Source organism: Amia ocellicauda, chromosome 5, assembly GCF_036373705.1.
Source record: "Amia ocellicauda isolate fAmiCal2 chromosome 5, fAmiCal2.hap1, whole genome shotgun sequence".
NCBI classification, from domain to species: Eukaryota; Metazoa; Chordata; class Actinopteri; order Amiiformes; family Amiidae; genus Amia; species Amia ocellicauda.
Genome location: NC_089854.1, coordinates 52063449 through 52207627, shown reverse-complemented (window position 1 = coordinate 52207627; position 144179 = coordinate 52063449). Strand labels below are relative to the sequence as shown.

General features: G+C 41.3%; 1 protein-coding gene, 1 long non-coding RNA gene, 5 other non-coding genes and 1 pseudogene across 7 annotated transcripts; all 8 read right to left on the bottom strand.

Moving 5' to 3' along the window:
• Positions 1–45407: 45407 nt before the first annotated feature.
• On the bottom strand, positions 45408–66446 carry LOC136750615 (uncharacterized). The gene is made up of 4 exons (XR_010816917.1): positions 66365–66446; positions 65505–65569; positions 47024–47067; positions 45408–45708 (listed from the first exon to the last, which is right to left on the bottom strand). It is a non-coding gene; the product is annotated as an uncharacterized LOC136750615 (long non-coding RNA).
• A 28060-nt stretch (positions 66447–94506) lies between these two features.
• On the bottom strand, positions 94507–108643 carry LOC136749055 (ADP-ribosylation factor-like protein 13B pseudogene; annotated as a pseudogene).
• A 4045-nt stretch (positions 108644–112688) lies between these two features.
• On the bottom strand, positions 112689–116937 carry LOC136749054 (histone-lysine N-trimethyltransferase SMYD5-like). The gene is made up of 6 exons (XM_066702989.1): positions 116908–116937; positions 115536–115606; positions 114901–115031; positions 114362–114418; positions 113267–113361; positions 112689–112827 (listed from the first exon to the last, which is right to left on the bottom strand). Exons 1-6 carry the CDS (start codon positions 116935–116937, stop codon positions 112771–112773), a joined length of 441 nt encoding a protein of 146 aa, XP_066559086.1. The 3' UTR covers positions 112689–112770.
• A 2722-nt stretch (positions 116938–119659) lies between these two features.
• On the bottom strand, positions 119660–119748 carry trnay-gua (transfer RNA tyrosine (anticodon GUA)). The gene is given in 2 exon segments: positions 119660–119695; positions 119712–119748. It is a non-coding gene; the product is annotated as a tRNA-Tyr (tRNA).
• A 1923-nt stretch (positions 119749–121671) lies between these two features.
• trnak-uuu (transfer RNA lysine (anticodon UUU)) lies at positions 121672–121744 on the bottom strand. The gene has a single exon. It is a non-coding gene; the product is annotated as a tRNA-Lys (tRNA).
• Positions 121745–124044: 2300 nt separating this feature from the next.
• trnak-uuu (transfer RNA lysine (anticodon UUU)) lies at positions 124045–124122 on the bottom strand. The gene has a single exon. It is a non-coding gene; the product is annotated as a tRNA-Lys (tRNA).
• A 1969-nt stretch (positions 124123–126091) lies between these two features.
• Positions 126092–126164, bottom strand: trnak-uuu (transfer RNA lysine (anticodon UUU)). The gene has a single exon. It is a non-coding gene; the product is annotated as a tRNA-Lys (tRNA).
• A 2300-nt stretch (positions 126165–128464) lies between these two features.
• trnak-uuu (transfer RNA lysine (anticodon UUU)) lies at positions 128465–128537 on the bottom strand. The gene has a single exon. It is a non-coding gene; the product is annotated as a tRNA-Lys (tRNA).
• Positions 128538–144179: the final 15642 nt, after the last annotated feature.

The window sequence follows — 144179 nt, the reverse complement described above, 5'->3', positions numbered from 1 at the left end:
TACATTAGTATTATATAATTGCATATTAGAGGTGCATATTAGAGGGGAATGGCAGTAATAATAGACAAGAATAAACTGAACAAAGTCCATATACCACATAATAAAGCAAAGCATAATTCTGAGTTTTCTCTTTTTTTTTCAGCTACGTGACAGCCTCCAAAATGCTACTCCTGTGCGCGGGTCTGCAGAGAATAACAGCCCACCACCAGACAGGAGGAACAGTAACCAAAGGGAAAGAGAGAGAGTTGGTGACTGCTCTCTGTGCATCTATGGAAAGAAAGTTCCACAGAATGGAATACAATACTGTTCTCTCAGAAACCACCGTACTGGACCCGAGGTTCAAACAGCTGTCCTTCAATGACAACAGAGCTGTTGATGAGGCACTTCAAAGAGTAACAGCAGCAGCAAGATGCAGCCCCAGCAGCCAGCCGGCTACACCACCAGGAGGCCAAGAGGGAGAAGAGGGAGCAGGGGCACTAGAAGTGGAGCCACAAACGTCTGCTGTTTGGAGGTTCTTTGATGAAAGAGCAACAGGAGACACAGCAAGAAGGAATCCCACAGCAGATGCTATACTGGAAATAAGATCCTATCTTGAGGAGCCCCTTATCCAAAGAGCCGCAGACCCGCTGAGCTGGTGGGAGACCGTGGCTTCAGTCTACCCACGACTGGTCAAGGTGATGGCAGGGAGACTGTGCATCGTAGCGACATCAGTCCCTTCAGGAAGAATCTTCTCCAAAACAGGGCAGATAATAACAGAAACCGGATCAGCCCCTCTAAGCTGAGGCACAGTGCCACAGTGCACTAATGCCAGTCTGCCCTAAAGACAAGGTTATAATGTTTCACTGGTAATAAATACAACTAGAACTATTGGATGCTGCTGTTTTGCACATTGTAATTCATTTTTTATTTGTTATATGGTTCCATTTTGAGTGTGGTTTGCTTGGAATGGTTTGTGTTTTGGATAGTTCAATATAAATAAAACGTTCCATACACATGTGTAATAGTGTTTGATGTTTTCACATTATTTACGTTTTTTTTTTAATACAAAACATGCAAAATTATGGTATTCTGGAAATGATAAGATTAAGTATAATTACATTGAATTAGTGATGTATGTGCACACATACCAATCATAGGTCCTAACATTGCTAAATTTGGCTGAATTATAAAAGCCAGAAGTGGTACTAAATGAAGAGCCGTTTGGGAGCCAAAAGAACCGGCTCTTATTGCTGAGCTGAGCCAAATGGTCTGGCTCACTAAAACCAGCCAGAATTCCCATCACTAGGACAGAAGCAGAGAGAGATGGATTCCTCTGGAGGCTACAGTGAGTGCACCTTTGGTTTCGCAGATTTCCATGGAGTGTGGAAATGTAGAGAAGTTTAAGACGCCAAGCTGCGAGTGATTTCCTGCTGTGCCCACACCTCTCCCCTCCTTGGATTATAAGCGATCGAGGAAAGACATTGAACATTATAGTGTCTGTTTACATACTGGACCTACTAACCTGGGGGCTGTGTTGCTTGGGTATTCCTCCGTGCAGTGGGCAGGGCAGCTGGAAACCGGCAAACAGAGAAACCGAGAAGAGGGTTAACATTAACGTTAACGAGGCTGACACGGCAGTCCATGGTCCAGATTCCGCCCTGCAGTGAGATGGTGCTGTGGGCACAGGTGCGGAATACTGTGTCCTGATCGAGGCTTGGGATGAGGAGCGAGAGTGGCAGGTGGCTCGGACCATCACGTGGGTATGCCAGGGTAGGGTTCTGTTGCCAGTGTTAAATCTTTTCCCCTACCCTGTAGATGTGCCCCACCGCTGCCCACTGGCTACTCTCCCATATAGACCAGCAGGACATTATCACTGAGGATGAGGCGACATTCCAGTTCCGATATCCAGACATGGTAGAAGTGGGGGTCCGTCTGGTCCAGACGCAGGGGGTGATGGGGCCCGTGGACTGGACAGGGGGAGCCACCGACTTGTCCAGGGAGCAGCGAGGATGGTTAGGCCCTGTTGCAAAAGTGGTGTTGCGTCTAGTAATGTAACCATTCCTTATATCCCAGGACATTAGTTTATAGACACTGTTGCACCGTTTGTAGTAGAACACTTGCATTTACTCATAAGGCAGCTCCCTAATCTCAGTCCCTTACACTGGTTTATTTATGAACTTCCTTCCTAATTGATAGATTATTACTGTTTGTGAAAGGACTATTTCCATACAGTCAAAGTTTCATGACATTAGACTTTAAACTAACTCATATCTCATTCAATTATTTAAGGGTGTAGCTTGATGGGGTTTAAATAGACAGAGTTGATGGGCAGGGAAACAGGAGACAGGTGAAAGTCATTATTCAATAATGGAGACAAAGGCAAGGAGAATAGAAGGGAAAACTGGGACTGGGGCGGCATCTAGTGGTGGACGTGGGGATGACGCTTTTGGGCATAACACCCATCTTATCTAATTAGATTACATACTGTAGATAAAATGCATTAAACACTGTATATCCAGGAATGCTTAACCCACACATTTATTTTTGGAAATGTGTTTGGTTAGATTTTAAAGCTACCTGCTTTTTCCTGTCTGTAACTGATATTTGTCTTGAAATTATTATTCCTGATATACCAGTGTGAGTCCTATCAGAGCCCTTCGAAGCAAGGGGTCTAGGACCCAAGTGCGGGGCGAAATTCAAAGCAGATCGACAGGTCAGAAAACAAACGAGGAGTCAGGAGCCGGCAAACAGAGCAATAAGGGTATCCAGAATCGAGGTAGAAGAAACAGCAAGAGATCAAGGGAACAGACAAACAAGGCAAGGTAGACAAACCAAAAGTCAGCAAACAAGAGACAGTCAAAGTTCAGAGAACCAGGAACATGCTCAGCAATGTCACACAAGAGAAACAAGATTTGCAATGACTTTTGGGAAGACTGGTGTAACTATGTAGTGCGGAGATGATCAAGTAACAGTGGACAGGTGCTGTGATTGAATAATAGGCAGGGAGTGAGTAGTGACTAATGAGCGGAATGTAGACAGAGTGCAGGGAGAAGTTAGACTCGCTGAAGCAGCAGTGCCCTCTGGTGGAGGTTCCATTCTTCGACTTTGTGTTACATAATCTTAATTTGTGGAATCCATGAATGCATCACTGATAAATAGTATATATTATTGCATACAAAAAAACAACCCCCCCTTGGGTCTGGCATCATGAGTTCATTGTGATGGGTTGCTGTGTATGGCCAGCTTAATGTGATGGCCCGACTGATTCCCAGAAAGCACAGCAGCGTTGGGCCAACGTCGTCTTTGTGCTCATCGGGCTCATCGTTGCCACGTTGGCCCGATGTTCAAAACGACGTCAGTCCAACATCGACCAGTCCATCCGTGTTCTGACCTGCCAATGTTCATCCCCAAAAGTATCCGTTGCTCTTATCCTGTATCCAGTGTTGCTCGTTGCTTCGCTGTCCTCGTCCTGTACCCTCAGTGTTTTCAGAGCCTGTTCTTGATCTTGTAGAAATATATTGCAGAAGAGCAGAACTACAATCACACTTTTTCAATGCTATTGCTTCGTTTTCTACCTCCCTGGTGAGGTACCAATGCAGGAAGTTTGAGAGAGTTTTTCTAAAATGTGTATGATCCAATACACACAGTTATTTAAAAAGCTGACGTCTTGTACATGCTCACAAGAACCAAGCCTAATTAAATAACACATTTAATATTAAATAAGTACATGTGCAGTAGCCACTTGGACAATTACAGATCCACAGATCAAAACACAACAGAAAGACATGGAAGATCGTATTTTCAAATCACACCTGTGGCCCCCCTAACTGTAATTTGGTATTAGTGGGTCAAAGGATTTATTTAGTTCAAGTCATAATAAGATCATATTTTGAAAAGAAACACTACAGGATGTAATATTTAAAATGACTGTGAGTACCTTTCTTTAACATTGTTTTGAAGGCTGGGACCAATATGGTGGAATATCTCCAACACACGGACATTGAGAGACTCGACCCCTTTGTGCTGCTGCTCAGAGACCAACTCTCAGTTGTCTCTGAGTAGGCTATGGATCAACTTCATTTCCTAATATGAAGGAGACAATGGATACAAAACCTATAGGCAACTATGAAAAACAGGTGATTATTGTTATTCTTCTTATTATAAACTACTTAATACATCTCTCCCATGAAGTACAACAGGATAGTGGTGACGTCATTCAGGATTGGATTGCCATTGGTCAAAAGCCCTCTGAGAGAAATTGTGTGGCAACACTCCACACTCTTAGAAGAAATTGTTCTGCACAGAACCATAAAGGGTTCCTCGAGTAATCGCTCTGGTGGAACCCTTTATGGTTCTATGTAGAACCCCTTCAAAGGGGTTACAAGAAGAACCCCCAAACATAGCGTTCTATACAGAACCATTCGTTTTAAAATGTTATATATAGAACCCATTCAAAAGGGGGACACGTGCTATACCTGAATTTGTTATCCAAATAAAATCTTTTAAAAATGTATGAGTTTATACATACAAACACACATACACAACGTAGAAATCACACTACTAGTGAAGTAACTTCATTTACATTATATGCCACAACTCCTCAATTTGGAACGCAAAAACAAGACATCTGAAGTAAAACTGTAAACTAATTACGAACAGCACATTTGATTTTTATCTTAAATTCAGGGGATACTTATTCGCACAGTAAACTGTATTCTGTCTTCAGAGTGACTGGAATGTTTTTGCCTTCATTCAACTTAAATATGAAAGTTTCCAAAAACAGCATAGTTTTCTTTAAGGCTATTCAATGCCAAACACAAAATTCTCTCTGCCATCAGTATTGGTCCTTCAGCACAATTACGCAGGTTCATGATTCAGGTTCTTATTTCAATACATAGTTTTTTTATTTAAACTATTTGACTTTGAGCTTACATTGAGATTAAAATCACTTTTCCAAGTAAAACCTGGCCAAGAAAGGCAGCAGCACTACAATAAAACAATACACAGAATACAAAGCAGTTCCTTCAAAAATGAAAACGATAAAGAGTGATGTCTGTCAGTAAATTACATTGAGATACATATTGGTTATTTTGAATTAAGAGTCCAACTTCAATATCTTCTATTAACAAGCCAAAATACAGATCAGAATTACGGGTAATTGAAAAGAAAAGGTAGTGCCTAGGTAAGCTTGGATGTGTTTAGAGAAACAAATGTCAAAATCTTACACTACCAGTCAAAGGTTTTAGAACACCCACATTTTTCCAGTTTTTCTTGAAATGTAAGCAGTTCAAGTCCAGTGGTTAAAAAAAAAAGTTTAGATTACCAAAAACTGAAAACAATGTACATTTCAGAGTTATATACTGTGTTACTATACCCTCTTAAGCATTATTTGGCAGTGTTACAGGCAGCTCCTGTGCACAGCAGTTACACTGTATTCCTATAATGCGCACGTTGTTTGAAAGCTTATTCTCTTGGCTACCAGCGCGTTTCATTCTCAGACACATCCGATTTACAGTTTCCATGTCAGAGTCTGCTCCGTTGGGGGGTCTCACTCAGACAGTCACAGATCACTCAGGTGCGATTGGATTTCTTTGCAAATAGGCGTGTTTTGTTCAGAACAACCTAACGATTAATCCAGTATATATGATTTGATGTTCTATCAAACACAGGGAAGTTCAGATTCAATTATGTATTGTATTATGTATACTGAGATTCTGTATTCCTACTCAGACCAAGTATCCCCCCACTGCCCCATTTCAGAATGCGCGGGGGGTGGGGGGGTAAATGCGGGGGGGTCAGCTGACAGTCTCAGCTTTCATGGGATACCACATACTTGGCAAACAACACAACAGTGAAGAGTACACATGGGATTAAAGAGAAGCACATGGATTTGGTGCCCTTTTAAGGGTACCGGAGGGGATGTCAGCTTAAGGGGTTACAATTTGTTAAACAAAACGATTCCATGATTTATTTTTTATCTCCAATTGTGTATTTGTTCTATGTACATTGAGACATTAAACTGTGTACATTTCAATAAAATCTGGAAAAATGTAGGTGTTCTAGAACGTTTGAGTAGTGTATATCTATTTACTTTTAAAATATACGACAGTTTTCATTTTATATACACTCACCTAAAGGATTATTAGGAACACCATACTAATACTGTGTTTGACCCCCTTTCGCCTTCAGAACTGCCTTAATTCTACGTGGCATTGATTCAACAAGGTGCTGAAAGCATTCTTTAGAAATGTTGGCCCATATTGATAGGATAGCATCTTGCAGTTGATGGAGATTTGTGGGATGCACATCCAGGGCACGAAGCTCCCGTTCCACCACATCCCAAAGATGCTCTATTGGGTTGAGATCTGGTGACTGTGGGGGCCAGTTTAGTACAGTGAACTCATTGTCATGTTCAAGAAACCAATTTGAAATGATTCGACCTTTGTGACATGGTGCATTATCCTGCTGGAAGTAGCCATCAGAGGATGGGTACATGGTGGTCATAAAGGGATGGACATGGTCAGAAACAATGCTAAGGTAGGCCGTGGCATTTAAACGATGCCCAATTGGCACTAAGGGGCCTAAAGTGTGCCAAGAAAACATCCCCCACACCATTACACCACCACCACCAGCCTGCACAGTGGTAACAAGGCATGATGGATCCATGTTCTCATTCTGTTTACGCCAAATTCTGACTCATGTCTCAACAGAAATCGAGAGTCATCAGACCAGGCAACATTTTTCCAGTCTTCAACTGTCCAATTTTGGTGAGCTTGTGCAAATTGTAGCCTCTTTTTCCTATTTGTAGTGGAGATGAGTGGTACCCGGTGGGGTCTTCTGCTGTTGTAGCCCATCCGCCTCAAGGTTGTACGTGTTGTGGCTTCACAAATGCTTTGCTGCATACCTCGGTTGTAACGAGTGGTTATTTCAGTCAAAGTTGCTCTTCTATCAGCTTGAATCAGTCGGCCCATTCTCCTCTGACCTCTAGCATCAACAAGGCATTTTCGCCCACAGGACTGCCGCATACTGGATGTTTTTCCCTTTTCACACCATTCTTTGTAAACCCTAGAAATGGTTGTGCGTGAAAATCCCAGTAACTGAGCAGATTGTGAAATACTCAGACCGGCCCGTCTGGCATCAACAACCATGCCACGCTCAAAATTGCTTAAATCACCTTTCTTTCCCATTCAGACATTCAGTTTGGAGTTCAGGAGATTGTCTTGACCAGGACCACACCCCTAAATGCATTGAAGCAACTGCCTTGTGATTGTTTGGTTAGATAATTGCATTAATGAGAAATTGAACAGGTGTTCCTAATAATCCTTTAGGTGAGTGTATATAGATGTGATATATATGTTATTGTCCAAGCTTACCTTTAAACAGTCCAAATCTACTAAATTATTTCTAATTTCTACAATTTTCTAAATGGTCAATCCTGCAGTTTTCTAACAGCAAGTACAGATTAAGTCAAATGATAATGATAATAATTCAAATGAACAAACACGTATCGTTTCAATGTTCAGCTTCCACACGCTCACAGGCGGTGCTGACGGTGTTGCGTCCACACAAGCAGGGGGGGTTAGGCTGTATCGCTCACACTAGGGGGGACCCGACGGCATTCTTGTGGGGGGCGCTGGGGGGGCCAGCCTCAATTCAGGGGGGGCCACTTTACCATTCTTCCGTTAACAAAGAATACCAAATATTCAGATTTTTCTTTTGCAGCCATTGCAGCCGTTTAAAACATCTATTCCCCCTGGACTGGGCTGCTTCATACTGGACGTCCGTGGGTGTTTCAAAGTGGGAGGAAGTGTGGACAGGACCATTGTGTTGTCCTGAGTTTGTGTGTGATTGTACAGGAATGGACAGTTGCAGTAGAGATAAAGATAGCTCGACGCTCTGTGGGCACCCCTATTGGGGAAGGGTACTCCGGTCAAAAGGAGGAGTATATCCTGGCACCCCATCCTGTGCTCTATTCTGTGAGTTTTGTCCTCTGTACATTGGGTTATTCTGACAATTTTTCCGATCCCTTTGTCTCTGCCTGCACTCACGCGACCAATGTCCATCTTTCCCACAATAATAACATTTTCCAGGCTTTCTAGTGCCGCCACTCTGCCCGGTTTGTCGCTGTATTCCAGCTTGCTGAAACATCTGACATGCTGTTTTGCCTTTCCCTATCAGAAAAGCCCCTGCGTCCTCTAATTCCGACAGTCGTAATTTCCTTTCCTTCTGAGTCTTGGTATATTTATCCTGTATGTGGAGTCTGATGACAGAGGCCACTTGTGGTCTACAATTTGTCAAAAAAGGTGTTGACGAATATCATTTTAGCCTGATCATCGTCAATTGGGAGCAGACACTCCTCTGTCCATGTTTTATAAAAACAGGCATAAAACAGGGGAGTGCGCTCCTCTGTTCCTTGTTTACAGCCAACAGCGCCTGTAATATCTTGTTTCTTACCGGCTATCTTGAGTAAGTATTTGGAAAGTTGCTTTCGCAATACATCCATAGTTTCAGGCTCTTTCCATGCAAATTTAATCTTACTTTTTCCTTTACCCCTTTTCCCTCTCTTTCCTAATGCTGCAGGTGGGTCCTCAGTATCAACCTTAAGACTAGGTTCCCCGTCCTCATCATCCTCCTCTATCTCCTTAGGGTTATCATAAAGTGGGTCCAAAACGGCCACGTCTTGAACCACCTCATCTTCGTCATAATGTTCGCCCAGAGTTTGTGCCAAAATAAAGCGATAGTCCGCACCCACAAGATTGCTGTGCCGGCTTAATCTTATCAACATGTCCACATAGTGCGTGGGATTAGGAAAAGGCGATGACAGGGTTTTAATTATAAGTGACAAATCCTGAGTGGGAGGAAACACCCTCACATCCCCTGAAAAGGATCCCCTTTTTCTCTCTCCCTTGTGTCACATACTCTGTCTTTTTTTATTCCCATGCTTGATGCTGGTGCTGTGGCTATACCCCTTGAATCAGAACAATAGGGTGGCGGCAAAGCCTTAGCAACCTGCTTTTGTGGTCCCCGTGGTAATTTTGGTCGGGCAGTGTTAATTTTTGCCATGTCGGCCGTGGATAGCTTAGATTTAAGTGCCCATTCATGAAGCCACAATGGTCTCAGTCTTTCCCATTCAAAACATTTTGTCATATAATCATAATCCCAGTCCAGGTCTCCCCAACCTTCAAAAATCACACAATGCATCTCCTTGACATTAAGATCCTCAAAACTACCTTCCCTCGGATATGGCATACCCTGAGGACTCATGCCAGTAGATAGTAGGGTCCTATGGGCGCGGCCTATTTTGTTATGATGTATGACCTAAGCTTATTAATATTCCTACGTCATATCCGTCAGAAAGTGTACACCCATAAAACCCTGAACAACAAGGCCACCCATAACCCCCCCCACCCCCCCATCCTCTGAAGGCAACGCCCCCGAAACTCTCCTCTCTATTTAAGAACCTGTGCTGCTTTTAGGCAATACCGCTTAAATTCTCAGCATCTGAAACATCCAGCTTCTTCAACATGGCCAGCGACATCAACGTGAAACCCCGCAAGAAGCAAGCCCGGGCACGGGTTCCTGTGCTCACCGATTTGAAGATTGAGTGCACCTGGGTGTTGTTCTGTGGGGCTCAACGGGGTTACCGCTTTAAAAGGGAGCCCGGTTATGTTGGAGTGGAGCTTTTGGCTTTGGGAGAGAAGGAGGGTACGTTGGAACCTTTTGAGACTGTAATTGAATACTCTTATGAGGACTGGTTGAAGGTGATGGTCTGGAGAGATCTGGGTATTGTGGATAAGGCTCTAGAAGAGCTGCAAGAGGGTCCAAGAGAACCCGAAATGGGCTCTCCGACTCAGGGTTTTGAAAGGTGTGAATGGGAAAGCTTGCAGATTTACGGTAGAGTGGTGAGGAGTCTATTGATAACTACCGACCGCAAGGTTTTGTTTAGCAGGACCCTGATTACAAACCCTATTGAAGGGGTTGTGGAGGAGCCAGAAAAACAGGTTACCGAAATCATGTTTGAAGGCTTGGACTGGCCGTTCTTGAAAGAGGTCATAACCTGTATAAATGACGGTTTTGACATCTTGATCAAATGTTCGGAACTGGATTCTGTTAGAAGGAGAATATGCTGGATTATGGATTATATATCCCCCTTGAAGGACGACAACGATGATAAAACAGACGACCTGTGGGGGTTTGGAGGGGGGTCTGGCGCCTCCCGGGCTACTCTCTTCTAAGAGGGTGGTCTGTCGTGACGTAGTGAAGAGATAGTATAAAAGGCGCAACACTTCATTCATGGTTTAAAATTAAAGAGAATGTCTTACCCGAAAGCTGTGGACGTCGACAGGCTCTACAGACCTCTTCAAACCCGGGATCTCCCCTGGTTCTATTCCCCAGATTTTGTATACACTCCGGAACCCTCTGACTGCGGCTACCCTCCAAGCCCTCAATCCCTGGTCCCTCAGGACAAAACAGCCTGCTGTGCGATGGATGTCCAAATGAGTCTCGGTGAGCCCCAGCCTCTGGAGCTCCTGGAGGGCCCCGATTTTGCTGAATTGTCTACCGTCTGTGCATCTCAGGAGGGGGTCGGTCCAATGGATGTAGAAACACCCCACAAACCACCAGGCAACCCAATGAGCATCGAACTGTCCCGAGGGCATGATGAAGACGATGGATTTATGCCCGGGGTACGTGTCGAAGTAAGCAGAGTGGTTAAAAGCACCCTGGTGTATATTCTGATTTCTCTCATCGACCAAGCTCTGAAAGAAGTCTGTCTGGGTTGTGAAGTGAATCACCCCAGTCAGTTGAGACACAGCTGTTTGTTTGAACCAGACCGCTACTATATCCATTTCTATTTCGACGTGTTTTACAGAAGACTGAACAAAATGTGGCTGAAACCTGCGCTAATCAAGGTGCTGTCTTACTCCCACCTACATGTCACCCCGGGGCAAGTCCAGAAAATCATAGATGAGATTTTGCTGGAGCTGATAAAGGAGCCGTTTATAATAGAGAAACTTGGTCAGCTGCTCAATGACCTGGATGAGCCGAGTAGAAAAACCGCTTCCGTAAAGAAGTTAAATCTGAGAACGGCGACAAAGAATTCGACATCTACGCCACTGATTCAGACTGTGACCTGAACTAAGGGACTTTGAACATGGGGAATGTTCTGGACTGCTTCTGCAACTGGTTCTGTCATCAACACTCTGCAGCTAACCTGAGAGCTCTATTACACCATGTGCTTGACAAAAAAGTAGCCTTTTCGCAAGCCTTTTCTCTACAGATTTAACCAACTTTCAAACCTAGAAAAGTGAATGGTTGCTGTAACAAAGACTGGGGGGTACAAACACTGGGATGAAGCGCTCAAGGGGGCCAAGAATGATATTAGGCCATTTCATCAACATCTGTATGACCTTTTACTGAGCATGTTTAATACACCTCTGTTTACTTTTAAAATAGCACATATTGTTGTTTTATTTACTTATGTAACTGAGGTGTGTGCCTACAAGATAAAGAAGCAGGTATTTGTTGATATAGATCAAGTAACCAATCATCTGATTTCTTTTTGTCTGGACCGTAGAAAAAATTGTTGTGTATGTTATACTTTTCTCAAATGTCTAAAAAGGGGTATCTGCTCTCCTGAAGTTGAATAAAAAACCTTGTATAAAAACGTTGCGCATAGTGTTGGTCTGTGTTGTTATTTGACAGAATGACTTGGCAAACTCCCCAAATGCAGGAACTATATTACAACCCAGCCAAGATTGGGGGTTTGGCGGGTAAGAAGGGTTTTCAAAGAGGACTCGCGGAGGCAGGAGTGAAGGCTAATGATGTGGTTGTTTCAGAATGGTTAAGGGAACAAGACGCCTATACCTTACATAAGCCTCTCAGGATTAACTTTAAAATAAACCAGGGTCGGTGTCCTAAAAAACTGCAGACTGATAAAGGAAAAGAGTTTCTCAACAGAGAATTTCAGAATCTACTGAAGAGACACAAAATACATCATTTCACCACCGGTAATGAGCTTACGGCATCGGTGGTGGAGAGGTTTAACCGCACCATAAAGACCAAAATGTGGAGATATTTTACAGCGGTCAACACGTTCAAGTATTTTGTGTGCCTGGTTTTGTAGGAGCCCCCACAATGTATGGATCCGGTCTAGGAGGGCTCTTTCGTGGTCTCTTTAGAATGGCCGTACCCCTGCTTAAGAGAGGCTTTGCTATAGCCAGACCCCACTTGAAATCAGCGGCTAAAAACATTGTTAGTGACGTGTTCACCAATGTTATGAACCGGGCAGCTAGCCATGAGCATCAGGAGGGTTCGGGTCTCATGGTAATGGCGAGGAGTGGGGGTAAAAGAAGAAACAGGTGTCCACCAGGGCGACAAACACTCGGAGAAGGAAGCAGCACAAGAAAAAACCTGCAAAAAGAAAGTCTCAAAGAAAGACAAATAGAGCCTCAGGATACATCTTTTAAACATGTCTTTTGTCCACAGTCTATTGGAAGAATGTGTCAAATCAGAACTGGATCTGTTTACAGTTCCATACACTCAAACGAGTATGGTGAAGAGCATATATGTATATTTCAGCAATTTCAGACACGGCCCCTCTGGAGTTTTTCATAGCAGGCAATGGCGAGGATTATATTGATTTGAATAACACATTTATTTTAATGAATTGTAAAGTGGCTGATGAGGATGGCAATGCAATCGAGAAGACGTCCAACGTAGGGGTCATCAATTACCCGGTGGCCATCATGTTTTCACAGGTGGATGTGACCCTGGGAGATCGGCTAATTAGTCAAAGCAGCAATACTTACCCCTATAGAGCCATGATGGAGTGTATCCTTAATTATAGTGAGGAGACCCTAAGCAAACAGTTCAGCCCCGGCCTTTTCTTCAAAGACACCCCGGGAGCTATGGACGACAAGGATCCAGAGGGACTCAATCAGGGTTTGCAAAAAAGAATGGCCTTTTCAACAGAAGGGCGGACCTTTGAGCTAATGGGGCATATTCATGCAGACATATTTTTCCAAGAAAAACTCATGCTCAACGGGGTAGACATTAAAATTAAAATGATCCGTAGTAAAAATGCTTTTTGTCTGATGACCCCTGATACAGAAAAATATAAACTGACCATATTATCGGCCTCGCTGTTTGTGAAAAAAGTGTCCGTCTCCCTGGCGGTTAAACTAGGACATGCGCAGGCGTTAATGACAGCAAATGCCAAGTACCCGATCGAAAGAGTCTATATGAAAGTCCACAGTATCCCCGCAGGGACGCGGGTGATGAACCAGGAAAATCTGTTTCTAGGACAGCTCCCAAAACAGGTTATTATTGGGCTTGTGGATAATGATGCATTTACCGGGGTTTACAACAAGAATCCCTTTAACTTTAAACATTATAACGCGGGGTGCAGGTTCCATCCAGACCTTTTCAACCTGACTTTGAAAACAGCAATGCAGTTCATGAATATTACAGTCTAGTATTGGCTACGGGTCGCCATCTCAAGGATCAACCTCTGCTGATTGATCGCCGGGAATACTGCAGTGGTTACACACTGTACGGCTTCAACCTGAACCCTTACGAAGAGTGTGGACAACATTTTTCGCTGGTGAAGACGGGAAATATGCGTTTGGAGATGCGTTTCAAGCAGCCTCTACCACGCACTGTAAATATGGTTGTGTATGCTGTGTTTGACAACATTATTGAGGTGAACCAGAGGAGAAACGTTCTGTATGATTATTATTAAAATGAACACCAGAGAGCTCAACCACATAATGAATGCTATGGCCTGCTCACGGAAACTGTTTCAAGGAGTCTACGCCTGCGACCAGCTGCCTAAATTTAAGATCAATAATTTACCCGCAATGTACATAATCAACACACACCCTAAAAATATGCCCGGAGAACATTGGCTGGCTATTTATCTAAGGGAGGACCACCGTGGCTAATTTTTTGATTCCTATGGAAGCCCCCCAGATTTCAGACTTTTCCCTTGGAAGATCAATAACTTTCTGCTCAACAACTGTCAAGAAACCATTTACAGCGGTCGTCAAGTACAAAGTCTACAGACCTTCACTTGTGGTCAACACTGTGTGTTTTTCTTATATCATAGATCTAAAGGAAGGTCATACCCCGATATTATGGCCTTGTACAGCGAGGATTTAGGACAAAATGATAAAAAAAGTGTCAGAGTTTGTCAGGACACTGTGGACCCCCCCTTATAACACATTGACTTACAGCCCTAGCCAACCATGTATACAGATGGGGTGTTCTTGCGAGGATTTTAAAAGATGTCATGCGTGTTAAGGTGAAAAAATAATGAAAACAGCCTTTGAATCATTAGTTTTGTTTTTATTTAACACAATTCTTATACAAAGCATGGGTTATGTTATAAATAAATGTACAACATTTGAAAAAAAAAATAAAAAAATTGTTTGTCGGGTCATTATTTACAGGGGGGACAAATAAAAACATGAGATTAATAAGCTTCCCAACGGTGGCTAGATCCTGAGGATAGTCGCTCAGCACGGTCAGAGTAATGAGATGTCGGAGTCACATCAGTCTCCCCCTCTTTACACAGACAGATTTTTTGTCACATTTCCTGGTTAGGAACTGTTGATTGGGGCATGTTCAGACAGGCCATCGCATGTAGGAAAGCATTCCAGCCTACAGGTCGGCGATTATCGGGTACCTTATTAGTGCTAGTGACGCTCTTCAACAAATCAAACGTGTGAACCTTTGATCAGTTTAAAAACAAATTCACCCTGTTCATTCCAAGCCATTACCCGTGGTTTCTGAACCATTTTGTGCAGGATATATTCCGCATGTCTTTTGCTTCTGGCAGGCATGTTTCTCAAAACATCAGTTACAACATCTCCCTCTGAACTCTCAACAGGGTCGGTCACCGCAACATCTTTATCAACCGTAGCCCCTGCATCAGCCCCAGAACTATTTTCTTGAGAGGCCGTGGTTAAAGTTAAAGTGTTTTGATCTTTTTCACCCTGTCTAACCAGACGGAGGTAGCACTGTAACGTGTTGCTATACAACTGTGCTTTGGAATACTGATTTAAATCGGCCCTGGCCAATATAGCTTTCATTTCAGAGTCCAGGGTGTTTTCGGCCGTTTGTCTAATGGGCCCGACAACATTTTTTCTCAGTTTCTCAAGCTGCTCCTGAGGGATCAAAAACATTTTCTGAGCATATTCCATTATTAACCCACTCTGGAAGCTAGAAGACTGGTTAGGAAAGGCACGGCTATGCTCAAGAGTGGGCCAATAAACCCCCCGGTTTGTTTAATCTTCTTTCTTTTTCTTTTAATAGAATACTTCTTATTAGCGATGATCTTGATAACAGCTTTTTGTTTTTTGAGTTTAGAATGTTGAGAAGGGGTTAGGGGTATATTACCGCATAAGATGTTTAAAGCTATTTCACACAGGGTCTCGATCAAATCCGAGGGGGCCGCTGCCAGCACAGCTTTCCTATGGCGTGGGCTCCCCTCAAATAACATTTGCAAAAGCGGCAGATTTCTTTTAATCCGAACAGACATTCTTATTTTTTTCCTTTTCTTTAGCACATACACTGCCGGCCAATCAGGCGGGCACAAACGTGTTCTGAGGCGAAAGTCTTCTGGGGTTTGTGCTTTTAAGTCCACAATCAAGTACCCGTAGGGTTTTTTGGTGGTGTCCTCACCTCCTTGGCCTGGTTAGGGTACATTTGTCGAGCCAAGACAGTGACCTGTAGTTTATCTCTGGTTTTTTTTTTAATAATTATATAATTGGTGTTTAAATTAATAGTGTGGCTTTTTTTACCTTGAAAAAATAAATTTTGAACTAAATAAATAATACTTAAATTCCTATGATGCGTGTACTTTGTGAAAGCTTTTTCTACTTCACTGTTGTCACCGGCCTGCTCCATCAGGTCATCCAGGATCACTAGATTAGTTTGACCGGGCGGGAACAAGTAATCGTCACACAACGAGGCGGGGAGACCTAGCACAAATTTCAGATTATTTTTTTTCGAAGCCAAATAATTGTAGAGCGGTTGCCAGCAAGAGTAACATCACACTATGTTGTCGAGAGCTTGGGACACGGTTGCTTCCACATCTTCTATGATGTTCTTTATAAGATAGCTCTTACCCGAATTGGAGGGACCGGCTATAATACAGGAGAAAGGGTGTTTAAGTCTGTTATCAAAACCGCCGCTAATATCCATAAGGCAGAGTGTTATAATCAGTCTTCAACACTCTTTTATTGTACACCACCCTGAACCATTTGTTTAGTGATCAATTTTCCAACGTGTACCCCTTTTTATTGCGATAGATCTGATTTCCGGCAGTACTAATCTCACGAGGAGGCGCGTCTTTCTCAGTTACAAAACTTTGTACCAGGGTCGTCAGAGACTTGATGTTAATGAGCTTGTTGTTACAATGGTTCAGAGTGAAACCCTTAACTTTCATACATGTCTTACCTGCCGCCGTTCTGTATGCGTCCTAGGACCCCCTGAAACAAACTCCACTATGTGGTCCTGAGGATCTAGTTTGCTCGTTAACTCCCCAAGGTAGTCCCCGAGGAGAGGGACCCAATCCCCTGGTCTGGTGACAAAGATTACAGAGTCAGTATCATGATAGAGCGTGCGTTCCTGCAGCTGATCCATTAAGTTGTACAGTTCAAGCCGGGCGTAAGCCGTGGTAAAAACCGCTATAAAAACATTAACGTTACCCTGTTTGGTGGAGAAATCTTTAGGGGCCCTCCACTGGACCTGTGCCATACGGTCATTTAAGAATTGAAAGTGTGATACAGCATGTTGTTTGGGAAACATAAATTCTGTTCAGGGGTTTTAATCAAGGTTGTGTTTAGATGGTTATTTCTTTCCCCAAACTTACCCCACAGACTGTTTAAAATCAGTTTGGACATTTGTCTCTTGGCGGGGTTTACAGTTATGTTCCCCGGTTCTAGACAGATCCCTTCCTTTTCAAAATATTGCTGAACGTAATGCTCTTTGTCCGCGGTGTCAACACACCAAGAGAGATAGCCCGATGCCTCCTGTTTCCCTTTCAGATGGGTCATAATTTAATCAGCAAAAAGAGTATCAGATTTTTCAGAAAAATGCCAAACCTCATACACCTTACCGACTCTGTAACCGTTCTCCACCACCTTGTCAAGCTCAATGCTACACCAGACACCCGTCAGTGCTCTCTCTTCATCACTGTGCAGACAAGAGGTAGTCTGATTTTCAGTTTCCACACACGTTCTACACAGAGGGAACATCAATTTTCCCGAACACCTGTAAGGCAACACGGGTAAGAACAGCTTGCGAGGAGGGTACATGGTGACCTTGATCAAGAAAGTCACAATAAATGATGGTTGGATGACCCACCGGGTAAATTTTGGTGTTGTTGACAAAAGGGTACAGACTGGTGAAATCATAGTAATCTACGGGGCTCTAGACGTTCAGGAAAGTCCAAGGTTTCCATAAACCGTTGTACCACCGCGTCCTGCTGCTTCAGGGCCGTCCACTTGTGTTCCAAAATCACCAGTACATTCAAACCATAGGTGTTTTTTAAAGTTTCAATTCGTTCCTGGAAATCATAGTACATATCACCGCAGAGTTTTTGTGTTACTGGGTTAAAGGTGTTTGGGTCGAAGCCAAACTCATAAGCGGTACGCATCCCTGGACACGTCGCTAAAACCGTCTAAGTAGTAAGGCCCCATTTTGACTTCCCCTTGATTTAAAGCATGTCTGATGAAAAATGTATCCCTGATACTCAGGTATTCCAGCCACTGTATGGAGACAGTCGAAAAGTTATTTTGTCTAGCACAAGAAATTGGCCCGATACATTTTCATGCAGAGAGACGCTATGGTCACACTTTGCAAAGGGATGAGACCTGAGATGTTGATAACCTCAGCGCGGAAATGCACATAGGCTTCTTTAAGGATCACCATTTTTACAATAAGCGGCCATCTCTTCTCTGAAATCAAAAACACCTCCCTTAACCGTATTGTACCATTTAAAGAATTCCGCCCTCTCATGAGACATCATAGTATCAACCCCATAATAAGAGGCGAGTGGGTAGGACCCTCGATAATTTTGAGTGTCCTTGGTATTAAAAAAATGGCAGAACCAACCTTTCTTCTGAGCCTCAAAACCCAGAGCTTTAGGCAAAGCGCTCAATTTCATGGGGAGGAATTTTAACAAGTCTATGTAACGTTGGTTGAAAGCTTCGTCGGTGAAACACATGATCTTGCTACCCTGAGCTATTATTTGTGGGGTCACCCCATTTTCCACCAGATACTTCATCAACATGTAAGAATCATAACCCTTAGCATTGTGTGCAAATAAATGTGTAATTGAGTTATTTTGGACCACGATACCGTGAAAAGAAATCCCTGACACAACTCTCACCGCTGGCTGACCACTCAAGATCCAACATATCAATACAGTGGATATAATTAGCAACGTGGACCCTGTTTTCTTGCCGACATTCAAAATCAAAAAAGACATACCGGTTGTGCGGCGGCTCCTTTTTAACCGGCTGAATAAAGCACTGGTGCTCGGACCCCGGGGTTAAATCAGCATTACAGATCCTGCATCTCGGCTCCAGACATTTGTGTGGTTTAACCTCATGAAAACGGTACTGGAGGAATCACTGCGGGCAATATTTAGTTTGATCACAATAACTCAGTTTTTTAACCCCCTCAACATCTGCCCTCTGTACCTTATGCTAGGAAAAACAGAACGACGAGAGACAAATCCTTAAGCAATCTTTACAGCGGATGGTGCCAAACCCTTACGACATTGCGGATTGAAACAGACGTTACAGTAACTGTCACAGCGGTGCTTAAGCTTATCATTGAAGGCCTTATAACACCAAGGACAAACGTACGAACAACCCAAAAAAGCCGTCAAACTCTTCATTCCAAAGTAATGACTATCACTTAGGAAGAGAAACAGAGTCTGTGTATGGGTTTCAGGATGTGTCTGAAATTTCACAAATACTTCCTTTACCTCACAACGGTACCACACTACAATTTTTAAATACAACAACTCCTCAAACTTGGTAATGTCTGAAAAGGCCACCATCTGTTGAGAGTTTAAGCCGGCACTCTGATGAAGCATTAAAGCCTCTTGCAGAGCTTGGGGTTCAGGCATGTCGGTGGTGAGTAGTTTTATTAAACTGTACGCAAAACAGAGCTTATTTTCCCCACTGGAACTCACCACTAATTGCCTGAGCTTGGTCCTAATTATGTCGTTCTTCAAGCATTTCGACAGTCTTCTAAGCGCCCCACCCTCAGGGTTACGAACCACATTCATTACCAGAGACAGACTTTCATCAGCTAAGATGGCCGCGTTACTTTGCAACAACGCTTTGATTTTAGCCAGAAATTCATCAACATCTAAATTATCTCCACTCAGCATTACAGATAGGTTGCTAAACAAATCATCCCCTCTGAGTTCTAACTGTACAACATCTCGAGGTCTGACCCTTTCAGCAACCCATTCAAGCATGTTTTGCAAGGCCTTGTGTATGTTGACAAATATTTCCGCATAATTGTCACAATTTAAAAGGTCTGCAAAATTAAAACACTGAATCATTTCAAAATTGTTATAGGCAGGTCTATCTATAATCACAGGATCACTGGAACTCCACAGCCTTATAAGTCTCAGAACCCTCCACATCCCGAACACCACCACTGCCGCCATCTACAAAACCCCCCTTTTGAGGAGTCTCATTTAAAGCCTGTAAAAGCCCTTCAAAGATATCCAACCGGTTAATGTCAAGATCCTCCTCTATAGAGATGGCGGCTTCTGCCGACATCCTGTGTTCTAATTGACTCAAATCATTTATAACGGGCAGAATTTGGTCGGGGTAGCTCCTCCAAAGCTTCCACCATTTCAAACAAATTGGGGTGAACTAGGGGGAGAACCTCTATAGTTCCAGGTTCATTGGAACATCAGAGGAGTTCACAACAGGGCCGGGGACGTTCTCTTGGGAATGTCTTTTTGGGGCCCTAGCTTGTTCATAATCCTTTAGGTCGTGAGTTCTTTTACCAAGTCCAGACATTTTTTAATTTATTTTTATTTTTTATTTTTCCAACAACCCATAATAGTAAGGTGTTTTGTGGCTATTAAAACATTAAATATGGTACAAGGCGTTAGTAAGGGTATTAATAAGTGTGTTTTGGCTCTCTATCACCAGGTTTTGCCCCACTAACACAAGTCTACACAAAGTATGTAGCAACTCATGCCGACCTTCAGGAAGTAGCTCTGGGGGCTGGTGTCCTGGCTCGGCTTCAAATGATGGTCGCTCCGGTAAATCTCGGTCGACGGAGGCAGGGAGCGAGTGTATACTCACGGCTGGAGACCAAGCAGGCCTTTGCGGTGATACCCTGACCAAGCGCGGGGTACTGTTCTGCGTTTCTGTAGCCAAGAAACGGGTCGGGGTGAGCGATGTTGTAACCAGACCGGCGTTGGGGGTGTGTCAGCCCCGACTAACGGTGACCCCTGAGGTTGTTGGGTGGCTGTATTTGTTCCGACCGACAATGAGGCGAGCTGAATCTGAGGTGTTGAATTACCCCCCGAAGGCTGTGGCCCGAGTAGATGTTGGGGGGTCTCCAAGACCACTGTGGGGGATCCTCTCGGTGGTCTCACTGGTGAAGATGTGTGATCCCATTTAGAACGAGTAATTGTCCTCAAAAGCTCATCCACCAAATGACTATCCCAAGAGTCTTGGGAAGAATTAAAAATACATTACATTTATATCTTTAAACGGTGACAGAAATCAAACTTAAAACAACCTGAGCAGGACATTCAAAACCTTTTGCTTTTTTAGACCTTTGAAAATAGCCTTAGACATTCACTACACCGCCTTATTATTTACAGACACTATATTTATTAGGACTTAATAAAATCTAAAACCTTATAATAAATGTAAAACAGAGAAGCCGATGTAAATAAGTTGTTTCTTAAATGTTTCTTTAAAAACTGTAATATTATTAATAAAACACATTTATATACACACACACAGCAACATTTCATTTTTTAACGAACCTTCCAAGTGTAAACGCTTCCTGATTCCGGGACTTCCTGTTTCACAAGCGTTTTCACAATCTATTTAAATATTAAATACAATGAACACAATAAATCCTTTTCCAACAACCACTTTAAAACAGAAGTATAATAGCAGTAGATATGCCAAACAACTTACTAAACCCTTTCGGTCGGCTTAACTTCCTAACCAGACGGTACGGCAATTGGCCATTTCTAAACACGTTTCCAAGAAACAAGCCCAGACCTGTCCGGACTTCTACAGGTCTTTCCCAGATCCCCCCGCCCTACACGAAACAGGCTCACATCCCTTAAATATTAACCCTCAACCCTCAGCGGGTTTTTTAAAAACATTAAAGTTTGAAAGATCTTACTTACCTCCACAGAATAATCGTTTCTTATGTTTTTTGGCTGCTTTAGCTTTTTGCACCGCTGTGAAGGTAAGAGACATGTTTAACCTTTAATCCTCGGAGACATTAACCCCGGGCCTTTCGATAGTTTCTGTGTAATTAAAGAGACTGGCATTAATATATATTAAAACATTTTCAAAACTCTAATGATCCGCTTCAAAACCACACACACACACACACACACACACACACACACACACACACCCATACATAAGAACCCATGAACGCAAACACAAAAAGCTTACCGGCGTTGTTCCAGATGATCTCCTCGGCGTTGGGAATTAACTCCTGTTGACTGGCTGAAAAATAATTTTACAGAGCTTAAAACAGATGCTATAGCCTTATTTACAATACATGTACACAACACGCTCTGAGTCAATTAAATTAATCTGAAGACTTACCTAAAAACTCGTTTAAATCGAAGTCGCTGATGTTGTTTCCGGCCATTGTGAGATCTTTAGTCTTAAATCGAAAGGTCGGTATGAGTCTGTCGAGCTGAAGACCTGACCTTCATACTTATACAGCTGTCCATATGCCGGAGCTGTTTGTAAGGCATTGTTCTGGTCTGGACTTTGTGCCGCCCCGTTACAAATTAACATATCAAAACCAACCAATAAAATGGCACTACATCAAATTTCAAATAGAAACCAAGATGGAGCCGATCTCTCTCCTCTCAACTCCAAACTTTTATTAGAACCTTTTTGGCTGTCAAAAAAACATTTTTAAATCATCTAGACCTATAGTCAACAACCACTAAGAATATTTCAGGCCTTTATAAGAGCTAAAAAACAACCTGAACCAAGAAAATAACTATAAAAATCTAAAATAACCATCACTCTAATCGTTTTTACAGTGATTTTTTTTTTTTTTTAAATAGCTATGCATTGTTTGGTATTAAACAAGTCACAAACTACTCAGAACAGCGTTTATCACCGCAAAAGAGATATTTGGGTTTATTTTACAAAGCTTATAAATTATATAGGTTAAAAGTATTCTGAATGTTTTGATATCACACGTCATACCTACTGTGGTCTGACCCCCCTCCCGCGGTGGGAGCGATTTAGCCTTGAGTGATGTGATCTATTTAGCATTGAGTGTTGTGAGCTATTTAGCATTGAGTGATCAGCTGTTTTTATTTTTTAAACAATGCCTTATCATTAGGTATTGAGACAGCTAAAATACATTAAAAGCACATCATTATCTTAAGTCTAACTCTTACGAGCTTTAAGACCCTAGAATGTATTTAAGTAAAACGAATGAACACATTATGTGAGAGAGCTAATATAAAATAAAATATAAACACAGCTTTTTTGTTTTGTTTTTTTTGTTTACAAAAACAATTAACCTATACAGACACACACACGCTTTTTTTTAAATTAATTTTTAATTAAATTTGTCTTATTATTAAACAAACTGAACATCCTCAGATGTTTCCAGAGATTGGTGGGGAGAGACAGAGACAGAGACAGTGTGGATAACATAAGTACCCTATGCAAAACTGGCATTGTTAGGACCTGGGACCATTACAGACAACAGACCTTGTTGATCTTATAAAATGATTGGGCGAGAGAGACAGACAAAGACAGAGACAGAGACAGAGACAGTGTGGATAAGATAAACACCCTATTCAAAACTGGAATTGTTAAGACCTGGGCCCATTACAGACAACAGAACTTGTTGATCTTATAACGGTTTAGATGTCCTAAACCATTACATGTATATATTTTATTTTAAGAAGCCCCCCAACTACTACAGGAGGATCTGACCTATTCACACTCTACAGTTGACCAACAAGAACAACAAGAACAACAGGGTTATGGGTGGCCTTGTTGTTCAGGGTTTTATGGGTGTACACTTTCTGACGGATATGACGTAGGAATATTAATAAGGTTAGGTCATACATCATACAAAATAGGCCGCGCCCATAGAACCCTACTATCTACTCATGCCCTCTGACCATCCAGCCAGATCATCAACAAACGGTGTAACATAATAACCCGCAGACACCCGTGACACCCATGCACCTGGTGTTTACCCAGGTCTCGGAGCAGGTTTGCTTTCCGAGCCTCCCATCTGTTCTTCCTACTCACCCAATAACAGATAAAAACACACAATATATAATACTGTCAGGTCCCGACTATTGCATGTGATAAATATAATAATCCTGACCCACGATTACTGATACAATCAGGGAGCAGTTCTTAGGTTTCAGCACATAGGCAAAACAGTAAAGAGACTACTCACCTGATTGTATAATCCTGGACGAGCCCCCAATTGTTAAGGTAAAACTTGACTGCCAGTCAAAACCCTTCAGGTACATGTGGATCGCTTCCCAAGTGTATCACAGCAACAGTAGGAACCCTTCAGTGCATTACGAGCACGGGAAGTAAAGTCACCGACACAATGCCAGATCGTTTGTCTTCAGTTTATTTTTGCAACAACACACACTTTTATACATGTCAGAAGTCTGATTGCCAAGAGTTCTGGGGCAGGTACATACAGATATTACAAACATATTACAGATCTAGTTGCTAGGCAGACATGAAATGTGTTCGATATCATAATTCATAACATTCATAACACACTCAAGAGTTTCAGTTGACACATCTGCATGGTTTGCCTAGTAGTAGATGATGTGGGACTCTGATCTTATTTCTGGTTTGTCTGAAGAGCAGCATGTATATTGTTTATGTTATTAGCTCTGAGCTATTTCTCAAAATATAATATAAATATAGGGAGTTTGTGGTTTGACATTTCCAAGATAGAGTCGAGAAGGCCGTGAGTTCAAGTGTCTAGACTTTCACAGAAATAGTTATGCGCGAGTATGTTATTTATGATATTTCTGCAATAATGACAAATTTCAGCCCCCCTTGCCACGGCAACATTTCCAGTGAGATATTTTAACAATGTTAACTCTGCAACTTCTGTTAAAGGCTAATCCAACAATAAGAATACAATACAATGAGTTACAGTAGGTTAAATAATCAGTATGCCCACCAAACTTAATTATCCCCAACAGTTAGTATATGAATATGTTATATAAAAATCCTTACATGAGTCGAAGGGAACAGTGGAGCTGCTGAGGCAATGGGATAAAGTTGAGGAGCAGCAGGGAGTACTTTATCGTCTTATTGCTGATGCTCAGGAGGGCTGGACTAGACAACTCCTTTTACCTGAAGTTTTAAAAAGGAAAGTTTTGACACAACTGCATGATGGGCATGGTCACCAGGGTGTTGAGCGGACCTTTAAACGTTGTTATTGGCCAGGAATATACCAGGATGTGGAGAATTGGTGTAAATCCTGTGAACGCTGTACTGTAGCAAAGAATGTTCAACCCAAGGTTAGAACCTTAATGGGCAGTATACAGGCAACTAGGCCCTTGGAGGTTGTAGCTATGGACTTCACTGTTCTTGAGCCAGCAAGAGATGGGAAGGAAAATGTGCTCATCATGACTGACGTGTTTTATAAATTTACAGTGGCTATCCCAACTAAAGATCAGAAGGCTGCGACGGTAGCTCAGGTGTTGGTAAAGGAATGGATTTGCAAGTATGGAGTTCCAGGACGTATTCATTCTGATCAAGGTCGGTGCTTTGAGGCTGAACTAATCCGGGCTCTGTGTAAACTCTATGGTATCCAAAAGAGCAGGACTACCCCATACCACCCTCAAGGGAATGGGCAGTGTGAAAGATTTAATCGCACGTTACATGGTTTTTTACACGTACTGTCACCAGAGAGAAAGAGACGATGGACTGAGTGTCTGCCAGAGGTACTGTTTGCATATAACACCACGGAAAATGCAACTACAGGTTATGCACCTTATTTTTTAATGTTTGGGCGAGCACCTACCCTCCCCATAGATCTCTTATTAGGAGGGCGGGAAATGCCGTGTTCAGAGGATCCCCTTAATGACTGGGTGGAGAAACATCAAAATACACTGCGTACAGCTTATGGGGTGGCAAGACAACGACTGGAATATGTTACAGCTCAGAGGAGAAAATGCCAGCCAGAGGCATCTAAGGACAGCGTACTATGTGTATGTGCGTAACCGAAAGTTGAGAGGGCGGAACAAAATTCAAGATGTGTGGGAAGGAATGCCTTATAGGGTCCTTGGGCGCATAGACCCTGGCAAGCCTGTGTATACTATTGCCCTAGTTGATGGCTCAAGACCACCTAGAAATGTACACCGAAATGAACTTCGCTTGGCTGGCCTGACTACTCAAAATTGGGAAGGGAGAGAAAGTGAACTACCAAGTTTAGAAGGGTCAATGCCATCCCTGAGTTCTGCAGAGAATAGTGATGATGATGATGATGATGGTGATTTTTATCAAGTTTCGGGACGGCCTACCATCCAAAGTCATCCAGATGAGACTTCACCTCAAGGTCAACTTAATGAGGACTGCCTGTATGAACAGGACTTTGTAGGAGGAGTAGATGGGGATACTGAAGATACTTGTACTGGGGAAGAGGAGTTGGAGTTGCTTGGAACTGAAGGTCCAGCTTGGGAGCAGAGACGTTCAAAGAGAAGCAATGCAGGAAAGCATTCAAATCCTTTTAACATGCCAAAGTCGATGGTACAACTTTCCATTGACCAACAAGTTGGTCGGGAATGCAGCTCAATCTGATACCTCTAGTTTGGAACTGAAGGCTGCAAATGTCGCTCAGGTTTTCCATAAATTAGGAAGCGTATTAGCAGAAGTCCTAACAGCCCTGGAACAGCGCTCATTATAGAGTTTTTTTTTTTTGGGACTCATCGGGGCGATGATTCAAAAAATGTAGGGCATGAGTGTAGCAGTGCGGTAGGGAAAGGCTTAATGATGTTGGAGCCCCTGCATAAAAGGGCAAGGAATCCCATGCAGAAAAACCTGTGGTGTGTTTGGAGACAAAGTAGCGAGCTGGGAAGAGAGCTCTTCTAGATCCAGAGAGCACAGAAATTAGGTAACGACTGCAACGAGCACAAGTTGCATGTAGAGAGTCGAGGTAATGCTGCTTATGACTGGGAATTAAGTGTCACCGTTTTAATTTACTGGCTTGTTTTGGTTGATTGTTCTGTTTCAGTTTTATTTTCACTATTTACACTTTGTATTTGTTTTATATTTTGATTCACTGGAAAGTGTTTTTGATAATGTTTTGGTAAATGGCAACAGCTGCATCTTAGCAACTGTTCACAGCTTGATCTGAAAGCAAGAAAAGAAAGAACTTAACTGTCTCCAAATTGCTGCTTTTATGTGATTTAAATAAAAGAGAACAAAGTCTACTATTCTGGTGTCTTCTTTAATTAGGACTGTTACTGTACCTGTGCAACAAGTCCATATGACATCCCTCCTTATAGCGACTGTAGCTCTCATTTATTGTACTTGTACTCACATTAATCACACACAAGCGAGTGGCCTATGCATTTTATTATTATGCACTGTAGCCTCTAACAGTGTAGCAGCTTATACTCACCCAGCAATTGATCTCAAATGCGTTTTTTGGGAGAAGGACCAAAAGAAATGTAACCTAATACTCACACTTTCTGTTACTCGCTGATACTGGCACCGGACATCTCTTGGTGATAACCAAAGCGTCAACATCAGGGCCCGGTTTCTGAGTGTTTACGATTTTCACCATGCCCCCGTGTGCGCATGCACAAAATCAAACTAGCGCGGTCTGCGCATGTGCGAAATCAAGATGATTGCTAGGGATGCACGATATCCAAGTGGTGCAGGATTTATCATTAAACACCTGTTTAATTTTTGAATCTGAGAGGAAAACACCCCCCAACTTAACGATACCATAGAAATACTGTAACATAACAAATAGGAGTCCTTACCTTACAGAAGCATACATAACACAATTGTAGGCCTACCTTATTTTTATTCAAACAAATGATTTTGTTCCAGTATGTTCCCAAATATACGTTGTTGTGTTGTGGCCTTATTTAATCCTGGAGCAGTCTTGTTATAGTAATGTCTGAGTCTTATGGGTTTGGTGTTTCTCTTTGTAGGTTCTGCTGGACTGACATTGACCTGGAGGTGCCTGCCTATGTGTCACTTGGGTTTTCAGCCCTGGTTTACCCCCTGCAAGGGCTGTCTTGTTCAAGGTGCTTCCAGGCCACAGGGCCCTTCCACTGTCGGTACCAGCGGCCTACGGGTTCGGGGGACAGAAGGGAGCTGAGCCACATCCAGAGCCCTCCTTATTTCATGTAATTGTAACAATGTAGACTGCGCCAGTATTAAAATACTGTATTTCATGATTCAATGCATTTATTAAATATAAATATCACACCTGTAAACACAGCTGTAGTCTTGTATTCATCCTTACCAGTGTCCTGTGTCTTAGTCACAGGGGCTCTACTGCAGTTGAATGTTTTCAAAGCACTGAGAATTGACCAGAGCACTGGCCTCAATCACAGCATGTGCACCTGGCTAGAAATCCACTACAAGCAGGTACCGCTCTCTCTCTATCCATCAGCTTTGCTTTGTAGTCTAGTACTTTATATTTCAATTTGTTTATTAGTTTTGCAACAGAAATGACACAAGGTATCTACAAAACACATGCATGTAGACAGTAAGATCAAATTAACATTACATCACTATATAACATATTATATTGAACAGAAGGACACAGAGACAGATACATGAATAGAAGACAGAGAATAAAAAAGATAAGAAAAGTAAGAAAGTAAAGAAGAAAAGTCATATGTGACAAATAAAGGTACAATAATTTAGACAGTGGATTTGAGCTGCACTCTGTCAAAATAAATAAAAAAGGGTTGCCCAGCAGTGTAAAACCTTTCAGTGGAACCAAGAAGTGTAAACCTGATCTTCTCCAGGTGAAGAAAATTCATCACATCTCTTACCCAGTGAGTGAAAGTGGGTGGGACAGACTGCTTCCAATGGAACAAAATCAGGCGTCTTGCCAGCAAAGTGCAGAAGGCCAATGTGCCTAACTGTGTATTGGCAGGGTTACATGACTGGGAACCACACCAAAGATGGCTGTAAGAGGTGAAGGCTCAAGGGGTGTATTTGAGATTTGTGAAAGAGATTCAAAGACAGAGTTCCAGAATGGAACTAATTTAGGACAAGACCAGTACATGTGAATTAAAGTGGCAGGGGCCTGTCTGCATTTCTCACAGGTTGGATCTAAATTTGGAAAGATTTTAGCTAGTTTAGCCTTAGAAAAATGAATGCGGTGGAGGATTTTTAATTGTATAAGACCAAGCCTTGCACACAAATAGGAGGAATGTATACAAGACAGCATGGATTTCCATATTTCCTCTGAAAATTCAAACCCTAGATCCTGCTCCCATAGCATTTTTAAAGTCTCCAAAGAGGGAGACTCTAGAGACAGTATGGAGGTGTATACTTGGGATATTATACCTTTGGAGTTAATTTAAAAAAAAAGTAAATGGTGACTCAGGTGGGAGGACTGGAAAATGTGGTACTTTGTTTCGTATGAAATTCCAAACCTGTAGGTAACGGAAAAAGTGTGATTTTGGCATTTTGAATTTCTCGGACAGCTGTTCAAAAGAAGCAAAGCAGTTATCACTGTACAAGTCTCTGAAATATACAATACCCTTCTCACACCAAATGCGAAATGCCTGGTCTGCTACTGAAGGAGGAAACAGATGATTTACATTAAGAGGGGCATATATACTTAAGGATTGAAATCCAAAATGATCTCTAAATTGTGCCCAAATCCGAAGTGACCACATAATTAGGGGGTTAATACTAAATCTGGAAATTGAGAGAGGAAGAGAAGAGCACACTAAGGCAGGTAAAGAGGATAAATGACAAAAGGATGCTTCCATCTGCAGCCAAGATGGACAGTCATGTTGAACATGGGACTGCATCCAGTATGAGATTATGCGAATGTTAGTCCCCCAGTAGTAAAACAAAAAATGTGGTAATGCAAGGCCCCCTAATGATTTTGGTCTTTGGAGAAAGGCTTTGCGTATTCTTGGAGACTTTTTATTCCAAATGAAAGATAATATAATCTGGTCAAGAGATTTAAAAAAGGATCTGGTGATAAAGACTGGAATGCACTGAAATAAATATAAAAATGTTGGAAGAGAATTAATCTTAACAGAATTAATGCGCCCAGCCAAAGACAGAGGTAAAGTACTCCAACGAGCAAAATCCTGTTTTGTGCTTTCTAGTAAGGGGAGAAAGTTTGATTTAAAAAGATTGGTATGGGAACGAGTAACATTGATCCCTAAATATCTAAAACTGTTATTAAAAACTCTAAAGGGAAAGTTGTCAAAAGGAACATTTTGGGCTGCTGAGTTAATGGGGAATATCTCACTTTTATTGAGGTTGAGTTTATAGCCAGAACAATTTTCAAATTGTTCAAGAATTGAAATGGCAAGGGGAAGTGAAGAGGCCGGATCTGTCAGATAAAGAAGAAGATCATCAGCATAAAGAGAAACCTTATGTTCCAGCCCACCTCGAACCACCCCCTGCACATCCTGACAGCCGCAAAGAGAAATTGAAAGGGGCTCAATAGCAATAGCAAAGAGAAGGGGGGAAAGGGGGCAACCCTGCCTGGTGCCACAGTGTAGTGAGAAGTAATGTGAAAAAGTGTTACCCAAGCGGACAGATGCTACTGGAGATGAATATAATAATTTAATTCAAGAGATAAAATGCAAACTGAAACCGAATCTTCGTAGCGCCGCAAGAAGGTAATCCCATTCAACGCGGTCAAAGGCTTTTTACGCATTCAGTGAGATCAAAACCTCTGGCAGGACAAAGAAGTGAAGGATTCTAAAAATGCAGAACTCAGCAAAGGGGCAAGTTGAGGGCTGAATTTCTTATGAAATTCCACTGGAAACCCGTTTACCACTCTGCATTGACTGACTTGCCCCCTTAATTTCTTCAAGTGAAAGAGGCTGCTCTAAGCTTGCTTTAGATTCAGGATTAATTACAGGAATATCTAAGTTATCAAAAAAAGAAGTGTACAGAAGGGGATCAGAAGGGAAATCAGAAGTGTATAGAGTGGAATAAAAGGTCCTAAATTCATTATACTTAACAAAATTTTTATCAGACAATAGTAGGGGATTAAAGCGCCAAGGACCCCGAGGTGGAGACTGATTATAGAAGCTAAGTGTCAATACAACAGGGGTGTGAACCGATATTACTATACTATCATAAATGCAAGCGTTAACAGAAGGGAGTGGCCCCACCCACCCCTTACGCATCCGAAAGTGATCTGAAGTGCGAAGATGTGACTCCTGCAAATATGCTATTCCCACTTTAAGTTTCTGGAGGTGTGATAACACCCTTTTGCGCTTAACAGGGTGATTAAGCCCCTTAACATTCCAGCTAATAAAGTTCACTGGACAGTCTGCAATATGGTTATCCTTGTTATTGAACATCATAGTAAAAAAAGGGTTGACAGATTTTATTTCTAAAATTATCAACAACAGTTTAATGCAACACACATTTATATTTAAGCAAAACTAAATGATATTACACATTCTAGAGTTATGAATCACAGATTAACATTTCTAATTGATTTCTCAAATGTCATGAATCATGAACTCCAAACTGTTAAACTTATCTGAACTTCGTCGCAGAGAGGCCTCTCTGTCTTCGGGCTCAGATAACAGCACACGGCATGAGGTCCGTGTGGTTTGGAACAAAGGCAGTCCGGTTCGGCTTTGTCCAAGAACTTCCACTCAGTTGATGCACCTGGAAGTTGGGGTTTCGCGAATGTAGAGTCTTTTCCAAACAGATTTTCCACTGGTTTGAAGGCTCCAAGGTTGTGCACAAAATCTTTTTTGTAAGCAGGGATCCACCGTAGTTACTTGAAGACAAAGTCTTTGAGGAAAGCAAGGCCCTGTTCGTTCCAAGGGTCAAGTTTCTTAAGACTCGAATAGCTATTTAAATGACTGACACTATCGTATACAGTCGACTTAGTCAATTGTCGAGCTGTAAAACTCCACTGATCAGGTGGGCACAGGCGGGCATGCGCAGTCTGTAAAGTTCTTTATTTAATAAAGTCCTTTAAAAGAATTCTTCGTACGGCTCAATCTCCTTCTCCCAGTTGAACTCTTCTGTTGCCGGCAAAGACTTGGTTGGTTTCTGGTTCCGGTTCGGGCAACAGAGCTACAGGTTGAGCTGTGGCAGCGAGTTACTGGTTCAGGTGAGAGAGAGAGAGAGAGAGAAAGAGACCGTGCGCTGTTCTTTATAGTCTGTCAGATCAATAGGTGGTTGGTTCTTGAGTTTTTGAGATTGGATTTCGGTTTCAGCCCCCAGTGTCCTATTGGAGGGGGGCTTGATTTATGACTGATGTCAATCCATGCCATCTTTTGGAAATGCCGGTTGGCCCGGGTTCGTAGCTCTATGTTGGGATTTCGGCTCTCGTCCACTTCAAAGAGTTTTTATCACCTACAGGCCCCTTTCTCCAGACATCTCATAGCAGGATTCCAAACTATTTGGCCTCTTCTCAGTGCCATCCTCCCCAAAACTGTCACTTTGATGCAAACCAGTTCCAAGCTGATAAGCTAAGGGAATCTGATAACTTAGGGGGGGGAGAGGTCTTCTTTAGATCAGTGCTTCAGCTCAGAGCCCAAATGCTCTTATCAAAATACACCCAACATAACGCTACACTATGCTATAACACTCCTACTCCTGCATAATCACTGAAACTAACAAAGCAAACAAGGTTTATATTAGATTAATACTGCAGTAAAAATAAAAATAAAAAACTGGGGAAAAAGGGAATAATAATTTTACAAGGATGACTGAACTTAACCCCAAAGTCAGACTATAAGAAAGGCTGTGGAAATTATATCAGTCAAGTGCAATCCCAACTCGAGAAGTCATAATTATAATCAGTATGTACAGGAGTCAACATGATACTGAACTATATTTATATAATGAACAGTGTAGATGCACAGTATAACAAACACGGTACTTATCTCAGTGTTCAACTTTTATGTGTGCACTATGAGTCAGGATAGTTGAAGGTTATCCAGATGACTGCAGCAAGGTAACCAGATGAAGGAGACAAAACTGAGATCAGTGTGCTGCAATGTTTTCGTTGTAGTAGGCGGCAGCCTTTTGTGGTGTGGAGAAAATCAACCGACTGTTATTATGAGTGAGCAGCAATCGAGCCGGGTGTAATATTTCACGACAGGGATTGGGGGGCTGGGAAGCTGAAAGCAAGGATGGTTTCTATTCTCCCAACACTCATGACTTACTCTTCTCAGGTCCAAGACATCCTGCAGCATGAAGCGGATTCGAGAGGAGGTCTTCCTCTTTTTGACGACCTGCATCATCAGGCTGACGTACCGGTCCATGCGGGGCTGGTGAAAAGGTCAGACAGAACGATTAGAAAACAGTGCAGACAGCACGTACAGAAGTAACTTTATACCACCGAGTGAAGCAGCATACCGCTGTCAATAGGCCTCATCACGTTGCTGGATGTTTAGCCAGGGCTCAGTCTGGCGCGACGGCCGGAACTGCCTTACCTTGGCGGTCTCCAAGTCCAGGTCTTTGCCGATAGTGGAGAGGAGTCGGCACAGGCACTCCAGGGACTCTTCGTGGTTCTTAAACAGCTTGACGATGCAATTGTGCATGGTGGTCTTCATCAGCATCTTCACCTTGAACAGCTCCCCAATGAACCTGATGTTGCCTAGTGAGTGCTGCTGGGCCTTGCACTTGGCCTCCTGCAGCTCGTCACGTAGACGCTGCCGTCTTGTATTTTCCAGACTTTTTCCAGACATCCAGACTAGCGTACGAACCCTGTTTATATTTAAAATAAATACTTGGGTTGTCAGTCGATTCAAATATTTGATTGGTTAATCAGTTAATTAGTTGATTGATCGGCAGATTAATCAGGCACTGATTCCAATAAGTGTAACAGTCTTTAAGTGGTTGTGCCACACAGTTATACTTTAATAAATACTAGGCATTGATAATACAGTAGAACAATGCTGAATGGGAAAGGAAAAAAATATATAAATGAATATTAAATAAAAAACACTAAATCATTATAATTAACACTATACAAGCGTAGGGCTGCTTAGTTTGACTGATTTAATGTTAATTACTCTGGGTTCCTGAGACAAAGAGTCTGTGCCATATCCCCCCATGGGCTGTATGCAAAGGTTGGCAAGAGAGGGGGTAAGGTCAGGGGACAGAGTTCATCCCTGTCAGCTGACTGGGGTCCAGGCGATGCACAGGGGTATTTATGGCCTGGAGAGAGGGGAGGGAGGAAGAAAGGGTCAGACCAAAGCTGCTATTCCTTCAAGCCAAAAAACAGTCTTCTGGTAACATGCTGTGGTGGACAGGTAACACACATACAGTCTTCTAAATAACAATCACAATTAGACAGCAGTTGACAAAAAACATGCAACATAGTACATGAGTACAAATGAGACAAATGACCAAGATCAACATTAAACAGATCCATCAACAGAACAATGCAGGTAACCAACTAAATCAGAAGGATTTATATATAAAAACATGAAAATAAAACTCTAGGGTCTCCTAGACAAGCAGGGGGCTGCATACCTTAGCCAGGACTACATCGCTAATGCGGAGTTTCTGCAGCCTGTTCACAGATGAACTCTAAGTCCAACAGGAACTGACGCTCATTTTTCTCCTTCTCGTCAGGGACATAATTATACCTACAACATAATTTTAATGCAACAACATTTCCACAGGAGTCTTGATTGTGCTGAGGATTACGAAATAATGAAAGCAATACATTTTAGACATCAGCTCAAAATCCCTACCATTCGGCGTTGAAATGACCCAGGTTTATTGTTAATTTATTATATTAAATAATTAGTCTTAGGGAGTACAACACTAACATTTCAGCATATACCATATCCAGTTCACCATTTTCACATCCTCTCATACAGTAATCAATAAACGAGAATAATGGTTCAATTTGTAGCTACGCTTAGGAGCAATTCATACGATCTTGTACTGATGAAAAACATTATTATTCACATTTTGTGCAGACTTGAACTATACTGTCATTTTAAAAAATGTAGGCTATACATACCCTGCTGCAATGAAAAGAAAAAGATAGATTAATGAAACGGCCTACCTGAATCTTGCAGAGTCTTCAAGACAAAACTTGAAGTTTGCAATCGCTGCCATGCTTTTGAATTCAATACAACCAAAAGGCTCTCGGGAACACTGAAATTGGATGAAGTGACACAATAAAGACATATATGAGCCGCGCAGGCGGACAGTCTTAGTGCCCACGCAGGCTCTTCATTGGGGAAATCATTGACTGAACAAATTTTTTTGAAAATTTGTTTTCCTGAGGTATCTGGGAATCATTATTGAAATCAATTAAAATGCTTATTTTCTAAAAATATATTTTATTAGGAAAATATCTAAATTTATTAACTCAAATAATGGAGTGAAATATGTGTATAAATAGTAATAATACATGTCAATAAATATAACTTGAATTGTCTAGTAAGAAATTAGGAAAAGGAGAAAGAACAGCTGTTAGGATACAGAGTGATGTTTTCAGAGGGTCTGAGCGATGTTGATGAAGGTTTGAGGACGTTGACAAGGGGTTTAGGAGTTGATGAGGCTTGGGAAGCTGTAAAAAGGGAGTTTGGTATGTGTGAAAGAAATGTGCTGCCACTTTCAGCACAAGAGTTTTGATGGCGATTGAATGGAATATGAGGGAAAATAAGGAAGTTACTTATGGTATAACTTAATGTAAAATAAAAAAATCATTGAATGAGATATAGTTTAAAATCTAAAGTCTTGAAACTGTATGGAAATACTGCTATTGCTAAATACTGCTAAATACCCTATTAATCAGGAAGGGATTCACCCCCACAAAACAAAAAAAAACAAAAAAAAGGGGGGGGGGGTGGGTCAGTGAAAGTGTCTGTGAGGTCAGCTCCCCACTGAGAGAGATAAGAGAGCTGCCTTGTAACTCAATACAAATGTACTACTACAAACCAAGCAACATTGTCAACAGACAGTAATGTCCTGGGAAATTGAGAATAGTTACATTACTAATGCTAATAATACTGATGTCGATACAGATGAATAGAAAAATAACTACTATTATCTGTCTTCACAGGAACCAGCAACAATGAATTTCCCTCACATTTAGTCCACAGGTTCCCTACTCACATGCCATGACACATCAGTGCATAGTCTCCCCTCTCACATTGGCCTCCGCTCTTAGTGCTGCGGCCCATAATCCGTCCTCATGGCCACTGATGCCAGTATGTGTGGACGGACAGGAGGGAGGGGGATGGTGGAAGCATACGATGCTTACCATAATATTGTGAAAGTGATAAACTAACTAACTCTGCTGATTCCAATTGACAACAGGAGGGTGGCGATGTCCAGGAATAGGTGGACAGATTATTAACAATTCATTTCTAATTGATTTCAGGTGCTGAAAATAACATAATTTTATCTTTCAGGAAAAGTTGGAGAAAGGCCTGAAAAAACAATATGGAAATAGATTGAAAAGAAACATGAATAGTTATACAACTCCAACCTCTTTTAAATCTAAGCACAATTGAAGGATACAGAGTCTGGTTGGACTATGGGCATTTCATTAACTATCCTTTCCATAGTTTAATAGAGTGACTACTGGATTGAAAGAATTGTGCTGTTTGGCTGTATGACTGAAATGTGAAATGATATGTGATGTTCCAAAGTGATGTAAGTGGATACACACTGAATAATACTACTATGGTGTATTGTATTATTGTATATGGGAATTGAGTGAAAAACTAGTTCTAAAAAATGTATGTGATAACAAAGCCAATGCTTTGTAATGAACGAATAATACAGATTTGCTCTAGTTAAAAAAGGTTTTATTGCATAATAAGTCTATTGGGCGATAGAATTGGCTTTAGAGCAGTGCCAATTTGGTTCTAACTTTTGGGAAATATAATGATAATGTTTATGCAAAGATGTGTACAGCAGTCATTACAAGGTTTAGTAGAATAAGGTTGGAATTATACAAGGAATTATATAATCTATTCTTAAAGATGAAGGTTTATTCAAAGTAAATTTATATATTGAGACAATTAATGTCCATTAAGGGGTAAAATACAAATCAAGACACTGGCAATGTTGGAAGGAAATATTAGAGAAATAAATAATAATGAAAATAGGAATAATAGGAGTTGTTCCTAATGAAACTATGGAAATAATTTCAAATGATGGTTCATTTGATAAGAATGAATTGGGAAAAAGATTAATAACTGCTATCATTTACCTAACAACTATTAACTATGTTGTTGAAAGAGCTGCTGTAATAATTATTAAAATAGTCTTAGATATTTAAGTTAGATAAAAAGGAAAGAGATAAGCACATTGCTTTGAAAGTTTGAGTATTTACACTAGGAAGTAATGTTGATTCAGTAACACAGGAGATATGATGCTGCTGATGACAGCTGAGTGCTGTACTGAAATAATCTGTGATAAATTGGGATCAAGATTATTATTTTGAATTGTCCCTTTACTGGAAACCTTATAGATTGTGTGAATGTCAACTACTGTCCATGTGATAGAGATGCCTTTTATAAGGAGGATCTCTGATGTTGTGCGAATCACACATTGTGTCTTCAGATGACTGATTTATTCCACATGGCAGATATGCACATTATGAATCGTATCCTGAAGGAACCAATGTCTGACCTGTAGTGGCAGAGGTGCATATGGAGAAGATGCTGGTGTTCTCCTTGAGACACAGCAGGCCGAGGGCGTGGCTTTAAAGACAGCCTCACGGCATCTTGAACAGACTGATGTTGAGGTCCACAACACTGAAGTGATGCTTGACTTAATGGAGAAATAAGTTAAAATACTGAAATTAAAGGTTGTCCAGATTATAGGAATCTGCAATACATTGTGAAAACAGCTCAAATGACATCCGCAGTAGCATATATTCTTGTATTGGTAGTTCATTTATAATGTACTTTTACTTTTCATTACTCAAATGAATAGAATAAGAGTCATGAAGTAAGAATAAGTCCATTGCCCTTCTCTTGAGATGTATGGAATGTACAATGTTTATAAATTAAAATGCAACAGAAATATATGTGAATAACTGAATTTGTAAAAATAACATTTTTGCTGACTTTTGTATTCCTTTAGAAGCAAAACAATGTATGTATTATGTAACTGGGGATTGACCTTTATGACCTGGGGCAGGATGAAATATAATTTGAGATACACAGTAAAGCTCCAGGAAATTGTAGGTGGCCACTGCAATTTCCATAAGAGAGCTCAATATTCATTAAGGTATAGTTATGATATAATTGTTTGCCTTTCCCCTAATTATTTGAATACCTCGCCATACATACATACACACCTCGTAGGTGGCAGGTTGGGATGGATGGAAGCTGAAAACACAGCACTATACCACCTGCCCCTCAGGAGGAAGAAATTATTGTAACTGACAAACACGATTCTTTTGGCTTCTTTTCGCTTCGCTCTATTGCCAAAAAGGAGGGAATGAAGAAAAGGAGGAAGTTGAAGAAAGTGTTTTGTGATAATTATATAATGTTTTATTGTAATACTAGCATTAGAAGTAGTTTTGTATACAGGCTGAGCAGATTAGATTTAGCAGGACAAGTAAAGGGTCAACAAGGTCGATTAGTTAGAAACTCCTGTCAGTAATGAAAGATTACACAGTTCCGAAATAGCCTACAGATGTCTGCTGTGAATTTGTTTATGACTTAATCGTTTCTCCAGATAGGCAGGAATTGTTTCTGTTAAAGAGCGATTGACACTAGGTAAATGACGACCGTGGGATCGCATCTTCCTAGTGCACATCAAAGATGGACATCTGCTTTGGATCCATCACCTCTTCACAGGAAGACAGATCGTAAAACGGACCCGGACCTGTACCTTCTGATTGGATGAACGGCCATAAGATGTTACGTCATTTTTCCTATAAAGTTGTACTCATGTTTGTAAACATTAAGTCTCACTGAAGGAATTATTTCTGACTGGAGCTTCCGAGCCGGCTTGATTAAAGTTCTATTTGCTTTATCTTCGCGACTTCTCCACTTATTTCTGACATGGTTCTACATCCTCCATACAAAAGCAAAGGCCCGGGACAGTGCGAGCATGACTTACACAGCACAGTGCAATCATGGTCGCTGCTTGAGATCGTCCTGCAAATAAAAACACATTGGCTGGAAGTCAAGTCACACATTGCCAGGCCAGACCTCGAACCCGGATCTTCCAGATCGTCATCCTGCTGCTCTCCAGCTGAGCTACTCTGGCAGCGGAGTTGTAGTAAACATGTAGTTGCTGCTACAGTGCGTCACAGCTCTCACATAAACACGGCATTGCAGGAGATGAGTGATGACAGAAACAGCGCACAGTTAATAGCGCCTTCCGCACTCATATTCAGCTCAGCTGGAGAGCAGCAGGGTGGCGATCTGGAAGATCTAGGTTCGAGGTCTGGCCTGGTAATGTGTGACTTGACATCCAGCCGATGTGTTTTTATTTGTAGGATGATCTCAAGCAGCGACCATGATTGCACTGCGCTGTATAAGTCATGCTCGCACTGTCTCGGGCCTTTGCTTTTTTATGGAGGATAATCCATGCCAGAATTTGAAATTATTACACAGAGAAAATCATAAATGAATCAATCAATACATGTTGAAATAAACAAATAAATAGACATTTAGACAATAGACATAGGTCAATATGCAGCGACTCGTTTGGAAAACGGAGCTCAAACTCCTTCCCCAACAAATAGGCCACGACTTGCCGCAGCCCTGTAGACGGGGCGTCCATTTTCCACATGAATTTACTAGCTAAGAGTTGTATTGTTGTGCAGAAGCTATTTTTTTACTTTGTTCTGAATCGCACTGTCTGTTACACATGGCTCGAAGCCCAATGTATGCGCTACAATGTTAACGTTCATATTTCACACTTTCTATTTTTGTCTCTCTTTTTTAGCCCAAGTGTCAAGGCTTTTCGCGCATGTAGAGGATGTGCAAAAATAAGCGCACTTTCCCGCTCCAGCGCCACGCTGTTACTGATGCACAACTGCTGCTGTAAGAGGGAAAAACGAGGCCATGGTCCCTATAGACAACAAAAGGACAAGCTGAGTCTAGCAGCACTCGGGACAGAAGAATAACCTTTCAAGGTACGTTAATGCAAAGATGTTGTCAAAATGAAAACAGGTTATTTAGTAGTACATATACTGGACAGCACAAGAGACATAAGTATACACATTTCATTGGGAAAACAAGACAGGTATATGAGTGAGATGTAATGTTATATGTACCTTGGATATTTTTGATGTTTTATTAAAGCACTGTTCTGTGCTACTGAAATATCATCAACTATTACAATTTGAAAGCTCCCCAAATCCTTTCAGATGCCACTCCTAATGAAATGTGTGGAATTCAGATCAGGAATATTTGGCCATTGGTGATCCATTCGCTTGTTCTACTTGCACATGCTATACAAATGAAAAGAATAGAAACCTATTGTGCTCTACAAGCAGTCAAACCTAAGGTTGTCTATTAGTGAGTAAGATGTTCATTAGATTCACATTTGAATTGTATTTCATGTCAAGGATGTGAGCGCAGTTGTGAAGGATTCAGAAATCAGTTCTTGGAATCGTATCCTAAACTGAATGAGGGGCTGGATTTGAACTCATGAAGATTTCAAGATCTTGGATGTTATTCCTTGCCCTGATGTGGGGCACTCCGTGAAATATTGAAGGGACCCAGAAATCCACATTGGCTCTGCCATTATCTATGTAAGGCCACTACAAAGAGATCTTAATATGGATAAGGTATGAGCTTATTGTTTTTTGTTTTCATTTGTTTCCTAGTGCCAGTAAATTATTATTCACCAGTCTTCTTTGGTGGGTTTTGAGGGTTGGTGGCACAGTGATGGTGGGTTTGTGACTCGGAAAGGACAAGTCCGCTGTCTGGCCATTTTCAGTGTCCACTGATCCCTGTAGTCTGGAGTGCAACTGGTCCACATGTCTCCTTACCACCCTTCCATCCCCCAGCCTGACTTTGTGGGACACAGGACCCGCTGTAGTTTCAGTGAATGCAGGGATCCATTTAGGTGGCTGAGATTCCTGGTTGTAACGAGGTCTTTAGAAGACCTAAGACCTAAGCTCTCAGCTCTGTTACATTGGCTGGTGTGGGTGCATTTTGGATTGCCTTTACCTTATCTTGTATGGGATGTAGTCCCGTTGCGTCCACCTTGTGCCCCAAAAACACCGCCTCACTGCCCATAAAGGTGCACTTTCTCCTCTTTAGCCAGAATCCTGCGTTTTCCAGCCAGAGAAGTACGTCTGTAAGGGTCTGCAGATGCTCCTGATCAGTTTGTCCCATCAGGAGGATGTCATCCAGAAAGATGTCCACATGGGAAATGCCTTGCAAGAGCCCCTCCTTGGTTCTCTGAAATATTGCAGGCTTGAGGATATTCCAAAAGGTAAGACATTGTACGTGTACAGGCCCTTGTGTGTATTTACTGTCACACTCCTCTTCCAGAGCAATGTGATGATATGCGTGGCTCATATCTCATTTGGTCAGTTTCTCTCCACCTGCTGTGATTGTCGCGTGATGAACCTTCGAATGTTTGTAAAAACCTCAGCAGGTCTGGAGACAGGACCTTCGAAGACCCAGTGTTTAATAAGTATAATTGAAAAGGAATAGGACACTGTTTAATTGTAATGGAAGTGAGAAGTAATACGGCATAGTAATCAGTATTCCTGTGTGCAGGTTGTTTCTCCTGGAAAACCCATCGCAGCTCCAGCGCATGCGCAGCACCGCTACACCGTTTGGAACAGATGACCATTCATGAACTTTCATCCAGTGACGACAACGTCAGCCATCGCACCACGGCTCCACCTCTCCACACACAGGACGCTGTGCACTGAGCTGCTTTTGAACTGCAGGAGTGGTAGGACAAACTGATTGAGACAAAGCATTTCATGTCTTTTTGTTTTTTGTTATTGGAATTTACTGATTGCTAATTATTTCTTAAGAGGGAAATAACAAAGCAAAGTAAAATACCATTCAAGGAAAGTCATACCACTGGTATGTTTTTTATTCAGGGGTTTAGTATTGCACTGTGCCACAACTTGCACAACCAGTCTCCTGTCGCACCTAAGATCCCTGGACATGTTACACACTAATGTAGGGTTACAACAGCATAACAGAAGCATACATTGTCTCTTCATACAATTAATCTGCATTCATTTCATTTAGCCTAAAATATTGAATCTACCTTTTTCTTCTCCACAAAATTGAATAATTATTCATTTTTTGATATTAGAAATATATTCTCAATTTTAGTACAAAGTTGGAAGTTAATTGTGCATATGAATTACATACAGGTAGATTTGAAGTCTTTGTGTGTTGTCTGTTCTAGTTTATATATATATATATATATATATATATATATAGGATCACCTGTGCTCCTACAAAAATAAGTTAGTGTAATGCCCTGTGGAGCAGTCTTTTATTCTGACTATCTTTAGACATATTGATTCAGTTCTGTTGACCCTCAGTGGGTTCTAGGACAGACACAAGACAAGACACAACATGAGACATTCATGTAGTACCTTGTCCTCTGTAACACACAAGCGGGGTCCAAATCTGGCTTCTCCCCATGTTCTGTGTAAAAGTGGTTTGTATTGCACTGCTGTATTGAAGTCTTGTCCTTGATCTTCTCGTTGTGGCCCGGAAACTGTCGAAGAAGAGACACACTCACGCCCAGGTTAGTGTCAGTGCACACGATACACTTGATCCCTTTAACTGACAGTCAGTGATCCATCTGTCTCAGACTTGTTTCCTTGGGGGAAAAGCTGATATCCCATTGATTGGCCGATTTGTATTATTTGTTTCCAATTTTTGTCAATAAAATCAATATATTGCATAAAATACATAGCACTCAATGTACAATTGCAACAATTTAACCTTTATTATGTAACAAAATAACAGTATTAACTAAAAAGTATAAACAAAATATAATAAATAACACAAAATAGATTAATTCAAAATAAATGACAAAATAATAACAGTCCAAATTCTGGAAAATGGTGAAGATTTGATACAGAATTAGGGAGTTTTTTATTAATTTATTGGAAAGTTTTTGACAAAATTACAGCATTAATTCAACATTAGCCTTTTTGGATCATCGATGAAAATAAACTACAAATAATGGAATTCCAGGAATATCAAACTTTGCGTTCTTTACTGATTGTCAGATATTAGTGCAGCTGTAGGATGTGCAGAGATGTGAATAAAGCTGCGGCTGCTAAACAGACACGACAGAATTTCACACTTTGCATCTTGTAGATTTTTTTAGTAGAACTGCTTTTTATTTCTCAAAGAAACGCATATAGAAGTAAATAAACACGTGACTGCACTGCACATTGTATTACTTTTATTTATAGATTTTCACAGTTTTTTAACAACAGGATTAGCAAGGAATAATAGAAAATAATTCTGGAATCATATTAGTGCGTCACCATGTACACAAACACCCAGTGTTTGTAATCCATGCACTTGATTTACACAAATAAATACGATTCAAAATAAATAATTGAAACGAACAAGTTCATAAACAGATATACAAATCTACAAATAAAAGACTTAATAACTCATGTTTGTCCCCTATAACAATGATATTAATGCGTACAACCCCAAAAAACTATTTCAAAAAGCTGTTATCGGCTGCGATTAATCATCCGACCTCTACTGGATAGGGCTTCTGTCACAGTTCCCTAGCCCTGACCCTCTTCCCCCACTAGAGGCCGCCAATGTTCCCTTGCCTTTTCCTTCTCCCTTCACTGCTTTCCTTTTTTCATTTTATCAATTAACATTACTCCTCACCCTTGTGCACTTCTGCTCCTGTCCTTTGTTCTCATTGGTCCTGCTCTTGTCTTCCTAGTTTCTGCTCTCCTTTATAAACCCCTCACTGCCCTCACTCTTGGCAAAGTGTTGTCAGCTCTCCCTGCTTCATCAAGCTGTGTTCTCCTGGTTCCTTGCCCTTTAACCCGCTCTCTCGCCCTTCCTCTTTCGCTTTATGCCCTGTCCTTGTCTCTATCTCTCTCTTTTTGTTCTGTATCTGTTTCTCTTGACCTCCTGGATTTCAACCTTTTGCCTGTGACCTCGACCTCGCCTTTTGATTCTCCTTGGTTTCTGTCTGCTCATTGCAGTAGCTCTGCACTTGGGTCCTGTCTCTAACAGCTTTACGGTCCTCCCACGAGGTAACCGTGACAGCTTCAGAGTAGAGACCTGTGGGATGATTATGACAGTTGTTTGTTTCTGTCCCATGTGAAGACAGACGGAGAGAGTTAGATTTTGAATCTTCTGTATCAACTTCAGTATCAATATGTTTAAAAGGCTTTAAAATAACCAGGCATTCAGTGTTGAGTAGCATTTGTTTGTATTTATCAAATGGCAGCTATTTTAGAATATTGCCGAGTACATGATCTTATATAATTGAGCAACCCTAACACACTACATAGTTCGTGCACTGTAGTGAAATTGGAAATGTAGCAATTGCTTCTTTTGTGGCGTGTGCTTTTTCTCTCCAATGAAGGCCCCAAGTACTCTGCAATTTGTTGACACAGTTGTAAGTGAACAGTATGCTACACCATGAACACACAAGTCCAGTCCCACAGTTGCTGCTCTCTCTCTCACTGCAGTCTGGACTTCTTGTGATACTACTCTCTGGCAGGCACATGGTGGGGGAGCCGCCCCCTTTCTAGAGGGGTAGATTATCCCGTTTCCCAGCTTGGCGCTGTCTCTGCTTAGCTAAAATGTCATCCCATCCTTCCCCCCAATCTCTGCATTCCTCATTCCCATCGCTCACCCTTCCTGGGTTGAGTCTCATAACTAGTTACAGTTTGTGTTGCCCTGTCCTCATTGTTTCACATATCGCAGCATCCAAGCCAGAGGCCTCGCTGGGAACTGAGGAAACATTTATAATACAGTACCCTTACTGAGCTGAGTTTACTTACACTGTAATTACACAGTAACAAGAGTGAATTGAACATGTATTTCATGTATAGTTAAAGATTAAATATTAGTATCAATAATGTTATTACAGCACAAGCTTACATACACTTAACAACAAGCAGTATGGCTTAGTCACATGTAGTGTGGGTTAGTTCACTTCCATATTCATGTAAAATGGTGCAAACCGTTATGATGTTAATGATGACTTTAAACTCTTGTTACAGTGTAACAACATGTGATGATCAGCACTTCCCTCTTGCATGTAATTACATACAAATATATTACCAGTAAAAACAGCAAATATCCAAGCCAGGGATAAAATATTCCAAGAAAGCTAGAGAATAAAACAATTGTTTCCCCTATGAGAAATATAGTGCACAGTGAAGCAGCTGTATAACGAAGCAGGAAAATTTCCCTTCATGTATGAACACAAAGATAGTGAATTATAAGTCCTTCCAAAGGATACGGATTTGGATTTGAATCATTCTTACCTCACAAACTGACAGACCAGTAGGTTGTAGCAGTGAAGAAGAAACTCGAGACTTGTGGTTTGTTTAGATTTCCACTCTTCTCACATTCTGAATTTACACTGCATACATGGCCTAAATTCACCGTTTTGTAATGTGAGCAAATGATTTTATATAAACCTTAAAACATTTAACACTAAAACATGTTGTGAAGAATGAAATAAATGGTATGTTTTGCAATTTCAATATTGACAATAAGAACAGACATTCCATGCAAGTAAACTCAAACACACTTGAACAAGTGGTATCTGTGAAAGTATTGTAAATCATAGTAATTACAATAAAACTGATTGTAACTCAGTGTAATACAGTAGGAAGAGTACTGTATTATAAAGTGATAGCTCTTCCATGTAATGACAGTAGATAACTCATGTACGTAAATGTAAAGCCACATTAATAGAACAGAAAGTGGTATATATAAATACACTGTGAATCAACAAATTTACAAAACAACATTTAATTCATTCGAAAGACTACTATAATTTCATATGATAGCATTCTGCCAATAGTAACAATAGACAATCCATGGAAGTAAATTAAAAAAAACATCACAAATGGATTAGGACTGTTTATTTGTTTAAAACTAAATTAGACAAAACATCTTCCCACTGACATAACTGAAGATTTTCCTTGCTGCACTCAAACACAGATAACTGTTGATCTGTATCTCTGAGGCGATCAGCACTTCTGCAGTGGGAGCAGTAATCCAGTCCAGCTCACACTGCTGGGAGGCTCTGGCCACGATTCCCTTTTCTTACACATTCAGAACCGACTGGTACCGGCTTTTTACATCGTATGGCGTTTTCACTGAAAAATATAAACATGCATGTCAGTAATGTCATTAATACGCTGATGGTTCATTGAAATCGCTGAAGTAGTTAGTGACCTTCCAAGAACTTGGAGTTTGAATATCAATATTTGAAGGCTTTTTTGGAAATAGTCAACAAGTTCATTTTGCTTTTTTAACCATGTACTTTATGATTGTGGCAAGACGGTGATCAACACATTTAAAAGCAACATATAAGATTGATTAAAAATAACAAATAGCCTATGTATATTTAAAAATAAATAATGAAACAATGTCCTCAGGTCAGCACTTGCAGTGATATCCCTGTTCCAGTTGGGTAATTAATGCATTGATCTGAGATCATTTCAAGACTTGGATCAATTCAAGTGAGACATTTTAAAAGTAAAACTGCCGAATGGTATTCACAGTTTTAAAGGTTTAAACGATGCAACTGAAGATGCCTCTAACAATGCATTACTATTATTATTATTATTATTATTATTATTATTATTATTATTATTATTAATAATAATAATAATAATAATAATAACAATAACAATAACAATAATAATAATAATAATAACAATAACAATAACAATAACAATAACAATAATAATAATAATATTATTATTATACAGTATTAGTATAAATAATAATACATAAACATGCCTTAACTTAAACGTTGTGTGTGGGGATGGGGGATTGGTCTAAATCAATAGACTAACACACTATAAAAGCACTGATTATTTTCTGTATGATGTGGTAAATAGTCACACCTGCCAGCCACAGTTCCCCTGTTCACCACCAGAGGTCACCATCACCCGAATACTCAGCCTGCAGTCTTTCAGTTAACATTCCCACCTTCCATGTGCACTTGTCCTACTAACCCTCTTCACTCATTGGTTCCACCTCTTTCTTCCAGCTCCACTGACTGCCCTGCACTTAAACCCCTGTTTGCCCTTCACTCTCTGCACAGTCTTGTCTCATTCATTGTTGCATTTCCTCTGGCTTTTGACTTTCGACTTTCCTGTGTTCCAGACATTTTACCTTCGCCTTTTCGACCATCCCTTTGGCTTACCTATTTCAGCCTGTTTACCCCATCTATTGACCCCTGGACTGTGTTTAAACCTTGTCTTTTGGATATTCCCTTTGCATTGTCAGCCGTGCCTCCTCTGTATAGAACTTGCACTTGGGTCCACCTCAGCTGTCCTCTGAAGCATTACAATAATAATAATAAAGTGGAAATTCTTTGAAAGAGAAAAGTGGAAACTGGATGTTTTACAGAAAAAACAAAATTCTGACCAAACATGGAAAGACAGGAAAAATACATCTTACATGCATTTGAAATGTCCTCCAGGGCAGCTTACATTTGAAGTTCCCTGCAGGCAGAAATGGACAGGCAAGGGGTGATGATGTCACAGTGCATTCGAATTGTATTGTTCAATGTATTGATTCGGGATCAATGTTTAAATAAAGTCAACACCAAAATCTTAAACTTAAACTCTACAAAAGAGAATTAAGAAGATAAACATTCATAAACTTGTCTGCTTTTTTAATAAAATTACTTTTATCATTTTCAAAGTCTGAGATCAGTGTTAACAATACACACGAGGCTGGAATTTAAGGATTTTTGGCACAAGCCAGCTGGGTAGTAGCCTGACATTTCTACTAGCAAGTATTACTAGCCCAAAATATTGTCACCATTGTGACAAGAGCTACGTGAAGTAAATAAATACATTTACACTAGTGCATTAGTTAAAGAAAGGTTTATTGATGTATTTTTTATGTTTTTAATCCTTCAATTTCAATTGTTCTCCACGCAGAACACCACATAACTTCCCCATCATATCACAGCCAATCCTCCCTTTATTTTTGGCAAGATTGAAATTCCTGGTCCCTTTCTTTGGATCACAATTGAGCTGACTCATGTGGTGGGCGGTACCAATATTTTGCGTGAAGATACCAATACTAATTTTAGTATCACGATACTGCCAGTACTGCCATTTTGCACCATATTCCATTAAAACAATGAAGCATAACATGTTTTACTGTTTTGTTTTTTCAATAAATAATGTGTAAGTAAGTCAAAATGCCAATCTTTTTGTATATTGCAAAATAAATAACTTTCTAATGCTGATACATCAATTTTGAATGCAAACTGCACAATCTACAACGAAGAAAACAAACAAATAATGCCAAGTGCAATATAATAGCAAATTATAAATGAGGGGTCTAGGCTCCATATTTTACACTCTAAGCTACACTTATTAACCATGAAAAATGGGACATCATTTGTATCATTTGTGTTTGTTAAAAACATGTGATCATAAAACATAAATATAGAAATAATAATTTTTCAAAAAGTTATCAAATAGGCTGTAGTTGTTTCACTAGTGGTAGTTTTTTGTTATGTTTTTTTGTTGAAAGAAACCTAAGCATGTCCACATTTTTGTTTGTTTGTTAAAGCTGGCTGTGTGTGGGATTTTTACATGACAAGGGGATTTCTACATTTTCTTTATTTTAGTTTTGTGGATTTTTATACTTTTAGATTCCAGCTGCTTAATTTTCAGGTATACTCAACCTCAACACTATTTCTTTAGTACTTCTGTCCTGTAACTGCTGCGGTGCTGTAACTGAGCACCGTGCTCTTGTGCTGTGTGCTGCAGGTACAGTAGGTGATTTAATAACGTGCTCAGAGTTACACTACAGAAAGCTAGTACAGTGTTTTAATGTGCACATCTTGCCCTCGCTCTGTTCTTTCAGTAATAATCATGGCGGTTTGCTTCATTAAATTGTTCCCAGATCCTGCTAGTGGTACAGTATGTAATCTAAATAACAAACATTAAAATTCACTAACATCAGCTATACTACTAAAATCAATGGAAACAATGTATGAATTATTATTTTATTATTTATTATTTATTTATTATTTAATTATTATTATTATTATTTTATAATAATTAATATATTTATAAGATATATTATAAGGGAAAACTATTTACAATTGTGTAGCATAATGGGGATTTATGCCAGAGATGGACAAAATGAAACAGCATACATATGAACCACTCTGCAGGTTTTCACCAAAATTCTTCGACATATTCTAAGTACTAGTAAAGTTGTGTGTGTATGTTGTATGTAGAGCTGGGCGATATGACTTAAAAATAATATCTCGATATTTTTAGAAGTTTGGGTGATGCACGATATGTATCTCGATATTTCTTGATTTTATCCAATCAAGCTACAAAATAAAACCAAAGACATTAAAGCTACAAATATTTTGTTAATCATTAAATATGCAAAACTAACAAATACTACATGCAGACTGTCATGGTAAATATATGCAGAATGCAACACATTGCTCACACAACACATGAGCAATGTGTTGCATTCTGCATATATTTACCATGACAGAGTGACGATTGTTGTTATGTGACAGTATAATTTACTGTCACATAACAACAATAACACAAGTAATAGTAATCACGCATCACATGCTCTGTAAAATGGTATAGATTCAGGTAGATTTACCACATCCGGGTTTATAGTGGCGCATTTAACATCTGCTAGACAGGGACATTTCCTCTCTGACTGTCCCGTTTCGATTCTGCTTACCGGTACAGCACGTGTTAATACAAAATAGTTATAATAATAATAATAATAATAATAATAATAATAATAATAATAATAATAATAATAATAATAATAATAAGACTGTTGTACCACTTCACCATCTTAATATAAAGAAAATGAAACTGCATTTTAATAAATTGGAAAGCAATGCAAACAGGTGCAGACAAACAAACTTTATTCTTTAATTTTATACACAATATATACATCTAAATTAGCAGGGGTGGGGGTGCTTGCAGATTGAGTTTAGCCTGGTGACGAGAGCGGGGCAGACGTGCGCTTGTGCATTAAAGTATCTTTTGGTTATGTTGGTTATTCTGTGTCAGTTCACTCTCCTCCATGTCTGTCTGTGTTTCTGATGCACATTTGCCTGCACCCACCACGTGTGGAAGAACCGGGAAGAACACAAAGTGTCGTCCAAAAATACTGCCATAAAGAGTGGGATTTGCGACACAACGATATAAACGATAGACCATAAGCTTCTGAAGTAGAATTATTTAAGTGTCATTAAGTTCGTTTTAAGTCACCTTATTGTTTTATCCTTTTACACGTTTTATCATTTCCTCTCTTTCGATCTCATACACAACTAGGTTTTATGTAATTGTGATTTACCTAATTCTTGACTAGTACATGAAATATGCTACTTGTGTGGATTACTGAGATTCAGTTATGCAGACGTTCGATAGCGGGGAGGGCAGACTGTGTCGACTTGAGGACGGTTGCAAATCTGTCAGGTTTTTGGTGGAGGAGTTCTGGTTCTGGTTCCATTCAGTCTTCCTGGATTTTGTCTGCTTGGTTTCTTCTCCCAGGTGGTTCCACTCCACTCCCAATTGTGCCACTCCCAATTGTTAGTTTTAACTTTCTGTTTTTATACGTTTTAGACAACGAGATTATAATGTCTTTCCTTACAAATTACTCATTGGTCTGGTTTGGGATAAAAAAACTGTAATTCGAATCAAAGCAGTCTTTGCCATTCCTCTCCCCTGATTCAGAATGTGTATATGGGTGGTGTGATGGCTTTGAGGAATGTGAAAAGTGGTTCAAATGTCAGGGTTCCTGCAGCTCCTTAAAAAGTCTTAAAAGGTCTTAAAATAAAATCTAACTCTCTATATTTAGAAGTTCTATAAATTACATTTTCAAGTCCCTCAAGCATGACCTCACAGTTGATAACAAACAAGCCAGGTGTTCTTTTACAGTAATGTTAACTGAGAGATTTCTTGGAATTCCAGGAGGGGCTGGTCTGATGCCCATGTCAGTCAGAGGCGATTCTAGGTGAGGGCCCCAGGCAAGTTAATTAATCCCCCCAAATTGCCCGGGATGTTTACCCCCTTGCGACGCCCCTGATGTCAATGGAGGATCAATTACGATGTTTGAATAATTCTCTTACCAAATGTTAATTTTGCAATATATGTGGAGTATAAATGCTCCAATGGTTGTTTTAGCTAATGGTCTTTCTTTTAAGAAACATGGCTTATTCATGTTCTGGTTCTGAGGTAGAATTATTGAAGTGTCATTAAGTTAGTTTTAAGTCACCTTATTGTTTTATCCTTTTACACCTTTTATCATTTCCCCTCTATCTATCCTGCTCTCACATGAAACCTGCTTTCTGGGGCAGCTGGGTAGGAAAGTATTACATCCTTGAGGCTGAGTGATAGTGTGGGGTGCAGCGTGGGATTTTTTGGCAAGTCTGAGGAGGAGAGTCACTGTTAGAACGGAAGAGCAGGGGCAGGCAGTAGGCGTTGATCTCTGTTGAGGGCACTTTCCCCTCTGCATCCTGTGAATGAATTGCCTTTGGTGATGTGGGTTCAGAGGTGAGCAGGCCTAGTCAGCTGTGATAGGGTTGATTCAGCGAGGAATGGTAGTCAGAGTTAGAAGGTGAGAGTTGTTTTTTGAGTGTAGCTGTGTTGCATTCCTCATGCCCAAACACTTTTTATGCCTGGCACTGGAGCTTCTGCATTTCCTGCTTCAAGTGGTGCATCTTTGCATCACTCAGGTCATTGTCTTCGGAATGACAGAAGGTTGCTTTGGTAGGCTTCTTGGGATTCTTGTTGATGTCCTTTATTTTGTCATGAGGCGAACTGAAAGGTTTGACATAGTCTGTGCGCTTTCCTTTTTTTCTTAGTTGATGTCTGTAGGGGAATGATGGGCACTCGGTGTGCGGTTTGTGTAGTAGTTCGCTACCATCAGAGTGCAGGAAGTAATCTATTCTTGTTGTATTCACTGCTGAGATTTGAGTGTCGAGTGTCTTTTTAAGGAAATGGCTGTGGAATTGTGTGGTTTGCCACACTATTTGAGCTGCTTCCACAATGTCCTGCATGGGGGTATTTGGCCTAACAAACACACACAGGGCTGCCCTCATCTTCGGAGATAGGTTGCCAGGAATATGGGTTATGTGAGCCTCAGTTCTAGAGTATTTTCTGTTTGCCTCAAATTTGTTGATAAGGGGCACTACCTTGTGCATGTCCAATGGAGATGGCTCACACTGCTGCCAGGGTTGTAGCTGTTGAGTTGATTGGGACATGAAGGCAGAGGTGGGCAGTTGTGTCTGCCAAGGCCAGGGTGGCAGGGTTGAGGGTTCTGTGAAGAAGGCAGGCTGCTATTGCCCTAGTACATCACTGTGTTGTGGCTTCTGGGAGATGAGCTGGATGGGTCTGTAGCTGGTTGATTTGTGCAGACTGTCATGTTGCTGGTGTGGGGATGTGTGGCACTGGTTGTCCACGGCGGCAGGAGTCTGGTCTGTGGAGACAGGACTTTGAGAGTACTGGTGTGTCCCAGTGGGTCCCTGCAGGTACTGGTCCTGGTTACTCAGTTGATGTGCTGTTCGCTGGATGTCGTCGGTCCATGTGGGAATTTCCTGTGTGTAGAATAATTTTTCTTGGTCTGTCTTTAAGATGTAATTCCTGGGTGGATTTCTGGCATCCACATTGTGCAGCATATCCTATTGCTGCAAGGTGAGCTGCCTCTCTGGTGGAGTTCATCCTGGGGTTGTGCTGTATTTCCCAGGCGTGATCCAGTGGTGGGCTATCAGGTCCATACTGGTCTGAGTCGTCGATTGCTGAAGATCGGATGCTTTGTTGGATCCTTGGGATGCAGCAGCATGAAGCATCTGGAAAATGTCTAGTTGTACTGCCATTTTGTGTGCCTACAATATCTTAGGTCTGGGACATAGCGTGTTTGTAGTGCTTGAGCTTACAAGTGTGAATTTGTCTGTGGTGCTGGAGAGAAAAAGGGTGTACACTCACGTTCTGTGGAAGGGTGCTCCTTTTTCAATGTGTTCAGCACGCTTGTGGGTTCAGCAACAGGCAGGCAGTGCAGTGTGCAGCAGGGGCAGGCAGGACAGTTCAGGGTTGTTACAGACAGGACAGGAATGATGGTAGATAGTTGGCGATGATTGAATCCTTTTGCTTCAGATTTAGAGGAGTCTCTCAACTATCTGTACTTCACTCAGTGGGGAAATACAAACTAGCTTTAGAAGAGTGCACAAAAGAGAGACTGTTAAATGCAGTTATTGTAACTACCTCCCTCGAAGGAAATAGTTACACACTAGTTGTCAGGGTTGTGTTGTTTTACAGAAATGAAAAAAGCTAATGAGTGTTAGTTTGGAACAAGTAAACTTTTTTTTATGTTTACAGGTTATTTCGATATGCAAATAGTCTTCCTTTGTGAAAGGTATTTGCAGGTAGGCATGCAAGTTCTATGCTTCACTATAGTAACATAGGAATAATCATTGTTTAGTTATATTTACTGTTATTTCTATGTGGGAGAAATAAAATACAATGCAAAATCAGGTAGAGAAGAGGAGTCTATTCTGTGTTCTGAATTCCTATTCAGTTTAGTCTGCACATTTTCTGTAAACGTGCATCACTAAGTAGCTTAGCTGTTATTGTCCATTAATGAGGCTGATTTTGTCCTCTCCTAAGCATTTAGCTAACAATTCCTTCATCTGACTTAGGTCTAGACATTCATTATGTTCAGAGTTTGGGAAACCAAAACATCTCTCTGAGGTTTTACAAACCTGCAGATTCTTGAGAAAATCTGGCACTTCTGTGGGAACAATGGAAAATCAGCTCTCGCTTTTATAGTTAGAGCACACACATGTAGCTGGCATCAAACATCATCTGAGTGGATATCTTCTCTGCACGTAAGTGTCATTATGCAAAATGTAAAAATATACAATATACTAAACAAGAGGATTGTTATAAATGCTGTAGTTATAGGTTAATGACAAATGTTTATGGTTGCTGTATTTGTAAGGGTTAAAATGTGTTTTTAATGTGACTTCCTTCTGCAGCAAACCAAGAACTAGGATATAGATGGGTCTATAGCCAGGTTTGAGACTGCAACTCCATGAGCAGCAACTCACAACAGAAGGACACAGCGGTGTCACTTAAACAGTCACTCAATCAGTATTAAACCATGTCAGGATGTATCACAGAAATTGTTAGAATGAATCTAAATGATCTGGATAAGAGACAACATTTTCAGTTGTATCTAGAAACTGTTGTAGAATTAGTAATGTAATTATGTGTTAATACATATACTAACAACAGGGTCCATGCTTTGATTAGTTGTGTTAAAAACTGACGGCGCAGCTTGTTTTCTGCTTTTCTTGAGCTGCATAAAGCTTTTAGTAATACCAATGAAACCGCTCAGGTAAGATTCAATTTGAAACAATTCATTGCTAATCTCGGTGGGACCTCCAATAAATGTAAATAGTTTAATTAAATGAAAGGTTGCTGATCTGATAAGATACAGTCAAAATGTTTCAATGGACAAATTGTTTAAATTTATCATTACAGTAGGGATGCACGATATTGGATTTTTGCCGATATTCCATATGCCGATATTTTCAAACTCATTCTGGCCGATATATACACATCTTTTTTTTTAGCTTTGTCAAATTGTACAACAGGCAGCAGAATGGAAATAACACACAGTTCTACCACGTTGTGTCAACATAAATTAGGTTTCTACAACGTTGTGGCAACATTGTGTATTGACAGGGATTTAACTCGTTGAAGTACAGGCAATTGTTCACTTTCAAAGAAAGAAAATGGAACAAAGTGCAAAATGTGTCCACCACGGGACAATGTACAGTCATAAATGACTCAACTTCAAATCTAAAAAAACAAACATCTGGAGGTAAGATTTTTTAAATGTGTGCAGCCTTAATAGAATTATACTTGACATGCGAGTAGAAAATACACATTTTAATAAAAATGATAATAAATACGATTTAATAATTACATATTTTTATAAAAGCATAATAAGCAAAACGGCAACACGTTATCCTATCCAAATTTAAGATAAATCCATGTAAATTACAAATAGTTCCTGTGCATCCTAGCTGGTTCTGTGATCTTAACAATACAATACTTAATATAATGCCAAAATAACAACATACAACGTGTTAATAGTCTAAAACAAAATAAATCGCATAAACTGAATGAACTCATCCTAACCAGTGCCTTGCCGTGCCGTGCTCTTTTTATTAACTGTGTGCGTTCAGGGGATCCTCACATGTCAAACCTTTAAACTTTTACAAACCGATAGATATCACTTACAAGAAGGGAAGACATCAATAATGTGTTAATTGCAGAACCAAGATGCATAACATGAATTGATACTTAAAAAATACCGCCTTAATTGCACTGATTTCAATGTGTGTTTTCGGTGCCGGGTGTATTTAACGTACTTACAATTTAGAGAAGATACCCGTTTAAGTTTTCAAGAAAATGCGTTTCACATATCACTGATTAGCAGAAAACAAACCATGTGCCTGCATTATAATGACAGTGAATGAGATGCACCTTTGACAATAACGCATTATTGATATGTCTGATTTATGTTGGTTTGTAAAAACGTAAATGGTATCAAAATACTTCGTGAAGTTGGCACCCCATATAATTAAATAATCACTAAAACTATTCCATTCATTTGTGCTGTATTTTTGCTGATTTGTGCCGCAAAAATGAACGTTTGTGCTGGTTTGGTCTTTGAGATATTAAGCATTATTTTTTGGGCTGTGTGACGTCATTCTCCACCCCATGTCATCCGAATCGTTCCAAACCGGTGTCATTCGTTTGTGCTCGATATGTGCTGTTAAAAAAACCCTGTAACTATGATAGTTTCTTAAATATAACAGAACAACTTTTTTAAGAACAGTGACGTCATTCTCCACCCCATGTCATCCGAATCGCTCCAAACCGGTGTCATTCGTTTGTGCTCGATTTGTGCCGGTTTGTGCTGTTAAAAGAAACAATCTACGTAATTCCCTTTACATAGAAATAACAAAATTATCTCCCGGATCTGTGACGTCAGTCATGCATTTACCCCATCTCGTCGTGTATATTGGTACTTAATATAATGTTGTTTGTGTTCTGGTCCATCGCTGAACCAAGTATTACATCTCGTTTATTACCATCATGTTTTAGGAGTTTATTCAAAGTAAAAGTAGGCTAAGTTTACCTCAGTGAATATATCGTTAAGGCCACTGCGTTATAATAACCGTTTGCTCGATTAGTTAGTGTGTGACTTGATACAAGTGCAGCTTATGTTCACAATGGTTATTGCATTATGCAAGGACGATGGTGGAATGATTGGATAGGATAAACAGTTTCATAAGAAATGGAGATAGTTGAAGCTTTTTCATCTTTGCATTTGAAAGTATACACAATTATTGGGTGTTGTCTGTTCTTTGTTCCATCTTTAAATAGCAATGCTGTAAGCTGCATTCTGCTTGATACTTTAATCTTCAATATTGATTACATGTTGAAATTTAAACATAACTAATTACCAAGTTATTTGACATTAATGATATTTCAGATGATACTGTGCTGAAAAAAAGAAAAAGGAACTTACAACAGCATAAGATGGTTTTTTGGTCTTAACTGGTCTACTAGCCTTGTCTTTCGGCTGGGTTTAAAGGGGTTTGTACACTTCAAGTGGTCAGACTGGGAAACCAGGTTAAACCAGCCAAGTAGAAAACCAGCAAAGGTTAGTTTCATATGGTTGGCGTTATTTCATCAAACTATTACTTTTGGCCGGGAACTAAAACGCGTCACCCGGGGAGGGGCGCAAGACGAGGCAAAATTATAAAAGTAGCCGTACTAGCCACCTGAATTTCGGCTGTTGAGTATCAGGAGTCTTAGGGCTGCAACACCCCGAGCAGCCTCAACCAACTACAAAAATATCTCTTCCAAGATTTTTTATCCAGGGGTCCACACACCAGTTGCAGCAGAACAGTACAAAGGGATGGGTTTCAATAATTTAATAAAATTACTTCCCACGTTTCATACAAAGGTTAAAAAGAATTTAAAACAACATATGAATTACTGGACTCGTCCACCAGAGCTCCCACTCGAGTCTTCCACTCGAGCGGTAGGCGAGCCTCTTGATAAAAATCCGGCCTTCATCCGCAATACCTCAAAAACACAACAGAAGGAGAACAGAGAAAAAAAGAAACAACCAGTCGAGTAAGAGGAGCTCCTAAATAATTGCAACAGCACAGCCGGCGGAGCACCAGCCTCCACTTCCGTGGCTGGTACTCGGGACAGGTGTCCTTATCTCGTCTCCCGACTGTGCGCCTCCGAGCTCATTGCTGCTCTGCTCCCCCTCAAGTTCTGCTGCTCTCGTGTAGAAGATCCATACAAATATAAGAAGTACAAAAGGTTTAACAGCTCCCACCGCAAGGAACACAGGGGACTACCCGAAATCTCTATTACCGTCCGTCTCACTGTGCCCTTGGCTGAGTTGCGGCGTGAGAAACAAAATACATTATAAAACAGCGCTCAAAATAAAAATAGAAAATACAATAAAAGCGAATGGTTTTAAAAACGTGAATACGTGCAATCAAATAAAAAAGAAAATAATAGTGAAGTAAATAAGTAGTCCAAATCAAAATAAAGTGCTCAAAACGAATTAATGAAAAACAATTAATAATAAATAAACAAAACGTACAAGTCACAAGGGTGACAGGTTCCCGACCAATTGCTTAAACTTCAGTCCGGGTCAAATTGATCACTATAAGCGGATGATCATTATAACCGATTTCTTATTTTTTTATTTATTTCTCATGCAGATTAACATTTAATTAACATTTATATATTTATTACATTAATATAAAGTAATGAAACTGAAAGCTTCGCTATTACCTGAATTTGATATACTTTCAAAATACGTCGGTAGTGCAAATAGACTAGGCTAAGACACAGCTTGCCGGTGGTTTTACAATAAATAAACTGTAGACTATCAATGCCGGCTGTATGTCTGTATTATATATCGGCTCTTGGCCGCCTGGAAAAGTCAATTCACAAACTTGTCAATTGATGCCTGGATCATGGTTGTGTCCAAAACCAAGTTAACTTTTTACTAACTTGTATAAGATTTGTCTAGCTATCAAATAAAGACTCATCTATGTTTAGACTTTTTTAGTACCGTGGAGACCCCTTATAACGATCACGTTCGTCGTTTTATTTATTTTTCTCCATATGTTGAAATGTATGAAAAGACCCAAATGAACACTATAAGCGGAGTACTTGATCACTATAAGAAATTATTTGAATAGCATTTGTATAGGAACGATTCCGTCCCAAGCTTTTTGATCCATATAAGCGGTTGATCAATATAACCGTGATCGCTATAAGCGGTCTCCACTGTAAAATATTTGAAACATAATAAAACACACACCTCACCTGTACTTGCTTCACTGTTTATGCAGCTTTCTCTGAGAACTGCAAGCAGAGATGACTTAACGATATATTCACTGAGGCAAAGTTAGCCTACTTTTACTTTGAATAAACTCCTAAAACATGATGGTAATAAACGAGATGTAATACTTGGTTCAGCGATGGACCAGAACACAAACAACATTATATTAAGTACCAATATACACGAGGTGAATTCAAACAAGTGCTACACGAGCACAGATACAGGGCATATGTGATTTGGATTTGAGCCTTGAAGTTACTGTCAATGATCAAACTGTCAATATTAAAAAACAAAAAAAACAATGACAGCGACAGTAAGAAACCTGCATCGAGAGCACAAACGAACGAGTCAGAAAATGAGTTCGTTGGACGAGATGGGGTAAATGCATGACTGACGTCACAGATCCGGGAGATAATTTTGTTATTTCTATGTAAAGGGAATTACGTAGATTGTTTCTTTTAACAGCACAAACCGGCACAAATCGAGCACAAACGAATGACACCGGTTTGGAGCGATTCGGATGACATGGGGTGGAGAATGACGTCACTGTTCTTAAAAAAAGTTGTTCTGTTATATTTAAGAAACTATCATAGTTACAGGGTTTTTTTAACAGCACATATCGAGCACAAACGAATGGCACCGGTTTGGAGCGATTTGGACAACATGGGGTGGGGTGTGACGTCACCGCTCCCGAAAACATTCTTGCTATATCTAAGGAAAGGAAATAGTTACAGCGTTTGTTTTGACGGCACAAACCGGCACAAATCGAGCACAAACGAATGACACCGGTTCGGAGCGATTTGAGCGAGATGGGGTGGAGAATGACGTCACACAGCCCAAAAAATAATGCTTAATATCTCAAAGACCAAACCAGCACAAATGTTCAGTTTTGCGGCACAAATCAGCACAAACACAGCATAAATGAATGGAATAGTTTTGGTGATTATTTAATTATATGTGGTGCCAACTTCACGGAGGTTATCAAAATGCATACACTACAAAATGCAAAGTACAATATGCAAGAAAATTTAACAGATGCAAATCTTAATTACCATTTTAATTGTCTGTACTGTGGATACAAATAAACAATTTCAATACGTCATCCATATTAGAATGTGTAGTACATTTTGTTTCTTTTGTTTTTTTAATAAAGGGAAAAAAAGTATTCCAAAAGTAATCTAAAAGTATTCTGACTACGTTATTGACTTGAGTAATGTATTGGATTAGGTTACAGATTATTTTCAAAACAAGGTCATCAGTATTCTGTAACGGAATACTTTTTAAAAGTACCCCTCCCAACCCTGGCAAATAGCAATTGTTATCTGTTTCAGATACTTGGAAACACGTCCACACAGCTGACATGATGAAGCTGCTGGCGCTCAGAATGAACATTTAGCGTCATGTGTGCGCACAGTTAACGCGTCACCTTATCGGCCAGGCGCGACGGCAGAAACGCTCATATCTGCTGATCCCGATAATTCGCTTCTTAAGTTTTTATCGGCAGATACCGATGTCGTGCCGATATCATCATGCATGCCTACATTACAGTTATTGTTTTATTAGTAAGTAATTTCGATTGGCCTAGGACTTTAAACTATAGTCTTCGTTTTGATCAAATATCAGAAGAAATAATAGTTGCTGAATAAATCAAGAAAACGAGACCGGGTTGATATGCAAGTTACCACAATACTTGACTCATACAAATTCAGATTAGCGCTGAGGTTGATCTGCATGAATTAACCTTGAGGCTGTTTTATACAAGACATAGGTTTATTAAAAATGCAAATAGACAACATGTATTTGCAAAGATGACAGAGGTGGATAATATTTCAAGTGAGACTGAGAGGAGATCTGTCCAATACTCGAGTTTTGACTCGAGGCACAAAACATGTAAAATAACAAACAAGTATTATGATTATGCTGCCCGTTCCTAAACTTTAGATCTCATACACCACTAGGTTTTATGCAATTGTGGTTTGCCTAATTCTTGACTAGTACACAAAATATTCTACCTGTGTGGTTTACTGAGATTCAGCTATGCAGACGGTCGATAGCAGGGAGGGCTGTCTGACTGCTTGTTCCTGTATTTCTCTCCTTGATTTCTTCTCCCAGGTTGTGTCACTCCGAATTGGTAGTTTTAGCTTTGTGTTTTTATACATTTTAGACAAATAGATTGTCTTTCCTTCCAAACTTCAGATTAGTCTGTTTTGGCGTAATAGAATTGAAATTCGAATCAAAGCAGTCTTTGCCATCCCTCTCCCTTGATTCCTATAGAATGTGTATAGGGGTGTGATGGCTTTGAGGAATGTGAAAATAAAATCTGGGAAATTAAGGTCATGAATTGTCTTAAATGTACCGTACATTTGCTGTAGGTATTAAATTTGCGGATGGTGGGTTTAAGGCTGATGGGAAAATGTGTCACGCAAAGTGGCACGGTAGGTAAAACGTCTAATTAGTGTGTATTTGTTTGATTAAAAGACGACTTAGGCGGATCCGCTCAAAATTCGGCATCGATGACAAAGTATTAATTATCTGATAAACGATTTCAGATAAAGACATGCAGTGTTTTTAGCTGCGTATCAGATTCTGCTGAAAAGAGCCATATCCGGTGTGTTTACATCACGCACTTCCTGGTTTTAGAAATTCAATACGCAGTGCAGCACATGGGGCTGGAGTTGCCCAATGGAGAGGATGTTACTATGTGTGTCATGGAAATCTGCCATTACTGGCCAATCACAAAAACCCTGTCTCAGCAGCTGATCAGTGTGGGGTTACAGACCGAGCAGCGCCAGAGAGGGGGGGGGGGGGGCTTATATCGTTCAGCTCATATCTCAGCTATTATAGATGCTACTGCTATATATGTGGTATCTATGGATTCAGAGCAGCTTCAGCTATGCAAGTATTATGTACTTAAAATAATATATACTGTAAGTGGAAAATGTGCAATAAAGTAAAAAAAGAAACAGAATTAGATTTTGTTTCCAGCAATGGAAAACAGATGCTGAACAAGATTGTAAGGTCAGAGAAAAAGGTCTTAAAAAGCATTGAATTTGACTTTAAAAATGGTGCAAGAACCCTGAATGTTAGAGTTTCTAATTCTCTATATTGTCTAGTTTTAGTTCTATAAATTACATTTTCAAGTCCCTCAAGCATGACCTCACAGGTGATACCAAACAAGCCAGGTGTTCTTTTTCAGTAATGTTAAATTTTAGTCTTCTTGGAATTCCAGGGGGGGGGGCTGGTCTGATGCCCATGTCAGTGGAGGATCAATTAGGATGTGTGAATACTTCTCTTACCAAATGTTAATTGTGCATTGTATGTGAGATATAAATGGTCCAATGGTTGTTTTAGCTAATGGTCTTTCTTTTAAGACCAAGCATGGCTTGAGCATGTTTTGGTTCTGAGATAGAATTACTTAAGTGTCATTAAGTTAGTATTAAGTCACCTTTTATTGTTTGTTATCAAACTGGGGAAGAAGCTGGGTAACACTTCTGTTATCAGCATGTAGTTTGTATTTGGGTTTGTTGCTCTGGTCTATGGAATATATAAAGTACCATGAATGTCTGTGTTTCACAAAATAAATCTTCAATTGTGGTGCTGGTGTCTGTGGAGACAGGCATGGCAGCCCATTTGTCAGTTGGGGGGTCTCCAGCATGGACGTGTTACCTGTACTTTGGTGAGCACAGGCCTGTCATTAAACACAGAACTTCAAAGCGGTCTCCTGAAGTCCTTTACCACAAGCCTACATTTCTCTGTTCGGAAGGTATATGCATTTCTGTATGTATTTGCCAAAATACAGTAAGGTTGTATGATTTACAGTAATAAGCAGCCCAGCAGTCACCAACAGGATTGAAGAGGCTGGGTGAGAGGGCATTGTGCGGCAACAAAGATCTCCATTGATTATAGGGTTTCATACCAGAAGATGGTGTAATTTCTTGGTGAACGAGGAAGCCTTGGCGAGCTGCAGTCTGAGTAGATGTATCCTCCGGGCTTCAGTATTCCATTCCTGGTTCTAATTTATGTATATAGAGACTAAAAGATGAGATGTTATGTTGGTTGTGTTGATATTGCATTAATTAGAACCACCGCGGCAAATTATTCTTATACATACATTGTGCTTTGTTGGGATGCTAGAAAATAAATTGATCCTGGAATCCTGATCCGTGTCATTGCGGGGATAATCTGGATTTGTATTTTGTTTCCCCAGAATTCTCAGGCATTCACAGAAGGGTCCTAGATCTTTTTTATCTGATGTCTGAAGCTTTTATTTGATTTTCCTTTTCTCCACTTCCCCCCTTCTAACTGCCTATAACCTTTTCTTAGTCTCTTCCTCCATTAAACAAAATGCATCCCGGGAATTAAACAAATCTACGAAATCAAACCAGTTACACATTACGCATGCTTACAGGTATATGTGATTTATTTATATCGCAACTTTTGACCTATTTGCTTCTATTTATACACGTCACCTTTCATACAAACAGGAAGTGGGACTGCATGCCAATCATGATAATATAATAGAGAGAAAGTCAAAGTATTTATCCCACAAAAGTTTATCCGGGAAAATGGAAAACCTACAACCAATCAATTATTAAGTCTGGCAAAACCGCAGACAGACACTCAGTCAGAAGGTCTAAGGAGAAAACCCACCCATAGACCATCAAAATCAGGGTTGACACATGGACCTCCACCCCTCTCTACAAGCAGTTCACCATCAGTCAACTTTTTTCACAACAGCCAAGAAAATTGGAGGTTGGTCATACTTTAACCTTTTCAGCCAAGGGCGTAGATTTGGTTTGATCATTGGGGGGGTTGAAGTGTGGGTATGCTTCCTGATATTTGTTTTATAAGAAAAATAATAAATAAGTTTAAAAATCATATTTGTTATATGTGCAGTGTTATTGGATAATATCTATATCTGCTTTATCTATCTATCTGTAAACATTTATGATGAAATGTTTGTTTGAATAAATGAATGCACACTGTAACTGATTACAAATTCAAATGTATTTTGAGATTTTTACATGCCGCTGTAAGGCACTGTAATCCTTTTGAAATGGAAACACATACAGTAGTCAGCTCTTGCACAACTGTAAACTTGGGATTCGGATACACTAACACTTATTCACAGAACAGTGAATACGATTAAACAGTTCAAGTGAAAGAACCAAATATCTGCTTGTGTCTCTCACAACCAGCAAACAAATTGTTGGCACACCAACTTCTTGTCTAAGAGGTCCAACTTGTCTTGGTGGACATGACAAACTGTCACATGATTTTGTCTCTTTTGCGACATACTCGAGCGTAGCCCGGTTTCAACCTTCTAAGGGCACTAAAGCTCCTTTCTGCTTCAGAAGATGAGACTGGTACAACCAGGAGCAACCTGACCAGAGTTTCCACTTCACTGAAAAGGCCACAGACTTCCACTGACAAACCTTTAAGAATGTTTGCTGCCTCCATACTGGATCCAAACTGGTCGTTATTTCTAAACATGGGTAACTGAACCGCAAGTAACTGTCTGTTGATTTCAGGATACTCACCACACACTGAATCAATTTGTTCCTGCTGAAAACGTTAATTGAGCTCTGCCTCAACAACATCAAGGACCCGATAAAACTCATCTCTGTAATGCTCTGTTGCTGTTTTTGCAGTATGTGCTTGCTTCTATTCTAAAACACTTAGGTGGTTGTCTTAGTTTTGGTAATTTGATAGCCTCTAAGTTAGAGAATTCACAATCACAGTGGCTTGCTCAAAAAGACTTTGAAAGGCTTCGTCAGTGGCTTTTGTCTTTCAAAACAGACTGAACACAAGAAACAGCATTTTTCATGCCAGAGATAGTTTGTGTTTTTCTTTGGAGAGAAGTATTCAAACATTCCAACTCTCCAATCACAGCTCCTGCCGACACAAGACCCAGTAAGGTATTGCCTTTGAGAAACTGTTGGTGCAAGCCATTGGCGGTGGCTGCACTAGGAGCATTGCTGTTTGACATTTCCTCTAAGGAAGTGAGTACAGAATCATACTGCTTGAGAACAGATTGCTTGGTGTCGTACTGTCCATCGTGTTTGACAGAGGCTTTAGAGTGCTTGAGATAACATGATCTGCCGTAGCAATCTGGTTGAACTTTTCTTTGAATTTACCAGACAGGCTACACAGATTTCCTAGCTGATGCACCCAGTCAAGAGAATCGCTCAGCTGTTTTGAAGCTGTGCATGCCTTTTGAGTAACTAGGTTTACACAATGAGCTGCACAGGGCACATATAAAGATAAAGGCTGTTTCTTTCTAATTACAGCCTGTGCTCCTGAGTATTTGCCAGACATATTGGCTGCACCATCATATGTCTGGCCACACAATGCAGTTAATGGCAAATGTATTGTCTCGATTACATCTATTGCCATTTTTGGAAGACTCTCTCCTGTAGTTTCTGTCACTGCGTAACAACCAATGAATTCCTCATGCGGAATCAAGTCGTGGTCAACATAATGAAGACAAACAGACTCTTTCTCTGTGCCTGAGACATCTTGTGTTCCATCAACTGAGTGACTGACTGGAAGTGAATGAATTGTATCAGCTATTCCTCTGATGATGTCATTGCTCATTATGCTGAGTATGTCATTTTGAATTTGAGGATTTTTTAATTATGGTTAGGGCTGGATCATCTGCTGCCTTGCATTTTAGAAGTTGGGAAAAATTTCCCCTCTCTTCATCATAACCTCTCAGTGCAATACCTTTTCGAGCTAAATACTGAATACATCCTACAATTTTTAGCAATGCATTTCTTGCTTCCTCCTATTGTCTAGAAACAGATGAGGTGAGTTGTGAAGCTATGCTGTTAGTTTCCTGAGCATACACAGTTGTTGCATGGCAGTGGGAGTGACTTTTAGCATGGGCTGTAAACTTTTCGACTACCTTTTTCCAGTTCCTAAAGCCAGTACTCACAAAGGCAGCATCTAACTTAGAACCAAGCATTGTTTTCTTTTAAAGTGGCACTATAGTGCAGCCAGGGGAACATCTGAAAGTGTAATACATAGTTTGATCTAGTCTGTAGTACTATAAACTTGGGATCAGGGTGTGCAGGCTTTAAGCAAGTGATGATTTCTGAATCATTAAATCCTTCGCTGTCCCTGTTGCCTGTGCTCAGCTGATCACTAACATTAGGTTCACCCTGAAACTGACAGTTTATCATATAAAAAATATTCCCTATAAAATATGATTAATTCTTGCCTGCTCATCTGAAATGGCTGTTTTCACAGCGCTTCACTTTTTCCACATTTTGTTATGTTACAGCCTTATTCCAAAATGGATTAAATTAATTATTTTCCTCAAAATTCTACAGACAATACCCCATAATGACAACGTCAAAGAAGTTTGTTTTAAATCTTTGCAAATTTATTAAAAAGAAAAAACAAAAAAAGCACATGTACATAAGTATTGTATATTATATATTATAGTATATTATTTGAATAACATCAACTTTACCTGATCAACTGTTTCTCCTCTCCCTCTTCTGACTGTTCTACCATGCTGTTATATTCACCTTGAATCTGATATAAAAACATTCAAAACTTACAGACTGCATAACTTTATTAAATTCTAACGTCATAGCTGTGAAATTATTTTAAAATAAAAAGTATATCTCTTCATTTTCAGAGCTGCTACCTGTGCTCCCCAATCTACAGACAAAGCGCTCAGCTCTGTGTTGAGGAAAGCATAAACGTTTGCAAAGGAAAATTGGGTGTTACCAATTTGTGCAATGGAGGGGGACTTAAGTATTTTTGTCTGATTTATTATGACAAACTCACATTCAATTAGGAACAAAAATATTGCCACAAAATAAATAAATTCTACATATTTTTCATGTGATCATGATACAAATATTGGGGGGGTTGTAATTGTTACGCCCCTATCTTCAGCTGACATTAAATTTCCTCCTAAAAGGACCATCCCAATTTCAAAAACCTATAGCTCTGAAAATATCACATGCATATGGATGGTATAATTTGAAAGGAAATTGCTTGAATGCTCAGGACATAGCTTGGAGTAACACAATACATAACACAAAAATAACACAAAATAGTTTTTTCTGCTTCAAAATGCAAAGTTAGGTTTCCCAACACATAAAGAAGGCACCTATATGTATAGCTGGCTGAAGCTCCAAATATCCATTTAGCGGTGTAATGGAGTGAACCCATCTCCAATACAACCACACTATTCGTTGCTGGTTTAGTGTGATGCAGTGTGTTGTAGTTAAAAAGTTTTTTACTAAGTTACTAATGGTGGTAATTTGTTGTATTAAGAAAAGGGCATGGTTGGTATTAATAACTCACTTATGAACTTACCTGTTGTGGAGGGAAAGGGGGAGCTGGGCTGGAGTTGTTGGAGTTGTTGGAGTTGGTGTGTGGGTGGCCATGTTGGTGAAGGGTAAAAGTGGTTACAGAGGCCAGGAAGGAGAAGTGCAATATATGCTTGGTCATTACCATATTTATTGTATTAAGGTAGCCACTCTTAGTTCTCTGGCCACAAGGGAAGGGTTCAAGGGGTTGTAGGAAAGCGGTGTCTGCAATAATGTTTGTTTTATTTTCTTTGTACTAATGTTGTTTTTTTTTTCTTTATGAGTAGATAGTAGGGTTTTTTGGGCGCGGCCTATTTTGTTATGACGTATGCCCTAAGCTTATTAATATTCCTACGTCATAATTGGGGGGCGTGATTTTAGAGTTATTTCCTTAATTATTCCTACGTCATATCCGTCAGAAAGTGTACACCCCTAAAACCCTGAACAACAAGGCCACCCATAACCGGTTGTTCTTGTTGTTCTTGTTGGTCAACTGTAGAGTGTGAATGGGTCGGCTCTTCCTGTAGTGGTTGGGGGTCTTTTTTAAATATACATGTAAGGGGCCCAGGTCTTAACAATGCCATTTTGAATAGTGCGTTTATCATATTCACACTGTCTCTGTCTCTGTCTCTGTCTGTCTCTCTCTCTCTGTCTCTCTCGCCCAAGCATTTTATAAGATCAACAAGTTCTGTTGTCTGTAATGGTCCCAGGTCTTAACAATGCCATTTTGAATAGTGCGTTTATCATATTCACACTGGCTCTGTCTCTGTCTCTGTCTGTCTCTCTCTCTCTGTCTCTCTCGCCCAAGCATTTTATAAGATCAACAAGTTCTGTTGTCTGTAATGGTCCCAGGTCTTAACAATGCCATTTTGAATAGTGCGTTTATCATATTCACACTGGCTCTGTCTCTGTCTGTCTCTATATCTCTCTCTCTCTCGCCCAATCATTTTATAAGATCAACAAGTTCTGTTGTCTGTAATGGTCACAGGTCCTAACAATTCCTGTTATGCATAGGGTACTTATGTTAACCCCAATGTATATGGCTCTGTCTCTCCCCTCAAATTTAATTAAAAATAAAATTAAAAAAAAGAGGGTGTGTGTGTGTGTGTGGGTGCTTGTGGGTATAGATTAATTGTTTTTGTAAAAAAAAAAAAAAAGCTGTGGTTATATTTTATCTCACACATAATGTGTTCATTCGTTTTACTTAAATACATTCTAGGGTCTTAAAGCTCATAAGAGTTAGACTTAAGATAAGGATATGTTTTTAAGGTATTTTAGCAGGCTCAATCCCTGATGATAAGGAATCATTTAAAAAATAAAAACAACTGATCACTCAATGCTAAATAGATCACAACACTCAAGGCTAAATCACTCACACCACGGGGGACGGGGGTGGGCTCAGACAAACGTAGGCATGGCGTGTGGTCTCAAAACATTCAGAATACTTTTAAACTATATAATTTATAAGCTTTGTAAAATAAACCCAAATATCTCTTTTGTGGGGATAAACGCTGTTCTGAGTAGTTTGTGACTTGTTTAATACCAAACAAAGCATCGCTATTAAAAAAAAAAAAAAAAAAATCACTGTAAAAGCGCTACTTATTTTAGATCTTTATAGTTATTTTCTTGGCTCAGGTTGTTTTTTAGCGCGTATAAAGGCCTGAAATATTCTTAGTGTTTATTGACTATAGGTCTTGATGCTTAAAAATGTTTTTTTGAGAGACCAAAAGGTTCTAATAAAAGTTTAGAGTAGAGAGGAGAGAGATCGTCACCATCTTGGTTTCTATTTGAAATTGATGCAGGGTCATTTTATTGGTTGGTTTTGATATGTTAATTGGTAACAGGACGGCACAAAGGCCAGCCCAGAACAATGCCTTACAAGCAGATCCGGCATCCGGCCATCAGTATAAGTATGAAGGTCTGGTCTTCAGCTCGACAGACTCATACTGACCTTTCGATTTAAGCCTAAAGATCAACAATGTCCGGAAACAACATCAACGACTTCGATTTAAACGAGTTTTTAGGTAAGTCTTCAGATTATTTTCATTGACTCAGAGCGGGTTGTGGGCATGTATTGTAAATAAGGTTATAACATCTGTTTTAAGTTCTGTAAAATTATTTTTCAGCCAGTCAACAGGAGTTAATTCCCAACGCTGAGGAGATCATCTGGAACAACGACGTTAAGATTTTTGTGTTTGCGCTCATGGGTTCTTATGTATGGGTGTGTGTGTGGTTTTGAAGCGGCTCATTAGAGTTATGAAAACGTTTTAATATATATTAATGGCGGTCTCTTTAATTACACAGAAACTATCGAAAGGCCTGTGATTAATGTCTCCGAGGATCAACCAAGAGAAGTGGTTGTCCCTAGACAGGCTGTCTGCCGACCGGGTAAGAACTAAACCCCTGTTTGTTTGTATAACGTTTCTGTAAGATGTTTGAGGCCCGTTTTGTTAATTTTAAAAAATATCCTTTCTAACAGTATTAAGAAACGTGGTTCGAGACAACGAAAGACCTTCCACATCGAGGGCTTGTTTCGTTTTACCTTCGAGAACCGTAACCTTTCAAGAATCTGAAAGGCCGTCAGCCCCTGTATCTGATAGCGGTGAGTATATATCTGCCGCTTGTAAGAGGTTAAAGCTTTTTATAAAGCGGGGTGGTTAAAGGTTAAACATGTCTCTTACCTTCACAGAAGTGCAAAAAGCTAAACCAGATGAAAAACATAAGAAACGATTATTCTTTGGAGGTAAGTAAGATCTTTCAAACTTTAATGTTTTTAAAAGGGTTTTGTTTGCCCGTTGAGGGCTAATATTTAAGTGAGGGGTGTCCATTTCCTGTAGGTCTTGGGGGTTCTGGGAAAGATCTTTAGAAGTCCGGACAGGTCTAGGCTTGTTTCTGGGGCATGTGTTTAGAAATGACCGATTGCCCGACCGTCTGGTTAGGAAGTAAAGCTGTCCGAAAGGTTTTAGTAAGTTGTTTGGCTTATCTCCCGCAATTATACTTCTGTTTTAAAGTGGCTGTAGGAAAAGGCTTGAAGGTGTTCATTGTATTTAATATTTAAACGGATCGTGAAAACGTTTGTGAAACAGGAAGTCCCGGGATCAGGAAGCGTTTACACTTGGAAGGTTCGTTTAAAAATGAAATGTGGTGTGTGTGTGTGTGTGTGTGTATAAAAAGTGTTTTATTAACAATATTACATTTAAGAAACAGTTTATTTACAGAGGCTTCTCTGTTTTACATTTATTATCAAGTCCTAATAAATATATTGTCTGTAAATAATAAGGCGTTGTAGTGAATGTCTAAGCCTATTTTCAAAGGTCTAAAAAAAGCTAAAGGTTTTGAAGGTCCTGGACATGTTGTTTTAAGTTTGATTTCTGTCGCCGTTTAAAGATGTAAATGTAATGTATATTTTTATTCTTCCCAAGACTCTTGGGATAGTCATTCTGTGGATGAGCTATTGAGGACAATTACCCCGTCTAAGTGGGATCAAACATCTTCCCCGGAAAGACCACCGAGAGGATCCCCCACGGTGGTCTTGGAGACCCCCCAACATCTACTCAGGCCACAGCCTTCTGGGGGTAATTCAACAATCCAGATTCAGCCCGCCGCATTGTCGGGCGGAACAAATACAGGCAACCAACAACCTCAGGGGTCGCCGTCAGTCAGGGTTGACACACCACCCAACGACGGACTGGTTTCAACATCGTCCCCCCAGCCCCGTTTCTTGGCTACAGAAACGCTGAACAGTACACCGCGATTGGCCAGGGTGTCACCGCAAAGGCCTTCTTGGTCTCCGTCCGTGAGTATACGCTCGCTCCCTGCCTCCTTCGACCGAGATTTACCGGAGCGACCATCCTTTGCAGCTGAGCCAGGACACCATCCCCCGGAGCTACTTCCTGAAGGTCGGCATGAGTTGCTACATACCTTGTTACTAAATCAAAGACTTGTGTTAGTGGGGCAAAACCTTGTGATAGAGAGCCAAAACACCCTTATTAATACCCTTACTAACGAATTGTACCGTATTTAATGTTTTAATAGATACAAAACGCCTTACTATTGTGGGTTGTTGGAAAAATAAAAAATAAAAATGTCCAGACTTGGTAAAAGAACTCACAAACTAAAGGATTATGAACAAGTTAGGGCCCCAAAAAGACCTTCCCGAGAGAACACCCCCGGCCCTGTTGTGAACTCCTCTGATGTCCCAATGAACCAGGAACTATTACAAATGATAAATGATTTAAATAACCCCCAATCACCACCGATAGAATGTGAATTACCAGACTTACCGGTGAACCCCGACCTGTTACAGATGGTCAATGATCTAAATAACCACCTCCCAACGGTAGCGCTTATAGAGGTTCAACCCCTAGTTCACCCCGATTTGTTTGAAATGGTGGAGGCTTTGGAGACGCTACCCCGACCAAATTCTGCCCCTATTATATTATCGAGATGTTGTACAGTTAGAACTCAGAGGGGATGATTTGTTTAGCAACCTATCTGTAATGCTGAGTGGAGATAATTTAGATGTTGATGAATTTCTGGCTAAAATCGAAGCGTTATTGCAAAGTAACGCATCCATCTTAGCTGATGAAAGTCTGTCTCTGGTAATGAATGTGGTTCGTAACCCTGAGGGTGGGGCGCTTAGAAGACTGTCGAAATGCTTGAAGAACGACATAATTAGGAACAAGCTCAGGCAATTAGTGGTGAGTTCCAATGGGGACAATAAGCTCTGTTTTGCTTACAGTTTAATAAAACTACTCACCCCCGACATGCCTGAACCCCAAGCTATGCAAGAGGCTTTAATGCTTCATCAGAGGGCCGGCTTAAACTCTCAACAGATGGTTGCCTTTTCAGACATTGCCATGTTTGAGGAGTTGTTGTCTTTAAAAATTGTTGTGTGGTACCGTTGTGAGGTAAAGGAAGTATTTGTGAAATTTCAGACACATCCTGAAACCCATACTCAGACACTGTTTCTCTTCCTAAGTGATAGTCATTACTTTGGAATAAAGAGTTTGACGGCTTTTTTGGGTTGTTCGTATGTTTGTCATTGGTGTTATAAGGCCTTCAATGATAAGCTTAAGCACCGCTGTGACGGTTACTGTAACGTCTGTTTCAATCCGCAATGTCGTAAGGGTTTGGCCCCTACCATCCGATGTAAAGATTGCTTAAGGATTTGTCTCTCCGCGTTCTGTTTTTCCGAACATAAGGTGCAGAGGGCCGCTGCTGAGGGGGTTAAAAAACTGAGTTATTGTGATCAAACTAAATATTGCCCGCAGTTGCCTCCAGTACCGTTTTCATGAGGTTAAACCACACAAATGTCTGGAACCGAGATGTAGGATCTGTAATGCGGATTTAACCCCGGGGTCTGAACACCAGTGCTTTATTCAGCCGGTTAAAAAGGAGCCGCCGCACAACCGGTATGTCTTTTTTGATTTTGAATGCCAGCAAGAAAACAGGGTCCATGTTGCTAATTATATACACTGTATTGACATGTTGGATTGTGAGTGGTCAGCTAGCGGTGAGAGTTGTGTCAGGGATTTCTTTACGCGGTATCGCGGTCCAAAATACCTCAATTACACATTTATTGCCCACAATGCTAAGGGTTATGATTCTTACATATTGATGAAGTATCTGGTGGAAAATGGGGTGACCCCAAAAATAATAGCTCAGGGTAGCAAGATCATGTGTTTCACCGACGAGGCTTTCAACCAACGTTACATAGACTCGTTAAATTTCCTCCCCATGAAATTGAGCGCTTTGCCTAAAGCTCTGGGTTTTGAGGCTCAGAAGAAAGGTTGGTTCTGCCATTTTTTTAATACTAAGGACACTCAAAATTATCGAGGGTCCTACCCGCCCGCCTCTTATTATGGGGTTGATACTATGATGTCTCATGAGAGGGAGGAATTCTTTAAATGGTACAATACGGTTAAGGGGGGTGTTTTTGATTTCCGAGAAGAGATGGCCGCTTATTGTAAAAATGATGTGGTGATCCTTAAAGAAGCCTGTTTGCGTTTCCGCACCGAGGTTATCAACACGTCGGGTCTCGACCCTTTGCAAAGTGTGACCATAGCGTCTCTCTGCATGAAAATGTATCGATCCAATTTCTTGCAGAAAAACACTATAGCGGTCACCACTTCTGACAACTATCGTGCTAGACAAAAGAACTTTTCGACTGTCTCCATACAGTGGCTGGAATATCTGAGTGCCCGGGATAACATCTTCATCAGACATGCTTTAAATCAAGGGGAAGTCAAAATGGGTCCTTACTACTTAGACGGTTTTAGCGACGTGTCCGGGCGGCGTACCGCTTATGAGTTTGCTGGTTGTATTTACCATGGCTGTCCTCAGTGCTTCGACCCAAACACCTTTAACCCCGTAACACAAAAACTCTGCGGTGATATGTACTATGATTTCCAGGAACGAATTGAAACTTTAAAAAACACCTATGGTTTGAATGTACTGGTGATTTGGGAACACGCGTGGACGACCCTGAAGCAACAGGATGTGGGGGTACAACGGTTTATGGAAACCTTGGACTTTCCTGAACGTCTAGAGCCCAGGGATGCGTTATTTGGGGGTCGTAACAACGCCCTCTGTTTACATTATGAGGTAAAGGAGGGTGAGAGAGTAGATTACTATGATTTCACCAGTCTGTACCCTTATGTCAACAAGACCAAAATGTACCCGGTGGGGCATCCAACCATTGTTTATCGTGACTTTCTCGAAATCGGACAGTACTTTGGTTTGATCAAAGTCACCATGTACCCTCCTCGCGAGCTGTTCCTACCCGTGTTGCCTTACAGGTGTTCGGGAAAATTGATGTTCCCTCTGTGTAGAACGTGTGTGGAAACTGAAAATCAAAATACCTCTTGTCTGCACAGTGATGACGAGCGAGCGCTGACGGGTGTCTGGTGTAGCATTGAGCTTGACAAGGCGGTGGAGAAAGGTTACAGAGTCGGTAAGGTGTATGAGGTTTGGCATTTTTCTGAAAAATCTGATACTCTTTTTGCTGAGTACATTATGACCCATCTGAAAGGGAAACAGGAGGCATCGGGCTATCCCTCATGGTCTGTTGACTCCGCTGCCAAAGAGCGGTACGTTCAGCAATATTTTGAAAAGGAAGGGATCCGTCTAGAGCCGGGGAACATAACTGTAAACCCCGCCAAGAGACAAATGTCCAAACTGATTTTAAACAGTCTGTGGGGTAAGTTTGGGGAAAGAAATAACCGTCTAAACACAACCTTGATTAAAACCCCTGAACAGTTTATAGAATTTATGTTTTCCAAACAACATGCAGTATCACACTTTCAATTCTTAAATGACCACGTGGCACAGGTCCAGTGGAGGGCCCCTAAAGATTTCCCCACCAAACAGGGAAACGTTAATGTTTTCATAGCGGTTTTTACCACGGCTTACGCCCGGATTGAACTGTACAACTTAATGGATCAGCTGCAGGAACGCACGCTCTATCATGATACTGACTCTGTAATCTTTGTCACCAGGCCAGGGGATTGGGTCCCTCCCCTCGGGGACTACCTTGGGGAGTTAACGAGCGAGCTAGATCCTCAGGACCACATAGTGGAGTTTGTTTCAGGGGGTCCTAAGACTTACGCATACAGAACGGCTGCGGGTAAGACCTGTATGAAAGTTAAGGGTTTCACTCTGAACCATTGTAACAACAAGCTCATTAACATCAAGTCTCTGACGACCCTGGTACAAAGTTTTGTAACCGAGAAAGACGCGCCTCCTCCCGAGATTATTACATCCGGAAATCAGATCTATCGCAATAAAAAGGGGTACACATTGGAAAATAGATCACTAAACAAACGGTTCAGGGTGGTGTACAATAAAAGAGTGTTGAAGACTGATTATACCACTCTGCCTTATGGATATTAGCAGTGGTTTTGATAACAGACTTCAACACCCTTTCTCCTGTATTATAGCCGGTCCCTCCAATTCGGGTAAGAGCTATCTTATAAAGAACATCATAGAAGATGTGGACGCAACCGTGTCCCAAGCTCTTGACAACATAGTGTGGTGTTACTCTTGCTGGCAACCTCTCTACGATGATTTGGCGTCAAAAAAAAAAAATCTGAAATTTGTGCAAGGTCTCCCCGCCTCGTTGTGTGACGATGACCTGTTCCCGCCCGGACAAACTAATCTAGTGATCCTTGATGACCTGATGGAGCAGGCCGGTGACAACAGTGAAGTGGAAAAAGCTTTCACAAAGTACACTCATCATAGGAATTTAAGTATTATTTATTTAGTTCAAAATCTATTTTTTCAAGGTAAAAAAAGCCGCACTATTAATTTAAATGCCAATTATATAATTATTTTTAAAAACCCCAGAGATAAACTACAGGTCACCGTCTTGGCTCGTCAAATGTACCCTAACCAGACCAAATTCTTTTTGGAGGCATTTGAGGATGCCACCAAAAAACCCTACGGGTACTTGATTGTGGACTTAAAAGCACAAACCCCAGAAGACTTTCGCCTCAGAACAGGTTTGTGCCCGCCCGATTGGCCGGCAGTGTATGTGCTAAAGAAAAGGAAATAAATAAGAATGTCTGTTCGGATTAAAAGAAATCTGCCGCTTTTGCAAATGTTATTTGAGGGGAGCCCGCGCCATAGGAAAGCTGTGCTGGCAGGGGCCCCCTCGGATTTGATCGAGACCCTGTGTGAAATAGCTTTTAACATCTTACGCGGTAATATACCCCTAACCCCTTCTCAACATTCTAAACTCAAAAAACAAAAAGCGGTTATCAAGATCATCGCTAATAAGAAGTATTCTATTAAAAGAAAAAGAAAGAAGATTAATCAAACCGGAGGTTTTATAGGACCGCTGTTGAGCATAGCCGTGCCTTTCCTAACCAGTCTTCTAGCTTCCAGAGTGGGTTAATAATGGAATATGCTCAGAAAATGTTTTTGATCCCTCAGGAGCAGCTTGAGAAACTGAGAAAAAATGTTGTCGGGCCAGAGCCCATTAGACAAACGGCCGAAAACAACCTGGACTCTGAAATGAAAGCTATACTGGCCAGGGCCGATTTAAATCAGTATTCCAAAGCCCAGATGTATAGCAACACGTTACAGCGCTACCTCCGTCTGGTTAGACAGGGTGAAAAAGATCAAAACATTTTAACTTTAACCATGGCCTCTCAAGAAAATGGTTCTGGGACTGATGCGGGGGGTACGGTTGATAAAGATGTTGCGGTGACCGAACCTGTTGAGAGTTCAGAGGGAGATGTTGTAACGGATGTTTTGAGAAACATGCCGGCCAGAAGCAAAAGACATGCAGAATATATTCTGCACAAAATGGTTCAGAAACCGCGGGTAACGACTTGGAATGAACAGGGTGAATTTGTTTTTAAAGGACAACTGATCAAAGGTTCACACATGTTTGATTTGTTGAAGAGTGTCACTAGCACTAATAAGGTACCCGATAGTCGCCGACCTGTAGGCTGGAATGCTTTCCTACAGGCGATGGCCTGTCTGAACATGCCCCAATCAACAGTTCCTAACCAGGAAACGCGACAAAAAATCCATCTGTGTAAAGAGGTGGTGACTGATCTGACGCCGATATCTCATTACTCTGACCGTGTTGAGCAACCCTCCTCAGGATCTATCCATCGTTGGGAAGCTTATTAATCTCATGTTTTTATTTGTCTCCCCTGTAAATAAGGAACCGACAAACCATTTTTTTATTTTTTATTTTTATTTTCAAATGTTGTACATTTATTTATAACATAACCCTGCTTTGTATAAGATTTGTGTTGAATAAAAACAAAACTAATGATTCAAAGGCTGTTTTCATTATTTTTTCACTTTAACACGCATGACATCTTTTAAAATCCTCACAAGAACACCCCATCTGTATACATGGCTGGCTAGGGTCGTAAGTAATTGTGTTATAAGGGGGGGTCCACAGTGTCCTGACAAACTCTGCCACTTTTTTATCATTTTGGCCTAAATCCTCACTGTACAAGGACATAATATCGGGGTATGACCTTCCTTTAGATCTATGATATAAGAAAAACACACAGTGTTGACCACAAGTGAAGGTCTGAAGACTTTGTACTTGACGACCGCTGTAAATGGTTTCTTGACAGTTGTTGAGCAGAAAGTTATTGATCTTCCGAGGGAAAGGTCTGAAATCCGGGGGGTTTCCATAGGAATCAAAAAATTCCCCACGGCGGTCCTCCCTTAGATAAATAGCCAGCCAATGTTCTCCGGGCATATTTTTAGGGTGTGTGTTGATTATGTACATTGCAGGTAAATTCTTGATCTTAAATTTAGGCAGCTGGTCGCAGGCGTAGACTCCTTGAAACACTTTCCGTGAGCCGTCCAGGGCATTCATGATGTGGTTGAGCTCTCTGGTGTTCATTTTAATAATAATCATACTGAACGTTTCTCCTCTGATTCACCTCAATAATGTTGTCAAACACAGCATACACGACCATATTTACAGTGCGTGGTAGAGGCTGCTTGAAACGCATCTCCAAACGCATATTTCCCGTCTTCATCAGTGAAAAATGTTGTCCACACTCTTCGTCAGGGGTCAGGTTGAAACCGTACAGGGTGTAACCGCTGCAGTATTCCCGGCGATCGATCAGCAGAGGTTGATCCTTGAGATGGCGACCCGTAGCCAGTACTAGACTGTAATATTCACGAACCGCGTTGCCGTTTTCAAAGTCAGGTTGAAAAGGTCTGGATGGAACCTGCACACCATCGACGTACAGTGCTATAAATTCCGCGTTATAATGTTTAAAGTTAAAGGGGTTCTTGTTGTAAACCCCGGTAAATGCATCATTATCCACGAGACCTATAATAACCTGTTTTGGGAGCTGGCCTAGAAACAGATTTTCCTGGTTCATCACCCGTGTCCCTGCGGGGATACTGTGGACTTTCATATAGACTCTTTCGATCGGGTACTTGGCGTTTGCCGTCATTAAAGCCTGCGCATGTCCTAGTTTAACCGCCGGGGAGACGGATACTTTTTTCACAAACAGCGAGGCCGATAATATGGTCAGTTTATATTTTTCAGTATCAGGGGTCATCAGACAAAAAGCACTTTTACTACGGATCATTTTAATTTTAATGTCTACCCCGTTGAGCATGAGTTTTTCTTGGAAAAATATGTCTGCATGAATATGTCCCATTAGCTCAAAGGTCCTCCCTTCTGTTGAAAAGGCCGTTCTTTTTTGCAAACCCTTATTGAGTCCCTCTGGATCCTGGTCGTCCATAGCTTCCGGGGTGTCTTTGAAGAAAAGGCCGGGGCTGAACTGTTTGCTTAGGGTCTCCTCACTATAATTAAGGATACACTCCATCATGGCCCTATAGGGGTAAGTATTGCTGCTTTGACTAATGAGCCGATCTCCCAGGGTCACATCCACCTGTGAAAACATGGTGGCCACCGGGTAATTGATGACCCCAGCGTTGGCCGTCTTCTCGATTGCATCGCCATCCTCATCAGTCACTTTACAGTTCATTAAAATAAATGTGTTATTCAAATCAATATAATCCTCGCCATTGCCAGCTATAAAAAACTCCAGAGGGGCCGTATCTGAAATTGCGGAAAGAGGGGGTATCTCTACATATATGCTCTTATCTATACTCGTTTGAGTGTATGGAACTGTAAACAGATCCAGTTCTGATTTGACGCATTCTTCCGATAGACTGTGGACAAAAGACATTTTTAAAAGATGTATCCTGAGGCTCTATTTGTCTTTCTTTGAGACTTTCTTTTTGCAGGTTTTTTCTTGTGCTGCTTCCTTCTCCGAGTGTTTCCACGATATGTTGGAGAATGAGAGCTTCTTCGTTTTTTGTTAGCCACGGATCTTCGTCACCCTGGTGGACACATACTGTTTCTTCTTTTACCCCCCCTCCTCGCCATTACAATGAGACCCGAACCCTCCTGCTGCTCATGGCTAGCTGCCCGGTTCATAACATTGGTGAACACGTCACTAACAATATTTTTAGCCGCTGATTTCAAGTGGGGTCTGGCTATAGCAAAGCCTCTCTTAAGCAGGGGTACGGCCATTCTAAAGAGACCACGAAAGAGTCCTCCTAGACCGGCTCCATACATTGTGGGGGCTCCTACAAAACCGGGCAAGCCGTTCCCGGCTTGCATCTTGTAATAATCCACATAGGCGCTAGGATCTACATAACCCCTCGAGGTAGCCATTTTAATAATGTACACACTGTTTCAGGGGTCGAAAATGTAGTTTGACAATAACTTTACCGAAGCGGAAGGGTACGTTGATATTCTGATCCGATTTTACTTCGATCGTGATGTTGTCAAAGTGGGTCTTTGAGACTGGTACGTAGTGTGGCTTGTCATAAGTAATTGTGACCATGTCATTGCTTTTACCTTTAATAAGTACATTTCTCAAAAGGGGGACATAGCTATCCCCGACCCTCTGGTGTGTTATGATATCCGTATACACATAAAGAGTGTAAAAGCCGCCCCTGATGTCAGCCGGGAAGGGTGCCACCACTTCTGAGAACCTGCTCTCTGTGTCAGAATAGAACCCTAATATACGCCCCAGTTGTCCTTTGGTTTGAATGCTAATACCAGGTTTTGACACCTTGTACACTCTGTTTTTAATAGGGTTGTAATATAGCTTGATGTTAGGGGTGCCTTCTGAGAACTGTTTATGCATCTCATCTAATATTGTATCCACATTGTCATAATAACCTCCTTGCATCGTGAATGTCCATTGACTCTTTTTAACATCGTCAAAAATGGCGAAGGTGGCATCCTTATCTTGTAAAACAGCCCAAGTGTAAGGATACTGTATTTCCGCCAACCCCACTTCCCACGACCCCCTTAGATCTATAGATTTTCCAAATTGTACCGTGTAACTGGATATTTCATTTTTAGGGTATATATCGAGAGAGGCGTTACTGGGTAGAGTCACGTAGAAGCCTCCTGATTCCATATTGAGTATCGAATGTAATGACCCCCTCACACCAGCGGGCATGTTGTTATAAGGCTTGAATATCACAAACCTGTTGTTCCGGGACCCAACTATTGAACTTTTCAGGCCATCCAAGCCATTTCACCAACACATATTTTTTCCGGTTCTGGGTTTTCTCAGCTAATATCTTTTCAACTCTGTATACAATGTCTTTACCCACAATAATTTTTTGTAACTCGGCTTCGTAAAACGTTCCTTCTATATCCTCCCCGTCATAGTCTTTTAACCGGTACACGGGGGGGTCTCTAGCCACCTGTTCGGTAACTGTAAAATATTCGTCAGAAAATGTTTGTTCATAACCTTTGGCAAAAGTACTCCTTAGCTTTGAAACGCGAACCACATCGCCGATGTTGAACTTATAAGTAGTTTTCCCCTTCTTAATAAATGGGCCGTATAATTTTTTATAGACCTTAAAAGAATTACTTTGATCAACATCTATAGGCTTCATTTTAATACTGGCGTGATACCCTTGGTTGTAAGCATCGATAAAAGTCTTCTGTAAAACACGTTGAAATAGAACAGGAAATAGTAACGGTCTGGTTCAAACAAACAACTGTGTCTCAACTGACTGGGGTGATTCACTTCACACCCCCGACAGACTTCTTTCAGAGCTCGGTCGATGAGAGCACTCAGAATATACACCAGGGTGCTTTTAACCACTCTGGTTACTTGGACACCTACCCCGGGCATAAATCCTGCGTCTTCATCACGCCCCCGAGACAGGCCGATGCTCATTGGGTCGCCTGGTGGTTTGTGGGGTGTTTCTACATCCATTGGACTGACCCCCTCCTGAGACGCACAGACGGTAGACAGTTCGGCAAAATCGAGGCCCTCCATGAGCTCCAGAGGCTGGGGATCCCCGAGACTCATTTGGACATCCATCGCTCCGCATGTTGTTTCGTCCTGAGGGACCGGGGTCTGAGGTCTTGGAGGGTAACCGCAGTCAGAGGGTTCCGGAGTGTATACAAAATCTGGGGAATAGAACCAGGGGTGATCCCGGGTTTGAAGAGGCCTGTAGAGCCTGTCGACGTCCACAGCTTTCGGGTAAGACATTCTCTTTAATTTTAAACCATGAATGAATTGTTGCGCCTTTTATCCTATCTCTTCACTACGTCACAACACACCGCCCTCTTAGAAGAGAGTAGACCCTGAGCCGTCAGACCCCCCTCCAACCCCCCACAGGTCGTCTGTTTTATCATCGTCATCGTCATTCAAGGGGGATATATAATCCATAATCCAGCATATTCTCCTTCTAACAGAATCCAGTTGTGAACATTTGGTCAAGATGTCAAAACCATCATTTATACAGTTTATGACCTCTTTCAAGAACGGCCAGTCCACGGCGTCAAACATAATTTCAGTAACCTGTTTTTCTGGATCCTCCACAACCCCTTCAATAGGGTTTGTAATCAGGGTACTGCTAAACAAAACCTTACGATCAGTAGTTAGAGATAGACTCTTCACCACTGTACCGTAGTTCTGCAAGCTTTCCCATTCACACCTTTCAAAACTCTGAGACGGAGACTCAGTTTCGCCTTCTCTTGGACCCTCTTGCAAGCCTTCTAGAGTCTTATCCACAAGCCCCAGGTCTCTCCATGCCATCACCTTCAACCAGTCCTCAAAAGAGTATTCAATCACCGTCTCAAAAGGTTCCAACGTACCCTCCTTCTCTCCCAAAGCAAAAAGCTCCACTCCAACATAGCTGGGATCCCTTTTAAAGCGGTAACCCCGTCGACCCCCCCAGAACAACACCCAGGAGCGTTCAATCTTCAAATTGGTGAGTACAGGAACCCTTGCCCGGGATTGTTTCTTGCGGGGTTTCATGTTGATGTCGCTGGACATGTTGAAGAAGCGGGATGTTTCAGATGCTGAGAATTAAAGAGGTATTGCCTAAAAGCAGCGCGGGGTCTTAAATAGAGAGGAGAGTTTCGGGGCGTTGCCTTCAGAGGGAGGGGGGGGGGGGGGTCTTTATGGGTGGCCTTGTTGTTCAGGGTTTTAGGGGTGTACACTTTCTGACGGATATGACGTAGGAATAATTAAGGAAATAACTCTAAAATCACGCCCCCCAATTATGACGTAGGAATATTAATAAGCTTAGGGCATACGTCATAACAAAATAGGCCGCGCCCAAAAAACCCTACTATCTACTTTTATGGTATTAGACATAATTGTTTACATTACCCACTCATGATATAAATACTGTATTTGTGTCCATACTTTTAGATATTGAGACATTTATATTTTATTAATGATCTGTTCTGGGGGGAGAAGTTCTAGACCTTGGGGTATAAAGAGGAATTGTGAGAACTGCTAGGGGGCAGTTGGAAGGTTGGGTTACTACATGGAGGTGGCTAGTGCAGAGGGTAGCTCTTGTTTTCCCTGCTCTCGGGAGTTTTTGTGGTCTCTTGTGGAGGGATAGATTTGCTACAATCATTCTGTTCAGCTACTGAATTAAATTACTTTCTTCTGGAGAACTGTCTATCTGGTCCTACTTGTTCCCTGCTTGATAACACCTGACCCTGGGTCCATAACAAGTGGCATATTGACAACAACTGTACCAATTTGTGTGTTGACAGGATGAGCAGAACCCACTCTAAAGGGGGTCCTTTTGTGAGTGGTGTCTAGGTGCTGTCCAAACACGTATCTAAGTGGCCAAACTGAAATAGAAAAATCCAAATAATAATACTTGCAAATCCACGGCAGGATCCAGTCCTTCCACAAGGCCTCCCAGCGGTGTGTGAATGTACTGGCAGGCATTGATAATTTAATCCAGGTTTACACATTCCTCTCGTGCAGAGATGCTATTGGCTAACCGTCAAATCTGCACATCGTTTGAAAGCTTAGTTTATTGGCTACATGCCTGTGCCAATGTCACTGACATCACAATCAGTGTTTTCTTGTCACACGTCGCTACGTTGTGCCTATAGGGGCATGGCGCAGCAGGAGGGGGGACCCACAGAGATGGGCATAGATCCCTCAAATTCAATCAAATTTCTTTGCAAATAGACTTGTTTTGTTCAGAACACCCTAACGAGTAATCAAGTATATAATACTTGGTTCAATACTTTGGTACAAGATTCTACCAAAACTTGGATGGTAGTGTTTTTATCAGTAAACTGTCTGGTTTCAGAATATTTCAAAGTTGAGAGTCTCAGCTTTCATGGGATACCAAACACTCGGCGAAACAACACAACAGTGTTGACAGTACACTTGGTATTACACAGAAACATTGTTTTTGGTGCAGGTTAAGTGGTTAAATTCTGGGAAAAAAATTGAAAGTACAAAAGTATAAGAACCCTCTGGAAAAGCAGCAAACAAACCCCAAGCACAATGAGAAGTAAAACATTATCTTGCTTCTCTCTGTGCTCTCTGCAAACCACCAAAAACAGGCTAAATTAGTGAAAAGAATACAAGGTTTAGAAATGCAAACAATTTTGAGTTCTGATTTCTATTTAAAATTGGTTCGTTACACATCAATGTTCACACAGTTTGCATTTAAATAAAAAGTCTGTGTTAGGGCTGTAGCATTAAGGGGGGGTGTATTGTGATAAGAGCATTCTAGCTCTGATCTGAAGCTCTGATCTGAAGAAGACCTCTCCCCCAAAGTTACCAGATTTCTTGAGCTCATCGGCACATGAACTGTTCTATATCAAAGTGGCAGTCTTGGGAGGTTGGCACTGAGAATGGGCAAATGGCTAGGAATCTCTGCTGTGAAAATGTCTGGGGAATATGGCGTGGAGGAAATAAAATTCTTTGAAGTGGACGAGAGCCGAAATCCCTAGGAACCTAGGCCAAACGGCATGGATGGCATGGATTGACATCAGTCATAAATCGAGCCCCCTCCAATAGGACACTGGGGGCTGAAACCGAAATCCAATCTCGCAAACTCAAGAACCAATCACCTCTTGATTTAAGGGGCATAAAAGCTAGCGCACGGCATCTCTCTCTCTCTCACCTGAACCAGTAACCCGCTGCCACTGCTCAACTTGTAGATCTGTTGCCAGAACCGAATCAGGAAACCAACTAAGTCTTTGCCGGCAACAGAAGAGTTAAATTGGCAGAAGGAGTTTGATCCCTACAAATAATTATTTTAAAGGACTTTAATAATTAAAGAACTTTATAAACTGCGCATGCCCGCCTGTACCCATCTGATCAGTAGAGTTTGACTGCAATATGAAAGTGTCAGTCATTTAAATAGCTATTGAGTCTTAAGAAACTTGACCCTTGGAAACTAACAGGGCCCTGCTTTCCTCAAACATTTTGTCTTCAAGTAACTACGGTGGAAACCCTCCTTGCAAAGAAGATCCTGTGCACAACCTTGGAGCCTTCAAACCAGTGGAAAATCTGTTTGGAAAAGACTCTACTTTCACGAAACCCCAACTTCCAGGTGCATCGACTGAGTGGAAGTTCTTGGACAAAGCCGAACCGGACTGCCTTTGATCCAAACCACACGGACCTCGTGCCGTGTGCTGTTATCTGAGCCCGAAGACAGAGAGGCCTCTCTGCGACGAAGTTCAGATAAGTTTAACAGTTTGGAGTTTATCATTCATGACATTTGAGAAATCAATTAGAAATATTAATCTGTGATTCATAACTCTAGAATGTGTAATATAATTTAGTTTTGCTTAAATATCAATGTGTGTTGCATTAAACTGTTTTGTTGACAATTTTAGAAATAAAATCTGTAAACGCCGAGAAATATCTTCTCATTCCTGTTTAACTGTTTAGTCTGAAATTGACACACGTTAATAGACATTAGATTATTGGTGGCCCTGCCTATCCTTAATCATTGAATAATAATCAGTTAAGGGAAATTGTGGTAACAAGTAATGATAGGATCTTTCTTGGCACCTAAATGTAAATGAGACTGATATATATATAACGAGAAGTTACCTGACATAAATACTATCCTGCGTAGTTATTTGATGTCCGACTAACAATACTAATGAGAGACTCACCTTCGTCTTACTAACTGGTATTGTAGTCAATGTGTTTATAACCTTTTTTGTTAAATGATTTGTGTGTTATCATATGCGATCCCATGGTCTTTGATTTGGTCACGGAAGTGATTTGTCTTTGATTTGTTGATCTAGAATTGAATTTTTATTAGTTTTTCCCTTTTTGTATGATTAGTGTAGTGCTACATTTAGTCTTTGTTTTTAATAAATTTGACAATTTATATCTTTAGAATTGGTGTCTGCGTCCAATTATTACGGAAATTGAGTTCTACAAGATTCCAGGATTCGTGATTGAATTTAATTTCTTTAATTGAAATGTATAAGTGTACCTTACGCTACACTGGTATGTCACGACGCATGTGGGAGACTTGTCTATTGTAGTCTCTAGTAAGCAGCAGCCAGTAGACCAGTTTGCTGCTGGCGTTGAGGAAGAGGCAGTACCAAACGCCAGCCATGAGCCCATAACTCCAGAGTGGGCAGGTAGGACTGCTAAATGTTAAAGACGAATACTTTTGTTTTGTAGGGAGGGGGGGCTTAAATTATAACAATTTAATTTTTAAAATTTGATTTAGTGTTAGAGACAGTGCCAGGACCCAGTAATGTGCCCAGAAGGATCCCTGCTGTGGAAGGTAGAGCTATTGTACCACAGTGTGTGAACATTGTTCACTGAACAATCTAACATGACTAGATATATTAGTTCCAATGTCACCAATATTTATACCCACATATTAGTGACCTATTATGCTTTTTATCATTAATAGTATAGTAATAATAGAATAGTAAACATACAAAGACCACAATGGAAAGGGAATAGGATGAAAAGAATATAAAATAAGACTGCATGTTTTGTCATGGAAAAAGTCTACATTGTTTCAGTCAAAATATGTTTCCATGTCATAGCCTTACAGGTTGCTTTTTATTGTGATCCAGGTAAAGTTGAGTCTCATAGGCCTGTAAAATGTAAAAGAGAGAGCAGAGTCTACTCAGTCTACTATCTATATCTATATATCTATATCTCATATGTGTGTGTGCAGTTTTACAGTGTTCTCATATTTGTGAAAATAAACGAATTTAAAGTTGTGAAGCTACACTTATTTGCACTGAATTGGAAATGATTATGTTACACTGTTAAAAATACACTGTGAATAACAAGGTTGTAGAGAATAGTGCACTATATTGGTCTTACATAGTAAAGTAAAGGTTAAGTTTAGCAAGCGGAATTTTCCCCCATTCATCCATTATGCATTTCTTCAGCTGTGCAACTGTACAGGGCCTTCGTTGCCTTATTGTGTGGCGCATTATGAAGCACAAATTCTCAATCAAAGACAGGTCAGGACTGCAGGCAGGCCATGCTAGCACCCGCACTCTCTGCTTACGCAACCATGCGCTAGTAATCTGGGCAGAATGTGGTTTGGCGTTGTCCTGCTGGAAAATGCAGGGACATCCCTGGAAAAGACGACGTCTGGATTGCAGCATATGTTGCTCCAAAATGTGTGCGTATCTTTCTGCATTAATGGTGCCCTCACAGATGTGCAAGTTACCCATGCCAGATGCTGGCTATTGGACCTGATGCTGATAACAGCTTGGACGGTCCTATTCCTCTTTGGCCCGGAGAACACAACGGCTGTTTTGTCCAAAAACTATTTGAAATGTTGACTTGTCGGACCACAAAACACGATTCCACTGTGCTACTGTCCATCTCAGATGAGACCGAGCCCAGAGAAGTCGGCGGCGCTTCTGGACAGTGTTGATGTATGACTTCTGCTTTGCATAGTAAAGCCTTAACTTGCATCTGTGGATGCAGCGGCGAATGGTGTTGACTGACAAAGTTTTACCAAAGTATTCCCGAGCCCATGTCAAGATATCCATTACAGACTCATGACGGTTTTAAGACAGTGACGTCTGAGGGATGGGATCACGCGCATTCAGAAGTGGTTTTCGGCCTTGCCCTTTACGCACCGAGATTTGACCGGATCCCTTGAATCTTTTAATTATATTGTGCACTGCAGAAGGTGAAATGCCCAAAATCCTACCAATTTTGTCTTTGGGGATAGTTGTTCTCAAAATGTTGGTTTATTCGCTGACGCATCTGTTGGCAGATTGGCGAGCCTCAATCCATCCTTGCTCTTGAAGGACTAGGCCTTTTTTGGAGGCTCCTTATATACTATGATTACACGATTGCCTCACATCACCTTCTTATTTCAACTTGTCACATCCCTATTAGTCCTAAATTGCCCGTCTCAACTTTTTTGGAACGTGTTGCATGCATCAATTTCAGATAAACATTTACCTTCAGAAAACTATGCAGTTGATTAGGTAAAACATCAAATAACTTGTTGTACGTCAAAGTACATTTACAAATCACTCCTCTTTGTTTTTATTAGCATTTTCCATACTGTCCCAACTGGGGTTGTAACAATTACTTAAACAGTTGTACTGTAGCTGCACTAGGGGTGGGTACCTTGTGATACACATGTGATATTACAACCAAATCACGATACTTACTGAAGTGCTAAATAAAACCTCAAATAATATTAGGCTATACTTCAAAGGACAATCTTTATCTAATCCCCATTAGCAACCCCTAATAAAACAACCACTCAATTTGAAATTACTAAATTACTATTTTCTAAATTTAATATTAAGGATTGACCTTCAGGACAGTTAAACCAGTCAACACAAAGACTTTAGCAGTGTACAATTCTGAAAAATACATTATTAGAGAAACCTTAAGCAACTTAATATAATTATTTTAATAAATAAAAGCTACATTAAAATAACTTAAGGGCAGTAGTGTGTAATTTTGAAAGCTTACGCTATGCTAAATTGTTGCATAGAGCAACTTTAAGCACTGTATTATAATTATTTAGAGAAATTAAAACAAGTAAACTAGATACTGAAAAAACTGCTACATATATGAGTGTTCCTGGGTAAGGGGGGTAAGGGGGACCAGAACTCCAAGCGGCTCCCCTGCTTACTGTCATCTATAGGATTGTGCTTAATACTACATTGGTGTTACTTCAACTGCAAACCTTATTTCTCGCATATTACCGGCATAAAAAATAAATAAACATAAATTCTAGAGATCAGAATATCGATACAATATTGTGAAAAAAACAAACGCGATTCTACATTAAATCGTTGTATTGGCACAGCACTAAGCAGCACACAGGAACATGTAACACATACACTAAATTAAACACATTTAGTTTCCTGCCAGTATCAGGCAGTTGCACCTTTGGGTTCTCAATCAGTTATTCAAGTTTATAATTTAATTTATAACCATGACAAGCCTGCTTGCATTTAAAAATGTCATATCTACTGCAATACATTGTCTTATGCATGTTCAATTTTATTTTCACAGGTACAAATGCAGACACTTTTCTCTTGTACTATTGGAGTTTGTCTGAGACTAAGGTAAAATTTTACTGTGAAATAAGCATTTACTTTCTATATATTTTCTAAATATATATATAGTCGGTTTACATTTTTCATGGTTGGAACCTACGGAAAGTTACTCAAAAGCCTCAGGTTTGATGGGTGCCATTCGCACTATCCTTTTGTTCAATCTGGGGTTGATGTTTCTCTTGCTGCCGTGCCCAGGGAGGTTGGCTCAGTTCCATGGACCTTGAACTTCTGAATAATATTTGCAACTGTTGTCACAGGAATATGAAGCTGCTTGGAGATGGTCTTGTAACCTTTACCTTTACCATGCTTGTCTGTTATTTTCTTTCTGATCTCCTCAGACAACTCTCTCCTTTGCTTTCTCTAGTCCATGTTCAGTGTGGTGCACACAATGATACCAAACGGCACAGTGACTACTTTCCTCCATTTAACTAGACTGAATGACTGATTACAAGATTGGAGACATGTGTGATACTAATTAAAAAAATGAATTAGTTTGGAATATCACTATAATCCAATTATTTATGATCTTTTCTTAGGGGTACCAACAAATGTGTCCAGGCCATTTTAGAATATCTTTGTAGAATGAGCAATAATTTATCTCTTTTCACAGCTTCTTTGCTTTATTCTATGACATACCAAAGGCATGCAAGCATACATGATGCAATAGCTTTTAATTTCATCACTTTTCAGGAGGAATTAAGCATTATTTCAATGAGCTGTAATACCAACAAATTTGAGCATGTCTGTATTAATGTCTTTTTTTGAAAGCATTCTTACTTTACAGCATTTTTTCAGAGATGCCTAAAACTTTTGCACAGTACTGCATGTGTGCAATATATATGACAAATAGTTGTAAATTATGTGGGTGGGTGGCTGTAATGACATTCTGTAGCTGATGCATTGGGTCACATTCTCGCTTATATCTAGGTGTAACTTGAATGTGTTTATCATAAATCTTTGTATGTTGATTGAGATGTTATCATAGGATGTATACAATTGTGTATATACATAACATACTGAATTATAAAGCACAAAAAAACTGTTTCAGTTTCATAGTGTTAAGTGTGTACCCACCTCTCCTCTCTTTGCTCTTGTTCTTCCTTAGTAGACCCTAGTTCGAGGATATGAAAATTTTCTGTTACTAAGACGCTTTGGAGGTGGAATGTGTTTGTACTACCTTCTGTGTAAGCTGTATTTTGATTTTTTACCTAAAAAGTGGAGCTTACCTTTACTACTTTATACTTGTGTACAGTTGACTGTTGGACTTTTGGCAGCTTGGGCATTTAATTCTTCAAATTTTCTGTTTGTTTCATGAGCAATTTGTATTGCTGAGAAAGTTTTAATCTGGATCTGGATAATAACAGCATAAAAACTTTTCTAATAATTGAGAGGTATTTTCTAATATCACAGAATGTAATGTCTTGCTTTGCTGAATTAATAATAAGATTGATTTAACTGGATTGAAAGTTTATAAATTGAACTACAGTTCAAAGGAGCAGTGAAATGCATGGGTCTTACATATAACATATTCTAGAGCTGTCAATGTTGACCCAGAGCATACAATTATGTATTTATACTCCAACAACAACATCAGCATTTGCCTTTATAAAATACAAGTCTAATCCTACCTAGAGATGCACAGAGAAGAAGTCATATTGATCTTTTTGCTTTGTGTTTGCTCAAGAGTGTTGATCATCCATGACCACTGCCCTTCGCTGGGTCTCAGTTATTTGCAAATTGAAGTTTAATGTGTGATTCATCTCATCTCTGTTTTCCTTGGGTTTTTATACTTCATTTATTTCCATTACATAGCCTGTTCAATCTCTGCTGTATGTGTCGCTGATCAATATGTATCTCTTGTTATTTTTAACTTGGTTACTAATGGCATTGGAAGCAAGTTATTACAGTCCAGTGTCATGACGCTCATTAGTATGCACTACATTACTCTCTTTCTTATCATTAAGGTTTTGCGAGATACTTTTCAGGAGCACGTTTGACTTGGGAGAAATGTCACTTAAAATAGCCTTAAAATAAACTACCAGAGAGGTTCACACGGAGAACAACAAAATACACACAATGCAACATATGTTTTCTCCTGAAAAATGTAATGGGGGATTTTTTTGTTTTGTTTTTCATGGTCAATTATTTACTGTTACCACCAAAGAGAGAGCCTGTGGAAGGGGGGTGTAGGGCTGCTGAAATTCACAGCTCTATGCCTTAGTATTACACAACAGGGTTTTTCAGATTTCCGTGACTTATTCAAGAGGAAATGTCTCTGGTAAAGGAGTCGCTTCTGCATGTTTGTTCCCACTGCATTGCTTGGAGGGCCTTGAAACAGACTTACATATAGCAACTGGAAATGCTGATATGGGCTGGCTAGCTGCAGCTGATCTCAGTGTTGGCAGTGTGCTAAAACACATCTCTCCCTAATCAGAGAACACAGGGGCAGGGAAAGCACAAACGACACACAACTACCAACACCAACTATCCTGAAAGAAGGGTTCCTTTTGAAATGCACAATTGTCTCTCTTACATGAACACCAAGGACACAGCAGAAGTGACACTAGGCATTTTACAAGTCATTATTAATTCAAACTTACTACAATGCTTGACTGTAGTTCTCTAGACAGATGCTTGTAAGTATTCCTGAACATTGCAACACAAAACACACCTTTGTGCAAGGGCAACATGAGGTATAATAAGGGAGATTTATGGGTAATTTAATAAAACCATTCTGCATGATTTATGCCCATCAAATACGATCAACATGGAAAATGGATTAGGAACACACTGGCCTATATGTGTGAGTATTCATGAAAGTGTACATGTAATACTCAACTTACAAATTGAGTGTCTTGTACACAAGAAGAAATTATTGTCCTGATTTTCTTCCACCCTGAAGGATCAACTGATATAATCTACTGTATGTTTTCCCTCAAATTCACATAGAACATACCAGAATTCCAACACAAACTTTAATACAGGATACTATAACATTCAATAATATGTATTGTTACAGTTATTTAAGGAACATGACAGCGTTTGTGACCTATTTCCTGCCAATTCCATTCTACTAAGTGTTTTCCAAATACAGTACAAACATTTCTGTGGACCACCCAGGTCCCCACCCCTGGAGACAAAATGTATTTGTTTATTTCTAAATAGCTGTAATACAAAATACAAATCATACCAGAACATAAAAACAGTTTTGTTATTTTAAATGCAGGTATATGCTATAAGGGCATTTCGATATTATCCCATAATTTAACATTTAACCCTAAAACTGCCACTGTAACTCATTCTTTCCCATTAGCCATCCCAATGGGATGAGTGGTACTGCCCTGCAACAGGTGATATCTAACAGCCAGTAAGAAATTAAATATTGTTTTTTAATATAATCAGGGTACATTGCCTAACTAATTGCCTAAGTGGAATATTAATTCATATTAATATTAAAACAAAAGGTATTAGCAATGTCATAATTTTGGGATCAGCTGTAAAAGCTTTAAAGTAAAATTCAACAACTACAGAATTTTTTATTCATTTCAATGATACAGCCTCATCAGATCCATGAGTCCCTTTCAGGGTCTGTTGAGCATATTTGCATTTTACATTAGACACATCACTTATGTGTTTTATTAGGGTCTAATTAATAATTATCTACATATCAGTTTTGACTGAGGGGCCAGATTGATATCTTCAGGTCTTGTACTGAGAGCCAGGTAATTTGTATGTACATGAACTTGTGTGTGTAGAGCCACACATGACTGTAGGTCTTAGAAAGGAATCTGTCCAACTGAGAGGAAAGACTGAAAGGAAATAAACACGTTGTAAATGTTCAGAACAGTTCTTTTTTAGTTCTTGTTCTGTCTGTATCTCGGTATTTGTTATTGTGTATCATTTATTTGTTTGTCTTAGTCGGTGTTCTAGCTGCATTTATATTTAGAGTAGGATGGCAAAGATTGGCCATGCTGGTAGTAGCCTCAACCATGCCAGATCCTATTGGGTAGTAACAATACTGTTTCCTGTCCGTTATAATGAGGCATTCTGATACTCTCCAACTAGTTTTTTGTAGGAAACAGCTGGCTTTTGGTCTTTACACAATACTGGATAAGGGCATCGGCCAAGAAATAAATAAGACAAAATAAATAATAATACTAGGCCTGAGCAATATCTGCCCCAACACACATTACAATGATGAAATAAAAGTATTACATTGAAAACAGTAGGCGATAAATAAGGCCTTTAACACATTTTCAGCTCCAAACGTGTTATAGCTTTGTTGCAATGGCAATGGCAATATGGCAATCACAGCACCATAATCTGTGCTGATCAGCTTTTTTCTCCATCACAAAAAATGAAAAAGAGCTGAAGAATTTATGGAAGTAACTGATAAAATGATCAGCACAGATTATGGTGCTGTGATTGCCCATTAATTCACAGTGGTAACAATGAGAAACCACCTCAGAACTGACCTTTGACCTTGACCCTAACCAATATGACCCTAAACATGCATTTTTCAACTGCTAAATAAGGTTTATACTGCAGGGCCTGAGACTGGCTTGCTCATCTCTCACCAGACAGTCTTCTCTTCCCAATCTTTTGGACTTTGGCCTTGACCAAGCCTGTCAAGACAGCACAACAGAAATCCCTCAGTGTCATTTTATCATGTGGAAATTGCTGGTTGAACAGGATTTTGCATTGACAATGGGGACATCAGCAAAGTGCCAGAGCAGCCTGCGCTATTTTTCTCTCCACTCTTCATGGGAAGACCAGTGATCGTGATATGATGGGGATTTGTTTAATGCCCACGAGGATTTGAATGGCCATGAAAACCTTAATCTCTTCATCAGAAACAGGGTGGAAAGGTTTTCAATTTAAAACAATATATACAGCTAACAGAATTAAGATTAAAAAAAAAAAAAAGTGGTGCATCTCCCCAATAAAATTGTACGCTTGGTTACCTGCAATATATATGACCAAATGGATAAATGTGTACTACTTATTATTATTTAAAATGTCTAAGACATGCTTTCATTAACTCCATCTTCTTGTCATGCTGCCTTTGCAACACTGCCAGCAGCCTTTCAAATTTCTCATCCTCCTTCCTTTGCCTTTCCTCTTCCCTCTGTCTGCTCTCTTCACTATACAGCTGGAGCAGCACGACCACATCTGCAAGCTCCCACGACTCAGCTGTAACCTCTGTGCCGGAGGTCACTGTGGTTCCACTACCACGAGATTGCGCAGTAGACTGAGCCCGAGATGCATGAGCAGAGATACGGCAATCTGCTGATGGGGAGGCGGAGGAGGGGCTGCCTGGGGCCACTGATGTAACGGTGCTCGATCCGGGGATTGTATGTCCAGATTGGCTACCTACTTTTCATAGAACAAAAACAAAACACACAATGTACAGAAGTTAGATGTATTGGTCGGTGGTAGAAAGACTAGACTGTATGCAGCAATTAACCCGGGCATGTCAAAAACAATCTAAATAAAATCTACTCTGCTCTACATTCCCCTCTGTTTGGACATAGTAATGTAGGTATCTTTTAACAGTGATATAAAAATCGTGAAATCGATACAATGCATTCTGTGTTTAAATCTGGATCTGACAACACTTGAAGGGATTGTTCCAAGTCTAAAACACTTCAGTACTGACAACACACTCTATGCTTATTTACACTGTGTAATATATATATATATATATATATATATATATATATATATATATATATATATATATATAATATACACACACACATTAACTTGCATATATGATACACATACACATATGCACGATTTGTTGCATATTATAATTATATTGGCATACAAAAGGGAAGCGATGGATGTGCACTTTGGTTATACTCTTTGTAAATCTGAATATTATTAAATCCAATAACACTAAATCCATATTACACTTAAAACTATGTATAATGATGTTTTTTCGGGACTTGATTGCAGTTTTATTTTCCAGGGGGTAATGTAGGGGAGCCTGGCAATCATAATTGGACTAGTGTTGGTCCAGATGGGCTCTAACTAAATGAAGCACTGTGGGAAGTGTTATTTAATTGATGCTGATATATATATCGGAGCACCTGGCGGGTGAAAGGGCGGGCGGCGGAGCTAGAGAGACATGTGAGGTTTTGTTGGCGGGAAGTGGCAGCAAGAGCAGGAAGTGAGGGGGAAGATGGAGAGCGAGAAGGAAACGTCGTGGGGAAACGCGCATGAACTGGCACTATACTTTACACATGGATTCAGAAGCGCTGTGAACAGGATCCGTGCGGCTCCCAAAACAACAGCAGGAACGTTTGGACATCGCCTGCGTGAGTAAGACGCCGGCTGTGTGAAAACCGGGTTTGTTTCTCAAGTTTGTGCAGAACCGGAGCTCCAGACTTTATGTTGATGTGTAATAATTGCATGCTATGATGTTCCTGAATGTACAGCCGCAGGGTCTGGTTTAGGTGCGTGTTGCTGAAGTCAAATCTATGGGGTTTGTAGCGGATTTGAGCATCTCTCGCAGTGTAACATGTCAGATCACTTCTCTGGGAGTGTTTACTCCACCTGTGTGTGGTCGGTGTAGGTCAGCTACCCAGAGTGGGGTTACTGTACACAGCGCTGTCAGCCTCCCAGGGGCTGCTCTCCTCCGCCTCGCCCGTCGTCATTGGGCATGTCCTGCGCCAGCCCCAGCGCCAGGGGAACCGCCTCGGCTTCCTCTCCCTCTCCTCCTCTCTCCTCCGCTTGTCCTCCTTCTCACGGCTCCCCTCCTCCACCCCCGTCGTCCGCCGGCCCGGGATCCAGGTGAACTGCCGTCACCTGCACCGTTTCCTCTCCTTGGCCTCCGTCCTCTGCTTGGCCTCGTTGCCAGTGATGACATCAGCGATGGGCTGGAAAGGATTGGACATGATGCCGTCCTCGTCCTCCGCCTGCTCCTCCGGCGCGGCCCTCCCCTCTCGCGCGGCCTCCTCCCTCTCTCTCTGCTCCCGCTCCTCTCGGACCTGGCGCACTCGCTCCGCTCTGTCGCGCTTGTCCTGCTCCTCCAGGGCCCTCTGCTCGGCCGTGTCCTTCTCTACGCGCCCGTTCAAGGCCGCGTATTCGCAGTGGATGATGCGGAGCAGCCAGCCCAGCCCCCTCTTGACGGGGTGCTCCCGATTCATGCTGTTGTCCATCACAGCGCAGCACGTCTCGATTGTACAGCGACACTTGTACTTGTTCACTAGCTTATCCAGGGAGAGAGACTGGACGAGACTGGACGAGTTCTCCCTCATACAAGGCCCCGTCGCGGTCCTGCTTGTTGCCCAGGACAAGCATGGGCTTCCCGGTGATGCGCGGGTGTCTCAGGACCTCGGCCAGGGTGTCCCTGCTCTCACGCATGCGCTCCACAACGCTGGAGTCCACCAGGAACACCACGCCGTGCGACTCGGCGTAGTAATTTTGCCAGATGCCCCGGATCGACTTGCCCCCACCCAAGTCAAAAATGGCCACCTCGGAGTCCCCCTGCTTCAGGTCGATTTTGGAGAAGCCCACGGTGGGGGCCACGTCTTCTGGATTTTCTCCCAAAATTCCTTTCAGAGTCGCTGTTTTCCCAGCTTTGTCCAGACCCAGCATCACTAAGGTCACTTTCCTTGCCGGCTGGCGCAACCGTTTCACCCATTTGCCACAGTTCGCAATCATACTGAATGAAAATGTCACTGACTACTCTTCACTGACTGCTAGCTACTCCAGTCGCTCCTCTACACGCTGAGATGGGTGATACAAATGAAAACAACTGGAAGGATGATACACCGAGCTCAGGATTTGCATCCGCTGGCGCTGTTGCACTTGCAAGTGTGTCCTGACCCTGTAGCATGTGGGGATGTGACGCGTCTGCCGCTTATGATGTCATAACTGGGACCGGAGGCAGCACTCAAGCTGTTAATCATCCACTGATTAAAGCTGCTGCTAATGTCATAATTGAAGGAAAAGGCAGGGCATCAGGCCTTAGATGGTCATAATTGAATCACGTGGCCAGAAGCTCAGTTCTAGAGCAGGGATGGCGAACCTTTGTTAGGCTGGAGTGCCCATAGTCTGGTTTGTGCCAAGGGTGCCAATGATAAATTCGGGATTAAACAGCAATTTCTTTAAACAATATTTATATTTATTTTTTGTGGTAATTAAGCAAACATGCCAACAAAACAAATCACAATCTACAATACAGAATAATCCAAAACACTATGGACAGATGGAACCCCTGCATCCACCCTCCTGCCACCTGCATGCACTGATAACCTCCCCCCACTTTGAACCCCCCATGTCCCTCTGTGGTTTGCAGGCCTAATGTAGCCCAAAGTACATCCACTTCCACCTCCCAAAAAATAAATTAAGAATAAAGTAGTATATTTATGACAACTGTTTATTTTGTATCAGTTTTACTTCTTTAATAGATTGTTGATATTAATTTTTCGCATGATATTGCTATTTTATTTTTTAAATGTAGCATTTGTGGCTTGTAATTGTGGTAAAGGGGTCTTGTTGCACAGGCAGTTATTTGACACCTGGACTTGCGGCCCATTGCTTAATTTAGGTTACCCACCACTGCCATAATCAAATCAATGATAAGTGTTTTTTTTTCTTTCATATATGACTTCATTGTGTATTGGATTAATTCTTGAACAAAACATGTTTACAATAAAGCTTTGCCTGATTTGCAAACATACCATCTAACATGAGAACAATTGGCTGTAAAACATCAGGTAGCAGAATTTCACACAAATTACCCTTGGATTTGCAACCCATTTCCAACATTGTCTGTAGAATTGTAGATAATGGTATAATTCTTCCTTGGATTACTAGTCTCCTGTATTTTGAAAAAAACTGGGAATATTTTCTCCCCTTTTATTTTTTCATATGAGTCAACCAACCCCTCCTGTTACTCAATCCATATGAAACATCATCACAGTCACAGCTGTACCAGTGGTTAGAACTGCCATGTCCAGGCCTGGAGCTTGATGGGACTGTGCTCTTATTGATGGCGAATGTAGATGTCACTCACTCACTGAGGTAAACAATTCCAGGACTGAGCAAACCAGAGACTCTCATACAGTATTATCATTGCTATTATTATTTATTTCTTTGCAGACATCCTTAATTCAGTTTAAGTGAAAACCAAGTGGAGAAAGATTAATTTCCATATTTGTGTGTGTGTCGCAAACCCATCCAATAAAAAATAAGATTATGATACAGTAATAATGAAAATAACAAGAAAATGTACTAAAAACGTATAGATGTATATTGTGGCAACACCAAGCCATTGACAATTTAAAATTAATTTAGATTTGAATAACTTAAAATTGCATGGAGGCACCAGTACACCAACCTTTAAATAACTTAGGCTACATTTAAATAACTTATACATCATACGAATAACATGCTGAATCACTCAAGGCAGAAGACTAACATTATTTAGTAAGAAGCTATAGTTAATATAACAGTACTGATATCTAAGTTTGCTAACCTTAGCTAACTAAAACTAGATTTCTCTTACTGTTTAATAAGACTGATTAATTAATCTGGTACATTTTTATACAATGTACGTTATTAACTTAGGGCCGGATTAAATCAAAACTTTGACCCATCCGCTAATAGAAAACTACAGCTGTACTCAGTTGCCGCTTCATTTTCAGATGTAACCGCTATGATGTACAGGTTTGTAGTTTGTTATTAGCGGGTGGGTCAGAGTTTTGATTTTAATTCGGCCCTTAGTCTTCCGATCTGCCAGTTAACCAGATACCTTTCAGGATAACTTGACAGAAGTCTGGCTTTTTCTGTATCTCAAAGCAAGCTTAAAGTCCAGCTGGGTAAATTAGCAACACATAGCACCTATCCAATTAAGAGCTCCATCCCTGCGCCAACCATTACACTGCATTAACCCCTTTAAGACCCAAGAACTCGATATTTTCATTTTTATTGAATAATAATAATAATAAATTCCTATTCAGCCATGTTATACTTTGGATTGTTAGTCTTTAAATAGCTTTTTCAATCTCTTTGCCGAGTGAAATGCAAATCTCAGTTGATCCTCAGATCAGTTAAACTAATTACAGCTTGGTTGAAACAAACCTTTTATATTCATATACACTTGTTAGCAGTAATCACAGTTTTTAAATATAAATATATATGCAGGGCATGTATATAAATATATATATATAAAGCTCAGTGCTCACTTTAAAATTAAAAAGTATTATAATGCTTGAAAAATTACATTTAAAAAATCGCTCAATTAATTTCAGTGCAGCTTCTTTTTACTGTCATATCGAAACACAAGTGGTTGTAGCAGCTGGATAATTATTCACCAAACAAACTTCTTATAATTCTCTCGTCTTTGCCCCAGAAGTAATGTGTTTTTTTTTTTTCTATTTCGGGAAGAATACAAGTAAATTAAAGAAATGTATAAGGATTGTTTAATGAACAAGATGTGGCTTTTTTCTATTTACTTCAGTATCATACACTTTGGATCAATGTAGTGGTGATTAGTGTCTGGCTGTTTGTATCTATCTATTTATTTATTTGAGGGGCAGTATAAAATCTCGATATAAATGTATATAGGAATGCACAGAACGTGTAAGCGAGTTATATTGATTGCACTCTTTTTCTTTACTTTTTAAAAAGGTTTGTTTCACCTGAGCAGTTATTGGTTTAACCAATCTGAGGATCCGGTAACTAGAAATGAAAATGGCAATGAACAACAATTGCGCCTATGGAGGCCTTTATTGAAAAAGTGTGCAGAAAAGATGCCTTCATAGAGAACATGATAAGTTATAGATAAAATCTAGCCTGAGGGTTAAAAGCAGCTTCTGTAAAACAAAACAAACAGCATCTAACATGACACAAATTCAACAAGAATGTATTATTATCAATATTATCCAATAATAAAGAGTAGGCTTAAATAAAGTAGCTGGGTCTGTAATACGTTGTGACAGGGATGCTCTTTGTAGGACTGGTGCTGTTACTGTTGGCATGCACTTTTATTGTCATCACTGTAATAGAATTCACAGTGATGTCGGTGTGGTCTTTGTCATGTGACCAGGTTGACACGGGTTGAGGATGCTAGTGTGAAATGGACTCTAGATGCTAAACACTGATTGTGCGTATTTGCAGTTCTTGAATGAGGAGAACAGGCTTAGATTTTGCCTGTTATCACAGACAACTCAAGGAGAATAAATTAGGGCTGCCAAACAAGACTTGACAAGAATCCTAATTTACTTGGAGTGAGACATAGATTAATTCCCTACGTTGAGAGATTTCCTATGGAGAAGTGTTAATTACTGTTGCTTCTTCTATCAGAGGTTCAACAGCTCTAGGAGTGGCTATTGTGGCAGTTCTCCAGCTTTCTTCAGACACACTCCAGCAGTCTGGAGGAGTACCTTACATAAAGCTTGATGTTTTCTCTTCTTGGGCCATTTCATTAGCAGTTCTCCAGATAGAGGGACTGCTACTTTCTTCTGCAGAGTAGCACAGCAAGGAAGCACTTCTTTGGGTACTATAATTGTCCTTTTTCACGAAATTCCCAGTTCACTTCTAGCTGGCTGTGGTGTCATTGAAGATGAAGAAGGCTATTAAAGCCCTAAAGTTTTCGACTGAAATAAATGTTTGCATGAGAAAGACTTTAAATGGAATCCATGCTCTCATGAAAAAACGCAGCCCTACTGCAGTATACACTCACCTAAAGGATTATTAGGAACACCATACTAATACTGTGTTTGACTCCCTTTCGCCTTCAGAACTGCCTTAATTCTACGTGGCATTGATTCAACAAGGTGCTGAAAGCATTCTTTAGAAATGTTGGCCCATATTGATAGGATAGCATCTTGCAGTTGATGGAGATTTGTGGGATGTACATCCAGGGCACGAAGCTCCCATTCCACCACATCCCAAAGTTGCTCTATTGGGTTGAGATCTGGTGACTGTGGGGGCCAGTTTAGTACAGTGAACTCATTGTCATGCTCAAGAAACCAATTTGAAATGATTCGACCTTTGTGACATGGTGCATTATCCTGTTGGAAGTAGCTATCAGAGGATGGGTACATGGTGGTCATAAAGGGATGGACATGGTAAGAAACAATGCTCAGGTAGGCCGTGGCATTTAAACGATGCCCAATTGGCACTAAGGGGCCTAAAGTGTGCCAAGAAAACATCCCCCACACCATTACACCACCACCACCAGCCTGCACAGTGGTAACAAGGCATGATGGATCCATGTTCTCATTCTGTTTACACCAAATTCTGACTCTACCATCTGAATGTCTCAACAGAAATCGAGACTCATCAGACCAGGCAACTTTTTTCCAGTCTTCAACTGTCCAATTTTGGTGAGCTTGTGCAAATTGTAGCCTCTTTTTCCTATTTGTAGTGGAGATGAGTGGTACCCGGTTGGGTCTTCTGCTGTTGTAGCCCATCCGCCTCAAGGTTGTACGTGTTGTGGCTTCACAAATGCTTTGCTGCATACCACGGTTGTAACGAGTGGTTATTTCAGTCAAAGTTGCTCTTCTATCAGCTTGAATCAGTCGGCCCATTCTCCTCTGACCTCTAGCATCAACAAGGCATTTTTGCCCACAGGACTGCCGCATACTGGATGTTTTTCCCTTTTCACACCATTCTTTGTAAACCCTAGAAATGGTTGTGCGTGAAAATCCCAGTAACTGAGCAGATTGTGAAATACTCAGACCGGCCCGTCTGGCACCAACAACCATGCCACGCTCAAAATTGCTTAAATCACCTTTCTTTCCCATTCAGACATTCAGTTTGGAGTTCAGGAGATTGTCTTGACCAGGACCACACCCCTAAATGCATTGAAGCAACTGCCATGTGATTGGTTGGTTAGATAATTGCATTAATGAGAAATTGAACAGGTGTTCCTAATAATCCTTTAGGTGAGTGTAGGCATCTCCTGTTAACATTCAGCTTGACAGGAATGTGCAGATCCTTTTCTAACTATGGCAGACTTGGGATAATTGTGAATTTGAATACTTACTTTTCTACCATTCTAATATAAAACCTGCCACCAGCACCTTAGATGAAAATATAATATACATTAACAAAATATCAAAGAACCGACTCCTAATTGGCTGATGTCTGGTCCTGGAAGGCTGCAGTCCAGCAGGTTTTATAGGTTTCCTTCAATCACCCATAATTTAATAATGAGGAAAGTGGTCAAATTTGTCCAATTAAGCCAATGATCAGTTGAACTAGGCAGTTAGGAGTTGACGTACAAATAATACCTTAAGCCAATACAGCCCTAGAGGACCAGGATCCTGCACCCTGGCTTATGCGGCTAAAATCCACACAAGGAAAGCAGGGTTAATCATATAGCCTGTAACATGTAGTCCTGGGGTCTGAGACCAATTCAATGCTCCCAGTGGGTTTTTTACAATTGGTCGGTGTGCCTTTAAAGATGGCATGATAATATGGCATGATAAACTACCGCTAATCTGCCCCAAGTTAATTTTACTCTTATTGGGAGTGAAGTAATATATTACTAATGGAGTAGTGGTCAGGGCTCCCTCCTGGGTGGAAGGTTGTGGGATCATTCCTAGGTTCGGGACACTGCCATTGTTCCCTTCAGCAAGGTACCTCACCTAGATTGTTCCAGTAGAAAAATAACATGTTTAAATGGGTAATTGTATGTAAAACATAATGTGATATATTGTCACATTTTTTAAGTTGCCCTGCCTAAGAAATAAATTGTAATTTCATAGCTCTTGCTCTGTTTTTAAAGCTGTATATTTGGTGACTGTTATTCACCTTGGGAAATGGTGTCAACTAATAAATAATAACAATAATAGTCACCAGGCAACTTTGAGACCGGACAGGATTGCAACGTTCCCCTTAACCGGAAACAAACTTACAAACCGGTACTCATGATTCCTGTCACTGATCAGACAAAGTGTGCATCCTTTTTTAGATTCTGGGCATTTCTTTCTAATGAATAGAAGTAGCTGCAGTAGCTTCTTTTTTGGGTTGCTTTTATGTACATTTTTCTGTGTCTGAGAATCTGAAATGATTTTGTTGACTGTGTTGAGCAGATTGTATCTGTTCACTGATACACTGTGACAAGCTAGAAAGAACAATTTTGTGTTTGCTGTTTGAAAGACTGACCTTTCTATTTAAATATTTAAAATAACTTTTGTGCTACATGCAATACTTACCTTTTCTTTTGTCATCTCTATATAAAACATTGTTTTTTAGAAATTCAGACTTCACCTGAATCTCCTGAATTTTTTAATCAGGATTATATTATAGTTATTGAGTTATGTTTTTGGAGGACCTCATATGTGAAGTGTTATAAATTGTGAATGGTCAGTCAACAAGGTAAGCAGCTGCACAAAGCAATTCTAATAAAATGGTTTCAGCCTCACAGCCACAATAATGTTACAGTCTGCCCTGTTTGATTATAGCAGTTTAAATGGAGAATCATTGAAGTCCAGGATTAATTTAAACTATTTATATAGACATTTGTGTAAGAATACCTACTGGGAAGGGAGTGGGAAATGAGCATGCGTGGATATAGTTTATTTATTCATATTTCTAGTTACCTTTGCAGCAATGTTATCCTTCTGCAGAAATCAGTCATCCATTAATCTAGTCCCTGCCACTAATCCCTAGTCCCTGACACACTGTAGAGGGGAGACGAGGGCAGCTATTAGATGTCAAATACACAGGAAGATGATAAGGAACTAGTAGTCGCACTGCAATTATACACCCTCTTCTTAGTGTCCTTGCCCTCCTCTGAAAGAAGGAGCGTTTTAATCTAGCTGACATTCTGCCCATCTTAACTTCCCTGCCCTTGAAGAAACAGTACAGAAAATGGCATTGTTATGGTTCAAGTACAATACTCCTTTAATCTTCACTGGTAGGAATCAATAAATAACTAAAAGGAACATGTCTGACCAGTAAAGCAGTTTTTACTTTGTGTTTGTTATAATATTTATTAAGCAGTACATACAAGCTAACCTAAAAGACAGGACCAAAGCTTACCAAAGCTGTTTTTTAGGATTTTAATTGCATTTTCCATCTGACCATAACAGTTAAGTTCTACAAACAAGAGAAACCAAAACTAATCATATTTGCATTCCGATTTAAAATAAAATACCATTGAAAAGACATATGAAGATAAAGTAACTAAATAATAATGACTGCTAAAACTTTACAATGCTTTCGCAATAAATTGTTAAATAAAGAATACAAAGGTTGCAAGTCAAGTTTCCCAATGTGAAAACCTGATGCATTAATTCCAAAGAAAATAATTGACAACTGCACCAATCAGCCAGTTGAGCCTTCCAGATCTCATGGGACATCTTAGAAAAACAGCAAAGATCCCCTCGTGGCTGTAAAATGTCATTTTTGCTACATAGTTAAGAAACTGGGGGGAATAAAATGTAGAAAATAAATAAATAAATGAGACAGGCTAATGAGTCTCCAGGGAAGCTTCCGTTGTGCATGGTAAATCAGAAAATACTTATCTAATGAGTTTGAGAGGGGATATTATTATTGTGCAATGCAATCCCACCTCACATAAGAATGAGCTACTAAGAGATTAAGAAATGTGCAATTCGAGAACTCGGTCTTGCGTTGTTCCAAACCAAAGATGCAAAGAAGTCCCAAGAGCAAAATTATTATTGCAAGATTGTTTGGCCCATTTAATGCATTAATCACTGTCATGCACAATCAATTAAACCCTGCCACACTGTTGAGCCCGACAAGTCCATGTGCTTAAGACACACTTCAGTTTGCAAGGCTGTCCCCTCTCAGGAACTGTTAATATGAGGCCTCATAATGGGGTGTTAAAACTGCTTGAAATGCTGTTTGCAGCTTAAAGCAGGCATGTGGTGCTCATCCTGTCAGTGTAAAGACTAGCACAGGGTCTGTGTACGACAATGAAGGGAATCCCAAAGATGAATGGGCCACAGTCAGTAAGTTAAGAATCCAAAATAATTATCCAAAAGGCCCGGCTCCTGGTTCGAGGTTGACTGCTCTTTCAAGTCTAAGGTAACACAAGCTCAGTAACAGGTTTGTGTAGCCTACATAATGAGCACTGTTCCACTACCTAAAGTGTTGTCTTTTACCTTCTGCTTGACTTGAATTGTCAGCATCTCTTGCTCAATTTATCTTTTTCTCTCTCGCCACTAGACTGAGAAGAGCCATCAGAATATATAAGAACACACTACAATCTTGAAGTCCAGCATTGCTGATCTCATTTACCCGATGAATAGCTGTTCTGCTGGCGTTTACTAATGGCACTGTAAAAGTCTGATTTGATTTTCATCTCAAATACTGTTTCTTCGAAAGAGCTGAAAATGGAATGCATTTCATGTATCTTTATAAATGTACTTTGATCTTCAAGGTGTTGTAATGCATGTTCCTTTTTCTGCCTCTGCCGCAATGTTTACACAGCTAACACTTTCTCTGCATCTATTAATTGAGGATTGTATTCCATTAGGTAAAACTATTAGTTTTCTTGCAATTTCCCTCACAGAATTCATATCTGAATACCATGATCTAGGCAGAGTTTGCGCTAGCCTTTTTTTTTTTTTTATGGGCAACATGGCCGTTAACATTCCAGAATTCCGGCCATATAGAACAACTATCGGACATATGTTTTAAATAGCCATATAATAGCATACATTTAAACAGCAATAAACACTATGATCCAACAAATGTATTTTATTTAAAGTAGTCAGCAGAATGAACTCTTCACAAGCATATAGGCTACAACAATTAAATAAAACAAATAGCCTTGCTATTGTTCATGAAATAAAGACATTAGCCTACATTAAATGTATGTCTCTTTGCATTCCAAGCCCGTCAAATTAAATAACTTGAATATAAGCTAAATGAAGAAGCAATTAAATTCGAAATTTAAATTAGATTTTTAGGAGCCTCAATATTTTGGCCATCATATATACTGACAAATACATGTGAGATGTACTCAATATTCTCCCATAGACAGAGAAAATACACTGTTAATGCATAGCACTACAACAGCTAAGCCCCCGGGTCTGAGTGGTAATGGACTGTAAAATATGTTCTCTGTTCCTCTTGTTTTTTCTCTCGAAGCAGTGTGGGACTTTGTATTTCTTTGTAGCCTAGGGGAAATTATAATGTGGAGTACCCTTGCCCACAACAATCCCCAATCCCATCCAATTAATTAAATATAATGGATTTTAAATGGTAATATGCAATGTACAAATACCACCAGGAAATTTGAGTAATAATCAGAACATGTCCAAATTATTCTACATTAACATTATGCTTCTATGGATATTCACCCAGTATTTAGGTTTCAAGTGGAATATTTGGATACAATGACCTGCCTTCTTGGTGGAATTCAGCATTCCTTAGATTCTATTGCATTTAAAATCGTTCAGCACAGATGTTCTAGTGCTTGTTTCTCAATTTAATCTCTAGAATCAGGCTTTCATGATGCATGTATTGATGTGCTTTACAAGGTCATAGATTTGTTGTAATCTACAGAGTTGTCGTCCTTGAGATTGATGTATAACTATTATGTATTTTTTTCTTGACCTGCTTAATAATTGATACAAATGAGAACATTATTTTATTTGACCATGTAAGGGGTTTTCTCTGTATACTTCTTGCGTGCTTGATCTTCAAATCCCACTTATCTTTAAAATCGAGGATACTGCCCAATGGGGAAGGGGCCTATGTCATTACCATGGTACCACTGTGAATGTACACGACCGTTCAAAAGTTTGGGGTCACTTAGAAATGTCATTGTTTTCCATGAAAACATACATGAAATGAGTTTGAATAGGAAATATAGCAAAATGGAAATATAGTCATTGACAATAATTGTGTCCTTCAGACTTTGCTTTCATCAAATAATCCTCCATTTGCAGCAATTACAGCCTTGCAGACCTTTGTCATTCTAGTTGTCAATTTGTTGAGGTAATCTGAAGAGATTTCACCCCATGCTTCCTGAAGCACTTCCCACAAGTTGGATTGGCTTGATGGGCACTTCTTACGTACCATACGGTCAAGCTGCTCCCATAACCGCTCAGTAGGGTTGCGATCCGGTGACTGTGCTGGCCACTCCATTATATACAGAATACCAGCTGACTGCTTCTTCCCTAAGTAGTTCTTGCATAGTTTGGAGCTGTACTTTTGGGTCATTGTCCTGTGCAGGAGGAAACTGGCTCCAGTCAAGCGCCATCCACAGGGTATGGCATGGCGTTGCAAAATGGAGTGATGGCCTTCCTTCTTCAAGATACCTTTATCCTAGGGATGCACCGATTAATCGGCCAGCAATCGGTATTGGCAGGTTACAGGCCAAAAATGTAATAATCGGTATCGGCCGACTACTTTAAAATGGCGATTACTTGTGCCACTAATGCTTGTACCCCATTCATACAAATCCGAGGTAAAATAGACTACCTCTGTTGCACAAAAGACATGTATCGGCTTTGAAGATGGGTCTCCCTTTGCGTACCTTTCATTTCCAAAAAATACACCATATGTCGGTGTTGGTGGCCTTTTATCCTATGTCTGAATGGGGTATAAGTCTTTTCTTATTCAAATATATGGAAAAATAACTTGTATATTTAAAATGAGCTGATATTAGAAGCCTCATCAGAAACAACATTATTTAATTTATGACAGGGTAGAAAGTTACAGAAATGTCATAACATCAGTATCGGCATCGGCCGATTATGTTATATGAACATCGGCTATCGGTATCGGCCAATAATTTTCTTATCGGTGCATCCCTATTTTACCCTGTGCAAATCTCCCACTTTACCACCACCAAAGCACTCCCAGAGCATCACATTGCCTCCACCATGCTTGACAGATGGCATCAAGCACTCCTCCAGCATCTTTTCATTTGCTCTGCATCTGACGAATGTTCTTCTTTGTGATCCGAACACCTCAAACTTAGATTCATCTGTCCATAACACTTTTTTCCAATCTGCCTCTGTCCAGTGTCTGTGTTCTTACATTTTTATTTTTATTCTCCAGTCTAAGATATGGCTTTTTCTTTGCAACTCTGCCTAGAAGACCAGCATCCCGGAGTCGCCTCTTCACTGTTGACGGTGAGACTGGTGTTTTGCGGGTACTATTTAATGAAGCTGCCAGTTGGGGAACTGTGAGGCATCCATTTTGCAAACTAGACACTCTAATGTATTTGTCCTATTGCTCAGTTGTGCACCAGGGCCTCCCACTCCTCTTTCTGTTCTGGTTAGAGCCATTTTGCACTGTTCTGTGAAGGGAGTAGTACACAGAGTTGTACGAAGTTGTACTTCAGTTTCTTGGTAATTTCTCTGATGGAATAGCCTTCATTTCTCAGAACAAGAATAGACTGACAAGTTTCAGAAGAAAGTTCTCTGTTTCTTGCCATTTTGAGCCTGTAATCAAACCCACAATTGCTGATGCTCCAGATACTCAACTAGTCTAAAGAAGGCCAGTTTAATTGCTTCTTTAATCAGCACAACAGTTTTCAGCCGTGCTAACATAATTGCAAAAGGGTTTTCTAATGATCAGTTAGCCTTTTAAAATGATAAACTTGATTAGCAAACACAACGTGCCATTGGAACACAGGGGATTAGGGGATAAAATTACCTTTTTTTGGCCACTAGCCACAGTGTCTGGTAGAAGGAAAAAACTTACCAGCCATTTGGTATTTTTACCAGCCAAAGGCAAACATCACCAGAAATACATGAGGGTGCGTAAATGTGTGGTGAACATGTTAAAACATGGCATTTATTTGGGTAATTAATCAATCACCATAACAAAAGCTAATTGCACACATGTATTGACTAGACAGGTGTGTATGAGGGAAAAGGATCTGGATAGAAAAAACATGCTACTTGCAAGTGTTATAAGATCTTTGATCAAAACATTGCAGTCTATTGAATTATAACACTTGCTAGTAGAGACAGTGTGTGGGAGCATCTTCTTCAAATTAATCAATCACATATGTAATAACATGGCAGCTAATGGGGATCTGTATAAACACTAACACATGAGAAGGGGTGTTATAAGGTGACGCATTATTGCTCTTCATACTCATATTCCTCTTCACTGCTACTCCCTTCTCTGGGTTTCTGCACATCATTAAAAGTATTTAATTGGATTGGCTAGATATTCATAGAGCCATGGTCTATGGTTGGGTAAAAAATATATAATCTCTAGGGATGATGACAGACAGTAACGTCCTTTCCATTGGCTATAGGTTACTATACTGTCACTCAGGCCAGCCCTCCCCTGCTTGCTTTATCTACTGTGGAAGGAAAGTTAGAAATTCTTTCTCTAATACCTGTTTATCTCTCTTGTATATTTAAGAAAGTCAGGCCAGAAGGTAGCTTGATTTCTGTTTGTTATTTACGATGAGAATCTTGGAGACAATGTCAAACAGTATGATTTAAGTGCCTGCTCCCTAATCCATGTGTTGACCTATGAACTCTGTCCTATAATTATATATATTCTGCTTAGCTAACTTTTAAGATACCATAGTAATGACTTTCTGATTATAACCAGCTCTTTGATTTTTGTGTATAAAAGCATTGACTGTTAAAATGAAGGCAGAGCGACTTTGGGATCTTCTTGATTCACTGTTCCTCTCCAAGCTGCGTGTATTAAAGGCATTGCAACACGTTCCAACCTGATTGAAGATGATTGTTCTTCAACACTACTGTGACATACAGTAACTCTATCTCTTAATTCACAATTCACAATTGTGGATACTCCTCTCCAGATCTGTGAGCTATAAAGCACACATCATGCACATCCTGAGGACCCTGCCTCCTGGCATATTTGCGCCCACCTTGCGACCCACACCCTCCTGGACCATCTTACAACAGACCTTGTGGTCGAGCTCCCGTGCTTCGGCTCATTGGCGGCCATGGTGGTGGCGTAAAATGAATTCTGGCTGTCCCAGGCCAACAGGGTGCCCAACATGTATCAGACATTTTACTGTTGTGCCAGTCTAACCCGGATTCACTTTTGGGCCAACCGTCAACTCTCTGCGGGCCAGAGAGCCCTTGGGCGTGCGTACCTCCTCTAAATGGTCACAAATTGACATCAATTCTTAGTGCATACCACAGGAACTATACTTCATTTTTTCTTTTACTTCCAATGAATTTGGAAGATATTCTGGTAACATATGTTGTTGATCAGATAAAAGATGACCACTAAGAGCCCCAAATTAATATGAATCCAGAATAGCTTATTGTTCATAAATCAACTGAATAGCCCATATAACATATAAGTATTAATGAGTGTCTCTTCAGTCTTGCTGGCATAAGATTGAGGAATTGAGATCTTCTCTTTCCTGAAAGTATGTTTAACTCTTCAGATGTTTGTTTTCTGTAGAAATGGAAATATAACACATACATATGTACTTACACAGATCTGTATTTATGCATCTGTACGTGTGTGTCTGTTATGTGCTTCAAATCCTATCTATACAGATACTGCTCTTCTTAAATCGAAGGTTGCGATCCTGCCCTACAGAATGGGAAGAAATTAATTTTCCTGGACTGGAGGTGTTTACGTAATAGTTTAAGGTGGATTTAAGTTCTTGAAAATCCATTCAAGATATTTTGTCTTTGTTTATTGCTGGGAGGAATACTGAAGGATTGAAGTGATGCGTGTCATTATCAGTTTGTCGAGGTGCCTTATAGTTATGTGCATATGTTTAAGAGCTACAAACAAAATCAATACTATAGGCTACATACCAGCACAAGTCTGAAAAGTAATTTTGCTTTGTTTTTCTCACTATAGAAAAGCTATAACTTGAGTGCCTGTTGGGGAGGGGCATCTGTCTTTCTGCCCCTGGTGACATCTAAATGATATTCTAGCGTTCTCCATCAGGATTTATCTCCAGACACTCTGCCATTGGTTAAGCCAGGTCTTCAGCGAGCGAGTGAGTGAGTGATTGGTCAGAGGGAAACAGACAGACAGGCCTCAGACAACTTAATCCAGTGATATTTTATTGGAGATTACCAAATGACATTAGTGGGCTATTGCTCAAACATTTTGGAACCTAACTGATTTACAAAAGAATCACTTGGAACATTTCCCATGCTAACCTGTATGTAATATGAAAACGCACAACCTCATGATAGTTTATTAATCAATAAAGTCTTTTAAAACTTGGATTAAGGATTCGGGTGACTGAATTTCCCTCAAGATTCAGATCAAGACTCCACAGAGGATTGTGGTACCAAAGTGGCTATTTTACAGGACATTTTAAGACCAAAGAGCTGAAAACACTCTGTATCTTGTACCTATCAGACATGCACAACTACAACGCAGCCACAAGTCTGGGTTCCCCAGAGAACCCACCATTAGTCAAACATTACAAGCAAAACACATCCAGTTGAATCTATGTGTGATAGGACCATAAATTTGTGATAATTAGATGTCATATCCTCACCATATTCCACATATACATAACAGGACAAACTGCCAGGAGAGTCAGCCTGGTAGTTTTTAAATCTTTAACTGTGTAACACCTAGAATCACTGTCAAAATATTACCTATTTAGAACTTATTAATTCAGGCTTAAAAATACTGGTACTCACTTTCCACCATGCAATCTAATTACAGGGGAACACTAATTTTGCAAGTGCGAAACAGTATGGTGTACTTATTTAACTCCGCACTTGTGTCTGCATGCGAGTGGAAACATTCCCAACATACGAAGCAAGGACTGCCACGCGAGGGTCACAAACTACCGTTATCCTTCGAGGAATGGATGTTTCTGATTTGGGTTGAATGACATGCATGCACTCTGAGGAAGAATGAAGGGTATTTGAATGACCTGTCTGGTTATAGGTCTTTGATTATACATCCCATTTAGGAAAATGGTAGCTGGCATCTTAATAAGAAAAAAAGTGTGTATATATATATATTAAGTAGTAAGAGTAAATATTACAGGCCATTCCTTGTGTTTAGAAAGTGGTAGATCTCTCTGGGAAAGGGGAGAGTGAACAGTCATTCTCCTTTAGGAAGGGTTATTGATCTGTCTTAAAAGTATAAATATACCATATGTGCATTTCCATACTGTTACTGATCTTTGAAGTTAAAAAAAAAAAACAAAAAACTAAGAACACTACGGAAGCTCTGCAAGTCGATCGCTCTTTTACAGCAATGCCACCTAGTGTCGTGAAAACAAAGCTGCCTTCATATCCCCAGTAAATATGACATCTGTGCTATTCATACTGCTGCACTACAGCACTCTCAGCTTGTGAGGATGCAACTTGTAAAACAGTAATTGTTTTATGTCAAGAGTTACTGGCAATGATAGATACTGCAGGCAGTCCTATGAACAGCTGGCATATTTACACTGTGAATGGTCCCAGTCTCTTAAAGTAACAGCTATTTAGTTATTGCCTGTAACTATTGAAATGACAGACAGATCTAATAGTCATTAAGTTGAACACAGTGCCAAGACATTTGTTAAACAATCTGCATATACACTCACCTAAAGGATTATTAGGAACACCATACTAATACTGTGTTTGACCCCCTTTCGCCTTCAGAACTGCCTTAATTCTACGTGGCATTGATTCAACAAGGTGCTGAAAGCATTCTTTAGAAATGTTGGCCCCTATTGATAGGATAGCATCTTGCAGTTGATGGAGATTTGTGGGATGCACATCCAGGGCACGAAGCTCCCGTTCCACCACATCCCAAAGATGCTCTATTGGGTTGAGATCTGGTGACTGTGGGGGCCAGTTTAGTACAGTGAACTCATTGTCATGTTCAAGAAACCAATTTGAAATGATTCGACCTTTGTGACATGGTGCATTATCCTGCTGGAAGTAGCCATCAGAGGATGGGTACATGGTGGTCATAAAGGGATGGACATGGTCAGAAACAATGCTCAGGTAACGTTACGGTTGTAACGAGTGTTTATTTCAGTCAAAGTTGCTCTTCTATCAGCTTGAATCAGTCGGCCCATTCTCCTCTGACCTCTAGCATCAACAAGGCATTTTCGCCCACAGGACTGCCACATACTGGATGTTTTTCCCTTTTCACACCATTCTTTGTAAACCCTAGAAATGGTTGTGCGTGAAAATCCCAGTAACTGAGCAGATTGTGAAATACTCAGACCGGCCCGTCTGGCACCAACAACCATGCCACGCTCAAAATTGCTTAAATCACCTTTCTTTCCCATTCAGACATTCAGTTTGGAGTTCAGGAGATTGTCTTGACCAGGACCACACCCCTAAATGCATTGAAGCAACTGCCATGTGATTGGTTGGTTAGATAATTGCATTAATGAGAAATTGAACAGGTGTTCCTAATAATCCTTTAGGTGAGTGTAGTACTGGACTGAAATGTAACAGGGAGTTTAGGAATTATTCTGGTTAGCTTACACAATAGCAGTCTAATAGAAAATGCTCTGCAAGTAAGTCTTGATAAGATGTTAATAGACTGGACTTTGGGACAAGATCACTTGACTTACCTAGAATCTGTAAAGAAAAAATAATAAAAAAAAAACTATTGGCATACAACTTGCAGGATAAGTTTTCATGTCATGCATTCAAGTTTTAACTGAAATCAAAGGTAGGTAGACAAACATTTTTGAGAAATGCATCATTTCTAACTTGTGTCATGCCCACTGAAGAACACTTCCTGAAAGCACCAGGAGTGGAAAGTTAATACAAATGCCATGAATGAGTGTTATTTATTTTAAATCTGTTTAAAAAGTGGTCTTCTTTCTTTGGAATCTCATATGCAGAAACATAACAGGGACAGAAATTCGACAGTTAAAAAAAAAAAATCTGATGTGAAATGTGTTCTAGTTTTAATGAATGTTTTATTCGGTGAGAGGCTGTAGAGGACAGTCAGGGATGAGGCAGGTGGAGTGAGCCCGTGTGTGCTCTGTGGATGCGAAGAGCTGACCCACTGCCGGCACTGCTGTCCTCCACTGTTCTAACATCAAAACTCAGTGCCGTTTCAGTGGTGTGCGCTGGTGTGCCGACCCGCCCGTCACACGTCTGTCATCTCATCCTCCAGGTCGTCGCCCTCAGTCTCGCCCTCCCCTTTGCCTTCCTCCTCCTCTTCCTCAGAGGTCACATCCAGCCTGGGAGAGACCCTTGGGACAGGAGCAGGCAAACAGGTAGTTCTCCCTGACAACAAAAGAGAACAACAGTGGGTTAGAGAGAAATCCTTAACACTTCACTGTGTTAGACTTTACTGTGCTTCCAAAAACAAAGTCCAACAGTGCCTCGACACTAATGCCTTTCAGTGAAGTAGCAGCAGACACTGTAAATGGGGCTTCAGTCTCGGTCTCTGGGCTCTCTACGTACCTGAGAATCTTGTGGCGGCTGTGCCTACTCCAGTCTCTTTGACAGCAATCTAGGTGATGGAGATTTCCTGAAAACCCCCAATTATTACACTTTGAACTTATTTTTCTATACTAGGAGAAATTATGGAACAGCACATCAATCTAGCTGTGCTTGCAGGTCCTTACAAAAGCATTGACACACACAGACATATACTTGTTTATATACAGACTATGAACTGCCCCACATACACGCGCACACACAATTATTCTGATGGCTTTACCTTCCCAGGGGCGATATCAGAGAGGGCAGTCATGTGCAACAGGTAGTTGTTGTCAGGGAATGAGGCCTCGGCATTGGGCAGGCAGCTGTGGTTGCCTAGACAAGACAATTCACAAAAACACATGAGGTGGGAGCAAAAGCCACGGCTGAGCAGCCTTTGAGATGACTCCATCGGGGAAGAAACGAGCAGACCTCTGTTCAAGCCATTGGCTGTCGATGCAGTGTGTAGATTCTTAACTGAAATGTGCACAACAAGGCAGGGTAAACAAAGACTATATATTTGAGGGACAACCTAAACAGGCTACAGACTTACAAGCAATGTTGTTGGCACCTTGGTGAGGTTCTTGGATTCACATATTCTTCAAATCATGCAGGGTTCTTGTATAAATCTCTTGTATAGACTTTCTTACACCTATCGTACAGACTAGAAGTAATTCATTGGTCAGGTCAAACCATAATGTAGTTGTGACCGGTCTGAAATGTATAGTATAGTTTTATAAACAAAAGGCCTTGGCTAAACATGACACTCCCAGAAGAACCATTTTGGACAGCACACAGCTCCAACCACCATCCTATTCTGTCTACTTTGAACATCAAGGCTAGGAGACAAAATTCTGTGCCTTGAAGAAGACATACTTATATCTCACTTTCTACCAAACACTGTAATCCCAAAGAGAAAATGTCTGTGCAGAAGCCTTTTATCTCTGCTTAATGGGCCCTTGACTTACAGGACTCAGAGACAAGGCACTATGATTTGTGCACCGATATTGATAATAGCAGGCTCCTCCAAAGCAGCAGTCAAAACCAATAATAAAATGTACGTTGTACAGTCAACACAAGGTAAGTAGCAGGTGACTCAAAGAAAAATACATGTAGTCAGCCCAAATGTTTGATCCAGGTCCAAATTATGAAGCCCACAAAAACCAGGGCATCTGAGGTTCCTGCTAAGTCAAACTCTAGACGAGGGAGAAAGAAGTGGATTTCCAAGTTCAATGCGAGACGGGGGGGATACACAAGGAGAGAAGGCCAAGCTCGGAAGCAGATTGTCCGAGTCACACTTGCTGACCTCGGGAGTATCCATTACAGGGTCACTTACAAGGGCTTTGCAGAAGGAACAGGCCAGAACCCTCACAGTTCAGGAAATCACCCATCTCTGGAAAAGACCAAAAGTGCAACAGTTGTGAGACCCCCTCCGAAACAACAGCCCATTCAACTAAATCAACCATTAGCCCCAAAAGAGCCCATTTCTCCATGCACTACTCTTCACATTAATGATGCTGCTTTTAATGGCAAACAGGAATCTTTAAAGATTGAACCGGTAATTATCTGTACTTCATTTATGTTCCTCTATGTACTACATGCTTCCTGTGGGTCTGGCCGCTCAACAGGATAACATTCCCTGTAAACAGATCGTGTTTGTTTTTATAAGGTGAAAAGGAGTAGCTTAATTTAGAGCTCAAACTACTCTAGAAATATATGGCCAACCAAGGCTTACAGGTAGGAGGTTAGTTCTACACTTCATAAACACCAGTTCAAGGTCTGCTCAAAATACAAGGCACTTTATTATTTGATCATAAAGGTCAAAGGTCAGCCTGTGAATCTTTACTGTATTAAGCTGCGGGTTTGTTTGCTTGCCTGTGGGTTGGCAGGCATCCTGTCCTCTCTCTATGTCCTTGTATAGCTGGTCAATGAAGGCATCCAACTGCTCCCTCTGCTGGGCAGGCAGCTCCAGTGCATCACAGCCATGGACCCACTGACTGAGAGAACTGAGAAACCAAGACGGCAAACTTTCAGATGAGTCATACATTTCACAAAGTCATGCATTCACTCTAGGATTGAAGCACCATCTTCTCAATCAAAGAACGGATTTTAATTAGTACAGCGGTCTCTCCATTAATAACTCTTAAAGCCTATTCCAAAAAAGCAGGTTGTCTTTCTTCACAGACATCAGTCACGTCCTGTGTATTATCAGAGTATATTAATTTTGTCGTCTGTCAGCTCAACATCATCAATAATCAGCATCCTTGCTACTCAACACAGAAGGCATATTAGCAGTTCCATTTGATTAAATACTGATTAATGAGTAACAAAGACCTAATTAAGACAGATACATTTTGTTCTCTCCTTTACACTAGATGCACCCCCATTGCTAATTTGCAAAAGTCTTACAGTCAAATGAGGTATTTAGTTTGCACATTTACATATATGGCACTGGTAGAATGGACTGTGTGGAGGGGGAAAAACAAAAGCAGATATTCTCCTGTCTTTACCTGGTCCCGATGCCTTGGCCGTTTGCTCCCACTAAGGCAAAGAGTGACCGGAAGCCTTCAGGTGTGAACCACTGCAAGAGAAAGGAAACTGGCTGAACGAACAAGAGACATGGAACTGAGCAGCTACCACACAGACGAGAATAACGTCAACTCCCACTGAGGCCTCTGCTCACACGTACAATTCAAAAGATACAGTGGGGGAAAAAAGAATTTGATCCCCTGCTGATTTTGTACGTTTGCCCACTGACAAAGAAATGATCAGTCTATAATTTTAATGGTAGGTGTATTTTAACAGTGAGAGACAGAATAACAACAAAAAAATCCAGAAAAACGCATTTCAAAAAAGTTATAATTTGATTTGCATGTTAATGAGGGAAATAAGTATTTGACCCCTTCGACTTGGTGGCAAAACCCTTGTTGGCAATCACAGAGGTCAGACGTTTCTTGTAGTTGGCCACCAGGTTTGCACACATCTCAGGAGGGATTTTGTCCCACTCCTCTTTGCAGATCCTCTCCAAGTCATTAAGGTTTTGAGGCTGACGTTTGGCAACTCGAACCTTCAGCTCCCTCCACAGATTTTCTGTGGGATTAAGGTCTGGAGACTGGCTAGGGCACTCCAGGACCTTAATGTGCTTCTTCTTGAGCCACTCCTGTGTTGCCTTGGCTGTGTGTTTTGGGTCATTGTCATGCTGGAATACCCATCCAAGACCCATTTTCAATGCCCTGGCTGAGGGAAGGAGGTTCTCACCCAAGATTTGATGGTACATGGCCCCGTCCATCGTCCCTTTGATGCACTGCAGTTGTCCTGTCCCCTTAGCAGAAAAACACCCCCAAAGCATAATGTTTTCACCTCCATGTTTGACAGTGGGGATGGTGTTCTTGGGGTCATTCCTCCTCCTCCAAACACAGCGAGTTGAGTTGATGCCAAAGACCTCTATTTTGGTCTCATCTGACCACAACACTTTCACCCAGTTCTCCTCTGAATCATTCAGATGTTGGCAAACTTCAGACGGGCCTGTACATGTGCTTTCTTGAGCAGGGGGACCTTGCGGGCGCTGCAGGATTTCAGTCCTTCACGGCATAGTGTGTTACCAATTGTTTTCTTGGTGACTATGGCCCCAGCTGCCTTGAGATCATTAACAAGATCCTCCTGTGTAGTTCTGGGCTGATTCCTCACCGTTCTCATGATCATTGAAACTCCACGAGGTGAGATCTTGCATGGAGCCCCAGACCGAGGGAGACTGACAGTTATTTTGTGTTTCTTCCATTTGCGAATAATCGCACCAACTGTTGTCACCTTCTCACCAATCTGCTTGGCGATGGTCTTGTAGCCCATTCCAGCCTTGTGTAGGTCTACAATCTTGTCCCTGACATCCTTGGACAGCTCTTTGGTCTTGGCCATGGTGGAGAGTTTGGAATCTGATTAATTGATTGCTTGGTTTCAACCCCGTAATAACTGGGTGCTGGGTAGGGTCCTCTATAATTCTGTGTTTCGACCATGTTAAAAAAGTGGCCGCTCAATTTAATGGTTAGGAAGTTGAACGAGTCTATGTACCAAAACTTAGCAAATTGAGGACCTAAAAACATTGGTCAAAATGGTTTAATAGAGGTATGCAAAAAAATATCAAGAGAAAAACAATGTTGTATAGCGCATACAAAAGGGACGGAGATTAAACAAAATACATAGAATATGTTGAGCTGCAAGGAGACCTTAAGAAACGGGTCAGGAAAGCAAAGAGGGAAATAGAAAGAAACATAGCTCTTGGAACTAAAACTAATGCAAAGAGCTTTTCAATACTAACACAGCAAGAGGTCAATAAAGTAGGAAGTGAAACAGATAAAGGGCAAAAAATGAAGTATCTTGGAAAATGAATAAGATGTGGCAAATGTTTTTTGGAGGATTTTACAAAGAAAAAAAAACAGATAACATGCCACAGGTTAACAACCAGTCCAGTCAAATCCTAAGAGAGATTAGGGTAAAGGATGAGGAGGTACTAAAGGGACTAGCAGAATTAAAAACAAACAAATCACCTGGGCCAGATGATATATTTCCAACAGTACTTAAAGAAATTAGGGAAATTATTTATAGGCCTCTAACTCAAATATTCCAAATGACACTTAGAACAGGGGATGTGCCAACTGACTGGAAGACAGCAAATGTCATACCAATCCACAAAAAAGGGGACAAAACTGAGCCAGGAAATTACAGACCAATCAGTCTCACCTGCATCACCTGTAAAATATTGGAAAAAATGATTAGACAGAAAATAGAGGAGCATCTTAATGAAAACCATATTCTTGGAGATAGTCAACATGGGTTTAGATGAGGCAGATCATGTTATACTAGTTTATTAGAATTTTTTGAACATGCAACTGCAGCTGTAGATCACATGAAAGCATATGATATGATATACTTAGATTTTCAAAAAGCATTTGATAAGGTTCCACACCAAAGACTGAGCCTCAAATTGGAAGCTGTAGGCATTCAGGGTAATGTAAGTAGATGGATTATGAACTGGTTGATGTATAGGAAGCAGAGGGTGTCGATTAGAGGAGTTGCTTCTAACTGGAGTGAGGTTGTTAGTTCAGTTCCACTGTGATCAGTACTAGGGCCTGTGCTTTTTCTAATCTATATTAATAGAAATTTTGACAGACCAAGGTACACCATTCATGTCCAAGGTAATGAAAGATGTGTGCCATCTTCTCCGAATTAAAAGTCTTCACACTTCTGTTTACCATCAACAGACGGACGGGCTAGTGGAGCGGTTTAACAAAACGTTAAAAAGCATGCTGAGGAGGACGATGGAAAGGGATGGGCGTAACTGGGATCAACTGCTCCCTTTTCTCATATTCACCATCTGGGAAGTACCCCAAGCTTTTTATTTCCCACAGACCGCGAGGCCTCCTCGACATCACAAAAGAAAACTGGGAACAGCAACCCTGCCCAGGGAAGGTCGCTATCACAGAGGAGGTAAGGAAAATGCTTGAGCTTGGTGTCATTGAAGAATCCCATAGTGTTTGGTCCAGCCCAATAGTGATCGTCCCGAAACCAGATGGGACTCTTCGTTTTTGCAACGACTTCAGAAAGTTGAACGAGCTATCCAACTTTGATGCCTACCCCATGCCCCGCATTGATGAGATGATTGAGCGACTGGGTACAGCTCACTTCATCAGCACCCTAGATCTCACAAAGGGTTATTGGCAGTTTCCATTGACACAAGCAGCCAAGGAAAAGACTGCATCTGCCACGCCGGAGGGCTTGTATCAGTATACTGTGCTTCCGTTTGGACTCCATGGGGCCCCAGCTACTTTTGAACGCATGATGGACCGCATTCTCAGACCCCACCAAGCCTATGCTGCAGCCTATCTCGATGTCATAATCCACAGTCACACCTGGGACGATCACCTGTCTCATCTTTGAGCAGTTGTCAACGCCCTCTGACTTGCTGGCCTCACAGCTAACCCAAAAAAATTTACTCTTGCAGTCAGTGAAGCACAATATTTAGGCTCCACCATAGGCAGAGGTCTTATCAAACCCCAGGAGAACAAAGTGGCAGCTGTTCAACCTTGGCCTCAACCCCCGGACAAAGAAACGGGTACGTGCGTTTCTTGGCCTCACCGGCTATTACAGGCGCTTCATTCCGGTCTGGGTGGGGGACGGGTGAATGAGGCACAGCTGGGCGCAGATGGCCTCTACCAAACGGCTCGTGTCCGGCCACTGGGCTGGCCCAGTGTTCTCGCCCACCATGCACCTGCAACCAGGTAAGAGATCTGTGTTAGGAAGCATCCTTCACACCTCACAGTCACTACTTACAGGCACATACTCATATTCGTCTCCTGCGTCGCAGAGGATTTTCACCATCATGGCCCTCGGTCAACAACCCGGGCTTCAGTGAAGTGCTTCACAATGTGTTGGCTTCATGATTGTTCCAGACCGCTTTCTGGCCAGTTTAGAAAACTGGGCTCAGGGTGAAAAGGGTCACATGCAATATGAGATGTTTGGGCAATGCGAGTTCTCGACAACAAATCCGAATTGCCGGGGTTTTCTCCTTGTCCTCATGCAATTCCAATGGCTTGACATTTGGGAGCTCGTCCAAAACCGACGCCAAACCATAAGCACGGCTTCCTTCGAGACGGAATTGAACCAGCGCCCTAAGGGTGCCCGCTACCTGAAACCTACAGTCCTCCGCTCTACCAACTGAGCTACCGAAGGGAAGCTCCTCATCGCCTTCCCCTGGCAGTCTCAGTGGCCGTGCAAAGCCAAGAAGCACCGTGGCTTGGCTCAGTGGTTTTCAACCCGTGTGCCGTGAGGACTACCCAATTGTGTCGTGAGATTTTTATCCCCTCAAAAATATGATGTCATTTTTTTGGGTCAACTTCATAAATCTTGTATCAAATCAAACTTATTCAAATTTGTGAAAATGTTACATTCATACATCACCTGTAGAAAGCGTTTCATAACTGAAATGTTGTGTTTGCCGGACTGAACGCACACCTACACTGAGTCGCAGTGCTATCAGTGGTACTGAAAGGCAATTGATTAAAGGGACAGATGGTGAATTCCTTTTCATCTTGCACTCTGCTTGTCCTTGTTCTAAGTTGGACTGGTGAACGAAATCGATTTTATCAATATTATTCAATGTGTTTGTTCTTGCCCTTTTGGTAGGCTTAATTTTTTGATAATTTTTTAATTTTTATCTGGGAGATAAGAGAAAGGACTGTAAAGAGTGAATTAAGGGCCTGTTCATTGTTATGTATTGATTGTGTACTGTACCGTTGTGTACTGTTGTTGGATGTCTCCTGTTCCTCTAAGTCTCATTTGGCTTTGGTTTCCCCCCTCTGCGATGAATAATCGGGCTCTAAATAGCCCCGGCGTTTCTCCTGCAGTTCTTCGTTCTTTCCACTGCTAGCGCTGCCTCTGTGAAGGCGGATGGTGCTTGTGAGAAGTCAACAGCGTGTCCACCGAAAAGGGTGTCTGACTCCTGGTTTTGGATCCGGAAGGGTTGATAACAAACCGAAACGGTTACAATACGATACCGCTTAGATTAACTGTGGATATGTATTGTGATCGTGCTCGGCTCAGGTGTGCGTTCAGTCCGCACACAAAACGTTTCGGTCGCGAAACGTCTAATCAATTCGAATAAAACGGCGGGGATAGCATGTTTGATCCGTGTGCTATTGTTTTTCAACAATTGTAATGCCCTTTGTAACGTTTAACCACTGTGTTGAATAGAGCTTGTTATAGGATATTGTGAACTGAACCTATTTTGCTGTGAATTTATATTTACTGCGAATAGTTTATTGTGTCTGGTCTTGGTCTGTCTGCACTAAATAAATGATTTGCATCAAGTAATTATTTAGTTTGTCTGTCTACTTTTTTACCTAACCACTAAAGGCCACTCCTTGCACTTCACACATTTGCCCTTTTAATTACTCCCTTACTGACATACTTTAACATGCAATGTGCGTGTGATTAAAGTTTTAGCAGCCTGTTGCCATTCAGGTGAGACAATACCTAGTAAATCCTTTTTTTTTTCCATGTTGGTGCGCCGCAAAGGTTTTTGGTCTCAGCAAAGTGTGCCGTGGCATTAAAACGCTTGGGAACCACTGGCTTGGCTTGTTGGGCATCCAGGTATGCACTGAGATTACGATCGGCACGATGATTGTCGTTCTCAGGGGAATTGTGTTTCTTTGCTGATCACGTTCTCTGTCGCTTTTTACACAGTTCTTACAAGTGGCACATTGGGGATGAGGAGCAGTGCATGCTGACACGCATAGCTGTGGACTTCTGCATGGTATGGGGCCACAGGTCATTCCAAGTATTTCAAGACGCCAGCAAATGTGTGGACACATTGAGTAGGTTGTGTTGGCCCAACCCTCACAGATTGTGCCAAGTCAAGTAGAGATGCATGTTGTCCTGTTCTAAAGTGACACGTCGTCAACAGCAAAAACATCTCTCAGAGCTCCTGGCTTGACTTGCCTCTGGAAGACAACACTTGCAAGGCTGGATATTTGCTGAATGAAGCAAAGAGGACAGGACACCTTGCCTAGACACAACTCCGTATCTCATTGTCCCGAGGAAGGCCGTCCAGGCTTTTCACCATCATGGCCCTCGGTCAACAAGGTCTCAACACTGCGCCCGAACAGGGACTTGAACCCTGGACCCTCAGATTAAAAGTCTGATGCTCTACCGGCTGAGCTACCCAGGCTTCAGTGAAGTGCTTCACAATATGTTGGCTTCATGATTGTTCCAGACCGCTTTCTGGCTGGTTTAGAAAACTGGGCTCAGGGTGAAAAGGGTCACATGCAATACGAGATGTTTGGGCAATGCGAGTTCTCGACAACAAATCCGAATTGCCCGGGTTTTCTCCTTGTCCTCATGCAATTCCAATGGCTTGACATTTGGGAGCTCGTCCAAAAACGACGCCAAACCATAAGCACGGCTTCCTTCGAGACAGAATTGAACCAGCGCCCTAAGGGTGCCCGCTTGCCTGAAACCTACAGTCCTCCGCTCTACCAACTGAGCTACCAAAGGGAAGCTCCTCACCGCCTTCCCCTGGCAGTCTCAGTGGCCGTGCAAAGCCAAGAAGCACCGTGGCTTGGCTCAGTGGTTTTCAACCCGTGTGCCGTGAGGACTACCCAATTGTGTCGTGAGATTTTTATCCCCTCAAAAATATGATGTCATTTTTTTGGGTCAACTTCATAAATCTTGTATCAAATCAAACTTATTCAAATTTGTGAAAATGTTACATTCATACATCACCTGTAGAAAGCGTTTCATAACTGAAATGTTGTGTTTGCCGGACTGAACGCACACCTACACTGAGTCGCAGTGCTATCAGTGGTACTGAAAGGCAATTGATTAAAGGGACAGATGGTGAATTCCTTTTCATCTTGCACTCTGCTTGTCCTTGTTCTAAGTTGGACTGGTGAACGAAATCGATTTTATCAATATTATTCAATGTGTTTGTTCTTGCCCTTTAGGTAGGCTTAATTTTTTGATACTGTAACGGAGATGGAGAGGCAGCACCGCCCCTCTCGATTAATATGCGGCCATCTCCGTAGGGGCTGCTGGGAGATAAGAGAAAGGACTGTAAAGAGTGAATTAAGGGCCTGTTCATTGTTATGTATTGATTGTGTACTGTACCGTTGTGTACTGTTGTTGGATGTCTCATGTTCCTCTAAGTCTCATTTGGCTTTGGTTTCCCCCCTCTGCGATGAATAATCGGGCTCTAAATAGCCCCGGCGTTTCTCCTGCAGTTCTTCGTTCTTTCCACTGCTAGCGCTGCCTCTGTGAAGGCGGATGGTGCTTGTGAGAAGTCAACAGCGTGTCCACCGAAAAGGGTGTCTGACTCCTGGTTTTGGATCCGGAAGGGTTGATAACAAACCGAAACTGTTACAATACGATACCGCTTAGATTAACTGTGGATATGTATTGTGATTGTGCTCGGCTCAGGTGTGCGTTCAGTCCGCACACAAAACGTTTCGGTCGCGAAACGTCTAATCAAATTGAATAAAACGGCGGGGATAGCATGTTTGATCCGTGTGCTATTGTTTTTCAACAATTGTAATGCCCTTTGTAACGTTTAACCACTGTGTTGAATAGAGCTTGTTATAGGATATTGTGAACTGAACCTATTTTGCTGTGAATTTATATTTACTGCGAATAGTTTATTGTGTCTGGTCTTGGTCTGTCTGCACTAAATAAATGATTTGCATCAAGTAATTATTTAGTTTGTCTGTCTACTTTTTTACCTAACCACTAAAGGCCACTCCTTGCACTTCACACATTTGCCCTTTTAATTACTCCCTTACTGACATACTTTAACATGCAATGTGCGTGTGATAAAAGTTTTAGCAGCCTGTTGCCATTCAGGTGAGACAATACCTAGTAAATCCTTTTTTTTTTCCATGTTGGTGCGCCGCAAAGGTTTTTGGTCTCAGCAAAGTGTGCCGTGGCATTAAAACGCTTGGGAACCACTGGCTTGGCTTGTTGGGCATCCAGGTATGCACTGAGATTACGATCGGCACGATGATTGTCGTTCTCAGGGGAATTGTGTTTCTTTGCTGATCACGTTCTCTGTCGCTTTTTACACAGTTCTTACAAGTGGCACATTGGGGATGAGGAGCAGTGCATGCTGACACGCATAGCTGTGGACTTCTGCATGGTATGGGGCCACAAGTCATTCCAAGTATTTCAAGACGCCAGCAAATGTGTGGACACATTGAGTAGGTTGTGTTGGCCCAACCCTCACAGATTGTGCCAAGTCAAGTAGAGATGCATGTTGTCCTGTTCTAAAGTGACACGTCGTCAACTGCAAAAACATCTCTCAGAGTTCCTGGCTTGACTTGCCTCTGGAAGACAACACTTGCAAGGCTGAATATTTGCCGAAGGAAGCAAAGAGGACAGGACACCTTGCCTAGACGCAACTCTGTATCTCATTGTCCCGAGGAAGGCCGTCCAGGCTTTTCACCATCATGGCCCTCGGTCAACAAGGTCTCAACACTGCGCCCGAACAGGGACTTGAACCCTGGACCCTCAGATTAAAAGTCTGATGCTCTACCAGCTGAGCTACCGAAGGGAAGCTCCTCATCGCCTTCCCCTGGCAGTCTCAGTGGCCGTGCAAATCCAAGAAGCACCGTGGCTTGGCTCAGTGGTTTTCAACCCGTGTGCCGTGAGGACTACCCAATTGTGTCGTGAGATTTTTATCCCCTCAAAAATATGATGTCATTTTTTTGGGTCAACTTCATAAATCTTGTATCAAATCAAACTTATTCAAATTTGTGAAAATGTTACATTCATACATCACCTGTAGAAAGCGTTTCATAACTGAAATGTTGTGTTTGCCGGACTGAACGCACACCTACACTGAGTCGCAGTGCTATCAGTGGTACTGAAAGGCAATTGATTAAAGGGACAGATGGTGAATTCCTTTTCATCTTGCACTCTGCTTGTCCTTGTTCTAAGTTGGACTGGTGAACGAAATCGATTTTATCAATATTATTCAATGTGTTTGTTCTTGCCCTTTTGGTAGGCTTAATTTTTTGATACTGTAACGGAGATGGAGAGGCAGCACCGCCCCTCTCGATTAATATGCGGCCATCTCCGTAGGGGCTGCTGGGAGATAAGAGAAAGGACTGTAAAGAGTGAATTAAGGGCCTGTTCATTGTTATGTATTGATTGTGTACTGTACCGTTGTGTACTGTTGTTGGATGTCTCCTGTTCCTCTAAGTCTCATTTGGCTTTGGTTTCCCCCCTCTGCGATGAATAATCGGGCTCTAAATAGCCCCGGCGTTTCTCCTGCAGTTCTTCGTTCTTTCCACTGCTAGCGCTGCCTCTGTGAAGGCGGATGGTGCTTGTGAGAAGTCAACAGCGTGTCCACCGAAAAGGGTGTCTGACTCCTGGTTTTGGATCCGGAAGGGTTGATAACAAACCGAAACGGTTACAATACGATACCGCTTAGATTAACTGTGGATATGTATTGTGATCGTGCTCGGCTCAGGTGTGCGTTCAGTCCGCACACAAAACGTTTCGGTCGCGAAACGTCTAATCAATTCGAATAAAACGGCGGGGATAGCATGTTTGATCCGTGTGCTATTGTTTTTCAACAATTGTAATGCCCTTTGTAACGTTTAACCACTGTGTTGAATAGAGCTTGTTATAGGATATTGTGAACTGAACCTATTTTGCTGTGAATTTATATTTACTGCGAATAGTTTATTGTGTCTGGTCTTGGTCTGTCTGCACTAAATAAATGATTTGCATCAAGTAATTATTTAGTTTGTCTGTCTACTTTTTTACCTAACCACTAAAGGCCACTCCTTGCACTTCACACATTTGCCCTTTTAATTACTCCCTTACTGACATACTTTAACATGCAATGTGCGTGTGATTAAAGTTTTAGCAGCCTGTTGCCATTCAGGTGAGACAATACCTAGTAAATCCTTTTTTTTTTCCATGTTGGTGCGCCGCAAAGGTTTTTGGTCTCAGCAAAGTGTGCCGTGGCATTAAAACGCTTGGGAACCACTGGCTTGGCTTGTTGGGCATCCAGGTATGCACTGAGATTACGATCGGCACGATGATTGTCGTTCTCAGGGGAATTGTGTTTCTTTGCTGATCACGTTCTCTGTCGCTTTTTACACAGTTCTTACAAGTGGCACATTGGGGATGAGGAGCAGTGCATGCTGACACGCATAGCTGTGGACTTCTGCATGGTATGGGGCCACAGGTCATTCCAAGTATTTCAAGACGCCAGCAAATGTGTGGACACATTGAGTAGGTTGTGTTGGCCCAACCCTCACAGATTGTGCCAAGTCAAGTAGAGATGCATGTTGTCCTGTTCTAAAGTGACACGTCGTCAACAGCAAAAACATCTCTCAGAGCTCCTGGCTTGACTTGCCTCTGGAAGACAACACTTGCAAGGCTGGATATTTGCTGAATGAAGCAAAGAGGACAGGACACCTTGCCTAGACACAACTCCGTATCTCATTGTCCCGAGGAAGGCCGTCCAGGCTTTTCACCATCATGGCCCTCGGTCAACAAGGTCTCAACACTGCGCCCGAACAGGGACTTGAACCCTGGACCCTCAGATTAAAAGTCTGATGCTCTACCGGCTGAGCTACCCAGGCTTCAGTGAAGTGCTTCACAATATGTTGGCTTCATGATTGTTCCAGACCGCTTTCTGGCTGGTTTAGAAAACTGGGCTCAGGGTGAAAAGGGTCACATGCAATACGAGATGTTTGGGCAATGCGAGTTCTCGACAACAAATCCGAATTGCCCGGGTTTTCTCCTTGTCCTCATGCAATTCCAATGGCTTGACATTTGGGAGCTCGTCCAAAAACGACGCCAAACCATAAGCACGGCTTCCTTCGAGACAGAATTGAACCAGCGCCCTAAGGGTGCCCGCTGCCTGAAACCTACAGTCCTCCGCTCTACCAACTGAGCTACCAAAGGGAAGCTTCTCACCGCCTTCCCCTGGCAGTCTCAGTGGCCGTGCAAAGCCAAGAAGCACCGTGGCTTGGCTCAGTGGTTTTCAACCCGTGTGCCGTGAGGACTACCCAATTGTGTCGTGAGATTTTTATCCCCTCAAAAATATGATGTCATTTTTTTGGGTCAACTTCATAAATCTTGTATCAAATCAAACTTATTCAAATTTGTGAAAATGTTACATTCATACATCACCTGTAGAAAGCGTTTCATAACTGAAATGTTGTGTTTGCCGGACTGAACGCACACCTACACTGAGTCGCAGTGCTATCAGTGGTACTGAAAGGCAATTGATTAAAGGGACAGATGGTGAATTCCTTTTCATCTTGCACTCTGCTTGTCCTTGTTCTAAGTTGGACTGGTGAACGAAATCGATTTTATCAATATTATTCAATGTGTTTGTTCTTGCCCTTTAGGTAGGCTTAATTTTTTGATACTGTAACGGAGATGGAGAGGCAGCACCGCCCCTCTCGATTAATATGCGGCCATCTCCGTAGGGGCTGCTGGGAGATAAGAGAAAGGACTGTAAAGAGTGAATTAAGGGCCTGTTCATTGTTATGTATTGATTGTGTACTGTACCGTTAAGTACTGTTGTTGGATGTCTCATGTTCCTCTAAGTCTCATTTGGCTTTGGTTTCCCCCCTCTGCGATGAATAATCGGGCTCTAAATAGCCCCGGCGTTTCTCCTGCAGTTCTTCGTTCTTTCCACTGCTAGCGCTGCCTCTGTGAAGGCGGATGGTGCTTGTGAGAAGTCAACAGCGTGTCCACCGAAAAGGGTGTCTGACTCCTGGTTTTGGATCCGGAAGGGTTGATAACAAACCGAAACTGTTACAATACGATACCACTTAGATTAACTGTGGATATGTATTGTGATTGTGCTCGGCTCAGGTGTGCGTTCAGTCCGCACACAAAACGTTTCGGTCGCGAAACGTCTAATCAAATTGAATAAAACGGCGGGGATAGCATGTTTGATCCGTGTGCTATTGTTTTTCAACAATTGTAATGCCCTTTGTAACGTTTAACCACTGTGTTGAATAGAGCTTGTTATAGGATATTGTGAACTGAACCTATTTTGCTGTGAATTTATATTTACTGCGAATAGTTTATTGTGTCTGGTCTTGGTCTGTCTGCACTAAATAAATGATTTGCATCAAGTAATTATTTAGTTTGTCTGTCTACTTTTTTACCTAACCACTAAAGGCCACTCCTTGCACTTCACACATTTGCCCTTTTAATTACTCCCTTACTGACATACTTTAACATGCAATGTGCGTGTGATAAAAGTTTTAGCAGCCTGTTGCCATTCAGGTGAGACAATACCTAGTAAATCCTTTTTTTTTTTCCATGTTGGTGCGCCGCAAAGGTTTTTGGTCTCAGCAAAGTGTGCCGTGGCATTAAAACGCTTGGGAACCACTGGCTTGGCTTGTTGGGCATCCAGGTATGCACTGAGATTACGATCGGCACGATGATTGTCGTTCTCAGGGGAATTGTGTTTCTTTGCTGATCACGTTCTCTGTCGCTTTTTACACAGTTCTTACAAGTGGCACATTGGGGATGAGGAGCAGTGCATGCTGACACGCATAGCTGTGGACTTCTGCATGGTATGGGGCCACAAGTCATTCCAAGTATTTCAAGACGCCAGCAAATGTGTGGACACATTGAGTAGGTTGTGTTGGCCCAACCCTCACAGATTGTGCCAAGTCAAGTAGAGATGCATGTTGTCCTGTTCTAAAGTGACACGTCGTCAACTGCAAAAACATCTCTCAGAGTTCCTGGCTTGACTTGCCTCTGGAAGACAACACTTGCAAGGCTGAATATTTGCCGAAGGAAGCAAAGAGGACAGGACACCTTGCCTAGACGCAACTCCGTATCTCATTGTCCCGAGGAAGGCCGTCCAGGCTTTTCACCATCATGGCCCTCGGTCAACAAGGTCTCAACACTGCGCCCGAACAGGGACTTGAACCCTGGACCCTCAGATTAAAAGTCTGATGCTCTACCTGCTGAGCTACCCGGGCTTCAGTGAAGTGCTTCACAATATGTTGGCTTCATGATTGTTCCAGACCGCTTTCTGGCCGGTTTAGAAAACTGGGCTCAGGGTGAAAAGGGTCACATACGAGATGTTTGGGCAATGCGAGTTCTTGACAACAAATCCGAATTGCCGGGGTTTTCTCCTTGTCCTCATGCAATTCCAATGGCTTGACATTTGGGAGCTCGTCCAAAACCGACGCCAAACCATAAGCACGGCTTCCTTCGAGACGGAATTGAACCAGCGCCCTAAGGGTGCCCGCTGCCTGAAACCTACAGTCCTCCGCTCTACCAACTGAGCTACCGAAAGGAAGCTCCTCACCGCCTTCCCCTGGCAGTCTCAGTGGCCGTGCAAAGCCAAGAAGCACCGTGGCTTGGCTCAGTGGTTTTCAACCCGTGTGCCGTGAGGACTACCCAATTGTGTCGTGAGATTTTTATCCCCTCAAAAATATGATGTCATTTTTTTGGGTCAACTTCATAAATCTTGTATCAAATCAAACTTATTCAAAGTTGTGAAAATGTTACATTCATACATCACCTGTAGAAAGCGTTTCATAACTGAAATGTTGTGTTTGCCGGACTGAACGCACACCTACACTGAGTCGCAGTGCTATCAGTGGTACTGAAAGGCAATTGATTAAAGGGACAGATGGTGAATTCCTTTTCATCTTGCACTCTGCTTGTCCTTGTTCTAAGTTGGACTGGTGAACGAAATCGATTTTATCAATATTATTCAATGTGTTTGTTCTTGCCCTTTAGGTAGGCTTAATTTTTTGATACTGTAACGGAGATGGAGAGGCAGCACCGCCCCTCTCGATTAATATGCGGCCATCTCCGTAGGGGCTGCTGGGAGATAAGAGAAAGGACTGTAAAGAGTGAATTAAGGGCCTGTTTATTGTTATGTATTGATTGTGTACTGTACCGTTGTGTACTGTTGTTGGATGTCTCCTGTTCCTCTAAGTCTCATTTGGCTTTGGTTTCCCCCCTCTGCGATGAATAATCGGGCTCTAAATAGCCCCGGCGTTTCTCCTGCAGTTCTTTGTTCTTTCCACTGCTAGCGCTGCCTCTGTGAAGGCGGATGGTGCTTGTGAGAAGTCAACAGCGAGTCCACCGAAAAGGGTGTCTGACTCCTGGTTTTGGATCCGGAAGGGTTGATAATAGCTATTTGAGTCTTAAGAAACTTGACCCTTGGAACAAACAGGGCCCTGCTTTCCTCAAAGACTTTGTCTTCAAGTAACTACGGTGGAACCCTGCTTACAAAGAAGATTTTGTGCACAACCTTGGAGCCTTCAAACCAGTGGACAATCTGTTTGGAAAAGACTCTACATTCGCGAAACCCTAACTTCCAGGTGCATCGACTGAGTGGAAGTTCTTGGACAAAGCCGAACCGGACTGCCTTTGTTCCAAACCACACGGACCTCGTGCCGTGTGCTGTTATCTGAGCACGAGAGGCTTCTCTGCGACGAAGTTCAGATAAGATTAACAGTTTGGAGTTTGTGATTCATGACATTTGAGAAATCAATTAGAAATGTTAATCTGTGATTCATAACTCTAGAATGTGTAATATCATTTAGTTTTCTTAATTATAAATGTGTGTTGCATTAAACTGTTTTGTTGATAATTTTAGAAATAAAATCTGTCAACGCCGAGAGATATCTTCTCATTCCTGTTTAACTGTTTAGTCTGAAATTGACAGTTAATAGAGTTAAAAGTTAATAGACACCAGATTATAGGTTGCCCTGCCTATCTTTAATCATTGAATAATAATCAGTTAAGGGAAATTGTGGTAACAAGTAATGTTAGGATCTTTCTCGGCACCTAAACGTAAATGAGACTGATATATATATAACGAGAAGTTACCTGACATGAATACTAACCTGCGTAGTTATTTAATGTCTGACTAACAATACTAATGAGAGACTCACCTTCGTCTTACTAACCGGCATTGTAGTCAATGTGTTTATAACCTTTTTTGTTTAACAATTTGTGTGTTATCATATGCGATCCCATGGTCTTTGATTTGGTCACGGAAGTGATTTGTCTTTGTTTTGTTGATCTAGAGTTGAATTTTAATTAGTTTTTCCCTTTTGTATAATTAGTGTAGTGCTACATTTAGTCTTTGTTTTTGAATAAATTTGACAATTTATATCTTTGGAATTGGTGTCTTCAACACTTTGTATTGCACTTATTTTGTAAGTCGCCCTTGATAAGGGCGTCTACCAAGAAATAAAAATAATAATAATAATATTGTGTCTGTATCGGGAGCCAGTGGCGGGAGCGGAGCAGTGGAGTAGCGTGTGCGAGGGAAAGAGATTACCAGACGAGCCGCAGAGTTCTGGATGAGCTGGAGCGGCAGTAGTTGCAGGCAGGCCAGCCAGGAGGGAGTTGCAGTAGTCCAGGTGGAAGAGGACCAGTGACTGGACGAGAAGCTGAGTCAAGTAGTTGGTGCGGAAGGGACGGATTCGGCGTATGTTGCTCAGGAAGAATCTGCAGGTGCGTTTCAGCGTGGTGATGTGCTGGGTGTAGGAGAGCGCAGGATCAAGGATGACTCCTAGATTTTTTGCGGAAGAAGAAGGAGAAAGTGTGGTGGATTCCAAGGGGATTGAGATGGGGAGATCAGCAGAAGGTGAGGAAGAGTGGGGAAAAAAGAGGAGATCCGATTTGGAGAGGTTGAGCTTGAGGTGGTGCAACTGCATCCAGGCGGAGATAGCAGACAAACAGGAAGATATGTGAGAGGGGATGAGAGGGTCAGAAGAGGGAAAAGACAGGAAGATCTGGGCATCATCTGCGTAGAAGTGGTAGGAGAAACCATGGGATGCGATGAGGGGGCCCATGGAGCGAGTGTAGAGAGAGAACAGGAGTGGGCCCAGGACGGAGCCTTGGGGTACGTCTATGAGGAGAGGTTGGGGGTGGATGAGGAACCTTGCCATGGCACTTGGTAGGTCCAGTCGTTGAGGTAGGAGGAGATCCAGGTGAGAGCAGTTCCAGAGATACCGAGGTCAGCGAGGCAGGAGAGGAGGATGGAGTGATCGACAGTGTCAAATGCTGCAGAGAGATCAAGGAGGATGAGGACTGAGGAGAGGGAGTCCGCCCGAGCACAGCTGGGGGAGTCAGTGACTGCCAGGAGAGCTGTCTCAGTGGAGTGAGCTGTGTGGAAGCCGGATTGCAGAAGATCCAGGAGTGAATGATGGGACAGAAAGGCAGAGAGCTGACGTTGGACCGCCCGCTCGAGAGTCTTTGAGAGGAAGGGGAGTAGGGAGACAGGGCGGTAGTTCTGAGGAGAGGTTGGTTTCTTGAGGAGTGGGATGACAGCAGCTTGTTTAAATGCAGAGGGGAAACAGTCAGAGAGGAGTGAGGAGTTGAGGAGGAAGGAGATCAGGAGTGGCTGCTTGGAGGAGGCGAGAAGGGAGAGGGTCCAGGGCGCACGTTGTAGGTTTGTGACGTAGAAGGAGAGATAATAGTTCAGTGTCCGATAGAGGCGAGAATTAAGAAAAGGAAGCTTGGTCGGTGGGAGGTTTGGGTGTGATGGGAGAGGAGGGGGGACTGTTGAAGAGCTTGCGGATGTCTGCGATCTTGGAGGAGAAGAAGGAGGCAAAATCATCTGCAGTGAGAGACGAGGGAGGAGGAGGAGGAGGAAAGAGGCAGGAGAAGGTGAAGTAGAGTCTGTGGGGGTTGCTGACAGTGGATTCAAAGAGTGACATTTTGGCTGAGGTGAGGGCAGCTGGGAGTTTGGTCCTTTTCCACTTCTTTTCAGTGGCACGCAGACTAGTTCAGGTTGAGCGGAGAACGGAAGAGATCCAAGGCCGAGGAGGGGAGGGACGGACAGGACGAGACGTGAGAGGACAGAGAGAATCAAGGGAGTAGGTGAGGGAGGAGAACAAAGAGGAGGTAGCACAGTTGACAGATAGATGGGAAAAACAGTCAATGGAACGTAAGAGAGTGAGGGCAGTGGAAGCAAGGGTGGAGGGGGAGACGGAGCGGAGATTACTGCGGAAGGTGACAGAGGGTGGGGGTGGGGAGGGAGGGGAGGGAAAGAGAGAAGGAGATGAAATGGTGGTCTGAGATGTCCAGGGGTGTCACGGAGAGTTGTGAAGGAGAACAGCCTCTAGAGAAGATGAGGTGTAACTGGCAGCCTGCCCTGTGAGTGGGGGGAGATGGAGAGAGAGAGGTTAAAGGAGTGAAAGAGAGGAAGAAATCCGGCAGAGTGGGAGGGGTTGGAGAGGTGGATGTTAAAGTCTCCCAAAAGGATGGTAGGTGAGGACAGCAAGGGGAGGGAGGAGAGAAGAAAGTCGAGTTCATCCAGGAAGGAGGCGAGTGGACCAGGAGGGCAGTAGAGAACTAGAAGGAAGAGGTGAGAGACAGAGGTGAGTTCCACTGCATGGAATTCAAAGCTGTTGGTGGCGATAGAGGAGAGAGGGGGGGGGGCACAGAGAAGAGGAGAGAAGGGGAGAGCAGGATCTAAGATGGGGGGAGTGGGACAGGACAAACACAGAGGATAAGGCAGCAGGGGTGGATGAGTTCTCCGGGGAGATCCATGTCTCAGTGAGAGCGAGGAAATCCAGAGAGTGGTGGGAGGCGAAAGCGGAGATTGTTGGAAGCATACTTTACACATTTGGATGCCTGTGTGTATGTATGAATAAACTTTATTGCAAACTGCTATGCCCTGTACATGAAAACGCAAAAGCCACAAGTGTTTTTCATTTATACTATCATGCATGCTTAGTTGGCGCTTTGTGTGCTTATTCAAATGATGGTTTGTGTGTACTGTATTGATGCAAAAACACAATTTGTTTAAAGAGTTTGAAGAGTTTTGCTAGAATTGTTTGCTTTTGCAAGAGATGTATAATATTTTGCTGGTTTGGTGTAAGGTTTTGTGTTTAGTGTGTAGAGTTTTTCAAAAACAGCCTATAGTTTCAAAGAGAGTTCCTCAGCAATCAGAAAAAACTATAATCTCTCCGACTAACATAGAAAAATAACGTGTGCCTCCCACTCTGCCAAAACTCCCAGTGCCGAAATAAACATGAATTGCTGAAGGATTACATTGATTAAACATGTGAGGACTTGTATGTTACTGATGTCCAAAAAGATCCAGTATAGGTTTAAAAATAGCTGTATTCATTAACATAGCAGAGACATCTTCCAACTTGTTTTCACATCTATCAGTTTTATAAAAAATGGCTGCTATATAAAATATACAGTGAGGGAAAAAAGTATTTGATCCCCTGCTGATTCTATACGTTTGCCCACTGACAAAGAAATGATCAGTCTATAATTCTAATGGTAGGTGTATTTTAACAGTGAGAGACAAAAAAATCCAGAAAAATGCATTTCAAAAAAGTTATAAATTGATTTGCATGTTAATGAGGGAAATAAGTATTTGACCCCTTTGACTTAGTACTTAGTGGCAAAACCCTTGTTGGCAATCAGAGAGGTCAGATGTTTCTTGTAGTTGGCCACCAGGTTTGCACACATCTCAGGAGGGATTTTGTCCCACTCCTCTTTGCAGATCCTCTCCAAGTCATTAAGGTTTCAAGGCTGACGTTTGGCAACTCAAACCTTCAGCTCCCTCCACAGATTTTCTATGGGATTATGATCTGGAGACTGGATAGGCCACTCCAGGACCTTAATGTGCTTCTTCTTGAGCCACTCCTTTGTTGCCTTGGCTGTGTGTTTTGGGTCATTGTCATGCTGGAATACCCATCCATGACTCATTTTCAATGCCCTGGCTGAGGGAAGGAGGTTCTCACCCAAGATTTGACGGTACATGGCCCCATCCATCGTCCCTTTGATGCGGTGCAGTTGTCCTGTCCCCTTAGCAGAAAAACACCCCCAAACCATAATGTTTCCACCTCCATGTTTGACGGTGGGGATGGTGTTCTTGGGGTCATAGGCAGCATTCCTCCTCCTCCAAACACGGCGCGTTGAGTTGCCAAAGAGCTCGATTTTGGTCTCATCTGACCACAACACTTTCACCCAGTTCTCCTCTGAATCATTCAGATGTTCATTGGCAAACTTCAGACGGGCCTGTACATGTGCTTTCTTGAGCAGGGGGGCCTTGCGGGCGCTGCAGGATTTCAGTCCTTCACGGCGTAGTGTGTTACCAATTGTTTTCTTGGTGACTATGGTCCCAGCTGCCTTGAGATCATTAACAAGATCCTCCCGTGTAGTTCTGGGCTGATTCCTCACCGTTCTCATGATCATTGAAACTCCACGGGGTGAGATCTTGCATGGAGCCCCAGATCGAGGGACACTGACAGTTATTTTGTGTTTCTTCCATTTGCGAATAATCGCACCAACTGTTGTCACCTTCTCACCAAGCTGCTTGGCGATGGTCTTGTAGCCCATTCCAGCCTTGTGTAGGTCTACAATCTTGTCCCTGACATCCTTGGACAGCTCTTTGGTCTTGGCCATGGTGGAGAGTTTGAAATCTGATTGATTGATTGCTTCTGTGGACAGATGCCTTTTATACAGGTAACGAGCTGAGATTAGGAGCACTCCCTTGATGCTCCTGATCTCAGCTCGTTACTTGTATAAAAGACACCTGGGAGCCAGAAATCTTGCTGATTGATAGGGGATCAAATACTTATTTCCCTCATTGACATGTGTAGCGTAAGGTACACTTATAAATTTCAATTAGAGAAGTGAATTTATAGTATCACCTTATCACGAATCCTGGAATCTTGTAGAACTCAATTTCTGTAATAATTTGAAGCAGACCCCAATTCCAAAGATATAAATTGTCAAATTTATTCAAAAACAAAGACTAAATGTAGCACTACACTAATTATACAAAAGTGAAAAACTAATTAAAATTCAACTCTAGATCAACAAATCAAAGACAAATCACTTCCGTGACCAAATCAAAGACCATGGGATCGCATATGATAACACACAAATCGTTAAACAAAAAAGGTTATAAACACATTGACTACAATACCGGTTAGTAAGACGAAGGTGAGTCTCTCATTAGTATTGTTAGTCAGACATTAAATAACTACGCAGGTTAGTATTTATGTCAGGTAACTTCTCGTTATATATATATATATATATATATATATATAGTCTCATTTACGTTTAGGTGCCGAGATAGATCCTAACATTACTTGTTACCACAATTTCCCTTAACTGATTATTATTCAATGATTAAAGATAGGCAGGGCAACCTATAATCTGGTGTCTATTAACTTTTAACTCTATTAACTGTCAATTTCAGACTAAACAGTTAAACAGGAATGAGAAGATATTTCTCAGCGTTGACAGATTTTATTTCTAAAATTATCAACAAAACAGTTTAATGCAACACACATTTATATTTATGAAAACTAAATGATATTACACATTCTAGAGTTATGAATCACAGATTAACATTTCTAATTGATTTCTCAAATGTCACGAATCACAAACACCAAACTGTTAAACTTATCTGAACTTCGTCGCAGAGAGGCCTCTCTGGCTTCAGGCTCAGATAACAGCACACGGCACGAGGTCCGTGTGGTTTGGATCAAAGGCAGTGCGGTTCGGCTTTGTCCAAGAACTTCCACTCAGTCGATGCACCTGGAAGTTGGGGTTTCGCGAATGTAGAGTCTTTTCCAAACAGATTTTCCACTGGTTTGAAGGCTCCAAGGTTGTGCACAAAATCTTCTTTGTAAGCAGGGTTCCACCGTAGTTACTTGAAGACAAAGTCTTTGAGGAAAGCAGGGCCCTGTTCGTTCCAAGGGTCAAGTTTCTTAAGACTCAATAGCTATTTAAATGACTGACACTTTCGTATTCAGCCGACTTAGTCAATTGTCCAGCTGTAAAACTCCACTGATCAGGTGGGTACAGGTGGGCAGCGCAGTCTGTAAAGTTCTTTATTTAATAAAGTCATTTAAAAGAATTATTCGTACGGCTCAATCTCCTTCTCCCAGTTGAACTCTTCTGTTACCGGCAAAGACTTAGTTGGTTTCTGGTTCCGGTTCGGGCAACAGAGCTACAGGTTGAGCTGTGGCAGCGAGTTACTGGTTCAGGTGAGAGAGAGAGAGAGAGAGAGAGAGAGAGAGAGAGGCAGATCAATAGATGATTGGTTCTTGAGTTTGTGAGATTGGATTTCGGTTTCAGCCCCCCGTGTCCTATTGGAGGGGGGCTTGATTTATGACTGATGTCAATCCATGCCATCTTTTGGAAATGCCGGTTGGCCTGGGTTTGTTGCTCTGTGTCGGGATTTCGGCTCTCATCCATCTCAAAGAGTTTTTATTACCTACAGGCCCCCTTCTCCACACATCTCCAAACTATTTGGCCTATTCTCGGTGCCATCCTCCCACAACTGTCACTTTGATGTAAACCAGTCCCACGCTTTAAGGAAATCTGATAACTTTGGGGGGGAGAGGTCTTCCTTAGATCAGTCCTTCAGCTCAGAGCTAAAATGCTCTTATCAAAATACACCCATCATAATGCTACACATGCAAATCAATTTATAACTTTTTTGAAATGCGTTATTCTGGATTTTTTTGTTGTTATTGTGTCTCTCACTGTTAAAATACACCTACCATTAATATAGACTGATCATTTCTTTGTCAGTGGGCAAACATACAGAATTAGCAGGGGATCAAGTACTTTTTTCCCTCACTGTAGATATTTAAATATTACCTATCTATCTAAGTATTCGATAGGTTGCGTATGCAACCCCGGTTATCTTAAAAATGAAGCACTGCCCAAGGGGGAGGGGTTTCTGCGTACTTCCGTAGGAACCCGATCGAAACGTCACTCTATCAAAGTTGCCATTGGCCCCTGTGCTTGTCACTCAGAACAGGTCCCTTCTCACTTCCCGATCTACAAAATGTGATGTCAGCGCAGGTTCATCCTCTTTTGCTGGGAGCCAGGACTTCCACGCGACCTTGCAACCCTTGGGCAGTGCTTCCTTTTTCAGATAACCGGGGTTGCATACACAACCTATCGTTATCTTTCAAGTCGGAAGCACTGCCCAAGGGGGAGGGGTTGCTGTATAACAAAGCCTTCACATTATGAGTAATGATTGTAGGCTATTCATATTGCAGATATTAAACAACTAAAAACATAATCATAAGTCAAACTCACTAACAAGCCATTCAGTGGTGGTTTTAGCCCCTTTCATCTCAGGGGGCATGGCTGGGGCCAGCTGCAATCGTAGGGGGGCCATCATCAGGGGGGTGTATTTTCCATGATGTTAGTGGGGGGGGGGGGGTGGTGCTGACAGTGTTTTGTCCACGGTGCCAGTTAGGGGGGCCACAGGGGGTATGTGCCAAATTTGAGGTATGTGCGTTTTCTAATTTTTTCTTTTTTTTACATACCAAAGTATAGCTGTGACCTTATTTGGCAAAGTAGGGTCCAGGATTTAAATTCACAGTGGCTACCTGAACTAACAGTAATGAGGCACACAACAAGTAAACAGAAAATAACTACACTATTCCTACCCTCCCAAATCTTACATGACAGGTGAGATGCCTCTACTCCAAGATAATAATACAATAGAAAAACTATGTTAATAATATAGCCCAAGACAAAAAATATTAATCTTTCTAGACTGTATTAAAGTTCAGCACTTCGGAAAAATCGAATTATTTTGTATTTCAAAAAAACAAAAATAATTACTGGTATCCACACACCCAACCAATGTAAATGTCAAGGACGGTGTTAATAAGCTCCTTAATCACCATTTCTTATTATATTTATATTTCACTTCACTTTATGCAATATGACTTGTGTATTTTGTTTGGTTCTATATTGCCATTATTTTGTGTGTTGATTATCTTTCACTTTATTGTTTAATTTGTTATTCACTTAGTATTATTTTGATTGTTTGCACACATGCCTTATTATTTGTGTTTCTTTGAGCCAATCACCGCCACACAACTCACCTGGGACCACCTGCACTCTTCACACACGTCCCCACTTAATCACCCTGCCCTGGGAGAGGAGAGGAGGGAGCGTCTGATACGAGCCGCAGAGACCTCCCACATTGGAAAGTGGACTACAGCAGACAGGAGGGGAGGTGGCAGACCGGGGAGCAGGACCCAGATCAACCCAGAGGGACAGAATAGTGATGTCGTTCGCAAATGAGCCGGGTCCCGTCTGAGAAAGGATGTCTGTTCTTATGTTTTTATTTCTTATAAATGAATACAAGACAGAATAAAAGTTGTGCTGTGCTGTGTATGATGACATTGTCCCGGTGCTCCCATTTGGTGCAGAACACACACCTCAACACAACATTCAGTGGCGAGTGGCACGGCCGAGCAGTGTGGCGAAAAGATCATCATTTGGATGCATTTTGATAACATTAACAACAAAGGCAGAATGTAAAATTTGTAAAGTATTATATCGAGCAGGGTCTACTAACAACCTTCACAGACATATTAGAATTATAAATCCATCAGTGCAGTTAGAAGAATGATTGCAAGGGATTTCCAACCATTCTCAGTCGTGGAGGACAAGGGATTTAGAAGCTACACCCATGCTCTCAATCCAATGCATGTTCTTCCAAGCAGGAAAACACTCTCCCAAACAACTATTCCAAGACTGTATGACAGACAATGTGCTTCACTGCAAGAAAGGGTTAAAAAGGCTACAGCAGTTTGCCTGACAACTGACTGCTGGACATCCAGAGCCACCACTTCCTTCATGTCTGCTACATGTCACTTAATTGAAAATTATAAAATGGTGTCCAATCTTCTGGACTGTTTTGAGTTTAGTGGCAGACACACTTCAGAGAACTTGGCAGAGGGACTGCTAAGAGTGGTAAAAGAGTGCCAAGTAGAAAACAAAATGGTTTGCTGTGCTACTGACAACGCAGCTAACATCACCAAAGCTATTAACTTGAAATGGAACCACCACCCATGTCTCGCGCACACAATCAACCTGGTTGTAAGAGATGCCCTGAAGGTGATGAAGCCCACTGTGAACAAAGTGAAGGCGATGCGGGAATTCTTCCATAAGAGCATACGAGCCACAGAGAAGCTGAAGTCTTCTCAAAGCCAGATGGGTATGCCTGAGCTGAGGTCCAAACAAGAATGTGTTACAAGGTGGAATTCAACATTTCATATGCTGAAATGGGTTCTGGAGTCCAAGGATGCAGTCATCTCTACCTTGGCCATTATCAAAGCACCTGTTGATGCTCTGAGCCAAGAAGAATGGGAGGAAGTGCGAGAGACATGCACTGTTCTGGAACCCTTTGAGCAGTCACTGTGGAGATCAGTGCAGACAGGTACAGTGGACAACTGTTTTTACATTAGTATTATATAATTGCATATTAGAGGTGCATATTAGAGGGGAATGGCAGTAATAATAGACAAGAATAAACTGAACAAAGTCCATATAACACATAATAAAGCAAAGCATAATTCTGAGTTTTCTCTTTTTTTTTCAGCTACGTGACAGCCTCCAAAATGCTACTCCTGTGCGCGGGTCTGCAGAGAATAACAGCCCACCACCAGACAGGAGGAACAGTAACCAAAGGGAAAGAGAGAGAGTTGGTGACTGCTCTCTGTGCATCTATGGAAAGAAAGTTCCACAGAATGGAATACAATACTGTTCTCTCAGAAACCACCGTACTGGACCCGAGGTTCAAACAGCTGTCCTTCAATGTCAACAGAGCTGTTGATGAGGCACTTCAAAGAGTAACAGCAAAAGCAAGATGCAGCCCCAGCAGCCAGCCGGCTACACCACCAGGAGGCCAAGAGGGAGAAGAGGGAGCAGGGGCACTAGAAGTGGAGCCACAAACGTCTGCTCTTTGGAGGTTCTTTGATGAAAGAGCAACAGGAGACACTGCAAGAAGGAATCCCACAGCAGATGCTATACTGGAAATAAGATCCTATCTTGAGGAGACCCTTATCCAAAGAGCCGCAGACCCGCTGAGCTGGTGGGAGACCGAGGCTTCAGTCTACCCACGACTGGTCAAGGTGATGGCAGGGAGACTGTGCATCGTAGCGACATCAGTCCCTTCAGGAAGAATCTTCTCCAAAACAGGGCAGATAATAACAGAAACCGGATCAGCCACTCTAAGCTGAGGCACAGTGCCACAGTGCACTAATGCCAGTCTACCCTAAAGACAAGGTTATAATGTTTCACTGGTAATAAATACAACTAGAACTATTGGATGCTGCTGTTTTGCACATTGTAATTCATTTTTTATTTGTTATATGGTTCCATTTTGAGTGTGGTTTGCTTGGAATGGTTTGTGTTTTGGATAGTTCAATATAAATAAAACGTTCCATACACATGTGTAATAGTGTTTGATGTTTTCACATTATTTACGTTTTTTTTTAATACAAAACATGCAAAATTATGGTATTCTGGAAATGATAAGATTAAGTATAATTACATTGAATTAGTGATGTATGTGCACACATACCAATCATAGGTCCAAACATTGCTAAATTTGGCTGAATTATAAAAGCCAGAAGTGGTACTAAATTAAGAGCCGTTTGGGAGCTGAAAGAACCGGCTCTTATTGCTGAGCTGAGCCAAATGGTCTGGCTCACTAAAACCAGCCAGAATTCCCATCACTAGGACAGAAGCAGAGAGAGATGGATTCCTCTGGAGGCTACAGTGAGTGCACCTTTGGTTTCGCAGATTTCCATGGAGTGTGGAAATGTAGAGAAGTTTAAGACGCCAAGCTGCGAGTGATTTCCTGCTGTGCCCACCCCTCTCCCCTCCTTGGATTATAAGCGATCGAGGAAAGACATTGAACATTATAGTGTCTGTTTACATACTGGACCTACTAACCTGGGGGCTGTGTTGCTTGGGTATTCCTCCGTGCAGTGGGCAGGGCAGCTGGAAACCGGCAAACAGAGAAACCGAGAAGAGGGTTAACATTAACGTTAACGAGGCTGACACGGCAGTCCATGGTCCAGATTCCGCCCTGCAGTGAGATGGTGCTGTGGGCACAGGTGCCGGAGTTCCCCCACAAAGCGGAATACTGTGTCCTGATCGAGGCTTGGGATGAGGAGCGAGAGTGGCAGGTGGCTCGGCCCATCACGTGGGTATGCCAGGGTAGGGTTCTGTTGCCAGTGTTAAATCTTTTCCCCTACCCTGTAGATGTGCCCCACCGCTGCCCACTGGCTACTCTCCCATATAGACCAGCAGGACATTATCACTGAGGATGAGGCGACATTCCAGTTCCGATATCCAGACATGGTAGAAGTGGGGGTCCGTCTGGTCCAGACGCAGGGGGTGATGGGGCCCGTGGACTGGACAGGGGGAGCCACCGACTTGTCCAGGGAGCAGCGAGGATGGTTAGGCCCTGTTGCAAAAGTGGTGTTGCGTCTAGTAATGTAACCATTCCTTATATCCCAGGACATTAGTTTATAGACACTGTTGCACCGTTTGTTGTAGAACACTTGCATTTACTCATAAGGCAGCTCCCTAATCTCAGTCCCTTACACTGGTTTATTTATGAACTTCCTTCCTAATTGATAGATTATTACTGTTTGTGAAAGGACTATTTCCATACAGTCAAAGTTTCATGACATTAGACTTTAAACTAACTCATATCTCATTCAATTATTTAAGGGTGTAGCTTGATGGGGTTTAAATAGACAGAGTTGATGGGCAGGGAAACAGGAGACAGGTGAAAGTCATTATTCAATAATGGAGACAAAGGCAAGGAGAATAGAAGGGAAAACTGGGACTGGGGCGGCATCTATTGGTGGACGTGGGGATGACGCTTTTGGGCATAACACCCATCTTATCTAATTAGATTACATACTGTAGATAAAATGCATTAAACACTGTATATCCAGGAATGCTTAACCCACACATTTATTTTTGGAAATGTGTTTGGTTAGATTTTAAAGCTACCTGCTTTTTCCTGTCTGTAACTGATATTTGTCTTGAAATTATTATTCCTGATATACCAGTGTGAGTCCTATCAGAGCCCTTCGAAGCAAGGGGTCTAGGACCCAAGTGCGGGGCGAAATTCAAAGCAGATCGACAGGTCAGAAAACAAACGAGGAGTCAGGAGCCGGCAAACAGAGCAATAAGGGTATCCAGAATCGAGGTAGAAGAAACAGCAAGAGATCAAGGGAACAGACAAACAAGGCAAGGTAGACAAACCAAAAGTCAGCAAACAAGAGACAGTCAAAGTTCAGAGAACCAGGAACATGCTCAGCAATGTCACACAAGAGAAACAAGATTTGCAATGACTTTTGGGAAGACTGGTGTAACTATGTAGTGCGGAGATGATCAAGTAACAGTGGACAGGTGCTGTGATTGAATAATAGGCAGGGAGTGAGTAGTGACTAATGAGCGGAATGTAGACAGAGTGCAGGGAGAAGTTAGACTCGCTGAAGCAACAGTGCCCTCTGGTGGAGGTTCCATTCTTCGACTTTGTGTTACATAATCTTAATTTGTGGAATCCATGAATGCATCACTGATAAATAGTATATATTATTGCATACAAAAAAACAACCCCCCCTTGGGTCTGGCATCATGAGTTCATTGTGATGGGTTGCTGTGTATGGCCAGCTTAATGTGATGGCCCGACTGATTCCCAGAAAGCACAGCAGCGTTGGGCCAACGTCGTCTTTGTGCTCATCGGGCTCATCGTTCCCACGTTGGCCCGATGTTCAAAACGACGTCAGTCCAACATCGACCAGTCCATCCGTGTTCTGACCTGCCAATGTTCATCCCCAAAAGTATCCGTTGCTCTTATCCTGTATCCAGTGTTGCTCGTTGCTTCGCTGTCCTCGTCCTGTACCCTCAGTGTTTTCAGAGCCTGTTCTTGATCTTGTAGAAATATATTGCAGAAGAGCAGAACTACAATCACACTTTTTCAATGCTATTGCTTCGTTTTCTACCTCCCTGGTGAGGTACCAATGCAGGAAGTTTGAGAGAGTTTTTCTAAAATGTGTATGATCCAATACACACAGTTATTTAAAAAGCTGACGTCTTGTACATGCTCACAAGAACCAAGCCTAATTAAATAACACATTTAATATTAAATAAGTACATGTGCAGTAGCCACTTGGACAATTACAGATCCACAGATCAAAACACAACAGAAAGACATGGAAGATCGTATTTTCAAATCACACCTGTGGCCCCCCTAACTGTAATTTGGTATTAGTGGGTCAAAGGATTTATTTAGTTCAAGTCAAATTAAGATCATATTTTGAAAAGAAACACTACAGGATGTAATATTTAAAATGACTGTGAGTACCTTTCTTTAACATTGTTTTGAAGGCTGGGACCAATATGGTGGAATATCTCCAACACACGGACATTGAGAGACTCGACCCCTTTGTGCTGCTGCTCAGAGACCAACTCTCAGTTGTCTCTGAGTAGGCTATGGATCAACTTCCTTTCCTAATATGAAGGAGACAATGGATACAAAACCTATAGGCAACTATGAAAAACAGGTGATTATTGTTATTCTTCTTATTATAAACTACTTAATACATCTCTCCCATGAAGTACAACAGGATAGTGGTGATGTCATTCAGGATTGGATTGCCATTGGTCAAAAGCCCTCTGAGAGAAATTGTGTGGCAACACTCCACACTCTTAGAAGAAATTGTTCTGCACAGAACCATAAAGGGTTCCTCGAGTAATCGCTCTGGTGGAACCCTTTATGGTTCTATGTAGAACCCCTTCAAAGGGGTTACAAGAAGAACCCCCAAACA

Excerpts from the sequence above, each read along its gene's own strand:
- LOC136749054 (XM_066702989.1), bottom strand. The coding sequence starts at position 116,937 with ATGGCCAAGACCAAAGAGCTGTCCAAGGAT. Across the intron at positions 115,607-116,907 it reads CCAAAGAGCTGTCCAAGGAT|TGGTTCACACCTGAAGGCTT; the intron begins GTCAGGGACAAG and ends TTTCTCTTGCAG. Across the intron at positions 112,828-113,266 it reads CTGATATCGCCCCTGGGAAG|GGAGAACTACCTGTTTGCCT; the intron begins GTAAAGCCATCA and ends TTTTGTTGTCAG.